The sequence below is a fragment of the Macaca nemestrina genome, chromosome 7, assembly GCF_043159975.1.
Source record: "Macaca nemestrina isolate mMacNem1 chromosome 7, mMacNem.hap1, whole genome shotgun sequence".
Taxonomy (NCBI): domain Eukaryota; kingdom Metazoa; phylum Chordata; class Mammalia; order Primates; family Cercopithecidae; genus Macaca; species Macaca nemestrina.
Genome location: NC_092131.1, coordinates 61,808,561 through 61,952,739, shown reverse-complemented (window position 1 = coordinate 61,952,739; position 144,179 = coordinate 61,808,561). Strand labels below are relative to the sequence as shown.

The 144,179-nt window shown below is 33.3% G+C and overlaps 1 long non-coding RNA gene across 2 annotated transcripts; it reads right to left on the bottom strand.

The window, feature by feature from the left end:
• Positions 1 to 37,937: 37,937 nt before the first annotated feature.
• LOC105481885 (uncharacterized) lies at positions 37,938 to 143,524 on the bottom strand. Of its 2 annotated transcripts, none has more exons than XR_987243.2 (4): positions 143,372 to 143,524; positions 119,324 to 119,402; positions 58,225 to 58,354; positions 37,938 to 38,025 (listed from the first exon to the last, which is right to left on the bottom strand). It is a non-coding gene; the product is annotated as an uncharacterized lncRNA (long non-coding RNA). The 2 variants fall into 2 exon arrangements; XR_987242.2 differs by lacking the exon at positions 37,938 to 38,025 and adding an exon at positions 57,048 to 57,240.
• Between the last annotated feature and the right edge of the window lie 655 nt (positions 143,525 to 144,179).

Here is a 144,179-nt window from a genome sequence, read left to right as displayed (position 1 = left end):
TCATTAAATAAAAGTATTTTAATTACATGCACGTGAATACATCTGAATTAAATTTGTGTTTAAAAATGGTACTTTTTAAACACAATATAGATATTAAACATTGTAGATATTAAAGGAGACCCTAAATTGGAAAGAACAAAAATGAAGAAAAGAAAGATGAGATAAGACCAATGTTTAATGACTACACCCTATGTGACTGGGGCTTAACCACTTTCAACCTGTCTCCTCATTTATAAACAGCGTGTTGGGGCTGGCATGAGGGTTTCTGTGCATTACTTTGAAATTCATATTGACTCCAAAGGATAGAGTACTCAAGATTCTTTAAATCAGCTCTTCCAGATGTGGAACAGAAAGAAAAGAGGAAAATGTAAGACTTAAAGAAGTGTCAAACATCAAATAATGGAGTCATAACCTTTATTACCTCTATTATGAACCAGTATTATTCATAATAGCCAAAAAGTGGTACAACACAAATGTCCACCAATATAAATGACTAAACTAAATATGGTATATCCATAGAATAAAATATTGTTTGATAATACAATAGGAATGAAGTACTTAAGCGACATGCTACAACATGGATGTATTCTAAAAATATTATACTAAGAGAAAGAAATCAGTCATGGAAAACCACAAATTGTATGATACCATTTATATAAAATGTGCAGTATAGATGACTCTAAAGAAACAAAAGAAATAGATAAATAATTACTTAGAGATGGGAAGTTGGTGTGGTTTGAATGTGTGTCCCCTCCAAATCTCATGTTGAAATAGGATACCTAATGTTGGAGGTAGGCTCTAATGAGAGGTATTGGATTATCATGAATGGCTTAATGTCATTCCCTTGGTGATGAAAGAGTTCTTATTCTAGTAGTTCATGGGAAATCTGTTTGTCTAAAAGAGTTTCCCATCAATGGTAGACTGGATAAAGAAAATGTAGTACATATACACTATGGAATAATACACAGCCTTAATAAGAATGAAATCATGTCCTTTGCAGCAACATAGATGGAACTGGAGACCATTATCCTAAGCAAACTAACACAGGAACAGAAAACCAAGCACCACATGTTCTCACTTTTAAGTCAGAGCTAAACATTGAGTACATATGGACACAAATAAGGGAACAGGAGAAAACAGACACTGGGGCCTACTTGAGGGTGGAGGGTGGGGGGAGGATGAGGATCAAAAAACTACTTGTCAGGTACTATGCTTATTACCTGGATGATGAAACAATCTGTACACCAACCCCACCTCCCGTGACACACGATTTACCTATGTAACAAATCTGCACATGTACTTCTGAACCTAAAATAACATTAAAAAATAAATTAATTAAATCAGTAAAGTGTGACACCTCCTACCCCTCTCTTGCTCCTGCTCTCACCATGTAACATGCTTGCTCCCCTTCACCTTCTGCCATGATTGTACAGACTGCAGAACCATGAGCCAGTTAAACCTCTTTATAACCAGTCAGCCTCAAGTATTTTTTTATAGCAATTCAAGAACAGACTAGTACAGGGGTGGACTGGTAAGTGACTGCTAATGGTACAGTATTTCTTTTTGAAGTGTTCTACAAAAGACTAAATATTAATTCTATGATGTTATTATCATGTTGCTGTGAGCTCAGGTAAACTTTCTGTTTCTTATTATTCTTTGTGAAATATAAAATTGTGCTTTTTTCTCAGGCTGTTGTGAAGATAATGTATATAAAATACATGCAATCTTAATTAAAAATATACAGGGTTTGCTATATACTTTACTTGTGTTATCTTATTTAGTCCTCACAACAACCTTGCGAAGCAAAATATTATGTTTTTACAGCTAAGGAGACTGGCACTTGAAGAGAATAGGTACTTTCCATTTACAGTCTATATATTTTTTTCCATATGTTACACTGCTTCTTACACAAAGGTTAATTGAATATTATTTAGAATTTCCATCATCCACAAACAAGCAAATTTCAAAATGTGGCATATGATTGCTTTAAGTAAAATGTGAAGTTATAAATAGTTTCATTAAATAGCACGTCAACAAGATATTTACAGTTTTATCCTGCCAAATTCCAGATTTTATCTGTTTTTAATTCACACCAAATGAAAATATGACTTTGATGGCCTCTGTAAAACATATCATGTGCAAAAATAAAATGGGAGAGCAACCTGAAATGAATTCACTTCAGGGGATTTTATGAACCATCAACTCAGCTTTCAGTTTGCTCATGATGAAAGATGGATATAATAGGTGAAAAAGCAAGAACTTAGAGCAGTTGTCTTTGACATATAATGTGTAAACAAATATATGACTAACAGTATATAAAATTGCATAGAAAAATAGTATAGAAATCAGTTTTGGTAACTAGAGCATGAATTTCATAGGTGTTTAGAAAATATTGAATTATAAAATATTAGTTACAAAACCTTTATAATTGTTTATTAAAGAAGAATTAAGACTACCTGAAAAATATTACCCTAACTTAAATTACAATATCTGTCAATTTCACTTTTAGAAAGTAGATCAGGAATAAATATAAATGTTCTAATAATGGTATTAACAATTTCTGGGAAAACAAATGCTTTTTGCTTTCTTTATGAATTAACCATTGAACAAGTGAGTTGGAGCAATAATAAATAAGGTAAATTCAAGGCATTTGAAAATTTTCCGAAATTGTAGACGGCAGTGTGATATAATGGTTAAATGTGATATACTGGTTAAGTCAAAAGACCTGAACTCGAATTCCATGTCTTTCACTTTCTTATGGTGCAAATTTGGGCAAGTTGCTTAATATCCCTGAGCCTCAGTCTAAGGGTTAAATGGTAAAAGTAATACTCATCTTGAATGGATTTAATACAGAGGAAATCAGCATTATATGTAAAGCCTGTAGAGTGGTTTCTGATATAAGATAAACACTCAAGATCTAGCTATATATATTGAATACTCAAATCCTTACATTGAAAAATGAAGTTGAAATATTGACAAGTTGGTAAACTGAGTCTCTCTAGGTAACCAAATTTGATCATTCAGAATGGAAATTTTTTTTTGATTATTCAAAAATGTATTCCTCATGTGCTTTCACATTTCCTCATGTGAAATACATGTACTCTGTGTTTCAGATATATAAAGAAAATTAAATTATGTGAGTAAATGTCCCAACTGGAAACTCTGGAAAGATAGTCTAGTAAAGTGAAAGGAAAATTTGGGTTGATATAAAAAAACTAATGCAGAAAAGCAATTTAAAAAATAATAAAAATATCTTTTAACAGTTTGGGCTAAAACTGTCTTATGTTAACTCATTACCTTCAAATTCTTAAAAGAAAAATATTTAACACAAAATTGGACTCATTTGATTTGTATTGCCACATTACACAGTTTGAGTGAAAAAAATATTTTAAGCATTTTTTTTTTTTTTCCTTTTCAAGACAAGGTTTTGCTCTATTGCCTAGGTTGGAGTGCAGTGGCATGATCACAGCTCACTGCAACCTCCGCCTCCTGGGCTCAGGTGATTCACCCACCTCAACCTCCAGAGTTGCTGGCACTACAGGCACATTCCACCATGACCAGCTAATTTTCGTGTGTATCTGTAGAACAGAGATGGGGTCTCACTACATTGCCCAGGCTGGTTTCGAACTCCTGGACTCAAGGGATCTGCCTACCTTTGCCTCCCTATTTTAAGTATTAAAATATTATTCTACTGGGATAGGAATTAAGCTTTGGGTTAATGTGGTTATATCCACTTAGAAATTTATTTAAAGGTTTATACCTAGGAATGGCTGATTGAAACTACCAGTAATATCCTGACCCAGACAACCTCAGTGAGAACAGTTAGTTACTTTGAATTTCAATGATTACAACGGAAAGAAAAAAGAGCAATAGGCTTAATAGAAGACATCTTTATAGTATAAGATATAAAACTTTGACCTTGATTGTATAATTCTTCTGAAAGCTAAAAATAGAGCAAATTTCTGCTTTTACAAATTTTAGTACTTTTTTCTAGTTTAAGCGGAAGGTTGAAACAAGTTTGAAGTCTAAATTCTTTTTTCTAAATTTGAGTGTTTGTCTTTAGCTTAGCAAAAGTTTTTGACTAGTAACTTTAAAACAAAACCAATTTTAATTTGTTAATTCCACTTCATTTATTAAATTATTGCAATTTACAAATTTACTTTTCATCTAAAAAATTAGGCACATTTTTCACTAAGAGACTCCAAGACAGAGAAAGTGAAAACACTGCAGACTGTTTTGGTAGTGGTCCCTTCAACAATTACTAAAACAATTCGCAAAATGTGCCGCTATGTTCCAGTGAATTTATCCTTCTCCACTTTTATTGAGGTTATGTTTATATACAATAATATGTTCAGATTTTAAGGGTTGAATCAGTTTTAACAAATGCCAACATGTATGTGGAAGACCAGCTTAAATTCTTTACCCATTTTTTTCACTGGGTTGCCATTGGGAGGCTGGGATTAGGCCTGTGGCTTTATCCTCTAGCCACTTGAGGGCAAGCACTGGATATGCTATGGGGAGGTTTAGGTGATCCCAGATCATGGGCAACAGTGCTCCTTTGGTGGCTGTGGGTGGAAGTGTACAGTGTCATGGCTAGGAAGACCCCAGTTGGAAGTACTCTGGCAGGGTAATGTGGGTGTACCACTGTCAAACATGCTCTGTTGGGGGGACACCAGCAAAAGTGCTCTGGTGGGGTGGCAGGGCCTGCCTACAAAAGTGCTATGGTGGTGTCCACTAGCAAAAGTACTCCAGTGAGGCAGCTAAGGCTGTGTTATGAGCTGATGTAGCTAAGCAGAGACTCTCGGTGGGGCCACTGGATAGAGGGGCACGCAGATCAGAGTTGCCTCCATGCATGGGCAAGACAGACCTGCTCTCTCCAGGTGTAGCAGATAACAAAACAAAAGCCATCTAGAGAAATATTGAGAACGTTGTGGGATTGGCACCTAAGGCCATGTTCCCTTGCAGCTGTCCCCTCTGCTAAAGCACTTGGGCTCCATGTCAATTCAGTTTCTATCTTGGCCTCCTATCTGGGTAGTTCCCCCTGCCAACTGAAGTATCCATGAAAGTCATGGGGCTGCCTGCAGTTGGGATCTCAGAGGTATACGGTGAGAGTGAGCTACTCCCCATATATTTTACTCACCCCTTCTTTAGGAGACATTGAGGGCTAGGAATGAGTCCTGGCAATCAGCAACCCCATTTGGGGTTCCCAGCTTCTTTCCTCTTCAGCCCCAGTGTCTACATCATTTCTGTATCTACTCTCAGTACACTCTGCCTGAATATCTGTTTGGAGCATGCCAGCCTAGTCGATATCCTGGTCCCTCTCAGTGGGAAAAATTCTTACTGGTAGCATTCAGATGGCTATCTTGTTCTAAGCTCCTGCTCCTTTTTCATGCAGTTTCTGGAAAGGAGGATGAATTGTCTTCTAGTACCGTAAAATTTCTTTTGGTCATTTGTAAACGGTCATCATAATGAAAACTTGTGCAAATTTCTAAGCTGATTTAGTTTTGCCTGTTTTAAACTTCAGAGAAATTAAATCATATTGTATTTAGTCTTTTCTGTCTTGCATCTTTATCACATCATTATTCTGTGAGAAACATCCATGTATTTGCTTGTAGCTGTACTGTTGTTGCTGTTTCACTCTTCTGTTCTGTATACCACAATGTATTTTTCTTTCTATGTAGATCAATATAGAGATCATTGTTATTTCTTTCACAAATCAGTGCTGAATAATATTCAATATTTTTCTACATCTATTTACCATGATTTTTCTTCGCCTTGGTAATGTGAATCACACTTTAAAATTAAATATATTGTGGCATATTTTACCTAAATTAAAGTGAACACAACCGAAATATATGGTTTGATGAGTTTAGAGAAATAAACACACCCATGTAAACACAACAATAAAGATATACATATTTCCATTTCCCCCAAAGGATTCCTTTTTACCCTTTTCAGTGAGTAGACCTGTAGACCCATATAATCACTGATCTGCTTTCCAACACCACATTTCAGATTTTCTTTTCTAGAGTATCATAGAAATCAAATGATATAGTATGAGCTCTTTATATGTCTGGATTATTTTGCTCAGCATAGTCATTTAAAAAAATTTATATGATACCATGTATATCAGTGTGGTAGACAGAATGCCCCTCTTTCATAAAAAAAGAAAAATCTTTCACACCATAACAGAAGCTGTGAATATATTCTATGGCAAAAGGAAATTTCCAGGTGTTATTAAGGTTACAGACTTTAAAATAAGGAGATTATCCTGGGTTATCGGGGTTATCTAGATGTGCCCAATCTAATCACATAAACCTTTAAAAACAAATAACTTTCTCTAATCAGAAGTAGAAGAGAGATGTGACAGAAGGGGAAGTCAGAGATATTTAAAGCATGCAGAGAACTCATTGTGGCTTTGCTGGCTTTGAAGATGGAGTCTATTAATCAGAGTTGAGAAAGGTCTTTAGGAACTAATGATGACCTATAGTTGATAGCTAGTATACCAAAAACTGTGCCATTTAAAAAAATAGTAATTTATTGTCTCACAGTTCTTGAGGCTGAAAGTCCGAAATTAAGGTGTTGGCAAGGCCATGCTGTCTCTGATGAATGAAGAGTAGAATCCTTCTTTGCTGCTTCTAGTTTCTGATGTTTGCTAGCCATCCTTGGTGGGCTCTCTGGCTTGTGAATACATCATGCCAATCACATGCCATCTTTTTCCTGTACGTATTCACAGTGTCTGTACATGTCTGCCTCTGGGTTCACATTTCCCCTTTGATAAAACCAGAGTCCACTCAAATATCCTAATTTTAATTTGGTTTTGTTTATTATTTTTGTATGTTAATTTTTTATGCTTACTAAATTCATTTTTTTAATTCTAACAATTTTGGTGTAATTTGGGGATTTTCTATATATATAATAATGTCATTTGCAAATAGGGACAATTTGACTTCTTCCTTTCCAATTTGGATGCTCTTTATTTCTTTCTCTTGCCTAGCTTATTTGGATAGAACTTCTAGTACTATGTTAACAAAAAAACGTAATACAAGTGGACATCCTGATGTTGTCCCAGATCTTAAAAAATATTGTTCAACTTTTCCCTGTTCAGTATCACGTTAGCAGCAGGTTTGTCATGTATGGCCTTTATTGTGTTGACATGTTCTTTCTATACCCAATTTATTGAGTCTTTTTATTATAAAGGTATATTGAATCTTATTATTTTTATGCATCTGTTGAAATAATCATACAGTTTTTGTCATTGATTCTACTAATGTAATATATTACATTTATCAATTTACATATATTGACCATCCTTGTTTCCCTGAGATAAATTCCACTTGGTCATGATAAATGATCTATTTAATGTGTTGTTGAATTAAGTGTGATAAGATTTTGTTTGGGATTTTTGCATTGAAATTCATTAGGGATATTGGCTTATAGTTGTGTGTGTGTTTTTTCTTTTTCTTTAATGGGTCCTTGTCAGATTTTGGTATTAGGATAATTCTTGCTTTATAGAATGAGTTTGGAAGTATTCCCTCCTCTTCAATTTTGTAATAAACTTTGAGTAGTATTGGTATTAATTCTTCAAATGTTTGACAGAATTCAGCAGTGAAGTCATCAGGTCCTGAGTTTTGATGGGAGACTTTTTATTACAGCTCTGGTCTTGTTACTCGTTATTGGTCTGCTCAGGTTTTCCATGGCCTTAATATTCAATCTTAGCAAGCTGTATGTGTCCAGGACTTTATTTCCTCTAGGTTTTCCAGTTTGTTAGAGTATAATTGTTTATAGTAGTATCAATTTTTTTCTGCATTTTTGTGGTATCATTTGTAATGTCTCCTTTTACATTTTTTAAATTGAGGTTCCTTTTTTTTTAACTTAGTCTAGCTAAATGTTTGCCAATTTTGTTTATCATTTCAAAATACCCACTCTTGGTTTTGTTGATCTTTTGTATTATCTTTAATTTCTGTTTTGTTTATTTCTGCTCTGGTCTTTATTTCTTTTCTTCTTATTATTTTTGGTTTAGATTGTTTTTTCTAGTTCCTTGAGTTGCAACGTTAGGTCATCTATTTGAGATCTACTACTTTTTTGATGCAGGCATTTATTGTGATAAGTTTCTATCTTGGAGCTGCTTTTGCTATATTCCATCAGTTTTGGTATGTTGTGTTTCAATTTTCATTTGGCTCAATAATTATTAAATTTTCTTTTTAACCTGTTAATTGACCAACTGGCTCTTCTTAAGCATGTTGTTTAATTTCTATGTATTTGTACGTTTTCCAAAGTTTCTCCTGTTATTGGTTTCTAGTTTTATTCTATTGTTGTCAGAAAAGATACTTGATATGTTTTCAGTTTCAGTTTCTAAAAATGTATTAAGAATTGTTTTCTGGACTAACATGTAGTCTATTCTGAAGAATGTTCCACATACAGTTGAGAAGAATGTGTATCCTGAAGTTGTTTGTCAGAAAGTTCTGTAAATGTCCATTAGGTCCATTTGGTCTAGAGGAGAGTTCAACTCTGATGTTTCTATGTTAATTTTACATCTGAATAATATGTCCGTTGCTGAGAATGAGGTATTGAAGTCCTCTGCTATTATTGGATTGCAGCTGATCTCTCCTTTTATGTCTGTTACTGTTTTCTTTATATATTTAGGTGCCACATTGTTGGGTGCATTCATATTTACAATTGTTATATTCTCTTGCTGTACTGACACCTACATTATTATATAATGGCCTTTTTGTGTTTTTTATTGTTTTTGACTAAAGGTCTATTTTATCTAAGTATAGCTATTCCTGTTTCCTTTTGATTTCCACTTGCATAGAATATCTTTTTTCATCCCTTCACTTTCAGTGTATGCATGTCTTCATAGGTGAAGTGAGTTGCTTAGAGGCAGCATATAGTTTGGTCTTTTTCTCTTGTTTATCCATTAAGCCACTCTATGTCTTTCAATTGGCTAATTGAATCCATTTACATTCATTGTTACTATTAATATATAAGGACTTACTATGCCATTTTATTGCTTGTTTTCTGGTTGTTTTATAACTCCTCTCTTCCTTTCTTCCTTCATGTTAAGTGATTTTCTTTTGTAGTATGTTTTAATTCTTTATCTTATTTTTAGTGTATCCGTTATAGGTTTTTGGTTTGTGGTTATAATGAGGCTTACAAAGAATATCTTATAGTTATAACAGTTTATTTTAAACTGATGACACTTTAAATTTGGTTGCAAAAAGAAAAAATAGAGAAACATTCAAACTAAAAACCTTTATACTTTAATAATTCTCCTCTAGTTTTGACTTTTTGATATCTTAATTTACATCTTTTTATATGGGTGATCTCTTAGGAAACTGTAGTAGCTATTATTATTTTTAATACTATTAAATTATTAACTTTTTAATAATTATAATAATCAATAATTAAGCTATTTATTTAATAATATTTAACTATTTATTTAATAGTTTTGCATTTTAGTTTTCATACTAAGATATAAGTGGTTTACATACCACATTTTAGAGTATTCTGAATTTGTGTGTATACTCACTTTTACCAGCGAGTTTCATACCTTCAGATGTTTTCTTAATGCACATTGAAATTCTTTTATTTTATATTGAAAAATCCATCTGAGCATTTCTTGTAAGATATTGTGTCCGGAATTCGTGGGTTTTTGGTCTTGCTGACTTTAAGACTGAAGCCACGGACCTTCGCGGTGAGTGTTACAGCTGTTAAAGGTGGCGCATCTGGAGTTGTTCATTCCTTCCGGTGAGTTCGTGGTCTCGCTGGTTCGCTTCAGGAGTGAAGCTGCAGACCTTCATGGTGAGTGTTACAGCTCATAAAGGCAGCGTGGACCCAACGAGTGAGCCCTAGAGGGTGGACTAAGCCCATCTTTGCTGTGAACCTCTGGCCAACTCCAATGTCCCCAGCCCTGCTACACTTGAGGAACACCAGGTACAATTTCCTGTGTCCTCAGGCAAAGTTCCTTTACCCACTTTTCTTTCCTTCCTCCAAGTGGAAGGAGTCTGTTTCCATAATGTGCCACCTGAAGTTGGGGGAGGGGGAGGGGTGACACAGGCAGTCCCATGGCCACTGCAGCAGATGTCATGATGAGTCACACCTGAAGCCCACAGCCTCCCAGACTAGCATAGCACTGAGGCTCAGCCATGGAAAAGAGTTGCTACAACCCACTTCACCACCAAATGACTAGAGTAGACTTCAACTCCAAACAAAAGTAATGAACTACAAATGTATTACAAATAATTTTACTTTTATTTGCGGTCCAAGTTAACTTCAGTCATTTGGTGGTGAAGTGGGCTTGGATTTGGGTCCATCTTACTGGGACCTCAGATTCCCATCTGACCCATGGTGGGTCTAGGAGTTTGTCTGGGGGCATTGTCCTGGAATCAGGAGCCGCTGGGTTCTCTCTGGTATTGCGTTTTACTCTGACAAGGCTGGTACTAGTTTCTAATGAATAGGTTTGTGTACACTTTCCTCTCGCTTTCTCAAGTGGACAGATTTTCTGCAGTACACTTCTTGGGGTTGGGGGAGCAGTGGTGTAGGCAATGTGAGATTGTCTTTCCTACCCTTTTCAATGTATCTTTTCTAATTATTATGCTAAAACCGGGTACTGTGATCAATCACCAGTTTTTTGTTGTTGTTGTAGTTTTCTCCAGTAAAGGTGTTTTCTTACATGGGTAGTTGTTAAAAAAACTGATATTTCTCTGGAGAGATGATTGCTAGATGATTGCTGCTAATAAACTTTGCACTGTTTCTAATTTTAAGCTATGAAAAATAAGTTGCTATGCATATTTACGTAAAAGGTTTTCTTGTGTACCTATGCTTTCATTTGTAGAATCACTGAGGTGCATAATAATAAGTGTAAATTGAGTTGTCTTAGAAAATGCCAAATACTTTTTCAAAATAATTATAGCATTTTGCGTTATAAAAGAGGATAATTACCAGCTGCCTTATATAATAAAAATTGCTTTATATTGCCAACCTATTTAAATTTAGACATTCTAATGTGTGTGCATTGGTATCTTAAATATTTCCTTGAAAGCTAATGAATGTATTTTATGTACTATTGGCTTTCTATATTTATATCCAAAATGTTTACCTTTACTGATTTAAAACTGTTGACTGTCGTCTTAAAATTGACTTCTAAAAGTGCTTTTTATATTCTAGATGTAAGTCCTTTATCAAATATATGAATCACAATATTTTCTCCCATTCTGTAACTTGCCTTTTCATTTTCCTAATACTAACTTTTGAAGAGCAGAAAGATTCAATATTTGTGAAGTATGATTTATCAATTTTTAAATTTGTTCTTTTGGGTTCTTATGTAAGAAATCTTTGCATAACCCAAGGTTACAAACATTTTATCCTATATTTTCTCCTAAAAGTTAAATAAGTTATCATTTGGATTCATCAGCATTTTTTTTTATTATAGTTTATGTTCTAGGGTACATGTGCACAACATGCAGGTTTGTTACATATGTATACATGTGCCATGTTGGTGTGCTGGACCCATTAACTCGTCAATTACATTAGGTATATCTCCTAATGCTATCCCTCCTCCCTTCCCCTACCCCACAACAGGCCCAGGTGTGTGTTGCTCCCCTTCCTGAGTCCAAGTGTTCTCATTGTTCAATTCCCACCTATGAGTGGGAACATGCGGTGTTTGGTTTTCTGTTCTTGTGATAGTTTGCTGAGAATGATGGTTTCCAGCTCCATCCATGTCCCTACAAATGACATGAACTCATCCTTTTTTATGGCTGCATAGTATTCCATGGTGTATATGTGCCACATTTTCTTAATCCAGTCTGTCATGGATGGACATTTTGGTTGGTTCCAAGTCTTTGCTATTGTGAATAGTGCCGCAATAAACATACATGTGCGTGTGTCTTTACAGCAGCATGATTTATAATCCTTTGGGAATATACCCAGTAATGGGATTGCTGGGTCAAATGGTATTTCTAGTTCCAGATTCTTGAGGAATCACCACACTGTCTTCCACAATGGTTGAAATAGTTTACAGTCTTCCCAACAGTGTAAAAGTGTTCCTATTTCTCCACATCCTCTCCAGCACCTGTTGTTTCCTGACTTTTTAATGATCACCATTCTAACTGGTATGAGATGGTATCTCATTGTGGTTTTGATTTGCATTTCTCTGATGGCTAGTGATGATGAGCATTTTTTCATGTGTCTGTTGGCTGCATAAATGTCTTCTTTTGAGAAGTGTCTGTTCATATCCTTTGCCCACTTTTTGATGGGGTTGTTTTTTTCTTGTAAATTTGTTTGAGTTCTTTGTAGGTTCTGGATATTAGCCCTTTGTCAGATGAGTAGATTGCAAAAATGTTTAGGTCTAACATTTAAGCCTCTAATCCATCTTAAACTAATTTTCGTATAAGGTGTAAGGAAAGGATCCAGTTTCAGCTTTCTACTTATGGCTAGTCAGTTTTCCCAGCACCATTTATTAAATAGGGAATCCTTTCCCCATTTCTTGTTTTTGTCAGGTTTGTCAAAGATCAGATGGCTATAGATGTGTGGTATTATTTCTGAGGGCTCTGTTCTGTTTCATTGGTCTATATCTCTATTTTGGTATCAGTACCATACTGTTTTGGTGACATGTAACCAAAGGCTACACGTAGCCTTGTAGTATAGTTTGAAGTCAGATAGCGTGATGCCTCCAGCTTTGTTCTTTTGACTTAGGATTTTCTTGGCAATACGGGCTCTTTTTTGGTTCCATATGAACTTTAAAGTAGTTTTTTTCAATTCTGTGATGAAACTCATTGGTAGCTAAATGGGGATGGCATTGAATCTACAAATTACCTTGGGCAGTATGGCCATGTTCACGATATTGATTCTTCCTATCCATGAGCATGGTATGTTCTTCCATTAGTTTGTGTCATCTTTTATTTCATTGAGTAGTGCTTTGTAGTTCTCTTGAAGAGGTCCTTCACATCCCTTGTAAGTTGGATTCCTAGGTATTTTATTCTCTTTGAAGCAATTGTGAATGGGAGTTCACTCATGATTTGATTCTCTGTTTGTCTGTTATTGGTGTATAAGAATGCTTGTGATTTTTGCACATTTATTTTGTATCCTGAGACATTGCTGAAGTTGCTCATCAGCTGAAGGAGATTTTGGGCTGAGATGATGGGGTTTTCTAAACATACAATCATGTCATCTGCAAACAGGGAGAATTTGACTTCCTGTTTTCCTAATTGAATACCTTTATTTCCTTCTCTTGCCTGATTGCCCTGGCCAGAACTTCCAACACTATATTGAATAGGAGTGGTGAGAGAGGGCATCCCTGTCTTGTGCCAGTTTTCAAGGGGAATGCTTCCAATTTTTGCCCATTCAGTATGATATTGGCTGTAGGTTTGTCATAAATAGCTCTTATTATTTTGAGATACGTTCCATCGATACTGAATTTATTGAGAGTTTTTAGCATGAAGGGCTGTTGAATTTTGTCAAAGGCCTTTTCTGCATCAATTGAATAATCATTTGATTTTTGTCTTTGGTTCTGTTTATATGCTGGATTACGTTTATTGATTTGCATATGTTGAACCAGTCTTGAATCCCAGGGATGGAACCTACTTGATCATGGTGGATATTGATTTGTATATGTTGAACCAGTCTTGAATCCCAGGGATGAAACCTACTTGATCATGGTGGATAAGTTTTTTGATATGCTGCTGGATTCAGTTTGCCAGTATTTTATTGAGGATTTTTGCATCGATGTTCATTGGGGATATTGGTCTAAAATTCTCTTTCTTTGACACAATTGTCAGATTCACCAAAGTCGAAATGAAGGAAAAAATGTTAAGGGCAGCCAGAGAGAAAGATTGGGTTACCCACAAAGTGAAGCCCATCAGACTAACAGCGGATCTCTTGGCAGAAGCCCTACAAGCCAGTAGATGGTGGGGGACAATATTCAACATTCTGAAAGAAAAGAATTTTCAACCCAGAATTTCATATCCAGCCAAACTAAGTTTCATAAGTGAAGGAGAAATAAAATCCTTTAGAGACATCAAATGCTGAGAGATTTTGTCACCCCCAGACCTGCCCTACAAGAGCTCCTGAAGAAAGCACTAAATATGGACAGGAACAACTGGTACCACCCACTGCAAAAACATGCCAAAATGTAAAGACCATCGATGCTAGGAAGAAACTGCATCAACTAATGAGCAAAATAACCAGCTAACATCATAATGACAGGATCAAGTTCACACATAACAATATTAACCTTATATGTAAATGGGCTAAATTTTCCAATTAAAAGACACAGACTGGAAAATTGGATAAAGAGTCAAGACCCATCAGTTTGCTGTATTCAGGAGACCCATCTCACATGCAGAGACACACATAGGCTCAAAATAAAGGGATGGAGGAAGATCTACCAAGCAAATGGAAAATAAAAAATGCAGGGGTTGCAATCCTAGTCTCTGATAAAACGGACTTTAAACCATCAAATATCAAAAGAGACAAAGAAGGCCATTACATAATGGTAAATGGATCAATTCATCAGGAAGAGCTAACTATCCTAAATATATATGCACCCAATACAGGAGCACTCAGACTCATAAAGCAAGTCCTTAGAGACTTATAAAGAGACTTAGACTCCCACACAGTAATAATGGGAGACTTTAACACCCCACTGTCAACATTAGACAGATCAACAAGGCAGAAAGTTAACAAGGATATCCAGGAATTGAACCCAGTTCTGCACTAAGCAGACCTAATAGACATCTACAGAACTCTCCACCCCAAATCAACAGAATATACATTCTTCTCAGCACCACATCACACTTATTCCAAAATTGACCACATAGTTGGAAGTAAAGCACTCCTCAGCAAATGTAAAAGAACAGAAATTATAACAAACTGTCTTTCAAACCACAGTGCTATCAAACTAGAACTCAGGATTAAGAAACTCAATCAAAACCACTCAACTACATGGAAACTGAACAACCTGCTCCTGAATGACTAGTGGGTACTTAACGAAATGAGGGCAGATATAAAGATGTTCTTTGAAACCAATGAGAACAAAGATACAACATACCAGAATCTCTGGGACACATTTAAAGCAGTGTGTAAATGCCCACAAGAGAAAGTAGGAAAGATCTAAAATTGACACCCTAGCATCACAAATAAAAGAACTAGAGAAGCAAGAGCAAACATATTCAAAAGCTAGCAGAAGGCAAGAAATAACTAAGATCAGAGCAGAACTGAAGGAGAAAGAGACACAAAATCCTTTCAAAAACTCATTGAATCCAGGAGCTGGTGTTTTGAAATGATCAACAGAATTGATAGACCGCTAGTAAGACTAATAAAGAAGAAAAGAGAGAAGAATCAAATAGACACAATAAAAAATGATAAAGGGGATATCACCACCGTCTCCACAGAAATACAAACTACCATCAGAGAATACTATAAACACATCTACGCAAATAAATTAGAAAACCTAGAAGAAATGGATAAATTCCTGGACACATCCACTCTCTCAAGACTAAACCAGGAAGTTGAATCCCTGAATAGACCAATAACAGGCTCTGAAATTTAGGCATAATTAATAGCCTACCAATCAAAAAAAGTCCAGGACCAGATGGATTCACAGCTAAGTTCTACCAGAGATACAAGGAGGAGCTGGTACCATTCCTTCTAAAATTATTCCAATCAGTAGAAAAAGAGGTAAACCTCCCTAACTCATTTTATGAGGCCAACATCATCCTGATACCACAGCCTGACAGAGACACATCAACATTTTAAGTTAACGTTTGTATATGGTATAAGGATTGAGGTTCTAATTTAAGAAATCAATTTTCATTTGTTTCAGTATTACTTGTTTAAAGGACTATCATTACCTTGCTCGTTGAATTCCCTATTTCTGAATTATGTTCTATCCATTGATTTCAAGATGTCCATCTTCATGTTAATGCATCACTGTCTTGAATGCTATGGCTATATTGTGAATCTTGAAATGATATATGTCAGACCTCTGACTGGTCCATTTTTCAAAAGTGTTTTGGCTATTCTAGATCTTTTGTATTTCCTATAAAGTTTAGAATCAATGTTTTAATTTCTAAAGTAAGTCTGCTCAGGTTTTGATCTGAGTAGTATCTGTAAACAAATTTAGGCATAGTTAAATTTTCTCAATATTGTTGCTTATTTTAAACATAGTATTTATTTTTAAAATTTCTGATAATTTTTTAAGAAATGTGTCGTAGTTTCTATTGAAATAGATCTCTTGTATATTTTTAAAATATATTCTTTAGTATTTAAAACTTTTTGATACTGGGTAAAAGGCAAGAATATATCTTCAAAATTCTAATTATTCATTGCTAATGTGTAGAAATACGATGTTTTTTATTTATTCACCTGGTATCTGATGAGCTTACCAAACTCATTTACTGATTTTAGTAGATTTTTTTTGTAGATTAACTGGGATTCTCCAGTTAAGCCATTAAGTGGTCTGCAAATATTGCTTTACTTTCTCCTTCTAGATTTTATTTTATTATTTGTTTATTTCTTTAAAAACATTCTGTCTTTAACCATTCTTTATAATATTATCTGACTTTTTTCTAGGTGTCTTCATTAGGTTAAGAAAGTTTACTTCAAATACTTTTAAAGTGCTTATTGTGATAATTGTATGATTTTGCTTTTTAATATTTTAATATTGTGAATTACAATGATTTGTTTTTTTAATGTTAACTACCTTGCATTCTTTGGATAAACCCTTTGGTCATGTAGCGTTATGATTTTGTGGACTCCTTAGCTAAAATTTTGTTAAAGGTTTTGGCTTTATTTATGAAGGATAGGTTTAGCATATATAATGTTTTTGATTTTTTTTTTTTTTTTTTTTTTTTTTTTTTTTTTTTTTTTTTTTGCTTATGCCTGTGTCTAAAATGTGGCTTTCTGTTGCTTTCTGACCTTCATTCTTTTTAATAACAAGTCAGGTATCATTATATATTTTGTTGCTCTCTAGGTAAAGTATCTTTTCTCTTCTGGTTTCTTTCAAGATTTTCTCTTTATCACTGAATTTCAGCAGTATGTCTAGTATGTATCTGCATGTGGTCTCTTTGTATCTATATGTTACTTGGTGTCTGCAGATCTTTTTGAGTCTGTAATTTGTATGTTTCAGTACATTTGTGGTACTTGGAGACATTAAATATTTTCAATTTTTTTTCTTTTTACCAAACTCCTCCGGTGAATCTAATTACATACTGAATAAACCACTTAAAATTGTTCCATAAGTCACAGAGGCTCTGCTTATTTTTCTCCATTTTTTCCCCTTTTTTATCAGATAGTAAAATTCCTATTGGTAAATCATTAAATCGCTTGTATTTTCTTCTACCAATTTCAATGTGCTGTTAAGTTCATTCATTGGATGTTTTCATTTTATTTATTGTACGTTTACTTCTAGAATTTGTATTTGGTCCCTTTAAAAATATTTTTTTACTTTTTACTACATTTCCAATCTGTTTATTTCTTAAAGTAAAACTTTTCCTCAAATATTTGAACATATTATAACCACATCATGCAAGTACTCTCAGAGTTGGTTTTTACTGAGTTGTCTTTTTCCTTGATTAGTGTCATATTTTCATTTTTCCTATGTTTATTAACTTTTTTCTTGTATGTGACAATTTGAATAATAAATTCTAGTGATCCTTGATTTCAGTGTCACTCTGCAAACTATTTAAACTTGTAAAGCAGGTAGTTAACTTGGCTGGATTCAAACTAAACTTCGCCTGCTCTGCAATGAGTAGCAACCAAAATATCTACTCAGTGTTTTGTTTCTAACTGACAAATATTGTTGGGTCTACTGCATTTTCCCTTTTGTATGCATAGTTCAGTCATTAGCCAAAAATGTGAATGCATTCATATACAGATTTTGAAACTCGTTCATTCTATAGCTTTTCTCTTGTCCAGAATTCCTGTTCTAACTCTTTAGTCACGCTACCAGAACTGAATTCAATCCTCTCATATTTCCAGCCAATAATGCTACAGTTTTATTCCACCGTTTTTTGTTTTTTGTTTTTTTCTTTTTAGGAACTGATACAGTTTTAAAATTTGTACTGCTTTTGGTCACTTTCGGATTTCTTTAAATACTTGTCTTTGTAGGTTTTTTTTTTTTTTAATTTTATTTATTTATTTATTTTTAGATATTATAATTGTTTCCTGTAGCAGGGTGAGTTTACACAACCTACCTGGCAATTTCCAGATACCAGAACTTTTTCAGTTCATTTTTTATAACCTAACTCAATACTACCTATATTTGATTTTAAATCTATCACCTTACTGTTTCCTTTCTCTATGGTTCATCCATTCTGTCTCTTGCCTATCTTTTCTTGAATTGTTTGATACTTTTTACTTTTTTCTGTCATATTATTTCATAGTTATACACTTTATGGCTATTGTTTTAGTAGTTACCCTAGAAATTATAAAATAAATTCTTTATTTATCAAGGTCTAGTGTTTATACTTTTATTGTATTCTGGGACAACCCAGTGATAGAGATATCTACATGTTTATACCTCTAGATAAATATTTATATAGATAGATGTATATATTTATAAATATGAAAATATATTTCATAAGTATAAATGTATTCATAAGTATCTATTATATAACCTATATAATAGATACATAATGCATCATATATTTATACTTATAAATATAAATACATAAATACATACACACACATGCATGTACATACATATCTATATTTTCCCTGCAATTGTTGTTAGTATTTTTTTAATACAGGCAGTATATGCCCATTCTCCCTTACACACTATTTTTAAATCTATATTTTTTTCGTGAGTTATCTTGGGAGCATTTTCCTTCTGCTGAAAAAATTGCTCTAGATTTTCCTTTTGTGGAATATTGTTCTAGTAATTCTTCAGTATCTTGTGTCTTCTCCAATGCCTTTAATCAAAGTGATAGTATACATTTGTAAATCTTTCCTTATTGTTCATAACATGAGAGGTTATGCTTAAATTTTAATTGCCAGTTTATATATTTTTAAGTTTCTTAAAAATCTCTTAAAAATCATTACTTTTAAGAGTACCACAATATTTAATTCTGTGTTTCTCTCAAGATTTTTTAACTAGTTCTTTTTGTTTGATTATTTACAAGTTTAATTTCTGAAAGAAACTTTCTTTTTCCTAAATCTTCATGATAACATCTAAAGTTTTTTTGGAATAAATTACAATGAATTTCTAGTAATATAATTTGTGCTGTAAATCTTTTAAGATTATAAATTGCCCTGCAAAAGGCAGAAAGTGACTCATCTGTGTTACAAGACGTGTAAGAGGATTTTTTATGGATGCTAAGGAAGGCCGTATTTTATTTTACTGTCTCTTTTAAATTATATGTGATTATTTCAGGTCTCAGGTAATTGGTTAACAGAGAGTTTCAATATTTAAAACATGTTGATTCTTTATTTTTTTGTGAATTTCTCATGTGTATTAGTCATTTTTCTACTGAGAAATTATATTTTTATTGTTTTAGAATGTATATATATTAAAATAATGAATATTTTTTCAGTTACAGGTGAGCAAATATTTTCCTCATCTTTTTGGATTTCCATTTGCTTATATTTTCCCACAAGTAAAATATCACATTTTGAACAGTAAAATCTACCAAATGTTTCATTCATTTGCATTTTACTTTTCTGTTTATGCTTAAACATAAGTGATAACATAAATATTTACATATATTGTTGTAACTATATATATTTTAAATTTTTGACATAGTTGACTTCTTAGTTTGTCTAAAAATTTATTTCACTGGTTTTTACTGGCATCTCTGCATAACTGAATTTTTCTCACTTTTAGGTCTTAGCTCCTCAAAGAGAATTTTCTTGATCTGTTCCTCTGTTTTTGCAGGTTCTTTCAATCTGCCTTGTGGATTTCCTTCTAAGTATTTTTTATATCCAGAAATGTTCTTGGTTATTTGCCTATTTCTTAAACAGTATTGCTCTCCCTTCATTAGAAAGTAAATTTCATAAAGGCAAGCATATTTTATACTTTATTTTTCTTTATTATTTTAGTTTTGTAACTACCCTGCACATAGTAGAAATGCGAATATATTTGTTGGATGAATAATTTATTATACCAATTATTATTGCTTTAAAACTTTTAAAATGGCAGTATCAGACCCTTTTTGTTTCTTTTTCACAACTTCTTCACTATTATGAGATTATTATTCAAAACTGCTTTTATAATCAACCACTGTCAATTTATCAAAATAATAGTAATTTATTCAAATTGCTAAATCATCTTAAAACCTAAACAAAATAAATTAAAATGCATGTCTAAAGTGAGAAAGTGATACATCAGGAAGAAAAATGACTTCCACAGATACTTACCAGAGAGATAGAAAAAAAATTAAATGCTAATAGTATTCTAAAATAACCACAATTCATTTTTCTCATCTGCTCATTCAGTCCTTTTAATTATTTCTTGTCTGGCTGGATTTTGGTTCAGCACTATCCTTTCATAATATCACCTGCTTCTGGGCTAAAAAGAGTTCTGAAAATCCTGATTCATTTCTTGGCACAGTCTCACTGTGGTCTACTCATGGCAATAACGTCAGCATATGCTGCAACCTCAAATATGCAACAGACTACTAATTGCTAAAGAATTAATACTATCCAAATACAGCCCCCTCTGTTAAGGCTCTGAAATTACTCATTTTTACTGAATATCTGATTTCTTGCCAATTAACATAGGGAACCTTGAGATAAGGGATGCTAACATTGAATGGCTCTGGTTAATTATTGCATAAATCACCAGTATTAGAATCAAGAAGAGCTGACATTCACCACTGGGATGAACACATCCTATTTAGTGAAAATTTGACCAATATTTTCCCGGTGAGTAAGAATATATTATAAAGAGGGGGTCACTGAAGAATTTCCAAACCTTTCCAATATATCCTGTAAAAGTAAATACTTATACTAATAAATATCTACCTATACAAAATTTTAACATGAAATAAAAACTGGAGATATTTATGACACATAACAGAAAAGGGAAAATTTTCTGTTGTTTTCTACATAAAAACTCATACAAATCATGTAAAAGATGAACAACCTCAAAGGAAAGAACAAAATATGTGCCTATATGTTTAGAAATGAATTAATACAAATAATATTTCTAAACTTTACTAGTAGTTTAAAATGTAACTCAGTTTAAGCCTGTGTTGTTCAAAGGTCAACTGTCATTATTTTATAACACTTTCAATTTCTTTCTTCATCTTTGATCAAGTCAGGTTTTTCTCATCTTTAGCCTTTTATACGAATATATGTTTTTCTAGAAAATTGTCCTTTTCACTGGCAACATTAGTTATAGTTATTATTTTATCATTTAGAAATATTTTCTGTGTTTGTGTCTAGTTCATTTATCCTAGCTTTAATTTTCTTTTTCTTTTCTTTTTTTGAGATATAGTTTTGCTCTGTCACCCAGGATGGGTGCAGTGGCACAATCTCAGCTCACTGCAACCTCTGCCTCTCGGGTTCAAGCGATTCTTGTGCCTCAGTCTACTGAGTAGATGGGATTACAGGCACTCACCACCATGCCTGGCTGATATTTGTATATTTTGTAGAGATGGAGTTTCACCATGTTGTCCAGGCTGGTCTCAATCTCCTGAGCTCAAGTGATCCACCCACTCTGTCATCCCAAAATGCTGGAATTATAGGTGCAAGTCACTACACCCAGCCTGGTGGACTACTTTTAAAAAATTGATACATAATAGTTGTAGGTATTTGGAGGTACATGTGATATTTTGATACCTGTATACAATGTGTAATGACCAAATCAGAGTAATCATGATATCCATCACCTCAAACATTTATCATTTCTTTGTGTTGGGGATACTACAATTCTTCTCTTGTCGCTATTTTGAAATATACACTAAACGATTGTTAATTATATTTTTCCTACTGTACTATTGAACACTAGAACTTATTCCTGTTATCTAACTTTTGTTTTTGTACCCTTTAACAAACTTCTTTTCATTCCATTTCCTCCCTTACCTTCTCTTCCCAGATTCTGGTAACCACCATTCTACTCTCTACTTCCATGAAATTCACTTTTTTAGCTTTTACATATGAGTAAGAACATGCAATATTTGTCTTTCTGTGCCTGACTTATTTCACTTAACATAATGACCTCCAGTGCCAACCATGTTGCTGCAAAGGATTTCATTATTTTTATGGCTGAATAATATTTCAGTGTAGGTGCGTATCACTTTTATTTATTAATTAATCTGTTGATGGACATGTAGATTGATTCCCCATTTTGGCTGTTATGAATAGTACTGCAAAGAACATGAGAATACAGATATAGTTATCATATGCTGATTTCCTTTCTTTTGAATATATACCCAGCAGTGGCATTGCTGGATGATATAGTAGTTGTATTTTTAGGTGTTTTTTTCAGTAATCTCTATGTTTTCCATAATAAGTATAATGCCACTTTTTAATTTGAAATGCATAGTAGGCAAAATTTTAGAATAATCCCCAATTACCCAAATCTATGTATAATCTCCTCACCTTGAATATGGGTAGCACCTGTAATTTTTTTTTAAGCAATATATTTTGGCAAAGGTGAAGGAATATTATTTCCATGATTATATTACATTATTTGTTAATGGTGAAGGGGTTTTGAAGATGCAATTAAGATTTCTAATTAGGTAAGTTCTAGTTAACGAAAATGGAGATTATTTGACTATGCCTGATCTAATCGGGCAGAGTTTTTTTAAAAAGGTCCAGAAGTCAGAAAATCTGTCTTGTTGGTCTTAAAGAAGCAAGTCACCATGACTTCTATAGTTACGAGAAGATGAATTCTGTAGACAATCACCTGAGCTTGGGAGACCACAATCATCATGAAAACTTGATCCCTGGCTGACATCTTGATGGCTGAACAGGGGCTTGTTTAAATTGTGTTTGAACTTCTGACCCACAGAAACAGTGAAATAATAAATGTATGTTGCTCTATGTCTCCATGTACACTTCTGCTAATTTTATATATGCTGTATGTCTCTATGTACACTTCTGGTAATTTGCAATAACCAAAAATTTAAAAAAGAATTTGATACCTAGAAGTGAAGTGCTGCTGATCTAACAAATACTTACAAATGTGATTTCAGCTTTTGAATTGGGCAGAATCTAGGGAGATTTTGAGGAGAATGGTATTGAAAGCCTAATTGTCTTCCACAAGATTATTAGAAAAGTGCACATTGAGGATGCTCCTGTGAAGGCTTAGAAGGAAGTGAGGAGGGGGTTATAAGTTATTGTGGGCCAGAGGATGGACTCTGAAAGAGTAATACAAAATGTATTTGTTATGACTGTTGAGTTTTTAAAATTTATTTTAAATCCATAGGGGAGAGTTTATATTAACCCTTAACTTTATTTGGAAATAAATAACTTTATTTGGATATAAATATGGATATTAATTTTAGTGAATAAATATATTACTCTAATTCAAGAAGCCATAAATTCTTCATCATTTAGGACAATATGCAGTTTACAATTTACTTTTGGACAGATCAGGCTTTCCTTAACAACACATTACTTATTAAAAATGCTTTTATCAGAATGGTTGAAAATTCTTACTGTCAGAGTAAAAGGGGGAATATAATGGAGGTTGTTAAACCCTGAAGAAATATTTTTCAGTCTTTCCTGAGGAAGTTTAAAGATGGAAAAGCAGGGTTTGCAAATTGAGGGATACTTTTCATACTTGTCTAAGTTTTGTGCACATATGAATCCATTCTTACTGCACTGGGCATGCTGTGTATGCTAAATGGCTTTTAAAAAATCTTTTTACTTGTTCACACTAGACAGAACATATTGCAAAAATGGCATTGCTTATTTCGGCATGCATAGTTATTAATAAATGTGTCATAATGCCCATGTTATTCAGAAATCTCTGTGAAACCTGACTTCATGCTGTCTACATTATAAATGGTTTAGTAATTCAGACTGGAGAGTAGCTGATTTTAAAAAAATGAAACCTATACTCACATAAAAATAGCATGTTGGGGTATACTGTTAAAGTTAATTTATATATTCTTCTTTTCAGAGTGTTGATAAGTTCTACTTAAATATAGGTGCCTAATGTATGTGCTGACATGAAGCAGATATACATAAAAAGTATATGATGGCTATAAAATGGAGTCAATAAAATTATTTCTAATTTGTAATCTAATTGGGTAAGTGAACAATATTCTGACATGTGGAGTTGTAGTTGAAAACTTTAATGCTCTAATTGGAGGATAAGGAAATAACTCATATAACTCCTGAAATGTTCAGTGAATCATTTCTAAGGGTTAAAGGAATCAGTGTAAAATTATTTCTAAAATGTCTTTAGAACTAAAAATAGGTTGGATTGCTTTTCTCACTTGTCTGGTAGTTCATCTTCATGGTACAGTGCCTATTCAGATGTTATTACCTGGTATTCAAGTGGACATCTTAGACAAACTAAACTGTCAGTGAAATATTTTCATCCTATTGGAATATAGATTACTAATTATATTTTTCTAGAAAGCTGTGTTCAGGAAAAATAAAAATAATCATAAAAATAGACGTGAAACGTCATAGATTGAATACTTCCTCCACCACTTTAATCCTCTTGCACATATACATTGAAGGAGATTTAATGTAAACTTTAACAAATTAGGAAAATAGAAAATAAATTGTAAGATCAGTTGTTTTGCTTTTAAAACATCAAGCTGGAAGAACAGTGACTGTAGAGGAAACCATTGCAATAATCACACATGAGCACATATAGCCTATATTCGATTTGTTATTTTAGATAGCAATTAAAATAATAGAATAAACTCAAAACTTAATGTTCCCTTAAAGTATAGCACTTTCATAATTGGGGTCAAAATTGTCTTAAATAATTCACATGGTCTTTTGTAGATTTTGATGGAAACACAGACACATAATCCAAGTCAGCTAAGCATGCATAATGGAATGGAGTAAATTAGATACAGGTAAAAAATAAATGCCTGTGTTGCTTTAGTAATACTTACAGTCAGTTGTGTATTGCCTCTTGGTGATTAGTTCTGAAACTTTACCTCAAAATAAACACTGAACCCACTTAGAGTCTAACACTCATTTTTCTTTTTCTCTTATGCTAACAAATGTCTCATCAGATATCTCTTGCAGTTTTTTTGAAGTTGGACCAGAAAAAAAATGTCATCGGACCAACTCCAAGCCTAAGCTAAGTTGAAAAATCAAACTTAAACAGATAGCTTAAGATGTTGAGGTCATCCGTATATTTGACAAAGGGAAGAAAAAAGAAGTGAAATAGATTTCTGGGGTTTTGCAGAAATTTGGAACTTGTGTTCAGGCTCAGTAAGAACAAAATTTTATAATATTTGAGAATTGTCCATCTTGATATAAACTTTTCCTATTACTTTATTACCAAATCAAATGTTCCACTAATAAATGGAATTCAGAGATAATCCTCCAGACATCTTTCTTGGCCAACAGTGAAAAGAAATCTTCATAACATTTCAGTTATTACTGCTAGTCCTGTTATTGTATGAAAAACAAAATGGTGAATGAACTGGAAATAGATTGGTATTCAGAAGAGGGTATAGGCAAAAATCCTCAACAATATAGCCAATTTCCAGATAACTGAAAACTGGCTAAATACAGATTCTGCATCTCACTGGTTTGTAGTCATGATTCTTAAAGGCGGTAATCACTTTGACATTATCCTGTTTTATCATTTTTCATATGTTATTTTCAGCTTATAAATTCATATTCCTCCATCCATAATCTTAACTTTTATTACACTTCAGAAATTTTAGTCTCAGCCTCTTTTTAGTTCTCTTTCCTTTAAGATGAATTGATGGGTAGTTTTTAATGGGTATTTAAATATTTTATTTATATATCTGAACATGTAAGTGATAAACTGATATTTTATTTATATGTCTGAACATGTAAGTGATAAACTAATAATTGGTATCTTAAAAGGATTTGGAAAGGGGGAATTAGAACAAAGCTTAAGTAGATGGCCATTATGGTAATACATATACACATGAGAGCTGATTTTAGAGAAGTGCTGAGAAAGATATATACACATTGGAGAAACATTTAGGGCAAATATCACCATCTGTGGGATGGAGTGGACAGATACATGAAATGAAACTAAGATTACAATCTCAGGTATAAGGAGATAGCAATTAAGAGAAGCTAGCTTGTAGAGACAAATATTCTAAATGAGTTATGAATAAATTTATTTTGGAGTTGTGACAGCCAATAAAATGAACAGAAGGTAGGTGGAAATTTGTTACTTAAACTCCAGGTAGAGGGAAGGTCTAGAGATAAATTCAATTAAATTCTTGGAGATAGATGAATAGAGTATAAAGACAATGTTTTGGAGAATATATAGTTACAATTTTGGAAGTTATTTATAAAGCTAAATTTTATTATAGACCTAGTATATAGGAGCTGTACTGGATGCTAGAAATACAAAGTAGGAATGCAATGACCTTTTTATGATTCATGGTCTACTTGAAAAAAGATAGGTTCACATAAATTCAATATAATGTGTTCTGTTAGTCTTCTAGGGCTGCCATAAACAAAATACCTGGGTGGCTTAAACAACAGAAATTAATTTTCTCCTAGTTTTGGAAGCTAGAAGTCCAAGATCAAGGTGTTGGTAGTTTTGGTTTCTCCTGAGGCTTCTCTCCTTGGCTTTCAATGGCCATTTTCTCACATTGCTTTTCTTCTATGCATGTGTATCCCTGGAGTTTCTTCTTTTCCTATGAGAGGCACCAGTCATATTGGATTAAAGTACCACCCTTATTACCTAATTTAACCTTAGTTATATGTCTAAAGGCTCTATCAACAAATACAGTCACATTTTAAGGTACTGGGGGTAAAGAACATCAATATGTTATTTTGTAGGAGGCACAATTCAGTCTATAACATGTAAAGCATATGAAAACTACAATGGTGTCACAGAGAACAGCTAAGTTTGCTATGAATGAAATGGTAAAAAGAAGTTACTGAAGAGGTAAAATTTAAACTAGTTAATCTTGAGCAAAAATATAGAATATTTTAAGAGCAGGAAAAAGAAAACATATGACAGGATACCATGTTCAGGAGATGGCAAGTGGTCCGAAAACAGCATAGGCTACAAAGAAGGAGGTGTTAGAACATGAAGATAGTGGTATATTAAAAATAACTTTGGAAAATATTTCTAGGACATATCAAGGAAACTGACCTGTATCCTGTTGGCCTTATTCTTTCACCCTTCATCCATCCATCCATCTAGTCCACTGGATGAATTTAGTTTACCTTTTAAATCTGTTCATTTTTTTCTGTCACTACCAGCCTGGTTGAATATATCGCAATCTCTTTTCTAAGAAACTGAACTAGCTCTAATATCAACTCCTACAGCTTTCATTAAACATGATCTTTTCATTATTTAGATTTAAACATTTCACTCCTTTTCCTGAAATCCCTCAAGGACTTTCTGCAGCAGTTAGGATGACAAGCTTCGTCATGTTCCTGAAGCCATGTATTAATTAGGCCCTATTTACCTCTCAAATCTCATTTACCTCTGTAGCACACCCAACTTACCTCAGTCTCATCTACTTGCCAGATTTTTCTAGTCCCAAACCTTTTACATTTTTTATTATTTTTGTTGAAATTATTTCCCTTCTCTTTTCCACCTATATGTTGACTCACCTGTGAACTCAGCTCATGTTTCCTCTTTCGAGAAGTTTTTCCTCACTGTCCTAGCTAGATCAAACAGACCCATTATTTGTTATTAAAGAAAGCTTTGTGTACTTTTCTTTTGTAGAATATATACAATGAGGAATTTTTATTATCCAACATGTTTTTAATACTTCCTCAGATAAGTAGGTAACCCCCAATAAGTAGAGACATGCCAGGTTTTGCTCACAATTCTATAAACGGTGCCTGATATAGTTTGCAGCACATAATTAAATGTTCTTTTAATATTTGTTGAATTTTGATTCGGGGTCCTATAATATAGTAGAGGATAGTGACCAATAGGGGGAATTGATAATATTTTTTACCATGCAGGCTCAACTGAATGAGTCCTACAATAACATAGTCCTTCTTTGGAAATGCATTTATAGTAAGTGGCATAGTACAATAGCTACAGGGACTTAAAGCAATAAAAATGACTCACATACCCATATTTACTTTACTTCAAAAGTCCATTCTCAATGTTATGTCCATTTTCATATATCTTTGCCATAGCTCTAATAATAGGGTATATAAACCTTGGCATTTAGGTCTCCACTTGCTGTGTTGTAAGACATTCCCTATATTATTGCTACACGGCTCATAATATTTCACATTAGGTTGATGTACAATAATTACCTTGATGCTAGGGATGCATCAAATACTCCAGATGTTTCTTTTTTCTAATAGACTTTATTTTTTAAAACAATTTTAGGTTCACAAAAAAATCGAATGGAAACTACAGTTTCTGTGTTCCCCCTGACCCCACACATGCATAGCCCCTTCCACTATTAACATCTTGCACCAGAGTGGTACACTTTTTACAGTTGATGAACATATATTGACACATTATTACCTCTCGAAGTACATGTGAAGTGGCACTGTTGTCTGGTGTAAGTACCGGGAGTTCGTTGTCTTGTGCCAAGAAGATTTAGGACTCAGACACACACGAGGTGGAGTTTAGGAGCAGAGGTTTAAGGGGCAAAAGAAAGACAAAGGAAAATAGCTCTCTTTCTAGTGTGAGAGAGGGGCTTCTGAGAGGAAAAGACTGGCCCGTGGTGGAGTGCACCGGATTTCATAGGCAGGCTTGAGCAGGCATGTCTGATTTACACAGGGCTCACAGATTGGTTGGATCAGGTGTGACGTTTACATAGCACACGGGGAAGGCTGGCCACTCCACCCCAATCTTATTATGCAAATTGGCTTTCCACTGGGCCAGCACCATTTTGTCCGCTCCTTACTGTACACATGACTGACAAAGAGAAGGGAAGATGGAGCTGCCATTTTGCACTTGTCAAGTTTCAGGTAGCTTTTTCCTGCTGGCATTCACCCGTGCAAGCTTCCAGCTGGCCTGTCTGTGTCTGCAGCTCGAATTTACAGGCTGCCGTCTCTTAGAAAATGATTTTGAGGCTGCTTTTCATTAAAAAGGAAAACCTTACCGTGGACTCCCATACCTTAACTCCCTAAGTCATTTCTTCTTAACTCCTATATCACATAGTTTACAATAGGGTTCATTCTTGATGTTTTACATTTTATGGGTTTGTACAAATGTATAATGACGTGTATTCTACATTTCAATATGATACAAAATACTTTTACTGTCATAAAAAATCCTCTGTGCCTGTGTATTCATTATTCATTCCCGACTCTCCCTCCCAACCTCTGGCAATTACTGTTCTTTTTATTGTCTCCACAGTTTTGCCTTTGTCAGAATGTCCTATAGTTAGAATCATATGGTATGTAGACTTTCCAGATTGGGTTCTTGCACTTGGTAACATTGTTGTAAAGTGGAAGCATATTTCATGTAAAGGTCTGTGATATTGGGAGACAGGCTTATTGTTTTATGATGCAGCTATTAATATAATCCAATTTCTAATATAATCCAACTTATATTTGGAATAACATAGAGGATGTTCCCCATATCTTAAGAAACTACCTTCAGACTGTCCAGCAGAGAACAGGGGTCTTTGTCAAATAAACAAGCTTTTCTTTTCTTTTTTTTTTTCCTGTCTCTATATAGAGAACACATAAAGGAGTGACCACTATAGACATAGCATTCCCATTTATAATTGGCTTATCACAGAAATTAGGCCCCATATCACAGAAGAGGATCTGTTGCTGGGAAGGAAGATGTTATTTCCTTTGACTTCATGAATGGATGCTGTGACCTCACACAATAACTCAAGCTGCTAAACAGGACGTATCAGTTACATCAGTATACTCCTTAAAGGTGGTACCCATAATGGGACAAAAGTGGTGGTTAGACACACTGTAAGTAATAAGGAGTGCAGTGTAATATTACCTATCTAGATGCTCTACTTCTGATAATGATTTTTTGACTGAAGAAGATTTGAGGAGTTGTTCAATGAGAATAAAATTTCAGTTCTGCAAGATGAGTAAGTTATAGAGATCTGATGGATGACTTTGTGCCTTAATTAATCATGCTGTATTGTACACTTAAAAATTTCGTAAGAGGGTAGATCTCATGTTAAGTGTTCTTACCACAAAACAAAGAAAAAACGCCAAACACTGAAGGAGATTCAAATCACCTTTTTTTTCCAGCTTTGTCCCATTGTGATTTTATATTGCGCACAAATATAATCAAATGTTGTGCTATTTCTTCCAGTTGGTATTGGTGGCTTAAACATACAGCTGCTAAATATTTCCCTTATGTGTATTATTGTAGAAAGAATTTTCAACTCAGGCATTTATATAATTACAAGAATTTCAATTAATCTACAATTATGTGCGATGTTATTATTACAAGCATGTACACTCACTGGTTTCATTTTTATTACAATATAGCAATTATTTTGTGCAGTGTCAATATGATTTTGCTTTCTCAACATGACGTATTGTATTTCTTTGTTGAAAAATTAAAATTAAAATCTAACTAGAAAATACTGGGACATTCTGAAAATAACAATAACTTATTATTTTCCCTACATATTTCTTCTTTTCGGCTTCATGAGGATGAAAATATGGCTAAATTTATACAATTCCTAGCAGCAATACAGAAAATAAAAGGACATTTGTCTTTTCAATTTTAACCTTTTCATAATATATGTGTTTTTGTATTTATTGTTGTTTCAAACTGTGTTATATTTTTAAATGTTTAGCTACTTCCTAAGTTCTCAAGGGGGAGCTTCATAAGTAGTTGAAAAATTTGTATTATTTTATTGTATGGGGGATTTACTTTAGTCTCAGAAAAACAGACAAATTAAGTGGTTTGTCTCAATTTACATTCAATCCAGTAACAACTCATTGAGCCTCCATTCTATCGTGTAGGTGCTAAGTGTCAAATACAAATTCTAACAAGACAAGACCTTTGCTTGTGTGGTGGTCATAGGTTATTTTAATCTCAGTCTTTGAAGTAAATTCTAAATTCCGTGAGAGCTCATTAGAAGTTTAATTATTTTAAGGGGATCCTAAGTTATTTACTGCTGTGTTTGAATTGCCTTGAGGTAATTCAACGTGAAAGTCCTAAAGGATTAAAACAAATCTTTAAGAATTTGACCTAAGTGGTGGTAGAAGACATTTACTGGGTATCCACTGTGTGCTGGGTGCTGTTATAGGGATTTTACACAAATCATGTCTATTTAAAAGAACCTGTAACTTGTTAAAGTTCTTGTATACATTATACTTTCCTTGTGGTGCTGATAAATAGCTGTCCTCACATGGTTAGGGTCTAGTCACCCATCCGTGAACATCGCTCACTGATGTCATATTTAGCCAAATAAAGGTTATCCTCATAATCACATTGCCTCTGAATCTAAGCATCCCTGTGAAGCTGTATACAAAGTTTTAATTTTTGTGGCCAGTATGTTATATGCAAAATACAAATCTGATCAGGCATTTAATGTGCTTAAAACACATCTGTTGCCTTTAGCTGAAATACCATAACACTATTACAACATTCTCAACGATAAGACTTCTTTTGAAATCACCAGTCTCATCCCCTGAAATTCCCTCTTCATTTGCTGCAGCCATCTTCGGCTTTTTAAATTTCATTTTATGTAGCAGCAGTCTTTTATCTCTACTATTTTGAGCATAGTTTCCTCATACAAATATACTCTTGCCTATCTTTTCACCATGTAAACTTTTTATACTTACATTCTTTTCCTCAACAAGAACTTCTCAACTCCCCTAGAAGGTATATTAGAATATCCCATGTTCCCGTGGTTATCTTCTATAATATTTATAAACATTCATTAATTTGTTTAGTGTATTAACTTTCTTTTAGGCTTTGTTTCATGTGACAATTCTATCTCAAGGTTGAATACATTGAGGTTGGATATACTATACCCTATCTTTTATCTATTGAAATACTTGTATAAGGAAAATTGTTGATTGTTTTAAACAACTTCAAGTATTCAAGATTTGAGAAATCTTTCTCTGCAAAGAATGGCTCAGCCTTCTAATCTCAGCTCTTAGCTTCAAGATTTGTCTTTTCTTTGGGGATCACTCACTAATTTCACACCAAGAAAGACATATTAAGTAATCTGCCAAAATCCATATCCTCTTCTGGTGTCAGTGAAGAGATAAGCTCTAACTATAAGAGAATTGTGAGAAGAGGAGTGGTTGGACTTCATAGTCCACTACTTGGGTAAAAGCTGAATTCACATATTTCCCTTCATAATCTCTCACTAATTACCTTAGGGTTTGAGAGCTGGGAGAATTTAAGTTTTTTTACTCACATAGTTGTTTTCCATAATAGCTATTTATGAGAAATCTTCTGTATTTTTATAAAAATAAATTTATTCTGTACCCTGATACAAAACTTAGTATATTAAGTGTACAATAGGACAACTTTGAACCAAGAACTTCATATAAAAGAACAACATATAAAATTGCCTTAAAACGTCAACTCAGTGAGAGAGAGAGAGCGTGTGTGTGTGTGTGTGTGTGTGTGTGTGTTTGCAGTCCCTTAATTGCATCTACAGAGCTACGATATTAATAGACATATTGAGGAAAGATTTAGTTGTCATGTAGCCCAGGAATGGTTAATTTCAGGTGCAGATGTCACCACTGACCCATCCCATGACTAAGGCAGATGACCCATCCCATGACTAAGGCATTCTTACCTTCTGACCTTGAAGGTCATATAGCCTGTGATTAATTTTGCAAATGTGCATCATGCAGCCACTTCAATTTATTCAGAATTGACCCATAAAGAAAAACCTATTTGCCATCTTTAATTAGTAAAAACTCCAACAATTTACATAAGGTTAAACAATATCATGTCAGTGTTAACTTACTTTGTCAAAATCATACATACAGGAACGTAGCTGGATTAGAGATAGGAATCTCTCTGTTGTTCTTACTTCTCTTGCAGTCAATTCTACATTTTCCCATTCCCTTGGCAAGATTTTTCTCAAATGTTATTGTTTTAAGAAGATAGTGTGACTCACTTTGAAAAATGAGATTTTACAAATATTTTTGAAGGTATTTTGTGTATACACACACAAACACACATGTATAACTCAAATATTAATAAATTGGCCAGCTCATAAAAAAGACAATTCAAAACAATAAGATTGGATATCACTTTCTCCTATTTCATGTAGAATATATGCATTAATTTTAGTACATTCTGGGTAATACTTTTTTAAGGGGTAGAAGAACTTCTCTAGCTCAGTGTCCTTGCTAAATGATGATCAAGAAAATACATTAACAAATTACAACATAATCTCTTTTGTCCTCATCTGTTAACTTTCCTGAGTAAGAAAACCTGCTCTATAAATGTGTTGTTCCAGGATCAATTTGCTGAATTTGATTAGACTTGTAATAATAGGGTCAGACATAGGAAAGAGGATGGAATTTTGAGGAAATGGTTTGTTCTTGTAAAGATCTGAACTTTAAAGCATTGAAAGCTTTTCATTTTACAAAGTGATTCTAAGCCTAAATAATACATTTTCTATTTCATTTCTTACAGGCTTTGGCAGAAATTTAAAGACTTACAGTTCTCACTGAACTTTACCTTGACCTTTAAATGTAATGTCCTAATGTAAATAACCTTGGGAACATAAATATCTTGACATCTTAATGCTCTGACATTCTATTCTCATTGATTTTATTTTCTTCTTTTCCACTGATGCTTGAGCATAATTACAAGTACTGCCTTAGAAAGGCATTATTCAAAATGCACAAAAGGCTATTTTGCATTAGGGAATTAAAAATCCATTCACTTTGGAAAATAGGAAACTGACTTTGAATTTAAAATAATTTCCCCAAAGCTACCATCACATTTAAGAGAAAGATTTCTATAGGCCATGTTTGGCAAATTCTCGCATAAAATAGCTACAGAATCACCAGGCTGCAACTATTTGCTAGTGCATTCAGTAATATAACAGTTTAGTATAGACTTTATTTAAACTTACACAAAGGAATGAAAGATGGAGATTTTGAGCATTCACAAGGGAACAGTACAACATTAATGATTTGATGGATAGCTTGACTATCAGCTCTTGAAATAATTATGTTTTGTAAATAGAATTCATAAAGAACTTATCAGTAATTCTGTGATGTAGTAATGCATATGGAAAAACTAATACAGTGAGCATTGGCATGTAAACTTATTTTCTGCAGTGTTACTCAGAAACACACTATGCTATTTGGAAAATTATAATATTTTACAAAAGCAGTATACCCTCTTTATAAAGGTTTTCTTAGCAGCCATGCATTTTATATCTTTAGATCTCTGGTTTTATTTTCAGTCAGATAAATATTAAGATTTTTATGAATTCCCAATTGCAGTAGTCTCCTAAATCAGTTTCATAAAATAACCTTTATTATAGCCATGTAATTACATTATCTTAAGATAGTAGTGTAGAATATATTCCAAAATTTTTAGAAAAATTACTTGAGTGAAAGTGCTCGGTGTGCTTAATGTCTTTATGTTTTTTAGATTCATGACTAGGGTAATATGAAATTATTCCCCTCTCTCTGTCATGGGACCAGAACAGTGTTTGCCTTGAAGGCATCATGGAGTCAGAAAGAAAGAAGTTGTTCTAGGACCTGCTCTTACTTCCTTAAACCTCTCAAGCTAGTTTATTAAGTTGCATTTCCTGCAAATTTTTTCAAAAAGAAAGAGATTAATAGACTAGTAGTAATTAGGAGATGATTTGACATTTAAACAAGGTAACTACTTTAACTGTTTTCATAAATGTGTTTCATTTGTAACCTGAGTGAAGTTACATTATAGTCTCAGAAATATTTTTATAAATAATCTAGAAATTATTTGTTGAATGAAATGTAACTAGTTTACTTCTAAGAGAAAACATGCTATTGTAGTAAGAGATATGTAAACCATAGATTAGCACTGTTTGTGCTGTAAGAGATGAAAAATTAACTTGATAATGAAATATAGTTGGGTTTAATTCTAGTTGCACCACTTACTAATTGTGAAATTCGGCATAACCTAAATTTTCTTCCTAATCTGTGTTGTTATAGCTGTGATTCGGGTTAATACTATATTTAATAGGTTATTTATATAAGTGTGTTGTGATAAGCTGATATTTTATTGTCTCTTTGGAGATAGTATTTGGTAAATGGTAATTCTTGTTGCCATTGCTGCTATTATTATCATACAATCATGTTGAATTACTAAATTCTTTCATTGTCACATATTACCACTATAATGAAATTTGAACTTCCTTAATTTTGCATTACTACATATGTGTACCACATACAATATATATTGTATACATATTATCATGTGTGTAGTGGTCCATGTCTATGAATGTATAAACAAGATAAGAAAGATCTTGATGAGAAGTGGATAGGTAATGAATAAAAAAGTGATAGTAAAGATAAACTCGATGATAATCATGGCATTAACCTTCTTAACATTTCATTGGCTCCTGATTATCTACAAATAAATCTCAGATATCATTACAGGCCCTGGACATCCTTTCCACATGGTCCTACGCTGTCTGTGTATTCATATATTTCTTTACCCAAATCTTTAATAATTCAGATGCTCATTTAATAATTGCACAAAGGTTTTCTGATGGTCTAGTATGGGTCAGACACTAAGTATTGGGACAAGATCAATGAGTAACACAGAATTGCAGTTATATAACTTATTCTGTGGTCTTATAGAAGTTGACCTGCAGACAGATAAACGACACAAAATGATAAATGTTATAGCAGAGTCATAAACAAACTTATGTAGAAATGTTAAATTAATAATTACATTTACAAAGATAGTGTGTATATACGGTTAAGACTGACAGTTTAGTTTGATGTTCAGTGGTAATTCAAAGATTTTCAGGTAGGAAAATGAGAGAGTATGCAAGAGTGGAAGCTGGAAAGGTAAAATGGTTCTGTTATACTGATTTATAGTTGGAAGAAATTGGAGGCTACACAGATGTCCAATATCTGGATACTGTATTATATAAGTAGATGAAAAAAGCCTCTACAAATGTTAATAATACATTTGAGAAATAATAATGTATATATTTGTTAAAAATCCTTCGTAAAAAGGAACTGATAAATTCAGACAATGTGGAAATGTGTCTCAGATAAAAAGCCAGTGTCATTCACAGTGGTGAAACATTAGACTTACCATTAAAATAAGGACTTAAAAATAGATGATTGTTATTTCTACTGTCATTTAACGTTATTTCAAAATTACTATGCCATGCAATTAGTTCATAGAACAGAATGAGAATTATAATCATTGGGAAGGAGAAGCAAAATTTAATTATTTCTGGATGGTATGATTTATATTTGCTACCTTAAGAGTAAATTGAAAAATATATGAGAAACATTAAAATAATTCAATCAAGGGAATGGGCATGTGATTCCTATTAAAAACTATAAATAATGAATAATAATCAGTTAAAATATAATAAGATGTATCATTTGTAATAGCAATAAAATACATGCCACAAAACCCACAAGGGAAAACTAGAAAGGAAAATAATAATACATTTAATTACATAAAAGTTCTAACTTTCATTTATCAAAAACACCAACAACAAAATGAAGACAAAAGCAAAATATCAATGGTGGGACTGGGACACCAAGGGTAATAGTAAGGGATAAATATTCTTAACCTTTAAATCACTATGAAAAAGGCAAGTAGTCAAATAGTAAAAGGAGAAAGATATATTAAAACAGAGGTCTTGGCCAGATGCAATGGCTCATGCCTGTAAACCCAGCACTCGGGAGGCCAAAGCTGGAGGATCACTTGGCCCAGGAGTTTGAGAACAGACAGGGTAACAAACTGAGACCCATGTCTAAAGAAATAAAAGAATTATCCAGGTGTGATGGGGGCATGCCTGTGGTCTCAGCTATGTGGGAGGCTGAGGCAGGAGAATCACTTGAGTCCTGGAGATCAAGGCTGCAGTGAGCCAACATCATGGCTCTGTATCCCCAGCCTGTGCAACAAAGCAAGAGCCAGTCTCAAAAAAAAAAAAAAAAAAAAAAAGAGAGAGAGAGAGAGAGAGAGAGACATCCCCACAGGAAAAATAATAATCAATGGCCAAAAATCTTATTATGCTAAACCTAACCCATAATTAAATGCATATATATTAAGACAATATAATACCATTTAGACTTGTAAGATTAGCATACTTTTTTTAAGTGATAGTACTCATGAATGGCAAGGAAATATAAAAATTTGGAGGGAAATTTGGCAGTATTCATCCAAATTTCATATGTACACAGTCTAATTTTCTAAGTTTGAATCTAGTGATTTAGTTTAGAGATACATACAAGAGTACAACTATGTACATAAAAATATTCATCAGGAGCCACACAGACTGTGGGTAAGACTGTTGTCTCTAGACCCAGATTGCCTAAATGGAAGTTTCAGCTGTGTAACCTCAGGCGAGTTATTTGACCTCTCTGAGGCAGTTTCCCCATTCATAAAATGAGAAAAACAATCATATATACAACATGTGTTGGCTGTGAGGATTAAAAATAATATCAGATACTGAATAAAAATGACTTAGAAAAACAATCTACAGAGAAAAATTATAAATTTGACTAATAAAATTAAATTTCTCTGTGGATCAAAAGAAACCATAAAGAGAGTAGAAAGGAAAGCTGTGAATTTTAAGAAGACAAAAAATTTTTATCGTGTAAATTAACAACAACAAAAAAGACAACCTGAATAGAATTGGGTCAAAATAATTGTGTAATTATCTTCTGCTGCTTCCTCCTGTACCTGCTGTATACTTCCCTTTATTCTCCATACCACTGCTGTCTGACCCAGGGAGCTGAGACTTGTGGTATTGCATCAGTAGAATTTCCATGGCCTCCATTTTCATATGGATTTTAGCTGAGGAAGAACTGAAGACAGTAGGGAGGAAAAAAAAGTATTTATTCCTTTGGTTTCTTCTCTGGAAAGGTTACTTCAGGTTGTATTTTTCTGATGATGAAAGATTACTGCATTTCCCAAGGTTGCCAAAATTACACAGCTCCTTTTCTGAAACTCCTATTAGGTAGAATTGAAACTTTTTGATATTTTTCTCATTTCTTAAATTTATTGTATGGTATTAATGTAATATTCAGGGATATATTTTCGAGTTGAATTTCAAAGACACTCTGACTGTGACCATTCTGCTATTAAAAAATCTTAGGAGATTTTTAGTTCAACAATTGTATATTTTTTAATATTTATAACTTTGTAGCTGATTTTTTCATACATTTTTCCTGCTTTATAACACTATACTTTATCATGAACATACTCCCTTGTTTATCTTTGTGCATATACTAAACATACTTATTTTACATTACTGTTATAATTACTCTATCAAGTCTCTTTCTTTAGGTATATGTTCTGCATGTTGTATTTGTTGGGTCTCTGTTAATGTCTTGGCTTTCCTAAAAATTATTGATGACTCTTGATTATGACTTTAATATTCTGTGGTAAAATTCTTGAGGATGCATCTAAAGATCACTGTGGTGCCTTCTGTCTGCTTTCTAATTTTAGGTATTTCTAACAGCTTCTTTCTTTTTTTGTTCAGCTATCTTTTCTTTTTTTCTATTTTACAATTCAACTTTTATATTCGGGGGTACAGGTAGAGCTTTGTTACATGGGTATATTGCATGAAGCTGATGTTTAGGGTACGAATGACCCTTTCACCCAGGTAATGGGCATGGTACCCAATATGTAGTTTTTCAGCCTTTGGCCCCCTGTACCCTGTAACTACTCTCCCTTCTAGTAGTCCCCAAGGTCTATTTTTCTCATCTTTATGTCCATGTATATCCAATGCTTAGCTCCCACTTACAAGTGAGAACATGTGGTATTTGGTTTTCTGTAACTATGTTAATTTGCTTAGGATAATGACCTCCAGCTGCATTCATGTTGCTGCAAAAGACATAATTTCATTTTTTCTAGCTGTGTAGTATTCTGTTGTGTATATGTGCCCCACTTTCTTTATCTAATCTACTATCAATGAACACCTAGATTGATTCTATGTCTTTGCTATTTCTATGTCTTTGCTATTGTGAATAGTGAAGCGATGAACATACGATTGCATATGTCTTTTTGGTAGAACAATATATTTTCCTTTGAATATTTGTCTAGTAATGGGATTGCTGGATCAGGGTGTTCCTCCTCGTTTATAAGCATATTATACATTTAACAATTAAAAAGATAGATTTTCTATAAACATTCATTGGAAGCTTTAAACTGTATTTTTGATTGTTTTTATATCTAAATGTCAGGTAAGGAGAGATTTCTGTTCTTATTTTGTTTTTTACACATGATTAGGTTTTGACTTGTTATTTAATTTTTTTCTCTGAAGTTTTATCTGATTTGCATTGTGGTTAGAGTATATGTTCTGTACTATTTTCGATTTTTGGAATTTATTGAGATATTCTTTGTGGACTAAATAATTTTTAGTAATAAAAAGTAATATAATTATTTTATTAATACTATAATTTATTAATTTATTAATTTATTAATACTATATTTTATTAATACTTTTGGATTTTAAAATTCCAAAAGTACTATTTCATAGTAATTAAAATGATAGCCAAGTAATTAGATTAATTTTAAGTTTTCATAGTAAGCAATATTTTTTTCAGTAATAATCCCAGTATTATATTTACATTGCATTAATATGGCAATGATATAAAAATACATAGATGTGTTTTAGAAACTCAGTATTTTGTCCTTCATAGTTATCTCATAAAGTTTTGGTGGCTACCATAACCATTGTTTTTAGAAAACATTTGTAAAACTAATCTCTAGAGGCAAGACCTAAACAATAAGCAGGTTTAAAATATGACTGGAGTAAATACAGTTTGGTCCTATTACTTGTGATATAAATAATGCCTTTGAGAGAAAATAAAACAAAAATCCCTCTACTGTTAAACATTTTTGTGCTACATAAATGTTTAAAATATGTTGGTTTTAAGTAGACTAAAACTATTATATTTCTTGGAATACACACAACTTTATTAAAAATATTTTATGATGCTTTTGAGGATATTACATATTAAAATAGATTTTGCTGTGAAATTTTACCCTCAGAAACAATATTGTTATTGTGTTAATTTTTGAATAGTAATTAATAGGACTCAATGGCTGAAGTGTTTAAAACCATATTCAATCATATTTTCTCTATTGTGCCTATCCCTTAATTAGTCGAACCATAAGCATTAAAAAAGTATCTCACTAGTAGTGTTATATGGTTTTTGCTCCTGATCTAAATTTAAAACCAAACTGTGTGAGATTCTATAGAATGAAAAAGAAAAGAAAATTAACGGGAAGATTCAGTTTAGATGCAAATACAAGAACATTTGTTACTTTACTGTTATTTAAGTTCTTTGTGGAAATCATACACGTAGGCTATAAAATAATCCATAGAGCATTATAAAATGGTCTTCAGAAGTCAGCAGAGAAAGTTGTAATGGTAAGGTTGTTGAAAGTCTGACTCGGTAAGCCACTTGGGAATACAGACTATATATTGAGTAAAAATCTTTCAAAATAATGGAAACGAGACATTTCCATTTCCAAAGTCTGTCAACCTTGTAGTTTCATTGCACAAGGCAAGAATTTTTTTTTTTTTTTTTTTTTGTCTGTGGGAGTTGTATGGTGAAATCCCATGTATTGCTTTGCTTTGAAATTCATGGGCTAGTGGCCTAGCCAGCAGGTTAATGATGTGTAAAAGGCAATTGAAATCTCAATAAAATGGGGTTTCTATGTATAATGCAGGCAAATATAAGTTTATTGTTCACTCTAAATTGGACCCATGTACTGCCCATTTAGATAAAACTTAATCCCTGTCTGGGATTAGCAATTGTTTCATTGATCAGTGTCCATCTTTCTAAGGGTTGTGAATAAAATGAACAAATCTTAGCTGGTGTTAGCAAAATTTGATTGAGGAAAGTAATTGATGTTTCTCCAAAAGTTCACTTTTGAAAATAAAAATTTATCAAAGTTGAAATAGTAGAAATTGTTACTTGTATATTTTATTGCACTAGCTATAATTTGAATCTTAAATTTATTCCTGTTGACCTTGAATTGTATTTCTATGAGTTTATTTTCCTTGACTTTTTTATCAAGTAATCTGCTACTATACTGTGTCTCTCTGTTCAGAAATTCCTTTAGTTATCTGTTCAAATGCCTTGCTTCTTTACCAAATATTTTTGTTTGTCACATAGAAAATTTTTCTTAGGCACAGTTCTTTCACAACATAGGGATTTTTCTTTGCAATTTATTTATTTATTTATTGGGACAGGGTCTCACTCTGTCACCCAAACTGGAGTAGAGTGGCGTGATCACAGCACAGTATGACCTTGAACTCTAGACTCAAGTGATCCTCCTATATCACTGTCCCAAGTAGCTGAGAGTACAGGCACATGCCACCACACCTGGCTAATTTTTGTGTTTTTTTTTTATAGAGATGAGGTCTCTCTGTGTTGTCCAGGTTTGTCTTGAGCTCCTGGACTCAAGCGATCCTCCCTCATCAACCTCCCAAAGTGTTGAGATTAGAGAGGTGAACCACTGTGCCTGATCTGCAATTTTTTTTTTTTTTTTACACAATTTCAACCGAGTTTGAAATTGCAAAAATAATCAATAAAATTCTAAACATTCTTACCAAACTCAATATTGAATTATATTTTGGTCAACTTGCATTATTTTTAAAATTCTGTCTCTCTCTACATAGCCCACCCCCACTGCCACCACATGCATACACATCCCTTAATGTTGTTATCATTTCCTGAAGTATTTAACAAATGAATTGAAGACATAGTGCCCTTTTACCATTGAATACATAAATATAATTTCCTAAGAAGAAGAATATTCTTACATAGTCACAGTGTGCATTTTAAATAAGGCATTTTGTATTGATATCTGAGTATTATCTTATCCACATTTCATATTCAAATTTTGTCATGTCAGTTTACTTAATGCCCTGGTCCAGGATCCAATCCAGGATCAAGCATCACATTTAGTTTTTATGACTCTTAAATACTGTTACTGGAGGCTTTCTTTGTCTTTCTTGACTGACATTTTGAAAAGTTCTGGCAAGAATTTTTCTCAATTTGGGTTTATCTGAGTTTCTGTATGATTAGATTCAGATTATAAATGTTTGGCAAGAATACCACAGATGTGATAGTCTGCCTCCCTCAGTGTACTCCATCTGAAAGCACATGATGCCAGTTTATTCCAGTATTAGTAATGTTAACTTTGGTAATTTGATTGAGGTCTTTAAAATATAATATGGAAGTAGAAATTTTGAGATTCTGTAAATATCATATTACTAATCAAACTTTTACTCACTATTTATGGTATCTATTAATCCTTCTTCTAACTCTATAATTCCTTCCACATTTACTAGTTGCCATTCTACTCTATGGAATAAATTTTCCTTCTCCTTCCTCTATTTATTATTTAACTTCATAGTATCATGGACTCTTATTTTATTCAATGGATAACACAGTCCATTGCTATAATTATTTGTTTTCATAGTCAAATTATTCCATATTTGGCAAATGGGAGCACATTCAAGCTGCTTCTCTATGTCCCTTAGACAGGGTTGCATCACTATTAGACTTAAGATATGTTGCAGGCTCATCTACTTTTCCAATTCTAGCCTTGAAATCAGCTATTTTGCCAAAGGAGGCCTGCTTCATGTTTAAAGATAATGTTGCTTTGAAACCAATGTTTGGGCATTATGTGTGCTAATTGATGCTGGTGTGTCATTGCTTTTAGGCCCCATTAGTGAAATAAACCAAGATCTATGAAATATGCATGTTTGTTTTAACTGCTGTCTTTGCTTTTAGAACTACTCAGTGTATATAACTTATTTCTGTGTGGATATGAATGTGTGCATGCACATATCTATTTTTTGTCTCTCCATGAGTAGATAGATAGATAGATAGATAGATAGATACATACATACATACATACATACATACATACACACACACAAATATAATATATAAATATATGGATTGATATTGACATTTCCTACCTCCTTTCAACCACACAGAGTAAATTCTAGTCTGCCCAGTTTTCGTATCTGTAACTCCCTTCTCAAGCAATGAGAAACCTGGACCACATTATCATCAATGTTTTCACTTATTCAAGCCTAGAATACATGAAAATACTTTCAGAATTGCTAACCCACAAAACTGCAAAAAGTAAACTTACTACCTACAGTTTACTATATTTACATAGTTTTAAGTACATGGAAATTCACAAATTCTTATGTAATTAATTCCATGGCAAATGCACATATCTGTGTAACCCATCTAATATCAAAATATAGTACATATCCTGGCTGGGTGTGGTGGCTCACGCCTGTAATCCCAGCATTTTGGGAGGCCAAAGTGAGTGGATCGCTTGAGGCCAGAAGTTCGAGACAAGCCTGGCCAACATGGCAAAAACTTCATCTCTACTAAAAGTACAAAAATTAGCAGGGCATGATTGTGTGTGCCTGTAGTCCCAGCTACTCAGGAGGCTGAAGCATGAGAATCGCTGGAACCCAGGAGGCAGACGTTACAGTGAGCCAAGATTGCGCCACTTCACTCCAGTCTGGGTAATAGAGCAAGACTCTGTAGCAAAATAGATAGATAGATGATAGATAGATAGATAGATAGATAGATAGATAGATAGATAGATAGATAGATAGATAGATAGATGATAGATAGCTATAAATATATATATAGATGATAGATAGATATGGATATATAAATAGATAGTACATTTCCATGACCTGAGAAACATATTTTTTGCCCATTCCTACCCTATTGAGAAATACTTTTCTGACTTTTTTTAAATCATAGATCAGCTTACCTGTTTTATAACTTTATGAACTCCATAGTATCTTCTCTTTTGCATCTCATTTCTTTCACTCAGCCTCATCTTGGAGATTTATGCATGTACTATGTGTTCAAATATCAGTTTCTCTTTCATAGAATTCTGTTGTATCATTGTATGAATATGGCAATTTATCTTTTGTAGATTTGGTTTGTTTTTGCAATTTTGATCTATTTTAAGTACAAGCACAACCATTCTCCTATAAGTCTGTACACCTATTTTAGTTATGTTTAAACTATACACCTATTTTACTTATGTTTTTATTTTTCTTAGGTAAATACTTATGAGTAGAATTGCTAGGTCACAGGGTGTGTATGTGATGGACAGTGTAAGAAATAGTATGACAATAAGTTGGGCATGGTGGCTTATCCCTCTTATCCCAACATTTGGGAGGCTAATACAAGAAATTCACTGGAGAAGGCCAGGAGTCTGAGACCAACCTGGGCAACACAGTGAGACCCCATCTCTATAAAAAAAAAAAGATAAAAATTTAAAAAAAAACTGAAAATATTTGTTTTCTAAGGGATTGTATTATTGTGCATTCCAACTAACAAAGTATGAGTTTATGTTGCTCCACATTCTTGTCAACACTTGGTATTGTCAGACTTAAAATTTTACCAAGAGAAATAAATTTCTGTTGTTTATAAGCTATGCGGTTTATGGTATTTTGTTATAGTAACCTAAATTGACTGAGACTGTGTTGTTTTTTGTTTCTTTTCTACCCTAAGACAGCAAGGACATTCTTTGGTGTTTTCTTTGAAAAGCTTTATACTTTTAGTTTTTATGTTTATTTTTATGGTTATTATAAATTTTTTTCAAAGTTTTGAGGTAAGTTATTTTTTCAAATAGATACTTTATTATTCCAGCATTGTTTGTTGAAAAGATTTTCTTTTCCCCATTGAATTGCTTTTATGCCTTGTTAAAAATTGGGTGACTGAATATGGATGGGTCTATTTCTGGACTTATTATTCTGTCCAATCGATCTTCTTGTCTGTCCTTATGCTAATACCACATTTTATGGAGCACTGAAGCTTTACAGTGAATTTTAAAATCAGGTAGCTATAAATATTTTTCTTTCCAAAAATCCTTTGGATATTTTAGGTCCCTTGCATTTTCAAATACATTTTAGGGTCAACTTGTTAATTTCTACAAAGAAAGCCTCCTGAAATTTTGAGTGAGATTACATTGAACCTTTCAATTTATTTGGGAAGAATTTGCATTATAATTCTTCCAATACATGAGCATAGATCATTTGTTTAACTCTTTAATAGCATTCAGAAATATTATCTATTTTTTACAGTTGAAGCTGTGTACATATTTTTGATAAATTATCCCCAGGAGTTTTATGTTTCTTACATTATTGTAAATCTATTATTTTTAAATGGTATTTTTCACTGTCTGCTGTTAGTATATAGAAATACAATTGATTTTATGTATGTATTGACCATTTATTCTTGAATTTGATAAATTGAATTAGTAGTTCTGATAATTTCTTTATTGATTATGATTATATGAATAAAACACAATTTTTGGATATTTTAATGTGTTTTATTTCTTCTACTTGCCTTTTGACCCTGGGCTGAACATCCAGTACAATGTTTAGTAGAAGTATTAAATACACATATCCTTGCCATGTTACCATGTTAGGAGAAGCATTCAGCATTTCCCCAGTAAGCATGATGCTAATTGTGGGTTTTTCATACATACCTTTTTATTAGATTGAGGAATTTTTTCCCTCTCTTCTTAGTCTTCTGAGAGGGTTTTTTAAAATCATGAATGTATTTTAACTTTTATCAAATATTATTTGCTCATGCATTGAGGTGGTCATGTTTTTTTCCTTTATTCTATTGATAAAGTGAATTATATTGATTTTCAAATTTTAATTTTAATACTGAGATAAACCTCACTTGGTCATAATGTATAAACTTTTTTTTTTTTTTTTTTTTTGAGACGGAGTCTCGCTGTCTCCCAGGCTGGAGTACAGTGGCCCCATCTCAGCTCGCTGCAAGCTCCGCCTCCCAGGTTCACACCATTCTCCTGCCTCAGCCTCCCGAGTAGCTGGGACTACAGGCACCCGCCACCACGCCCGGCTAATTTTTTATATTTTCAGTGGAGATGGGATTTCACCGTGTTACCCAGGATGGTCTCGATCTCCTGACCTCGTGATCTGCCCGCCTCGGCCTGCCAAAGTGCTGGGATTACAGGCGTGAGTCACCGCGCCCAGCCATAATGTATAAACTTTTGATTTATTGTATAGGCAGAATAAAACTTCAAGGATGGCCACATCCTAATATTTAAAACCTGTAAAACTTTAAATGGTAAAAGGGACTTTACATATGTGATTGATTATATTAGGGATTTTGAGATAGGGAGGTTATTCTGGATTATCTAAGTGGACCCAGTATAAACACAGGGCCCTTATAAGAGGGATGTAGGGGGATCAAATTCAGAGAGGAGACGTGACCAAGGATAGGGAAATTGGTGTGATGGAGGGCACCACAATTCAAGGAATACAGGCAGGCGCTAGAAGCAGAAAAATAGAAGAAAATGAATTGTCCTTTGCGGCCTCTAAAAAGAATGCAATTCTGCTAAAAACCCACTTTGAATTTCTGAACTCCAGAACTGTAAGATAATATTAAATTTGTATTGTTTTAAGTTACTGAGATTTTAGCATTTTATTATAATTTTTGCAATTATACCCATACTCATAAGGGATATTGTTCTGTACACTTTTTTTTAGGTTTTAGTATTAAGGTTATGATGACTCACTAAGCAAATTTGGAACATTTTTTCTTTTTTTACCGGAAAAAGTTGGTATAAGATTGGTATTATTTCTTTCTTCAATGTTTGCTAAAGTCTGTTTTGGCCTGGATTTCACTTTGTTGGAAGATTTTTAAAGATAATTTATTCAATACAGTGTTTTTCAACTTTATCAGCTTTAGAGCTCAATAAAACACAGATCAATAAGCCTCGCTCCTAAAGTTTCTGATTCAGTAGATCTGGGTTAGGGCCTGAGAATTCGTCTTTCTGTCATATTCTCAGGTAAGGATGCTGCTGCTAATCCAGCAATAATATTTTAAGAACCACTGCTTTGCAAATACAGGAATTTTTAATAAATTATATTTTTCAAAGTTCTTTCATGATAGTTGTCTAATGTATTGGCTAAAGTAGGTGGAAATGTGTCCTTATTACTTTTAATAGAATCCATAGTGATATCATATTTAAATTCTTGATACTGATAACTTGCATTTCTTCCATATGTCCTTAGTTTTTCTAGTACATTATCGATTTTATTGTTCTATTAAAAGAGTCAACTTCTAGCCTTGTTGATTTTCTCTATTTTTCTCAGGTTTCTCTTACATTGATTTCTGCTCTTATCATCATTATTTCATCTTGTACTTATTTTGGATTTTCTTTATTTATTATTATTATTATTATTATTATTATTTTTGCATCTTAAGATGTAAGCCTAGAGTATTCACTTCAGACCTTTCTTCTTTTCTAACATAAATATTTAAAGCTATGTATTTCCCCTGAGCACTAATTTATTGGCATCACTCAAATCTTGATAAGTTGTATTTTCATTATCGTTGTGTTAGAAATAATATTTGATTCATATTTCTTAGTCTGTTTCTGCTGTTCTAACAAAATAGCATAAACTGGGTAATTTATAAACAACAGAAATGTATTTCTCATAATACTGAAGCCTGGAAAGTCTAAGATCAAGGTGCTGGCAGGTTCAGTGTCTAGTGAGGGTTCAGTCTATGCTTCCCAAATGACACCTTGTTGCTGTGTCACCTGGAAGCGACAAACTCTGTCTTCACATGGTGAAAGGGATGGAAGGGTAAATGGGTCCTAGCTAGTTCCCTCCAGCTTTTTACAAAATCTCACAATCCCACTCACGAGAGCTTCACCCTCATGATTTAATCACCTCCTGAGGGCACCACTTCTTAATACTGTTGCATTGGGAGTTAAGTTTTACTATTTTAGAGAGAACACAAACATTCAAACCATAGCACATGTGTTATTTAGAAAGGCTTTGTTTAATTTGCAAATATTTTGACTTCTTCTGTCTATTGTACTTTTATTGATTTCTACTTTAACTGGATTGTCAGAGAACAAATCAAGTAAAATTTCAATCTTTAAAATTGATTGGGAGTATTGTGTTACAGCATATAGTTTATCTTGAATGTTGCATGTACACTTGAAAAAATATGTATTTTACATCTATATTTAATGTGCTACATATGTCGTTTATAGCAAGGTAATGTTCAGATATTCTATATCATTACTAATGTTTTGTTTAATTGATGAATCCGTGAGAGAGGGCATTAAAATGTCCATATTTGTGAATTTATCTATTGGTCTTTTATATTCTTTTAGTTTGTTTGTCATATGTATTTGGAAACTGCATTAATCATGTATATATTCATGACTGCTGCATCTTATGAATTTACCTCATTATTCTTAGATCTCTTTTTATCTTTGCTGATGCTCCTTGCAGCAAAGTGTCATTTATTTGATATTAATATGGCAGCCCAAGCTTTCTTATGCTTGCTGTTCACATGGCATATCATTTTCCACACTTTTACTTTCAACCTATACCTGGCATTATATTTAAAACACATCTATATCACACAGCATATACTTAGGTTTTGTTATTCGATCCAGTGTAGAAACCTGTTTTTTAATTGTTGCCTTTAATCCACTTACATGTAAAACATTTATTGATTTTATTGAGTTTACCATTTGCTCTCTCTTTCTTGTTTCTCTCACTCACTAATTTTTCCTCTATTCCTGCTGCTACTGTGTATTCTATTGAGTTAAATACTTTTTCTTCAGTACTCCATATTTATTCTCCATATTTATTCTTATTCTCTATTGAGTTAAATACTTTTTCTTGAGTACTCCATATTTATTCTTTCATTTATTTTATGCCTCTTTATATTACATATAGTTATAATATAAATATAATTAAGTATATAATATATTTGTAATATAAATATAACTAATATGTTTATAACAAATATAACTAAATATATATTACAATATAACTATATAACAGATAGTATATATTATAATACATAACTTATATATAATATAATAAATATATAATATATTTATGTTTAGTTATATGTATATTATTACTATATAATATATAGTAAGTTATATTTATATTATAATGTATTATATCATATATAGTATATATAATATAAATATGTATTTATATTATAAATATATAATGTATATAGTTATAAATATATAATATAAAGAGGCATAGCTAAAATATAACTAAACATATATATATTTATAATATAAATATAAATATATAAAAATATATATATTTAGTGTTCCCTCTAGGGATTGTAATATTCTCAATTTGTCACAGTCTAATTGAAAGTTAATATTGTATTACTTCAGGTAAGATATAAGAATCCTACAACAGTATAGTTTCATATACAATCTAAACTCTGTGCTATTTTTATCACATATGTTATATCTACATACACTATAAACTTTACAATATAGTGGTATATATGTGTTTGTCCACTTGTTATGTCTTGTAAAAGAAATTAAATAAATCTATACCTATATCTGTATCTATGGACATACTCTTTTATTTTTACTAACATATTTATCATTTCTGATTTCTTTATTCCTATAAATTCAAGTTGGTATGTAGCATTATTTCCATTCATCCAGAACAAACTTTAACATTTCTCTCAGTGCAGGTCAGCTAGCAACAAATTACCTCAGTTTTATCTGAAATGTCTTTATTTATTCATCTGAAAATGTCCTTACTTGAACTCCTTTTTTAAAGACAATTCTTGCTGCACAAAAAATTCCAGGATGGCCACATTTTATTTCAACACAATTAATATATATATTTTATTGTAGTCTGGATTATATTTTTTCATTTAATCAGCTGTCACTTACGTTTATCTATGTGTAATGTGTACTTATTTGTATGTTTGCTTTGAAGGATTTTCGTTTGTATTTAACCTTAATAGTTTAATTCTGTTGCACTTAACTATGATGTTCTTTGATTACCCTGCTTGAGGCTTGCTGAGCTACTTGATTCACAAGTTTATGTTTTCACTGCATTTGAGAAGATTTGAGCAATTTTTTTCTTCCAAATATTTCTGCCCTTTATACTCTTTTCCTTCTCATATAAACCCCAATTTTCCTTAAAATAGACTGCTTTATATTATGCCCTCAGTGACTGAAACTCTCATCATTTATTTTCAATCATTGTCTCATTGGTTTTCAAGTTGGATAATTTCTATTGAGCCATCTTTTTAAGTTCATTTATTTTTTTCTTTTGTCACTTTCCATCTGCTGTCAGGCTTATATAGTAATTTTTTTTTTTTTTTGAGACAAATTTTCACGCTGTCACCCAGGCTGGAGTGCAATGGCATGATCTCAGCTCACTGCAACTTTTGATTCCTGAGTTCAAGTGTTTCTCCTGCCTCAGCCTCCCGAGTAGCTCTCATTACAGGCATGTGCCACCACACCAGGCTGTTTTTTGTATTTTGAGTAGAGATAGGGTTTCACCATGTTGGCCAGGCTGATCTCCAACTCTTGACCTCAGGTCATCTGCCTACCTTGGCCTCCCAAAGTGCTGAGATTATAGGCATGAGTCACTGCATCTGGCCATAAATTTTTCATTTCAGATATTGTTCTGGAAAAATTCTAGAATTTTAAATTTATTGTACAGTTTTATGTTCTTGTTGAAATGTCCCATCTGTTCATTCATTATGATTATATTTTTTCTTAAGTTTTTAAACATATTTAAATAGCTACATTAAAGCTTTTGTCTGCAAACTACAATATCGGACTCATCTCATGATTATTTTTAATTTCCTTCTTTTCTCTTGAATGTGAATCACATGTTTTTTGGTTTCTTAGTATGTTTTATAATTTTTGAGGGTTTGTTGGACATTGTTGATGAAAGATTGCAGAGAATATGAATTGTGCTATCTCTTTTAAAAATTTGTTCTTGTAGGCAGTGAAACCACTAGCAGCTTATTTTTTTCTGGTTGTCTGGCTTGTTCTTATTCTTTGATTGGATGGATCTATTACTGTTTTGAATTTAGTCCTAGTGGAGATCCTTATTCTAGGACATGATTTTTTCCTAAAGGTTGGCATTCACTGGTCTCAACTGAATGCCTGAGATGCTCATTGAAGTCTCTCACCTACAGGTAGACTGGAATGTTGATGTCTTCCAGAACTGCTTGACCTCTGGTATCTCTAGTTTTATTTGTGTATATGCACCCTTCCTTCAGGAAAGCACCCACAGTGATTACTCCATGAAGTGTTCTGGGACATGCACTCTTGTCTTCTTAAATAGACTTGTCTGCAAATTCCATTCACCTCAGCAAAACTGGAACTCCTATCTTTGATACCTTATCTTATCAATAACTGTACTCAGCTTGGGCTTCATTTCTCTGCTTCTTTGCAGAAAAGTACCCCCAGGCAGAAGGTCAGGGTGATCAAGGAACAATCAAGCGATTGCTGTTTTTATGTTTTTCTTCTTCCAAGTATAATAATCCTATGCTGTTTGTTATTTGAAACAACAGTGCTTGACTTCATATATTTTTCCAGTTTTATAATTTTTTGCTTCTCATAGTAGAGAAAATTCAGTATTTACTGTTCTGTTGGTTGAAAGTAGAATTTAAGTAAGAATTTTTAAGCAATTTATGAAAAGGGGCACTGATTATTTGGTAATATAAAAGCAATGTCTTTGGATGTAACATATTTTAAATATATGTCTATTGACAAGAGAACAATCAACATCCCTAATTTCAATGTAAGCAGATTAAGGAATAAAAGGAATAATTTACTACAACTCTGATTCATTGAAGCAAAATTTAAAATTACTCAACTAAAACTTTCCTTGATGTTTTTATTTCTTTCTTTATTAGTTAGGAGCTACACAGCTATTGCATGTGGTTCAGTTTAAGTAGGGTAGGAAATGCTATCATACATTTTGTTTCATTTAGCCAGCAGCATGTTTCAAGCAGAAAAGGTATATAATGTCACTTGTCTACACAGAATCACTTGGATTATATGTATGCAAAAAGAGTTCCTCAGGTTTGTATTACTGTTATAAACTTTGATTTATTCAGTGATATTAGTGCTTAAGCACTAATGCATTCCATTTGCAAAATACTGCCATTTAAACCTTCAAATGGATATTCCATGTATCCATCAAACCATTAGTGATGTTATTCTCCTTTACCACTTTTGCATGTGGGCTTCAACCCTTCAAATATGTGCCATTTGAATTACATTAGAATACTTATGGGTGGGTTATTAAAATTTATTTCTTTTTTAATAGGTAGTGTGTTAGCTTAGATTTATTTATAAATAATTGTAAATCCTTTGTTGGATTAATTTATTTCTAATTGGTAAATTATAATTACTAACCTTTTTAAATAAAGAAAACTACAGAAGCAGTATGATTAATCACTTAACTGATGTCTTCTGTGGAACTCAGAAGGCAATTTTAATACTTTGCTCTTAGGATATGTGGATAGAATATTAGCAGTTGTGGGGACTCATGGTCTTTTGAATGAATGATGTGTGAAGATTATATTCCCTTACTGATTTTGATGTCTATCAAAAGAACACTGAAAAAAAAAAAAAAGGTAAGTTACAGCTTTTTGTCTACTGCCTCCTGTTTAAGTCATACTGTATCAGCTCTTGTAGTATTTCATTCCTTGAAGTATATGTGAAGAACATTGCTGTTGATAATAACTTATGGTGCTGACATTTGTGAATAGATAAATTAGAGTAGATTTAAGGTTATTCCTATAATCACACTTTTAGTCATTTGCATTCCCACATGAATTCGTAAATTGTAAAGAAGGGAAAAATTATAGCTTGTGACCCAAGATTATCCATAATTCCCAGACTATCTTACATGTACAGCTGTACAAGAGCACATCCCATGCGTGCCATCAATTATGTGTCTGAGCAGATAAGTAAGTATTTAAGAAGAAATATTCTGTGGTGTGATCTTTGTACCTAGGCATAACCTTATTTATTTTTGGATCCCTCGGGCTTGACACATGGTCATTTAGTTAGTTTTTTCTACAAATGATTGTACATAAATCAATTAATGTAAATGCATTAAGAATTGCTGACTTTGTATTAGATGGTAGTTGTTTTATGTATTTTCTTGATTTATAGCCTAAAAATAATCTGGATCACAAAGAAATATTCCAAATTGACCTCTGTCTTGAAACTTAACTACCATGTTTCCCTGATACTGACTAATTTTACAATAAAATAGTTTTTGCAGCATCTTGTACATCTACAACTCAGTGCATACATATCCAATAGGGTGCTCAGCAACAATTATTAGCCATCTGCTAAAAATGACTAATTGGATATATCACATCATCAATATCCTGATGGCACAAGTGACAGACATACTAATATCTATAAAACATGCTTTTCAAAAATGCAAAACCTGAGATAATGATGAGACAGGGATTGTTGATTTTTAATAAGTCTTTGTATAGAAGCTCTTGTTTAAAAAAAATCTATTGCAATCTGTGAAATGACTGATGGTTTTTGGTCATCTAGCAAATGGCGCAGGTATCTTGGTAACTTTAGAAGAAAGTTGAAACAAACTTTGTTTATATACTCACCATAAATCTGAACTGTATGGTTATGATTTCATAAAAAATACCATTCTCTTAATGATTTCAATATTTTACAGGCTGCACATGGATTACAGACACTTAATTGGTAATTTATCTTAACTAACACATTTATCTGAGTGTCTTTCTGTTGCTATAAAGGCATAGCTGAGGCTGGGTAATTTATTAAAAAAAAAAGAGGTTTATTTTCTTATGGTCCTGCAGGATGTTCAAGGAGCATGGCTCTAGATTCTGCTTCTGATGAGAGCCTCAAGCTGCTTTCATTCATGGTGAAAGGGAAGCCAGCATTTGAAGAGATTACATGGCAAGAGAGAAAGCAAGAAAGAAAGGGAAGGTGCCAGGCTCCTTTCAAAAACCAGCTATTAGGGGAACTCTTATGGGAATGAATCTAATGAGAACTCACTCACTCCCTACACTCTCCAGACTATTAATCTGTTCATGAAGGATCCACTGCTATGACCCCAACACCTCCCCTTAGGCCCCACTACCAACATTGGGGATCAAGTTTCAACAGGAGGCTTGGAGATTGCAAACATGTAACCTGTAACACTGCTTTCAATTTATTTGCATGAAACTTGTGTTTAATTTTGAATATTTGTCGTTACAAATGTGATTCACTGTATCTCCAGCTTACAAAAACGACTCAATTTCTCAAAGGTAAATAATTGGTTTGAAAAATAATGCTGAATTTTTCAGTGGCAATAAAACAGTCTGTAAAACTTTGACCATATGCCAAATCGTACATTTGGTAGAGAGGCTTCCCTAATTTTTGTGTGTATATCTTTGAGAAGTTAGAAGAATGGAGCCCTTGAATTTACTCACTTGAAGTTTTAGATGAGTCATCACCATGATATTCTTAGAAGTCTTTCAAGAAAGCTGAGGTTGAGAGGGAAGAGTGGCCACTGCAAACAGGGCAGAGGATAATAAAGAGTAGCCACTGGAGAAAACTGAGAGTCTCCGGAGAATTTAGAAAGGAATCGGTTTAGAAAGGTGACCTGTTGTGATGCTATAGAAAGAGTAAGGACTCTCTATTGCTGAGTTATGAAGAGGGCATGGAATGAACAGGTGAGAAAATCTTTGTTAATGTTTCAGAGAATCATGGATTTAGGACAACCATAAATAAAATTTTTGAAGTCATATGGAAAAGAAATTTTGAAAATAACCAAAGAGTAGAATGGCAATTCAGTATGCTAATCACATTTTGTCCAAGGGTTTCTTCTAATTTCATAAAGACTTTATTTTGGGAATTAAATTTTCATAACAAACTTTATTTTAAAGGTTAAAATAATAATTTTTCAGAATTTGGCTCTTTTAGTTCCAAAATTGAAAATGGAAAGAACATTGAAATTTCTTAAAATCAAAGACTAGTTCAATTTCTCATATTCAAACATACCAATTTCTAGGCAGAGTAACTAAATCTCTGAAATTTATCCAGAAAAAGATTTACACCAGACTAAATTTGGCCTTCTTTTCAAGTCCTGTCATTCAATGTAGAGTAAAAATTGTGCAATATGTGTTTTGCTATGAAAAGTCACATTTATTCTAAGTAATTTCTGTTTATGTGAGTGGAAACATTACTTAAAATAGTTTGCCATATAAATCCTTTATAACTGTTAATGATCAGTTAAAACAGAAAGATTTTACATGTAACTGGAAAGAGTATGCCTGCTAGAAATAGTTCAGAGGTAAAAGGAAGGCACACTTATTCAATAAAACATCCCACAATTTGTTGCTTTTTACTGCTAAGACTTGGTCTTTTCAAAGATTAAGAGACAATATGATTCACTTGAAAAAGCCTTGGTCTAGTAATTAGGAAATATGTTCAATAAAGAGCTTTGACGTCCACTAGCTAATTTCCTTGGACAATTCATTCACTCTTTCTGGGTTTTCATCTTCTAAAACAGAGATACTAAGGTGGAATAAACATGTAAGATGATGATGATGACCCTAAGGATATTTCTATAAAAATACATTGGCATTAGGCCTGGCATGGAGAGAGGGGCAAAATGAGAGATTTCCTTAACCCTTTTTTGAAACTTTGCTTATTTGGGGGACCTTACAGGAGTCAAAGATGAAAGATCCAGCTCAGAGGAGCAATGATTTGTACAGTTAGTTTCCCTCTGATTCCAGTTTAATGAAGAGAAAGACTGTCAGGAGGAGACACTCCCTTTTCCAGAACAGGGCAATTAGAAAGGAAATGAAGGGACCTGTAGGTCTGCACAGCCTTGTCAGAAATTGTAAATCTATAAATGATACCGATGGCTTTAGTTTGTGACTTGGGAGCTGTTATACTCAACCCATGCAGATATGCCCACGCTGAACAGAGGGTGACGAACATATGTTTGCTCCTTTTTCCTATCTGGATTTTTTCCAAGACTTATTACTTCGGGATGTTGGGTCAGTTTTGTAGAGTTCAATGATTATTCAACCCTCCAGGAATTATAAACATTTAAAAGTCCTTAAAGTCTTAGTGCCAACAAATGTATCTGCAAATTTTCCTTCTGCCTCCAAACTGAACAGCTTTTCTGTAGAAAAAATATATTTCTCTTTACTCATCTGACTTTGATTTACTCTTTCACTATCTGTTCGCTGTTTTTCAAAGTGTTTGGAAAAATAGCCTGAAATTGACATTTACACAAATCTTTTAATTTGGCATTCTGCCAAATTCAATTTAATAATCAGTTCTCCTTGTTCTCTCTGTAGCATTTGGCACTGATTGTCTTTTCTTTCTTGAAATTTGTTTCTTTTCACTTCCAACGTATTGTGCCTCCTTTTGTTCTTCAACCTGTTTGAAGCTTCTAGTCTCTTTCTTGTTTATTAAATCTTGGTGGTTCTCATGTTCCCTACATTTATTTGTGTGTTTTCTCAGCTATAACCTCTTTTGTGGTGTTGCAGCTATAACCTCTCTAAAAATGACAACTAAGTATATGTATCAAGTTTTCTTAGGGTGAGTGATTATTGAATACTTAAAAATTAAAGAAATATATTTTGAAAGTGATTTGAAACTTGACTGGGGAGTTATTGCATACCATAAACTTGACCTAAAAGTATCAACGTTTTACTTTAAAATTTCAGAGCATCTTCTTTACGACCAGTGTGGTTTTGTTCCACAGCACAGAAATGTCCTTACTCAGAGTGTTATACTAAATTGTTTTCTGATTATTAAAGTAATAAATGGTATAAAAACATGAAAACATAAAGAATAAGAACATTTATAAAATCAGATAATATTGAAAATTTGACTCTCTGACAGGCATTTTACTAAAAACTTTATATGCATTGTGTAATTTATTTCTTACAATACTGCAAAAGATATATTAATATTAATATCAATTTATTTTTGGAAAGCTAAGGGACAATGCTTACTTCAGTTCACACAGCTGTTTAGAGGTAGATATGGGATACAAACATGGGTTGATCTGACTTCAGAGTCCAACTTCTTGGTCACTTCCTTGTCTTCCTTAGGGATAACAATTATAAAAAGTATGCAGCTGTTTTTCCAGCCTCTCTTCTACATGCTACGTCATTGTCTCTCTTTAACAAAAGTTCCCTCCTCTGGGTATATAAGAAAAAAAAAAAGCGGATTGTTTTATAACCATTTTTGGCTCATTGCAATGGCTCATGCACATCCATGCTGCTCCTAACTGCACTGTGGCCTGGCTCTTCCTTCATGGTGGCTATCGTAACCCCTACTGCCAATACAAGGCAGTCCTTTCAATACAAGGCCCTCCCTTCCCTCTGCATGGGCCTTGGGAGATGAAATTGACATGAGGCAGCCACATTTCTCTTTTCTGTTTCATTCCTTTACTCCCATGCTACCATTAGTAAAGAATGGAAAGGCATGTTAAGTTTTACTGAGGAGCTGGAGATAATTAAAGGAAACATTATACATTTAAAACTGCTAAATATGACTGTTTCCTTATTCTAATGTCAAGCCACAGGAAGGTTAAACCCCATTCAGAGCAATTTTCTCATTGACTCAACTCAGTTTCTAGCCATGCTGCTCTATAGGTAGGCCTTTCCTCCTCTTAAAGAGGACCCTCTTCCTTGAAACTCTGAATCTCTACCCCTCCCCACGTTGGGAAACCCTACCTTTTACCCACAGAAATGTGGGCATATGACCTGGCCTCTTTTCCCAATTTATGCCTGCTGCCTAGGTTATCTGGGAGAATCAGTACATACCTGAGAGTATGTACCCTAAGTATTACTTATTCAGTGTAAATAATACTATAGGGAACTTCAGCAGGACAGGTCAAGCTAGACTTTTGTACTTCAAGTACAACAAAATAGTCTAGTTATAGAGTTTGGTATTCTAATCCCAAATTGGTTCTGTGCTATTGTTTTAATAATGCACCACAAAGATCATGTGTTGGAAAGTTCATCCCCAATACAATTTTGTTGAGATGTTGGGCCATCAAGATGTGAATAGGTAATTAGGACTCTACCTTCATGAACAAATTAATGCTGTTATTGCAAGAGTGGGTTTGTTGTCACCAGAGTGGGTTCCTGATAAAAGGATGAGTTCCCTTCCCCACCCACCTCTCATACACTCTCTTGCCCTTCTGTCTTCCACCTTCTGTCTTGTCCTTATGTCACCATGGGACCACACAGCAAGAAGGCTGTCAGCAAGATGCCAGCCATTTGGCCTTGGATTTTCCAGGCTCCAGAACTGTAAGAAATAAATATTCATTCCTTATGAATTAACCAGTCTTACGTATCTGTTACAGCAGTAGTAAACGGACTAAGACAGCCCCCAAGTGCTCTCCCTATATATCTATTCACTATTTGTCATCTTCGAATGAGTAACTACTGAATAAAACATAGGCATTCACATATACCTCCCACAGATAAGCATTAAATATTAGAAACAGCACAGTGTAACTCCATTCAACATTTTTCTTCACTTGTTGTGAAGAATCTTTATACACAAGAAGAGGCCAGAATAGAATTACTGTGAGCAATAGCAAAAAACGGAGTATAAAGACTCGGCACAAGGAGGAACTACTGATGCTTAAATTCTTCTGTAGAACCTGATATTGTTAACAATAGAAAATCTTCTTCTACCATCTAATTAGAGAACTATGAAATAAAGAATAATGATGCCATAGTAATTCTTTGGGAATAAATTATTTCTAATGACTTTTCTTCTTTTGTAATATTCTCTGAATGATTACTGGTATTGACTTTTATTTAAAGTTATAAATTTCATCATATAAAATATATATTTTACAATTTTTAGTTTCAGATGATTATTAAAAAATATTTAATTTTTTTAACTGTTTTGGAAGTAAGATAAATTCCTATTGACACTGATTAATTTAGTGAGGAGAAATGATTTGATGAGCCAATATAAATAGAAAGGAAGTTGTTATTAAAGACAGGGGAGATATATTATCATTTTTTTTCAAGGAAAAAGCCCTGTCACATCATGTTAACAAGATTCTTCCTTTGTTCATCATATTCTACATCTTATGATTATTTCTATTTATGTTTTATTTATTTTATTTTAACTTAGGCTTCTTGAGGTCAGAGACAGAAATAATGTGCTGCATTTTTGAGGTATTTGGTAAATATTTGGCTCTTCATTAACTTTTTTATTACTCACCAGGTTGTGCTGGAGGCAATTAGAGTGTTAAAAGACAAATGATATCTATATTAAAATAAATGAAAAAGAAACAGATGAAATTAATTAAATTATATTATTTTAATTATCTATTTCTTATACCCAAAATATTATTCCAAATGTAATCAATACAAAATTGTTATATTTACATTTCTTTGTTTATACTGAGGCTTCAAAATCCAGTGTGTATTTTACAGTTAAAGCACATGTTAGTTTGGACTAACACACTGAGACAAAGGATTCAGGTAGAGTTGGTAGAGGCTAAAGGGGATGAAGAAGACACTCGGGATCTGTGCTGTCCAGTGCAATAGTCCTTAGCCACATGTACCTATGAGCACTTGAGATGTGTTTAGTTCAAGTTGTTAATGGCTACTGAGATATAGTCAAATCAATTGTATTTTGAAATAGTGTTTTGGGTATAAGAAATATATTTTTAAACCAAATAATGAATACATTAATTAATGTCACCCATTTATTTTAGCTTATTTTAATATGGCTACTAGAATATTTTTAAATTTGAAATTTAAAATTGTGTGGCTTGCATTTGTGGCTCATATTGTATTTCTGTTGGGCAATGCTGCTCTGTATTTTTTTCTAGAGTTGATCCTATAGAGAAAAAAACTCTTACTTTAAAAAACAGCTTATACATATTGAAAAACTTGCATCTTAACAATGACAAATATTTTCTCCCTCTAAATTTACTCAGTCTTATTCATTGAACTAAGAAATGCTTATTTCTTAGCTTTTAAGTCAAAGATAGGCACCAACTGGTCTTGTATGTCTCCGTAACAGAGGAAATAGTAGTTAGTAGGATCAGAGAAAAGCCTCCCAATTAATGTGACTCTAAAACAGTTCACACAACACAAATATTCTTCAGGAAAAATGTTTTTAGCCTGCATACTGATATAAGCAATGTTATCCTCTTAAAAATGTTTTGTTTCTCAATAGTTTAAAAATGTATTTGTTGATCTACTTTGTTTTTTAATTTTTAATTTTTAATTTTTGTTTTTCCAGCACATATAAAATTGTATTTCCAATATACTCTAGTATCTTGTGTGCTGTTAGAGGGTCTTTCCTTCAATCGGTTTCTTCAGACATACCTCTCATAACCTTAAAGAATTTTTAACTATGGCTAAGGATAATGTATCGATTAGTTTGAGTGTTGAATTTCTGCTTTTATTTGACTAAAGTGCTATCATTCCTTTTGAATACTAAATAACTAATTTGCTAAACATGTTTTATCGATTTTCTTGCAATGAAGGTGTTTCATAAATACAATCAGATATAATTAAGATATAATTAAATCAATAAACAGAAACTTTATGTAAGGTATCAATGTGTTTCTTCTTTAACATACCTTTGTAGCCACAAAGTCCTTCCACTTGTTTTTAGACCTTAATTCCTATGAGAAATAGTAATATTTCTCAACTACGGAGATATTGGCACTTGGGGCACAACAATTTATGATTTTGTGGTACTTTCTTGCACATCGCAGGACTGTTAGCCTCTCCTGTCTCTACTCACTAAATGACAGTATCAAGTATCCAATCACCCTCCCCTTCAATCAGTAAGACAACTCCAACCCCCTATACCACTACCACACATTTCCCAATATCAGCTGGCCAGTGCCATTCCAATAAACAACCTTTCATGAAATTTGTGTCATTATTTCTCTAATGGCCTTTAATCTATAGTTTACCTGATAGAATATTATTCATCATCATAAAATACTATACTTTACTATGAAATACTATGAAAATGCTGTGAAAAACTGTATCTTTCACTTTACCTGTTGTTTGTTGCACACTTGCTAGGTGCCAGGCACTCTTCTAAGTGCTATAACTGCAATAACTTATTTATCCCTCATAGCAATGCTCTAACTTACTTGATAGACAAAAAAACTGGAGGCAAAAGAAGTCAAGTAATTTGTCCAGTGTAACCAACTAGAAAGTAGCAGGGCCTCAGTTAAGTCAGAAAATCTGGATCCTGAGTCTGAGATTGTAAACACCCTCTTTTACTTATATATTGTTAAAATTAAAAAGAAGAAAGAAAAGTCTGAGCCACTTTACCTTTCTTTTTTAATATTCTACTAGAAATTTTACTTATATGTACTCTTTAATATGGCACTCATATATCATGTTAACTTTTAATCTTACAGAACAAAGTGTGAAGCACAAAATTGATAGACATACCTCATTCCTAAAAATCAGAATCCAATTATTGTTATATTGTCCCTACTTCTCCACTCTAAATCCTGTACGAAGTCCCACTTATGTGTTTTTGGTGGGGGAAACACATTATAAGTAGTACATCATAAATATGTCTCTTTCCATACAATGTGGAAGAAAAAATGATCACTTTTTAAAGTTGCCATCCACAGTCAATGCAAAAATTACAGTCAGTGCAAAAATTGCAAGTCATTTTCTCATGTATTTGTTTTTTCTTTTCATTATTTTATATTGTAACACAAGGGCAATTCTGTACACTCAAATATCTCTAAAGTATAGTGTAATTTCAAATGACCTAGAACAGAACCTAATACATAATTGTATATGAAATATAACTACAGTTTGTGTTTTGTTAGACAAATTTACTAAGCTTGCATTTAAACTTTACCATGTAAAGCAAAACATTTCTTTTGATATGTTTAGAATTAAGGTCTAAAACCTAGAATTAAGGTTTGATATGTTTAGAATTAAGGTCTAAAAACAAGTGGAAGGACTTTGTGGCTACAAAGGTATGTTAAAGAAGAATTAAAAATCTTTATTCATGAGGCTGGGCATGGTGGCTTACACCTGTAATCCCCTCACTTTGGGAGGCAAGGCGGGTGGATCACCTGAAGTCAGGAGTTTGAGACCAGCCTGACCAACATGGTGAAACCCCATTTCTACTAAAAATACAAAAATTAGCCAGGCTTGGTGGCAGGTGCCTGTAATCCCAGCTACTTGGGAGGCTGAGGCAGAAGAATTTCTTGAACCTGGGAGGTGGAGATTGCAGTGAGCCAAGATGTTGCCACTGAATTCCAGCCTGGGTGACAGAGCGAGGCTCTGTCTCCAAAAAAATAAATAAAATAAAATAAAATAAAAGTAAAATCGGTATCCATGAATTTACTATCTGTATCAATGGAATCAAAATTAGGATATTTCTACCTAAGCAAATACAGTAACTCTTTACAAAGTGGCCCTAGAAACCAGACAATGATAAGAATCTAAGTAAATGACAAATTTTCTTTATTTTTCAAGAAACATAATTATGAAACTGTTTTCTATTTAATATACATAGCTGCTATTTTATTAGTTGCATTGGATTATATCTACATGAACTACCATCTGAGAACTTTTCTTTGTAATTCGTACGTGGAAGAATTTCCTTTATCCTCAGATAATTGTACAATTCTTCCTCTTTGTTAATAAGAGTGATGTAATTTAACTTCTCCTTTTTACCCAGCTGACAGGAAGCACTGGGCAAAATATACATTTATTCAAAGTGACTGTATTCATCTTAACTACATATTCCTTCACCAGGATATTCCATTTTTAAGGCACTTCAAAACATTTAAAAAGACACACACACAAATAAATTCAAAAATATCTATTTACAGGGACCCAGCAGGATTTCTTACCAAAAAGAAAGAGAAAGGGGGAAAGTGTGGGGTGGGGGAGAGAAGGGAGGGATAGAGGAGGGAGGGAAGGATGGAAGAAGGAAGGAAGAAAGGAAGGAAGGAAGGAAGGAAGGAAGGAAGGAAGGAAGGAAGGAAGGAAGGAAGGAAGGAAGGAAGGAAGGAAAAATGAATGGACTTTCCAAAAACATTAACATCACTAAAATTTGGTGAGGTGCCTTTTACATTTGTGAAAAACACTTAATACATTAACTATATTTTCTCCTCCAATGTGTCAAACCAATAAATCTACCATTCCCTTTGCCCATTAACAGAGAAGAGTTCCTGTAGAAATGTGCACATCCAGTGTTAATGAAGAAAAACAGCTGACTTGCTCTTAACCGAAGGGAAAGCAATTATAATTTAGTTCAATGAATCAGCTAGTGTTACTCCCCACCTTCACCTCCATCAGTAACAAATCAAAATGTAATGCATGTTAAAGTCATAGCAACAAATTTGTTTTTGAATTTTGCATTGTTGAATCAAGCCCACTTTTAATAATATCTTCCTGTGAAATGACAGACTATGTCCTCTGGAATGATTTATAAGAATGATTAGGTTTCAATTGCAAAATCTCCCCAATGTTTAAATTACTGCCAACATTGAGATTACAGTAGAGCAGGTGGTGACATTACTTAAAAAAATAAGTATATGTGTGAGTCTGAAAAGAAATTTAAAATATTTCTACATTTAAAATATCTGCATTGTTTTTTCTTTCAGTTGTTTCAAAAGATAGTTAGAATGCGTGCCTCAGAAATATTATGTTCATAATAAGAACAATGAGTTTTGTAGCCAATTAAAATACATGATCATACTAAAACAAATTCTCAACTTGAACGTGACACTGCATTAAAAACTCAATGCTCAGTTAACCAGAAAGTCTAATTAACCACACATCTTATTTCCACAGAATCCCACCTTTTTTCGCTTTTAATATTACATGAATTTCATTATATTCCTTCTAGTAACTTCAGATAACTACAATGGGTTTTTCCAGTTTAAAAAATAATTTTCTAAAGGTTTAATGACTCTGATTCATGCTAATACAGATTCATGTGAAATTAGGTTGTTTTTATATAATTATGGTTTTAAATTTTCAAACATATTTATGAGGCTGTGTCCTCTGACCATGCATACTCTTCCATAAACCTCACAGTAGACTAGATAACACTATTACATACTTTAATAAAGCCTGTTAACATTTCTCATATTTAAGTTTACCTTTTCCATGATGGCTATTATCTGTACACTCTAAATTTCTTAAGGGAAAGAACTATTTCTTTCAATTTACCTACCAATCTCCAACCCTATTATAGTAAATGGTACATAGTGGCTGTTAAGAAAGATTTATTGAAAAATTGAATTCAATGTGTTTAATGCATGAATTAATAAATGAAACTATATTTTACAAGTAGTGAATTTAAAACTTTAATAATAAAAATGTGTGTGATAGGAATAGATTGCTTCTGGAAGAGTTTCTTAATCAGTTAGAAAGTGTTTTTATTTGCTAGAGAAGACATCTAGCTAAAACATCACATTGAAAATGAGGCATATTTTGAAGTCCATGTATGATCTGGCACTGGAGTTTAAGTAAATTATATTTATAATAATATAATTTTAGCAATATATTTAATTACTAACTCCACTAATTACTAAAGCCTAGTCCTTTGATATTACTATTATGGGTTTTATAATATTTTCATGTCACAGACATAGAACTATTGGAATAAACAACAGTGTCATAGCATTTCAAGATGTCATAGTTCCATTCTTTCCTGAGAGATTTTTAATCCCCTTGCATGTAAATATTTGTGAATTTTCTGAAGACTTTGTATCGTTACAGGATTCTTGGGGTGTTGCTTGGGGTGTTGCTTCACGAGCTGGAAACCTCTGTGGCTAGTAGCATCTTTGCCCACGTTTTGCTTGGGCTCACTGTTTCCACTTGGCCTGGCAGGCTGTGACTGGCTCATGCTACTGGTCTGAATTCCATGCCTGCCAAGAGCAAGTGGAACAGTGAAAGGTGTATGAGTGAGTGGGTATAGGGCATGCTGACTGTGGTGGGGTGGACAGCTCCAAAAACCATCATGGGTGCCAGCTTTCTGCAAGGGTGTGGCTAGACCAGGCATCCCACAAGCAGCTTCCATAGCTGGGACTGAGGAACATAGTGGTACACAGAAGCTTAGAGATGCCAGGAACCACAGAACCCTGAAGAAGGTGTCACAGACCTGGCTTGGGGAGCTCCTAGGTCTGGGTTCCCCAAAGGGTCATAGCTCTTCTGTCTTTGTTGCCCACAATGTGGTGAGCAAGGGAAGGGGCATGTTTCAGCCCTGTTTGTGTTACAGCTCTTTCAGCCCTGCCATTTGGTGGGTCCTGCATTCTTTTCCCTCACCCAGGAAGAATGAGGTATGCAGACAAGTGAGGGGTGAGCCAGATGGACAGCTTTATTGAGTGATAAGACAGCTCAGAGGAGATTCACAGTGGGTAGCTCCTCTCTTTAGACAGAGTGTGCTGATGAGCATTCAGGTTCTCAGCAGAGAAGAAACCCTGGAATGGGTAGCTCCTCTCCACAACTGGTCATTCTGTCATCTCGGCTCTTAGCAAAGAGGAGACTGGGGATGGATAGCTCCTCTGCAGCTGGCCATCTCATCATCTCCCTGAGTCTGGCTGAGTCTGGGGTTTTTATGGGCATCAGAGGGGAGGCCATTCATGCTGATGGTCCCTGGACAGCCATGCGTAGGCCCAGAAAAAGCACTGTAAGTCCCTGCTCTCATCTGCGAGGCTAGCAGTCTGACCCTCAGGCTTTAGGCGTTCCCTAGCTTGAAAGTAGGGCTTTCAAGGGACCTCCCCCTTTCCACCCAGGAGCCTGTCTGCTTCCTGCTGCCATTCATGGCACCCAGGCTGTTCCCACTTGGCCTGTTTCATTCTTATTGGCACCCAAGGTCCAGAGGGGACCAAGAAAGCAGGGGTCTGGTGTCTCAGTGCTGGCCTGAGTGTACACACACCCAGCCAGGTTGCAACAATGCCCTGGCTCAGCCTCAACTTTCCTCCCAGATCAGAGTGGGTGCCAGGAGCAGGGAGAGGCCAGGGAGTGGGAGCAGGCATTTCTGAGCCTGTGGGGATAAGGAGAGCATTCCTGGGCCTCCAAGAGTGCAGAGATGCCTGGGAGTGACCACAGCTTGGACAGGTGCTGCTGTACCCAGGAGGGTGGGGCTCCTGCCTCCTTCCAGCCCCCAAGAGTACAGGGAGCGTAGGAGAGCCTAAGGAGTGTGAAGCTCCCACCCTGCCAACTCAGAAAGGGTCAGGGCTTCTGCCTGTTCTACAGCTCCTGCAAGCTCTGTGGAGGACAGAGCCCTGGCAACGCCTTCCCCACTGCAGCCAGTGTCGTGGCAATGGCCACTGGTAGATGGGTCACAGTCATCAGTATTGCAGATGATTGAGATAAAAAAATCACCTCAGATGATTGAGATAAAAAGTCACCTAACAAGTGGAAAAAGAGCAAAATGGCCGAATAAAAGCCTCTAGTTGTTCCCCCAGCCGGAATATGAAACTGAACAACTATTCACATAAGAAAGCACCTTTGTAGAAACCAAAAATCAAGTGAAAATTATGAAATCCAGGTTTAATATCATGTCAAAGAAAGAGGCATTGAAGAGGGTAAGACAGTTTTGGGTTGCTGATACAACCCCTCCCCAGTCCTTTCCCTGTGGCTTCCTGGTGGAGAGAGAATCTGTGTATACTGAAGAGCACAGTGATTGTGGGAATTTGTGTTGTAACTCCATGCTGCCATGTTACAGCAGAGAGCAGCACAAGGAATAAGAGGGGTGATTCCTCTCTGTTCTACATGCTCTTATTGCCTATTGGTCTGTATGATCCCTCCAGTCCCATAGAAGAAGCATGTAGACTAGAGGGGAATTATCCATTTCAGCAGTTAGAATCTGAGCTCTGAAGTTTTAGCTAGCTTCGCCACTGTGGTATAAAGCACTTTGGGTTTCTAAATAAACTTGAAAGGCATTCTGTGCCACAATTGCAATTCCTGGGCAAGCCTTGGTACTGTGCTGGGCTGAGCGCAAGTGGACTTGGGGTTCATATTACCTAGTGAGACACCAGCAGGGGTGATCAAGAAAGTGCTTGTGCCATCCTCCCCCCAACCCAAGCCAGTACAGCCCACAGCTCCAGGAAAGATGTCTTTCTTCTACTTGAGAAGAGGTGAAGGGAGAGAAAAGAGGACTTTGCCTTACTACTTGGATACTGACTCAGCCACAGGAGAATAGAGCACTAGGCAGAGACTTGAGGCCCTGATTCCAGGCCCTAGCTCCCATTTCTATACACACTCTGAAGGGAATCTGCTGCCTTAAAGGGAATGACCCAGTCCTGGCAGGATTCATCACCTGCTGACTAGATTACTTGGGTCTTGAATAAACATTAGTGGTCCCAGGCAGTTCTCACTATTGGTCTTGGGTGAAACCCACAGCTATGATGGCTTTAGGTGTGATCCAGGTCATTCCCATCTGTGGTGGCCATAGGGAAAGGGTCCTTCTGCTAAAGGAAAGGAGAGGGAAGAGTAAAGCGGGTTTCGTCTTGCAGCTTGGGCACCAGCTCAGCCACAGTGGGATAGAGCACCAAGTGGGCTCCTGGGGTCTCTACTTTCAGGCCTTAGTTCATAGGTGTCATTTCTGGACCCAGTCTAGGCCAAAGGGAAGTTGACTACCTTGGAGGTGAGTCCCAGGCCTGTAAGCATTCACAGCAAGCTGAAGGAAGAACCTTGGGCCTTGAGTGAACATCAGCAATAGCCAGGCAGAAATCTCTGTGGGCCTAGGGCAGCAGTGGCCACAGGAAGAGACTCCTGTTATATGAGATAAGGATAGAGAAGAGTGGGAAGGACTTTGTCTTGTGGGTGGGGTACCAGCTTAGCTGCAGTAGAATAGAGCACCAAGTAGACTGCTAAGGTTGCTGCCTCCTGGCCCTGGCTCCTGGATAGCATTCCAGGACCTGCCCTGGGCCAATTGGAAGATTACTTGTCATTAAAGTAAGATACAAGGCTGGAAATGTGCCATATGCTGACTAAAGAGTTCTTGGGCCTTGAGTGAACATACGTGGTAGCCAGGCAGTGGTCACCATGGGACTTGGGCAAGGCACAGTGCTGTGCTGACTTTAGGTCTGAACCACCACAGTCTCAATGGTGGTAGCCACAGGGGTGTTTGTGTCACCCTTCCCCCTGCTCCAGGCAGCTCAGCATAGAGAGAAAGAGTCTGCTCGTTTGGGGGAAAGTAAGGGAAGAGAACAACTGTCTCTACACAGTTCCCTGGATAAATCCAGGGAATTATCCTGGATATTTCACAAGACCACCAAGCAGTACTTCCACGAGTTATCAAAAGTCACAGTATTACTGAACTTGGGGTGCCTCCTAATGCACATGTGGCTGCAGTGACCAAAGATTTAGATTACAGAACTCAATGCCCTTTGAATATTTGGAAAGTAGGTCCAAGAAGAATGCATACAAAGCAGTCAAGACTGTGAGACTACAATAACTGCCTAATCTTTAATGCCCAGACATTTACAAACATCCACCAGCATCAAGACTATCCAGGAAAACTTGACCTCAACAAGTGAATTAAATAAGGCACCAGTGACCAATTCTGGAGTGACAAAGATATGTGAATTTTCAGATAGAGAAGTCAAAATAACTGTTTTGATGAAGCTCAATGAAATTCAAGATAAAACAGAGAAGGAATTCAGAATCCTCTTGGATAAAGTTAACAAAGATTGAAATAATTAAAAAGAATCAAGTAGAAATTCTGGAGATGAAGAATGCTATTGAAATGTTGACAGAATGTTGAAAGCACTTAGACACCAGAGCCCTGCTTTCTTGGTCCCCTCTGGACTTTGGGTGCCAATAAGAACGAGACAGGCCAAGGGGGAACAGCCTGGGTGTTGAAATGTTGAAAGAATATTCTTTCAACAACAGAATTGATTAAGCAGAAGAAAGAATTAGTGAGCTTGAAGAAAGACTATTTGAAAAACAATTACAGCAGATAAAAGAAAAAAGAAAACAAGAGAATAAGGCATGCCTATAAATGCAAGAAAAATACCCTAGAAAGGACAAATCTAAGAGGTACTGGCCTTAAAGAGGAGGTGAAGAGAGTCTGGGGTAGAAAGTTCATTCTAAAGGATAATAAGAGAACTGTTGAATCCTGGAGAATGATATCAATATTCAATTTCAGGAGGATTACAGAACACAACCAGACTTAACCCCAAAAAAAGACAACCTTGATATGATTTGGCTGTGTCCCCATCCAAATCTTATCTTGAATTGTAGTTCCCATAATCCCCACATGTCATGGGAGGGACCTGGTGGAAGGTAATGGAATCATGAGGGCAATTACTCCCATCTTGCTGTTCTTGTGATAGTGAGTGAGTTCTCATGAGAGCTGATGGTTTTATTATGGGCTTTTCCCCCTTTGACTCTTCCTTCTGCCACCATGTGAAGCAGGATGTGTTTGCTTCCCCTTCTACTATGAATGTGTTTCCTAAGGCCTCCTCAGCCATGCTGAACTGTGAGTGAATTAAACCTCTTTCCTTTATAAATTACCCAGACTTGGGTATGTCTTTATTAGCAACGTGAGAATGGACTAACACAGTAAATTGGTATGAAGAGTGAGGTGCTGCTGCTGTGAAGCTATCCACAAATGTGGAAGCTGCTTTGGAACTGGGTAATAGGCAGTGGTTGGAACAGTTTGGAGGGCTCAGAAGAAGACAGGAAAATGTAGGAAAGTTTGGAACTTCCTGGAAACATGTTAAATGTCTTTGAGTAAAATGCTGATAATGATATGGACAATGAAATCCAGGTTGTGGTGGTCTACGATGGAGATGAGGAACTTCTTGGGAACTAGAATAAAGGTCACTCTTGCTAGGCAAAGAGATTGGTGGCATTTTGCCCTTGCCACACAGATCTGTGGATCTTTAAACTTAGAGAGATGATTTAGGGTATCTGGCTGGATAAATTTATAAGCAGCAAAGCATTCAAGAGGTGTCAGAGCATAAAAGTTTGGAAAATTTGCAGCCCGACAATGCGATAGAAAAGAAAAAAAGTATTTTCAAGAGAGAAATTCAAGCCTCTCCAATATAGCCTCCACATTTCAGTAGTCTTTCTAGAATACAGATTTAGTCATGGTATTTCTTTGCTTTTGCTGTGTCAATGATTTGTCATTGCACTCAGGAAAGCCCAAACGTCTTACCAGTCCTACCATATTCTCATCCTTACAAATGCCTCAATTTCTTGACACTCCTTTACTCTTGATCCAAACTTCAACTATTTTAACCTAAATGTCCTATGCTCACATGCTTTGTCTTACTAGTTTGTATTATGCTTCTATAAAAGAATTTCACAGACTTGGTAATTTATAATGAATAGAAGTTTATTTGGTTCATGGTTCTGGAGGCTGGAAAGTCCAAAATCATGGGGCTACTTCTGGGGAGATACTTCTTGTAGTGCCATAACATGATAGAAGGCATCCCATGGGAAGAAAGTCAATGTGAGAGAACAAGAGGAGGATGAACTCTCTTTTATAACAAACCTGCTCTTGTGATAATGACATTAATCCTTTCATGTGGGTGGTGGCTTTATGACTGAAACAACTTCCATTTGGTGCCATCTCTCAACATTGCTGAATTGGTGGTTAAGTTCCAAGACATGAACTTTAAGGAACACATAAAAACCATAGAACACTTGTTTGGTTATATTAACATTTTTTTTGGCCTTGGCTACTTCCCATATCTACCTTTCATTTACCTGAAGTACCTAATGGGTACTCACTAAATATGTGTTTATTAAAAACATTGGTAATTATACTACCTTTAAACTTTCTTTCATTGGGAAAATAAAGCTTACTGTTTCTTCAAGGAAAATTTAAAGGAAGTCAAGAAATGGTTGTGTTTTAAGCAAAACTTAATAGTTTGAGACACATAAACTCAATTAAATAAATTGAACTTTTTTTAGATTGTTTCACTAAGTATATCAGATATTGAAAAGTTATTCATCTGGTGTGATATTAGCTTCAATAAATATCCAATGTTTTTGTGATTGTTCTGAATATATAAGAAATAACTTGTCATTTTGGGGTCACATTTTAGGGAGAAAGTTAAGAATTATATGAAAGTGTCCATGGCGAAGCCATGGTATAACTACTGAACTATTTTTCCATGAGTTGACATAGACTCAGGGAGTTTAACAAGCATTTATTTGTATTCATGTAGTAATATGAATGTAACAGGGCACTTAGTTGGGTCATATTTGTGGCTAAAACAGTTCAGTATTCAAGTTAAGCCCCATTGCTTCTTGAGCATATCCACTTGAATTGGGACTTGAATACTACTGATTGTTGTACCAATTGGATGGTATCCCTTTCCCGCATTTTTGTTTGCATTTATTAATTGATGAATTTTAAACTCTGACCAAATGCACTTGTGTGTATGCAAATATTCATAATGGAATAGAACAATGTTGGGCTTTTATCAGATACCAGGGAGCAAACAAAAGAAGCTAGAGAGGAATCTCACTAAATAAATATGGTCTTGACAGGAAAGGTAGACTTAGGAATTGGTGAGAATTGTTGATTACCAATATAGTAGTGACTGATCTTCACCCAACACAGCTCATCCACTCTGTCCTTTGGGAAATATAACAAACAAATCGGGCACAAAACTGCCACCATCTTTTGTAGCTTTCTTCTATGAGAAGTCTCACAGATTGAGGACTTGGTAACTCTTACACTATAAAGTTTTTCCAGAACTGTGAGTAGTGAGAGGCAATGGCAATGAGACACCTGTGCATATTAAGATATGATATTATGATGCTAGTCATGCTAATCACTGAGGTTTCTATTCTCCAGATGTGTGTCTCTATTGGGATCATCTGATGATCACTGATATCTTTAAAGTACATCAGTGCCAGTTCATAGGTGTATACAGATATGCTCGGAAGTTCTCCAAACTATGGAGGACATGAATCAAGCAAAAAAACTAGATTACTATTAGTCAGAACAAGTACTTGGAGCATCATATTTGGGACATTTGTATACTTAACTCATTCGTACTTATAAGTCACTTAATGTTTGTGATATACTTGCTATGTAATATAATGTTAACAAAATTTGTATTAGCTGATCATATTACTGTAGAAATATTTTCCACCAAGTTAAGAAGCTCACAGAAGACTAAAATTATGGAATAGAATACATATTCTTTGCTCTTGGAATCAGCCTGTATTGGCTAGTATGCAAGAATGGATTAAACTATGGATTAAACTTAAACTATGGGTTAAATATGATTATGTATGTTTTCTATAACAATTTATTTTAACATACAATATTATAGCATTTTCCACTCTTGATAGCTTTTTAGTACATTATTTACCATGATTATAAACATGAGTATATCTAATCTATATAACTAAAGCAATGAGTTGAATGAAGATATTTTCTTTGGCACATCACAAATGTTCATGAAGGTGCTTCTATCTAATACAGGCTGATTCCAAGGCAATGAGAAAGTTAGGAATTATAAGAAAGTGTCTATGGTGAAGCCGTAATGTAGATACTGAACATGGACTCAGGGAGTTTAAGAAGCATTTATTTATATCTATGTGGTAACATGAATGTAATGCGACATTTAGTTAAGTCCTATTTGTGGTGAAAATAGTTTAGTGTTCAAGTTAAGTCCCATTACTCCCTGAGCATATCCACTTGAATTGGGACCTGAACACTACTGATTGTTGAAATTGGATGGCATCCCCTTTACCACATTTTAGTTTGCATTCATTAATGGATAAGCTTTTAAACTCTGACCCAGTATGCAACCCAGCCTGATGCACCCAATATCTTCTTGTCCTTGGTATTTACTATACTTCTTACCTTCTATGAGTTTCTTAATTGAAAATACTTGATAGAATAATTTATTTTAATATTTGTATACAAACCTTTAGAGCTATATTTATGATGGGTTTAGGCAGTTGGGGTTGTTAACACAGCAATATTCTAGCAAAATTCACCCAGTATCTTCTTGTCCTTGATATTTAATGGTATGTTTCTGTTAATTTCTCTGTGAAGTTCTAACACATTTTACAGTGTTGGCAGAAAAATAATTTTCTAGGTAATCTTCAAATTTTTACGTAAAATATATTAAAAAATGCCATGTTTGTTTTTAAAACTTCGAAATAAATTAACAGTTTCACTTTAAGAATTAACTTAAATCATTTATAAGATGCTTATTTTTAGTAAAAGGGCAAGATAAGCAGTATTCATAGCAGAAAACAGTATATTGATAAAGGTATTATTTTCAAAATTTCAATCCATGTCATAGGCAGTTCAGTTGTCTATAGAAAATATTTTCTCAATCTTAAATTATACTTTAATTGAATTTTTCTTAGTATACAGTTTAATATTTGAAGTTAAATTTTAGTTAAATTAGCACACATTTTTGATTGATTATTATTTAAAATGTGTAATGCTAGGGTTATATCAATTGGCTGCATTAAATTCTCTATTAAAAAAATGGACAAATGTTACACAGCAAAACATAACAAAAAACCGAGAAGAAACAAAACAAGCAAAAACAGACTGAACATGTTCTGATTTAGGAGAGTAGGTGCTATGGGCTGCTGGTGAAACTTTGTATCTGATTTTACCACTTGTTTACCTACCCATCTCATAGAATTGCTATACAAGTAAATGATTTAGGAGGAGGTTCCTCTTGTTAATTTTGGACTATTTGGTGCCTAGTAGCTTAAATTCATACTGAAGACATTAGGAAACAGGTTCTTCAAAAGAAACATACTGTCAACTTTAAACAAGTGTATAATACTGTAAAGGACTATCAGTAATTTGGAGCAAAGGTACTATAAAGATCCAAAGTACATTATTAATAATTTGTATGTGCCACAGTGCCTTTCTCTGAGGATCTCTTGAAGAACTTTGGTAAACTTTATAAATATACTCATTTTCACAGACAGTGGAAACTGTATTCTAATCCATTAGCATGTCGCATTTAATTAATGTGCAACTAGATTTGCACGTCAAGAAACAGGACAAATAACTCTCCACAGAGTGATAATTTAACAGCAGTGTCATGGCACTTCTCAGTAGAAAGAGTGATTCAGCATTATCTTATAATGCCACCTCCAGTTTCATTGTGCTTATACTTGCCTCATCTTTCTCATTCTAATTTGGGCAAATTTAGGCCACTGTCAGGGTTTCATAATTTCCAGGGACTGGATACCAGAGCAATATCCTTGGAGCTGGAATTTTCAGAGATTATTTTATTGTTTCCTCCTTTTTTACTTTCTCTAACAAACTCTAATTGTTTGCAGATCTGAATTGTAGGCTACACTTAGAAACTACCCTCCTAGTTTGAATCTCAATTACTTTCTTTCATTTTGCCTCTGGGTTAGGGATCCATAAGCCCCTGTCCCAGTGTTGACTTTATTATTTGGGGAGTAAGGAGGAGGAGGAGTGAGGCAGAACAGTATAATGGGGTTGAAATAGTACCTACCCTATAGGATAGTTGTGGAAATTAAGTGAGTAAAACACTTAGAAGATGCTTGACATATTGTAGCTCTAGAAAATGTCAACTTTTATTGTTATTAATGTGGTCTGCATTACAGGCTCATTCACTTGTAATTCTGTGTTGAGGACTTTACATTTATTATTTCCAGTGTCTTTAAAATTATTTTCATATGATATGTATTCATTGTTTGTCTTCAGCAAACTTTATAATTCTTACCTTTCCTTAATTGTTTAATCTTGTAATATTCTTGTCAGGGTTTCATATCGGAATTCTGTTAGCATCATAAAATGAGTTGGGAGTGTTCCCAATTTTCTGTTTTCTGAAAAAATGTATGTAAGATGGGCATTACCACTTTCTTGCATGTTTAGAAGAATTCACTGTAGAAGTCATCTTTATTTATGGGAACATTTCTATTTCCGGTTTCAATTTCTATCATTGTTATAGTGCTTTTAATATTTTCTAATTCTTGTCTACATTTGGTTAACATTTTTGTACTGGTTACTTTTCATTTCATCCAATTTTTAAAATTTGTAAGCCTAAAGTTATTCATAACAGCCTCTTACTAGCTTTTTAATTCCCTTTTTAATTCTGCTATTGGATATTTGTGACTTTTGTTATGTATTCTTACTCCTATAAGGGCTTATCAATGTTTTTGTCTTTTCAAAGAATAATTTGTTCTATTGTTTCTCCGTCTTATACTTGTTTCTAATTTATTAATTTAGCCATAATATTTAATATTATCATTTTTCTACTTTTTAAAAAGTTTGCTCTTAAATTATGGGCTCTTTTGAGGTCAATACTAGTTCGTTGGATTTCAACCTTTCTTGTTTCTATTTTATAAATTTAAATCTATAAAACCCTCTATGTGGAAGTGCCTTAGCTAATTTCAAAGTGATTGGTGGTTTCTAGATGTTGTGATTGTTACTTTTAGCTAAATTCCAGTATGATTAGTTTGCGTTGTCTGTAAAAATTAAATCAATTGAAGTTAACTTATATTTACTATATGACCCCAATTTGGTTAATATTTATAAATGTCTCATATGCCATTGGAAAAAAAATGGTATATTTTGCCACTGGATGAAATATTCTATATAGGTGAGTGAAAATGTATTTGTTAGGCTATTATTCACATTTTCTATATTCTTACTGATTTTCGATCTGCCTGTTATAATGCTTACGGAAAGAGGCACACTACACTCTTCCCCTGTTGTTGTAAATTTGTCTATTTCTCCTTGTGGCTGTGTACATTTTTGTAATGTATAATTTGAGGATTTACTTTTAGAGGCATCAATTTTAATATTGTTATATCTTCCGTGTAGATTGATTTTTGTCATTGTAAAATGTCATCTTTACCTCTAATAATGCTTCTTGCATTTCTGTCTAGTTTATATGATATAATAGCTATACCAACTTTTTTGGATTATTGTTTTCAGAGTATATTTCTCTCTGCTTATGTTTAACTCTTCTGACTTCTCAATTTTTTTGTTTTTTTTTTTCAGTGAGAGACATATTTAATCCACTTACATATTGACATCTCAATATATGTAGTCCACTTGTATTTGATGCAATTAATGTTGCATTTTGTTTTAAATTTGTAATTTTATTATTGTTTTCTATTTTCTCACTGTTTTATATCTTTATTAACTTTTTTGTTTCCTTTTGGATTTTTAAAATATTTCAGTTTTCAAGTTTAGAACTTATAAATGCTTATTATATCTTCTTTTTGTGATTATTGTATGTATTATAATATGCATTCTTAACTTACAAAGTCTACTATTATTTGTCTTGATATCTTACCAGGTAATGAAGGATTTTAACACTTTTTACTTCATTAATCCTTTCACACTTATGAACCATTCAGGCATTAAAAGTTTAATTCTATGCCTATTTTAAATCTGACATGATGTAATTACAATTACAAATATAATTACAATCACATGATATAACAGTTAATAAAGTTAATGTGTATTTATATTTTAAAATTGATAGTTCCCTTTTCTTAATTATTTTATATGTGGGTTCATTTTCTTTCCACTTGAAAAACACCCTTTAGTAGGCTTTAGATTTAGAATCTGTAGTAGACAGTTATATCATTATTTTCTGAAATAGAAAAGATCTGTTTCACCATCATTCTTGTTTTCTCTGACTAGTTTATTTTTGTATGACAACTATACTTCTTTGAAAATAACACTTCACTGTGTTCTTATTGAATTGTTTTTGTTGAGAAATCTGCTGTCAATCTAATTATTGCTCTTTCGAAGGTAATCTGCACATTTTCTCTGGCTGCTTTCAAGGTTTTCTTTTTATCAGTTTTACCTTGTTTAATGAGTATTTCAAAAGCCATTTGAACTGAATCACCATTTTGTGATTCAGTTACTTTGTCTGGCACTGGAAGATACTGCTAGAGAACCAAATTTCAGGCTCCCCTCTACAAATTTCCCTCCCTAAGATTTTGCTCTTTTAATTAATAAAATACCTTAATTAATAAAATTCCTCTTAATAAATAAAAGAACTCTCATTATCTCTAACATGATTTCATATAGTGGTTTTTGTATTACTATATATTCTTTTAAAGAGAGTTCTCAGTGGGAGGATTGTTTAAAATTATTTACCTGTCAAAACTTGAGGTAGAAGTTTGGATAAATTTTAAATAAATAATATTGAACAAAAGAAGATAGAAAAATTAGAATGCATACCTTATTATTCCATTTATAAAAGTTTCAAAAAAGCAATAAGTATTTTGTTATAAAAGTATAAAGAAAAGCTAGTACTCACATGGTTTTTGAATAATGTTTGAATAACAATAACTTCTGAGATGAAAGAAATATTAAATTTAATATATGAGAGAATTATTGTGCATTGGTAAGTTTTATGTCTTTATTTGTTAAAAAAGAAGTTAACCAAAGAAATAACTCTACAGTGAAGACTCTGAATTCTGATAAGAGAAATTGAAAAGGACTCTAAAAAATGAAAAGATATCCCATATTCATGAATGAGAAGAATTAATATTGTTCAAATGCCTATAATTATTAAAATATCAATGATATTCTTTACAAAAATAGAAAAAAAAACTAATCTAAAATTTGCATTGAACCACAAGAAACTCTATATAGCCAAAGCAATGCTGAGCAGAAAGAACCAAGCTGGAGACATCACATTACCTGACTTCAAAATATACTGTAAAGCTATAATAATTAAAACATCATGGTACTAGTATGAAAACAGATCATTAGAACAGAATAAATAAACTATAAATAAATCTACATATTTAAAACCAATTAAATTTTGACAAAGGTACTAATAATATTTGGGGGAAAATAGCCTCTTCAATAAATGGTACAGGGAAAACTGGATAACTATATACCATAGAATGAAACTAGACCCCTATCTCTCACCATAAAGATTAAATCAAAATGGATTAAATATTTAAATCTAAGATCTGAAACTATAAAATCACTAGAAGAAAACTTTGAAGGAAACACTCTAGACATTGATCTGAGCAAACATTTTTTGGATGAGACGTCAGAAGCACAGGCAACAAAAGGAAGCATAGACAAATTGGATCTTATCAAACTTAAAGGTTTTAGCACAGCAAAGGAAATCATAAACAGAGTAAAGAGACACCCTGTAGAGTGAAAGAAAATATTTACAAATTAATCAACTGACAAGAGATTAATAACCAAAATATATAAGGCCCTCAAATGACTCAACAGCAAAAAATAATCTGAGTAAAAAATGAACAACCTATCTAAATAGACATTTCACAAAAGAAGACATACAGATGGCCAACAGGTCTATGAAAAAATGCTCAACATCACTAATCCTCAGGGAAATGTAACTGAAAACCACGATGAGATATAATCTTACCCAAATTAAAATGGCTATTTCAAAAAAGACAAAAAATATCAAATGTTGATGAGGATGTGGAGAAAGGGGAATGCTCCAACAGTGTTGATGAAAATGTAAATTAGTGCAGACACTGTGGAGAAGAGTATGGAGGTTCCTCAAAAAACTAAAAGCAAAACTACCATATTATCCAGCAATCCCACTGCTGGGTATATGTCCAAAAGAAAGAAAATCGATGTATCTAAGTAGCATCTTCACTCCCTTGTTTATTGCAGTTTATTTGCAATAGTCAAGATATAAACTAAACCTAAATGAACTCAGTGGATGAATGGATAAATAAAACATTGTATAAATACACAATAGAAGAATATTCAGCCACAAAAAGTAAAATTCTGTCATTTTCAGCAACATGGATGGATCAGGGAGACATTATATTAAGAGAAAGATCACATGTTCTCACATGTGGAATCTAAAAAAGTCAATCTCATAAAGATAGATGGTAGAATGATGGTTACCAGAAGCTGGAAAGGGAAGGAAGGAGGAGGGGGATAAAGAAATATAGACAAACAAATACAAAAATACCGTTAGATAGAAGGAACAAATTCTATTGTTCAATAGTACAATAGGGCAACTATACTTTACTAGAATTTATTGTATATTTCAAAATTGCTGGAAGAGAAGATCTGGAATTTTACAAACACAAAGAAATAATAAATATTTAAAGTGATGGGTATCTTAATTATCTTGATTTGATCATTACACATTTTATACATGTATCAAAGTATCACATATATAGCATAAATATGTACACATATTATGTATCAATAATTTTTAAAATTTGTTATAAGTTATGACAAATGGACTATCTTATATATCTTTATATTTAGCAATGAAGATAGAGCATTAAAGGAAAATCACATATAATTTTATGTTATAGTTATATATTTTAATTGTATGTTATACCATATAATTACATGAAATTGCAATTTAAAAGATAACGTTAGCATAAGTATACATATAATTTGTCCTTATTTCAAATTTTGCTTTTTTAAATTTTAGTGTTTCAAATATCTAGGTCTAACTTTATTATATTTTTAATATATTTATATGCTGAATAACTCTTTAATTCTCTAAACTTAAATATTCTCATATATTAAAAAATTATATACACAGTGTATAACTGTAAAAATTTATTAGTATTCTTAAAAATACATTTTTTCTTTTTCTGTGTGCTCTTCAGAGAAGAGATTATATACATGTATGTATATTGCTGTTTTTATGAGATCCATGTATAACTATTCATTTGAAATATGAATAGCTCCTACATTAAAAAGTATACAGTCCTAGTAGAAAAATATTTACTCAGTGAGTAGAAAAATGTTTACTCAGCTTTTAAAATGTAATCATCTGTTTGATTTCAGTGAGTCTTGTAATTTTTGGCTGTAACAAAATAAAAGAAACAATTGAAGTGTCTATTCAGTTTAAGAAAACTTGGTTACAGTTTTGTTGAGAGTTGGGACAATAACCTAAAGCAAACTGTTGATGAAGAAACATTTCTAATTATGATTATGACTAGCCATGTTAAATCAGATAGTTTTTACAAACATGAGCCTTCAATAACTTATAGAACCAGTTGATTCTTATTTAACACATACAAATTAATTCTATAAATCAATTTGGATTTCAGAAAATTATTTATACTCTATTTTTCTCCAACTTTACTAAATCCAAGATTTGTGGCTATCAAATAACTATGCAGTTTTATACATATGCAAGAGTCTTTTCATGAACATATTCCATTGCTATAAAATACAATTATATTGTATAGATAAATGTTAAAAGATTTTATCTTTTAAGACTTATGTTGGAGTCAATTGAAATATTTAAGCACTATTGCAAAACAAATTTACAGAAAAGATATTTTGGAAGAAAACAATTAGAATAAAAGTTACTGCTGATTTAGAAGAAGCAAACGATATAATAAAGTCTACTAGAAGAAACTTTGATATCAAGTTTGAAATATTGGTCTTGAGGACTTTAAAAGAGACTCTTGTAAACAAATCTTTCCTTGGTAAGGGTTATCTTTTCTTGGAGCACAAGCAAGAGCATATAATCTTAAGTCCTGGAATGATCCTGACCAGACTTCTATCTGGGCAAACCCCGTTTGGCCAGCCATAGGCTCAGATGTATGTTTTCAACTGTTAGATTTAATACAAACAGTTCAGTTCGTTTAGAGAAATGGAAGTACTTTGGGTAATGTTTGAAGATGGTAGGCCTGGAAGACAAAGCAGAAGATTATGGGCCATTGGCTGCAGGCTGTCTAGATAAACTAAGCAAAGAAATTAGGAGGGTAGAAAAAAGCAACCTCAATTTGCTTACAGGATGTGTTTGGGAATAACCATAGGTTTTTGGTAGGTTTCTTTAAGGTCACTCAAAAAACAGCCAATCTCAAACATATATTGAGCAAACCTTTCTCGATGAAAAATTTGATAAGCAGATATGGAAATGAAAGTAAAGCTATTTGCAGTCTGTTGGTATATAATAAACCACAGACTAATAAAGTATTTTAAGACACTATATTAGAAAGCAAGTTTGAACTTAGGGACTTGATGTATGATTATGTAACATCTGCTGTGAATATTAATAATACTAGTTAATGATTTTTGTTCTCCCATGGCACATTTGGAAATTGTTTTAAATTAATTTTTACAATGACTTTTCCTGATCGCCTTTTAGCAGTTTTTGCACAGCATTAATTCAGTTTACCCCAATGGGCTAATGCCTTTATGTATGCAAATATATAACCAATCACATGAAGACCTAATTAAACAGTGTACCTCTTTGGGGGTAGTGTTTTAAGAAGTAAAGCTGTGTTTCAAGGACTTCATAATGGAGAGTTTGTTTACATTTAAAATTGTCAGCTGCAATGCCAAATTCTGGCTCTAAATATTAAATTATTTTCAAAAGGATTTTTACTATGCTGCTCTTTTTAGTCTGTAGTACTTTCAAGATGGATTAAACATTGGTGCTTGTAGCATTTTATAATTCGAGATCATGCCAAACTGAAAATGGAAAAGCTTCTAGGGAATGTGACTTTCTTTCTGAACCAATCAGTATTTCTCAAACTGATCTGTTTCATATTTGATAGGTCTAATTTCCCATGTATACCATTTGTTCTTAATATGCCCTTAGGATTTTGTCAGCTACGTAAAAATTGGATCATAATTTAGATGGCTTTCTCTACTTTTTATTGACTGTGCACAATAAAAAAGAGTTTCTTCAGAGTAAGACTAGCTGTCTTAAAACGATAATTTTATGATTATTTTACATTATATAGAGAGCATAAAAAGTCACTGACTATTTATTTTGGAATTAGTGATATTGTAGAGATATATATTTTTAAAAAACCACTGAAGGTAAAAATGTTAATTTTGGAAGTCCTTCAATAATGGATACAAACACAAATTGATAGCAAATGAAGGCTAATTACTATATTAAAGTATAAAAATAAACTCATCTTTAATTTTAGGAAGTAGAATAATATTTTTTAAAAGTTTAAAATTGTGTTTTAAAACATATATAGACTTACTTTTAAAGACAATTATATAATTATAACAAAGTTTAATAGTGTCTATATTGTGAACACTTAACTAGGTGCCAGTATTATCCTAGATGCTTTTCAGGATTCTTTCTATTTAATTCTTGTAATTACCTTACATGATATGTATTATGCGCAGTGTACAAGTGAAACAACTAAGGCTAAGAATATTGAGAGACAGTACCCCATAGTATAATCTGTAAGTATGTTTATTGTCAACTTTTATTTCAGATTTTTTTTTAAAAAAAATCATAAGGATGTTTGTATAGCAATAGCATTAGAAGATAAAGCATAATTAATTCATGCAGATGGCAGAATTTTTTCTCTGACCAGTAAAATAAAGATAATGTCTTCCTCTGTTTGCCGTATTGCTATACTTTAGAATGCTGTAGTTTCCTAAGTTTAGATTTCTTCAGATGTCACACAAACCCACTGTGTGGTCAGCATCTACATTGGCTTATCTTTATATCACTGTCTTGTGATTTTGGGGGCAAGAAGAATTGAAATAACATAAAACTCATGCTAACTTTCATGCTATTAGTAACAGGTATCTTTGTCTCTGACCCAGTAATCTTCTGCCAGAATCCAAAAAATTTGACAGATGAATTTGTTGGCTTGCAAGTATGGTAAAATTTGAGACTTTTCACAGTTCTTCACAAAGTGAACTTAATTTATCTTCCCAAAGATGATGTAGGCAGTGACTGAGAAACCTTGCGTATTTGAGACCAGGTTGGTCTTCTGAAGTTGCTTTTTTGTACATGCAACCTGCCTTCATAATAACAGCAGGCCTCTACTTGGGAAATATAACATTCAACAAATGAAATTTGCTCATTTTGAAATATAGTTTATTTTGCTAAGCAGAGTGTTTTCTACTTATATGGTCAAATTAATCAGTCTTCTTTCTTCATAGCTTTAGAATTTTGTGTTATAGTTAGAAAGGCTTTGTCACACTTACGTTGCAAAGTAATTTACCTATGTTTTGTCCTTACGCTTTCATGTTTTTATGTTCAATACTTGAATCATAAAACAGTTTGGAAATTTTTCTGGGATGTGCTATGTGGTATGAATCAAACCGGTTTTTTTCCAAATGCCAATGCAGTTTTACTGAAAACATTGACTTTGTAGTATATCTTCCAATTGATTTATGATGAAAACCTTATTAAACACTAAAGTATCTTGTGCATTTAGGTCAGTTTTAGATATACTACAACCTTGACATAATGTCAATACCACTGTTAATTTTTGAGGCTTAAAAGTATGTTTTAATATTTTTTAGAGTTAATTAACTCATATTGCTTTTCTTCTACATTACTCTTTTAGGTATTTCTTATGTTTACTTCAAAAAGTAACATAAAGTTACTCTTTCCTATTTAAATCAATAGCTAATAGCAGGCATCCTTGTCTCTTTCCTCACTTCAGATAGAGTATTCAGTATTTCACCAATGAGAGCACTGTTTGCTAGAGTTTCTCTCTTACATACTATTAGTTTGTTTCTATACTTTGTTTTGTTGTCATGAATGAGTACTGATTTTTCAAATTACAATTTTTATACTGCTTTATTTCCTCCATGTTTCAACAGATTGATTTTGATTGTTAAACTGATCTTACCCTGCTGAGATAAACCTTACTTGGTCATGATACATTATCTCAGATAGATAGATATATAGAGAGTCAGGTAGATTTTATTTGCTAATATTTTGTGTATAATTTTGATCTATATTAGTAAGAGAAATGGCAATTTTCCTTTTTTAATGTTGTGTTGAAAGTGTTACATGTTTATTTTCTATTTTCTGGAGCAGTTTATTATAATTTTTTCTTTTTTCTTTCATTTATCTATTTATCACATCCATAAATATACCTTTCTTTCCTTCTTTTCTCTCCAACAAACTGATATCAAATATTTGAGTAAGTAACCATTTCTGATGACTATATGATGTGGTAAATATGGCTACCATATGATGCCAGAAATGAGATTGCTGGAACACATGGTAATTCTATTTTTAGTTTTTTGAAGAAACTCCATATAGTTTTCCATAATGGCCATACTAATTTGTACAATTTCACCAACAGTGTACAGAGGTCTCCTTTTCCCTACATCATTGCCAACACTTATAAGACTAAAGAATTTGAATTTAGTTTTTTAAGTACAATACAACACATTGAAGAGTTTAAAACAGAAGTTTGAAACAATCTTACTTGTTTTTCTAGCTACTGCATAATAATGGATTAAAGAGAACAAGAAGTAGTTTGAGTGAGGGATGGGGAGGACTTGGACTTATGTAATAGTAGCAGCGTGTTGAGAAGTAGTTTGATTCTTAAATAAAGGTAAAGACAAGGTAATTGGATGTGGAGTGTAAAGAAAAGAGAGGAACAAAGATGATTCCAAAGATATTGGCTGTAACAACTCACTGGAAGCTATTATTTAATAAGATAGTGAATATCCAAGAATAAGCAAATTTTACTAAGGGAGGAAGGAAGCATGGAGAATAAAGAGTTCCCATTTTGAGACAAGTTTGAGGTGCTTCTTAGACATCCCAGGTCTGATTTTAAGTAGGCAATTGAATATGTAAGTTGTGTTCAGGAAAAAAATTTGGGCTAGGGCACTTATTTTGAGGAATCATCAGCATATAGATAGAACTTAAAGCTGCAAAAGTGGATGATCTCAGTGAGAAAGCGAGTCTAGTGAGTGGGGAAAACTGAATGGAAAGACACGTCTTGAGATATCTGAACATAAAGTTTGAGAAGATGAGGCATCCAGCAAAGAAAGTTTAAGGGGGTCATTAGTAAGGGGAAAAAAAAAAAAACCACATTAGGAGAATGTTTACTGTCACTAAAGCTAATTTTTGTTTAAGTTTTTCAAGAAGAAGGAAGTATTAACTGTGTAATGTTGCTGAGAGTTAAAGTAAGGTAAAGACTAAGAATTGCCCATTAGATTTAGCAATGTTGCTATCATTAATAAGCTTGACATGAACATGTTTGTTGGGGTTATGGGGATGAAATTGTAATTGGGACAGATGTAGGGAAAATGGAGGAGAGAAAGAATGGTGACATTGAGTATAAACAACACTTGAGAATGCTGAGTAATTTGATGAAAGTTGAAGTAGCTATGGAGTTATGGGGAGCATTTTCTTAAGTTGAGGAGTATTATGAAAATGATCCAAAGAAGGAAAAAAATTCTGATGATGTAGAGAAAGAAGATGTTATTTGCTAGGGAGAATTTTCAGGTAGGTAAGATGAAATGGTATATACTGCACAAACAGGAAAATCCAAAGGGGAATATCAACTGTCTATCCACTGTAAAAGGGAATGCAGAGTAATAGGGAGACACATGAAGGTAGGTCTGGTAGTGGGAGAATGTGGATGTTGTCCTCTGAGGGCTAATTTTTTTTTCGTGTATTAAGTAGTTAGGGCATTGTTGAAGGTAAGAAGTAGAAAAGATTAGTTAGAGACTTTAGAAAAGTATTATTGAAATTGTCACTTTCTAGAGTGGAAAAGTGAATTAAACAGATAATTTATTAGGATTCCAGTTAATCTCTAGGACCCCACTTGAGGTTTGTAAGTTTGTAAGCTTATATTTAAAGTGAGATAGAATAGCATGCTTTATTAGTTTTTTCTCACATTACTATACAGAATTATCTGAGACTAGGTAATTTATAAAGAAAAAAGATTTAATTGGCTCACAGCTCTGCAACCTGTACGGAAAGCATGATGCTGACATCTGCCCAGCTTGTGGGGAGGCCTCAGGAGACTTACAATCATTGCAGAAGGCAAAGAAGGAGTAGGCACATCACATGACCAGAGAAGGAGCAAGAAAAAGACAGGGAGGGGGCTCTATACACTTTCAAACAACCACATCTCATGAGAACTCACTATCATAAGAACATCAATGAGGAGATAGTGTTCAACCATTCATGATAAATACACCCCCGTAATCCCATCACCTCTCATCAGACCCCACCTCCAATATTGGGGATTACAATTTGACATGAGATTTGGATGGAAACACATATCCAAACTATATCATATGGTTACTGTCATTTTTCAGCTGTATTCAACTACTTTTGTGCACACATAGAAGAGATAAATAACTGGTTTCTCCAAGGTTGGAGGTACAAATTTTATTACACGTGGAGACTGAATAATGCCCCTCCCACAAAATTTTCATATCCTAATTTCTGGAAACTGTGGCTATTACCTCGTATGGCAGAGAGATTTTTTGCAAGTGTGATTAAATTAAAGTTCTTGAGCTGTACAGGTTATCCTCGCTTATGCAGATGTGCCAGATGTAATCACAGGATTCCTTATGAAACATTCAGAGGGTCAGAATGGGGATAAGGTGATGTGAAGATGAAAGTGGGGTTAAAGTGTTGCAGCTGTGAGTCAAGGAAGGCCAAGAAGGCTCTAGAAGCTGAAAGAGGCAAGAAACAAATTCTCCCCTGGAATTTCCAGAAGGAGCCAGATCTATTGATACCTTCATTTTAGACACATGAGACTGATTTTAGACTTCTGTCTGCCAGCACTGTGAGATAATACATCTATGCTGTTTTAAGCCATTATGTTTTAGGCAATTATGTCAAATTATTAGAGAGCTGGGAAAATAAAAAACCTGTGTATAGAGAGAGGGACTTCTGAAATCAAGATTTTGGAAGGTGTTAAGGACTGGATTTTTGTTTCTCTCAAAATTCATATGTTGAAGCACTGACCCCTGATACGATGGTAATTGGAGGCGGGGTCTTTGGCAGGTAATGAGGTTAAGATAAAGTCATGAGAATAAAGCCCTTATGATGTGATTAGTGTCCTTATAAAAAGAGAAAGAGAGACCAGAGCCTTTTCTTTCTCCATCATGTAAGCACACAATGACAAGCAACTCTTTATAAGCCAAGAAAAGGGCTCTCACTAAGAACTGAATCTGTCAGCACCTTGATCTTGCAATTCGTGGCCTCTATAGCTGTAAAAGAAATATCTGTTGTTTAAGTCACCCAGTCACCCAGTCTATGGTGTTCCATAGCAGTCCAAGATGACTGAGACAAAGTGTGAGTATTTATGGTTCTAGATTTGAATCATCAATATATATGATAGAGATGACATGTAGGACAAATCATTGGAAGTGATAATGTCAAAGAATGAGAAATCAGGGGTATATGATCTTATACAAGAATAGTTAAAATATACATAATAATGGCAGTTGTGGTAGTAGAGAGAATTTCCAGGAAGCTAAGGTAATGCTGACCAACGAATTCCAAAAATCTTAAAAATAACTGTAACAGATCAACAAGCATAAAATCCAGAGCTTCAGCATAGAAACTGGTGAACATATAAACCTTATTTTGTAAGTAGAAAAATAACCACTAATTTCCAGCAGAGTTAGTTACCTTTCAAGCTTCTGCTGGAAGCCCTTGCAGAGGGGCAGTGGGGGGGCTGTGGGGGTTATGGGAAAACTGTACTGAAAAAAGAAGAGAAACAAAGTGGATGGGAATGAGATGAATGCACATCCAAAAAAGAAAGTGCATCCTTAGTGTGAACTTACTAAAAGAGAGCCCTGCTAAATCAGACTACTGACTCCAGGAAAACAAAGGGACACAGAACATGTTGTGGTTATCTCAGAAAGACAGCACTTCTAGAGGAAAAAAGGGTAATAAAGGAAGGGAGAGTTTTCCTTTTGAGACTGGGTAATAACTAGTAAAAGATGTAAAGGATGGAAATTTAAATTCAACAAGACAAAAATAAGCAAAGAAAGTCAAATAAATTATAACTATTCTCCCATCCCCACTCCCAAAATGTCATCCATTTAAAAATGCCACTTTATTTTACTAACAGAGGAAAATTATTTTAAATTAGGAATACTGCAACCACTTTAAACCATCAAACTTGATGAGAAAATGCACAGAAGTCGGTACCTATGTTAACCAACTACACAAAGCTCATCAAAGTCCCCACAAATAACATGACCCTGAAAACTGAATTATATATATTCTTACAATTCTTTTTAGCTGTAAAGACAAAAACATCCTAAGTTAGGAATTCAAAAACTAAAAAATAGACAAGAAATGGGAATAAATGAAATGGGAATTTATTGAATACAAGAAAGAAATTAATAAAAAAGAGACAACATTGTACCATAAAAAATTAAATTATAATGCACTCAAGGAATAGGAGATTTGAATAAATATTTAGTTAGAATCATTGAAGACAGGCAGAAAACAAGCAAGATAATAAAACATCACTGTAATAAATAAAAGAAGTATAATGAATTCAATTTAAAAAATGGTTGAAATGAAAGAAAGGCAAAGAAGATTGAATATATGCATTTATAATTAGAGTCCCTAAATAATAAAACAAACAAAAACATGGAACTTATACATGAAATTATAATTCAAGAACACTTTCAAGAAATGAAGAAAACCCTGGACCAATATATTGAAATGGGCCATAGAAAAAAATGACCCAGAGCAATCAGATCTGAGGCATAGTCTAATGAAACTATCAGATTTAAAAGATAAAGAAATTCTCAGAGCCTCAAACAAAAGAGCAAATGATTTGCCAGAGCAATAAAATTAGGCTGGTATCAGAATTCTTAACAGTAACATCAAAGCAAAACAAAAATAAAACAGCTTTTTCAAGAAACTCAAGAAAAGAAGTCTGAACCAATTACTACTAATCCTCATTATTAGCAGATTCTGTATTTGCAAATTTGCCTACTTTCTAAAGTTTATTTGTAACGGCAAAACTAATACTCAGCGCTGTATAAGTCATTTGTTTGCATGCACATGGACAAATTGTGAAAAATTTGAATCAACTGACATGTGATGTGAGCTTTCCCATCTGACATTAAAGAAAGCAACACTCTGCGTTCTGGCTTTAGCTCACATACTGTAAACAAAATATTTTGTTTGTGGTCTATTTATTGCCACATTTTTGTGCTTTTTGTTGATGATTTTGCTGTTTAAAATGTCCCTCAAGCATAGGGAAGTGCTGAACACCGAACACTGAAGTCTAATGTTTATAAGCACAAGAAGGCTGTGATATGCCTTACGGAGAAAATATGTATTTTAGATAAGCTATGTTCAGGCATGAGTTACAGTGCTGTCTATCATGAACTCAATGTTAATGAATCAACAATATGTTTTTAATAGGTATCAACAGAAACACACATAAAGCAAAGTGATATTTAGATCAATTGATGAAAATGTTCTAATCAGAGGCTCACAGGAACCTAGTGTTGTATTTCCGCTGGGAGCAATAATTCGGTGTTCCCTAACTCAGCATTTATGAGATTACTTTACAAAACAAAAATACCACTAGTAAGGAGAATCAACTGTCTTTTATATCAAGCCAATATTTTCTTTGAGTATGAAGGCCATAAAGATACAGTTTTAAACATATAAGTACCCAGAAAACGCAGTATCAATTAGCCCTTCTTTAGCAGTGTACTGCAGATGAACTTACAAGCTTCATCTAAATAAGACATAACTGGGAAAAGATCAGCAAATCGTTGATGGTGAGCGTTTAGTATATTAGATGTAGATCTAAGATTAAAGCAAAAGCAGACTGAGGTTGGAACAGCCATATTCAAATATATGTTATGGCAAAGTAGAAATAATGAAACTTAAAGAATGCAGAGGGGAAAAAAGGGAAAAGAAGATTTGATTTTTATTCAGGAAACAGATGAGAGGTAAAAAATACCATAAAAATTAACACATAAACAAAGAACATAGAAACAAAAATATAAACAATTTTAATCATCAAAACGAAGTTTAAAATGAAAAACAAAGAAAATATATCACATAGAAAAGAAATAGAAAATATAATCATAACAAAATAAGATGACAGGGTTGAAACCAATTATATCAGTTATATCAATAAGTATAAATGAGGTTAAGTCATCTATTAAAAGGACTCCAAAACAAGTCCCAATTGTGTATTCTACTCAAGATAACCTAAAATAAAATGATTCAGAAAGTGTAAACATAAAGATAGACAAGGATGTACTAGGCAAAATAAACCGTAAGAAAGGGACTGAAATCATAATATTGAAGTAGAATTTCACCCAAAATGTATTAAAGGTCATATAACGGGCACTTTCAAATGCTAACAATCATAATTCACAATGAAGATATAATAGTTATGAATATCTGTGCACCAAATAACACATCAAATTCCTATAAAACAGAGAAATTACAGGAGTTGCAAAAATAGATGAAAAGGAGCACACTAATAATAAAATGATTTTATACACTAATTAATGATAGATTTCAATATATACGTACAGAATCATAAATGATTTCACAAATTTAATAAATGATACAAGACCTTATTAGTGCATCTGTGTGTGTATGTGACTTCGAACAGGTCCTAATTTGACTAGCCTTTATTACAGTGTACAAAATGTCTATCCGTAATCTAAATAAGGTAAATTATCTACATGTTAACTCTTGTCCCAAATAATTAAATCAAATTTGATGGGAAACCAACTGATTAATTTTACTTTCCAGCATAAAAAAGTCTTGTGGGAAAAACCAAGGCAAATACATCAATTGACTTTAAAAAAGGAGAGTGGTCAGTTTAGATTTCCATTGCACTTCAAGATATTGACACTCACACATATTTAATAGCCCTTCAGACTCTTCCATCTGTACAACCTTGAATCATGCTGTGCACTGATCCAAAATGACATTTCAGTATTTAGCTCCATCAGTACCCTTCTCTCTATCACGTCTGCTGTTTACAAGAAATATTGTCAGACATTCTGAGAACTATCTATCACCAGACAGTCAGATGAATGCAGAATCAGATCATTTAAATCATCTACATAGTGAACAAAAGATAATCCATTTTGAGAATGGGTGGGGGGAGGTCATTCCTGTTCCATTTAACATCCATCGCATCAAATTTTACATTTTTCTATAGGATAAAATATTACACTAAACATTTATAAAACCTTTCTCCTAGGCACAAGGAATAATTAATAGTTACTCTAATGAAAAATTTAAGGCAAACAACACCATGATAGAAACTTCTTAAAACATAAAAGTTGGGCAGAAGACCTTTTTTATTCATCTGTAGGGGATTTTTCATGAGCACTTCCAGAATAGACTTCAGGTTATATGAAAAGGCTATATAGAAACAAAACTGGAATTTATATTGACGTCTCTATTGTTATTCTCTCTACATCATCCCACTCATGACCTTTCTTTCAAAATAAAAGTGATCACCAAATGCCTCTTTACCCTTGATCAAGTTATACATGTTTGTGTTATTTAATACTCTCCTTTTGTTTTTCTTTTTGTTTCTCTGTCTCTCCGGCTTCGGCCAGTTTTTTGTTTGTTTGTATTTTTCTTATTTTATTCCCCTTGTAGTCTGCTTTCTCTAATCTGACTCAATACCTCAAACTTTATCTTTCCCTAATCTACTTATCTCTAAACATGTACGATTGTATCTATTCTTTGCCGTGGCTTACTCAGTTGCCGTTGCCTAGATGCCTTTACCCATTGCTATTTTTCGAGACTGTACATTTTGGCACTTTCCAAAATCCCATCTCCTCCCTAAGGATAACAACAGAAATTGCAGCAGATAATTATCTCTCCTTCTTTTGCCCTTCTAACATACTCATTTCCTACTTCTTGTGTAGATATTTTGTTTTGTTCCTTATTGTTTTTATCTGTAAATTTCCTGCCTCCCAAGTAGAGAGGTTGGGCAATTTTCCATTTATTCTCAGAAGTTGGATTAAATATGTGTTTAGTGGATATTTGTTAATGTCATCATGCCAGTAACTTTGCCATTTGTCATAAAATACATAGATCTATGGTAATGAACCTTGTGGCATAATTTTGGTAGAATCCAGGACATCCTTGATCTCCAAGTTGAAGGAAAACACCGGTTAAGTCGTATTAAAAGCAAAATACAATGACAAACCTGTCCCCGGGTGCTCCTGCCATTTGAGAACAAGAGTATTTCTAAGGAAAAATTAACCAATTTCCAAAAAATTAATATACTTTTTTATTTCTTTGTTTTTCGCCTAATGGATAGTCTTTCTTTGGGTACTAAGCCCTCCTAAGAACAAAGCCTAAAGTTGCAGATCTGGGGAGTCAGCATTTTGCCAGTTGCTCATTAGATGGAATAGTAAGAGAGCCACTCCCACTTTAACATATACCCCATCTTATAGAAGAATATCGTGATATTCCCATGTGTCTTCCAGTGTCACTGAAATTAAATCTGCAATATGCTATTCAGCTGATCAATATGACCAGGCATTCTGAGGTAACGGAAAATATGGCAAGAGCAGTGAATCTGACTGCTTATCAGCTTATACCCTCATTTTCCCCCTGTGAAACAAATATATTTTTGAGGGAATATGACTTTCAATAAGCTCTGAATACATTAATGGTCATGATGTCAAGAATGTCAGGACAGAAGGCAATCCGTATTTGATATAGGTATATTCTACTGAAAAATGCATTGTCACTCCTTCCATAATTGAACATTTCACAGTTGTGTTATTTATTAAGGAAAAGTATGTGTTACTGACCCTATTCATAATTTCCAAAGTAACTATCTAGGCTTTTTGTTCCTGAGCCCTAAAGAAGTGACTTCTGAAAGAGGCCAACTGACATCTACAGAATAGGCTATCCCATTCATTGAATTATGAAGCACCTCCTCTTTAGAAATGGCCTTTTAATTAGCCTTTATTTAGTACATAAATTTCTCAAATATTGATCTCATTCTGAGTGCAATCTAAAATTTGCCCCCCAAAAAGTCTTGCTATCTTGTTCCTTCCATATCTATACAAACTATTAGTAGATCTGACCAGACTATTAGCAGATCAAGGTTCCTGAAGATGGAACTATTCTTGATACGTTTGCCCTGCAAACTACTATTATTATTAAATCATTCAAGCCCTACCTAACACACACATACAATAAAATATTATGGAATTGATACATTTTGTAAATCATAGCTGGGATATTATGGGATAATAGGGATTAGTAAATAATTTTGAGTTTACAAATAATATAACAAATATGATAAGATATCAAATATGGATATAAAACTGCTTAGCATCATAAGCTGTTAGATAAATGCAAATTAAAAACACAATGGGATACTGATACACATCTATTGAATGACAAATGCAAATAAATCCAAATAACTAAACAAAAATCTCAACTAACTAAATAACTAAACTGGCATAGATGCGGAGCAACTGGAATTCACACATTGCTGGTAAGAACACAAAGTTATATGGCAAAACGTTTGCAGTTTGCCATGTTATAAGGTTAAACATATATTTACAGTAAATTCAGTAATCCTACTCTAATATTTGTCTAAGTAAAATGTTAACCAATATTCACACAAAAAAAACCTGTATGTAAATGTTTATACCATTTTATGTATAGTCCCCCCAAACTGAAACAACCCTTAGTACCAAAATCCCCGGACTGGAGAAATAGATAAGCAAACGGTGAGATATCCATACAATGGAATACCACTCAGCAATAAAAAGGAATAAACTTTTGGTACATACAACAACATATGTGGATCTCAAATGTATTAAGCTAAGCAAAGCATACCTAATATGTTGTTACAGATACATTAAATTCTGGGAAAAGCAAAACTATAGAATGAGGGCTAGATCAGTGGTTACCTAAGATTAAGGATGGGCTCAAAGTTTCACTTCAAAGGAATACAAATGAGAATTTTGGGGGAGTAATGAAATTGTCCTGTATCTTGATTGTGTTGGTGGTAACATAACTGAGCATTTGCTAAAACTCATGGAAATATACAACAAAATAAATGAATGTACTGTATGTAAATTAAAAAAGAAAAATGAAAATAAGAAACCTGAGGCTTAGAGTATAAGATGTGTTCAAGGTCATTCAGTACTTCATTATGGCAGCTGGGACTTCAATTCTAAAGTCCTTTTGGTTCTTTCTGGACTTCAGGAATGCTACAGTAACCCAGTCGGGTACCCATCCTATCCACAACACCCTTCCTGCAAGATATCAATACCGTTAATTGTTCAGGCCATCTTACTTATAATTTCTAAAAGAGGTCTTTATAGGAGAGAAAGCCATTAAAATGGTACTTAACCAGTCTATCTGTAAATATTCAGTGAGTACTTACAAGTTGTACACTTTTGTGTGTCACATTTCAATGAAAAGTATTAAACATTTGAAAAATCAGAATTCAAGAGGGTTTGTTTGAGGTGGCAGAGAATAAGTCTCGTTTCAGAAATATGGCACATGAGGGGCTGACAACACATCTTGGTATGTGTCCAGCAGACAGTAGGGAATGTGGGAGTTTGAGATTAATGATAGAATCAGTGATGTTAATTTTGGAGTTGTATTTATGGATACATCAAGGCAAAAATGTGGAAGAAATTGCTGAGATAGAGCAGGGATTCTTAAAGCAGAGCACAGGTTCTTAATCTTGGGTTCATAGAATCTTGATTTAAGAAATGTTTTTTGGGTATTCTTGAACCCCTTTAAAATAAGCAAAGTCTTGTGTGCACTTGAGTGTATATATTTTTGTGGGTTTTTACTGAGAAATCTATTAGAGAGGAAAATCTGCTTTCATATGTTATAGATGCTGAAGAGACTCAGGAGAATCTGTACATTTAGATGATATTTAGGAATGGGGTGAGGGAGAGAGAGAAAGAGAAAGAAAGCAGTAAGGGAGATCATAGAGAGGACAAGATATGCAGTTCCAGGGACTCCATCAAAGAAGAGTCAAATATCAGGAGAGAAAGTAAATAATTTCATTAATAGTTATGGCAGTCAAAAAGTTAAAGGCTAAGAAAATATTTTCAGATTTGGCAAATACGCATTCATTTTGGACCACTAGGATCACGGATAGAAAAGTTATTTTGAAAAAAAAAAGCCATGTTGTGTGTGGTTAAGGGATAACAGGTAAGGAGAAAGCAGAGGTGGTCTGAGTAGTTTACTCCATGGAGAAACTTACCAGTTAAAGACAAGTAAGCAAAAACAAGCCATACCTTGAGAAATGCTAGGATGTAAGAAATATTTTTAAGTTAAGAGAGTATATTATGTAATTGTTTATACAGAGAAGAAAAAAAATGAAAGGGATAAATTAAAGATTTAAGAAGAGCTACTGGTAAAAGAGATAGTAAAATCATAGACAGAGGCCAAGGGGTGCTATTTGATAAAGACAAGGGACATTTCTTTACAGACAATACTGAACAAGAAAATGCAATGAAGACTCAAGGATATATCAAGGTGAAGAGAAAAACATTTAGTGGCTTTATTTTGAAAGGTTTTTATTTCTTTAGTGACAGTGTTGTTGGTCTATTGAGTGTTAAGAACAGGCATGGGTTTTCAGGTTAAAAGAGAGTGGGAAAGTATTAGAAAGTAAATACTAATTTACTGTGTAAAGTAAAATAGTGATTTAAAAAAATGAAGAATAAGAGATTACTTAATTATATTTTATGATATCATATACTGTGATATGTATAAAATATATCAAATAATGTGTATTACACATAAACATGATTTTGTTCAGTACTCTATCCTCAGCATTTCTAATAGTGTCTGCTACATCATAGGCATTCAGTAAATATTTTTTGAATATAAGAATAAATGGGTGAATGAGTCAGAAGTTTTATGACACTGTCTCAAACAACCCAGGAATGAAAAGTAAAAGTAAAATACACACAGAGCCAGCTTTATGACCATGTGACCAGTGCAATTGCAAAGGGCCCAGCTTGCAGTAGGGTCTCATACTTGATTTAATGTTCTGCTGTCACCATCTTATAATTCCTAATAACTTTTTTATGAGTCTCACATTTTTATGTTGCACTAGACCCTGAATATATATAGCTAGTGCTGAATATACAGTTTTGTTTACCTAGTCTTAAAGGCTGGCAAAATAAAAAGTGGAAAGACAAACGGTGAACAATTCTTGGGTAGAATTTAGGGTTGCCAAATTTGGTAAATAAAATACCACACACCAAGTTAAATTTGAATTTCTCAATATTGCACGGGACACACTATACTTAAAAGCTATTTGTTGTTTACCTGATATTTCAAATTTAACTGAATGTCCTATATATTTTCTGACAACCCTATTGGGAATAAGTATATCATTGAAATGGCTATCTATGGATTCTAAGGAGATTAGGCAGATGAGTCAATCCTGGAGAATTTGAAAGACTTGAAGAATAAATGGTCAAAATAAGAATGAGGGAACAGTTTGGTAAGAGTGGGAAAGTGGTACGGGATAAAAATAGGCCAGTGAAGGTAAGTTCAGAGCATTACATCTTACAAATGCAGCTCTTTTAAGTGATAAATTCTAAGGTTTTGTGGTGCCAGGGAGAAGTTCAAGCTGAGGGGCAATAGCATCAGATGTAAGAAGCTTAAGATCAAAGCCAGTATGCTGAAAGGGTTATCTAGGTGGATATTTATGTCATCTGCAGTCACAAATGGCAGGAGATAGGGTAGAGAGACTAACCGAATCAGATGCTAAAATGATAAAGATAATTAAGAAAATATCTTTACAAATCAGAGGAGGTAGATGAGGAGAGGGCAATGTGGTTTTGTCTACAATCACCTAATTCATCTAATGTATTTCAACTACTTACACTAAAAATGGCATTTTATTGAATGAATAATATATTTGAATTTAATATATTTGATTAAATATAAAGGCTCACAAAAATCTAATTATAACTTATTTGTCTTACACATTGTAAGTTTAATTGCATAATGCATGATATACATAACTGGAAAACCTCAAATACATGATATGATCCTATAATAACTATTTTTTCCTGAGTTAGGGCCCTGTTTTTCACAGTGACTTATTGAAGGGTTTTGCAAATCAGAGAGTTTATATAATTGTTAGAAGAGCCTTACATTTGGAATATTATAATAAACATTTCTGGTCTCTCTGAAGAAGGCTGTGTGAAGATGATGCTATTAATATTCATAAAAGCTTTAAGAGTATCATTTTGTAGACGTCAATCAAAAGACAAAATGTGACAAAATACCTAATAATTTGTTAAATTTTAAAAATTTAACACAACAGTTTCCATTAAAGGAATTTAATATACGTAATGCCTTGTGTCCCTTTATAATTATGCTGGTGATTCTAAAGCTAAACAATCTCTTTTATAAATTGCCTTTTTTTCCTAATTTACATCGAAAAGGAGACAGATAAGAGGAGCCAAGGTCAGTTTTAAAGATATTTGTAGTAGCTGTCATTTTATTTGCTTATGCTCATAGTTTAATTTTTAAAAACTAGATGGTGGAGTTTTACTTTGCAATAAAAAGGAATGAAGTATTAATACATAATACAATATAAATAAGCCAAAAAAACAGGCAAAGAGAAAGAAGCCAATGCAAAACTTTTCAATATTAATTTCATTTATTTGACATATTCAGTCTGGAAAAATCTATAGGGGACAGAAAGTAGATTTGATTTTGCCTGAGGCTATGTATGGGGATGGAGAATGACTGTGAATGTGTACAACAAATCATTAAAATGGAGTGGAAATGTCGTAAAATGGGATTATAGTAATATAGTTGCGTGACACTGCAAATTCACTAAAAATTGTTGTTCGTTTAAAACAAATGAATTTATGGTATAGAAATTACATCTAGATAAACTTTTAAAAACCTAGCTATTATTAATATATAATTCATATAGTATATCCCTGACATTGAAATAAGTGAGTGAAATAAAAGAGAAATTTTATAATAGCATTAGTCATCAATCAAATGGAATTGTACTTCTTCAGAGAAATAGTCAAACAGAACGCTAAAATAGAACTTCTTTGTTTTTGCTAATTTTCTAGTGGTCTAAAGCAGCACTTTTCGGCAATGTATAAGTATATGTGTATGTGTAGACATTACATTGGTTTAATATAGCTACCATTTTTGCCATCAGCACTTTGCATATAGATTCTGTTTCTCTGTGGGAATAGAATTAGATAAATTGTCTTCTAATTAGGTAGAAATTCATTAGAGATTCTGTGTTCGTTGTCACAGGGGTGACTTTACTGTCTATATAAGCTTTTCACAGGAGTGAAAAATGACCAAAGTACCCAAGAATGAAGGTGAGCCAATAATGAATGAGCTTGCTAAACTGGCCTGTTGATTAAAGAGAACTGTAATTTTCCAAGAGCCATTACCATTTTTAAAAAATCAATTGAAACCAAAAGATAAATGTGAAATGGAGAATACAGTTATGCCTATGAACTCTGTGGTTTTTTTGGTTACTTCTAAGTAATATTAATCTTCAAATTATGTTACCACAGTAGACTGATGTACATTCCAAATTTTATAAATGTCAATTCTGCCATTTTCTCCAAAATATATTTGAAAGAGAAAAGAAAATGTATTTCTACTTGTGAAATTGTGATGTGTGATAACTGTGTGACACTGAAAGTCAGATATATCCCTATTCATCCCATACACTTTTCCTAGCAGCCTGTGACAGTGTTGCACTATCTTACACTGCATAAAATTTCCTCCACTGGAATTATGCCTTTGAAATTCATCAACACAATGTGATCATTATTTCCAAAAGGCTCTTGGAAAAATGCTAGTGCTATATTAATGAGCAAGTCCTCTAGCCTTTGTGGAATAGTGTGTTTTCATGTATTATTTTAGTAAAATAGCTAGTTGTCATCTTGGAAGGCACAGAAATTGTAGTTTTTTGAAAAATGCATATTTTACTGGGTAGGAGGTAATTTTTAGGTAACAGCCTTGGGAAAAAGGGCTGACCAAGGCTGGTGGGATTCCTTAGTGTTGACCTTAGTACTAAAGAGTTTTAGAAAGAAAGGTGGTCCCTGAATGAGAATAATATTTGATAGTCTGTGCTTGGTGCAAAATATATTACTGAAAAGTATATGAATGATGTTGAAGTTAATATATTAACAGTGAAAAGCAGTGTACATCATTTTTTTTTAAAAAAAGATCCCACACCATTCATAACAGAAATGCAAATTTGTGTAGATTTTTTCTGAATTCAATTTTAACAATTCATTAGTTTTTGAAGGAATTAGAATTGTGCTCGTTAAAGAAATGTTATCTATGTAAATGATTTAATTAAATTATCTCAAATAAGGAGCATTGACTTAGAAAACAACTGAACCTGCACCAAGAAAAGCTTTTCATCGGTACTTATTTAAATATATTACTTAAGAATTCCATTCAGATGTTCAGCTCCCTGTAATACTTCAAATATATCTTGCAAGTAACTAATTCTTGTAAAAATCAGTAACTGTTTTACAAGAAATAAAATGTTCTCCAAGTATCATGCCAAGGCTTTTTTTTAATAGTTAAGGTGGCTAATCAATAATATATGACCACATTTTTTTTCAGTGACAAATTATATACTTTTTGTTTTATGTTAGTAGAATTCTATGGTATTAAGTATTTCTTAACAATAGAGTCAATTTTCTTTTGTGTTTGTTTTATTTCCAACTTGTATTTTAAGTTCAGGAGTACACGTGCAGGATGTGCAGGATTGTTACATAGTTAAACATGGGTCATGTTGATTAGCTGCACAGATCATCCCATAACGTAGGTATTAAGTCCAGGATCTATTAGCTATTCTTTCTGACTTAATACCTACATCCCATAACGTAGGTATTAAGTCCAGGATCTATTAGCTATTCTTCCTCCAATACCCCAACCTCTAACAGACCCCAGTGTCTGTTGTTCCCCCAGATGTGTCCATGTGTTCTCATTATTCAGATCCCACTTATAAGTGAGAACATGCTGTATTTGATTTTCTCTCCCTGTGTTAGTTTGCTGAAGATAATAGCTTCCGGCTCCATCCATGTCCCTGCAAAGGACATGAGCTTGTTCCGTTTTATGGCTGCTTAATATTCCATGGTGTATATATACCTCATTTTCTTTATCTGTAATTGATGGGCCTTTAGGTTGATTCCATGCCTTTGCTACTGTGAACTGTGCTGCAATGAACATACATACGCATACATGTAACTTTATAATAGAATGATTCATATTCCTTTGGATATGTACCCAGTAATGGGATTGCTGGGTCAAATGGTATTTCTGCCTCTTGGTCTTTGAGGAATCACCATGCTGTCTTCCACAATGGTTGAGCTAATTTACACTCCCACCAACAGGGCAAAAGTGTTCCTTTTACTCCATAACCTCTCCAGCATCTGTTGTTTTTTATAACTTTGTAATAGTAGGCATTCTAACTGGTATGAGATGGTATCTCGTGGTTTTGATTTGTATTTCTCTAACAATCAGTGATGTTGAGCTTGTTTTCACATGTTTGTTGGCTGCCTCTAAGTCTTCTTTTGAGAAATATCTGTCATATTCTTTGCCCAATGTTGAATGGGGTTGTTTGCTTTATTCTTGCAAATTTGTTTAAGTTCCTTATAGATGCCGGATATTAGATCTTTGTCAGATGGAAAAATTTTCTCCCATTCTGTAAGTCGTCTGTTCACTCTAACGACAGTTTCTTTTGCTGTGCAGAAGCTCTTTAGTGTAGTTAAAACCCATTCATCAATTTTTGCTTTTGTTGCAATTGCTTTTGGCATGTTCATCATGAAATCTTTGTTCATACCTATGTCCTCAACGGTATTTCATAGGCTTTATTCTAGAGATTTTTATAGTTTTGGGTTTTATGTTTAATTCTTTATTTTAACTTGAGTTGATTTTTGTATATGATATAAGGAAGGGGTCCAGTTCAATTTTCTGTACATGACTAGCCAGTTCTCTCAGCACCATTTGTTAAATATGGAATCCTTTCCTCCACTGATTTTTTTGTCAGATTTGTTGAAGGTCAGATGGTTTTAAGTGTGCAGTCTTATTTCTGAGTTTTCTGTTGTGTCCCATTGGTTATATGTCTGTTCTTGTACCAGTATTATGCTGCATTGGTTACTGTAGCCTTGTAATATAGTTTGACTTCACGTAGTGTGAGGCCTCCAGCTTTGTTCTTTTTACTTAGGATTGTCTTGGCTATTCAGGCTCTTTTTTGGTTCCGTAAGAATTTTAAAATAGGATTTTTTCTAATGCTGTGAATAATGTCAATGGTAGTTTAATGGGAATAGCACTGAATCTATACATTGCTTTGGCCAGGATGGCCATTTTCACGATGTTAATTCTTCCCATCCATGAGCATGGAATGTTTTTCCATTTGTTTGTGTCATTTCTGATTTCTTTTAGCAGTGGTTTCTAGTTCTCCTCGTAGTGATCTTTGCCTTCCTAGTTAGGTACATTTCTATCTGTTTTATTCTTTTTTTGACAATTGCAAATGGGATTTCATTCCTGATTTGGCTCTCGGCTTGACTGTTTTTGGTGCATAGGAATGCTTGTGGTTATTGCACATGGAATTTGTATCCTGAGTCTTCACTGAAGTTGTTTATCAGATGAAGGAGATCTGAGCACAGACTATGGGGTTTTCTAGATATAGGATCTTGTCATCTGCAAACAGGAATAGTTTAACTTTGTCTCTTGCTGTTTGGATGCCCATTATTTCTTTTTCTTGCTTGATTGCCCTGGCCAGGATTTCCAATACTATGTTGAATAGGAGTGATGAGAGAGGACATCCTTGTCTTGTTCCAGTTTTCAAGGGGACTGCTTCCAGCTTTTGCCAATTCAGTATGATATTGGCTGTGGATTTGTCATATATGGCTCTCATTATTTTAAAGTATATTCCTTCAATACCTAGTTTACTGAGAGTTTTCCACATGAAGGGATGTTGGATTTTTATCAAAGTTATTTTCTGCATCTATTGAGATAATCATGTGGTTTTTGTCTTTAGTTCTGTCTATGTGGTGAATTATATTTATTGATTTGTGTGTGTTGAACATACAAAAATGTATGTTGCATCTTGGTGATGATGCCATCTTGATTGCGGCTTTTTAATGTGCTGCTGGATTTGGTTTGCTAGTATTTTGTGGAGGATTTTTGCATCAGTATGCATCAAGGATATTGGCCTGAAGTTTTCTTTTTCGTTGTATTTCTGTCAGGTTTTGTATTAGAATGATGCTGGCCTCATGAAATGAGTTAAGGAGGAGTTCCTCCTTATCAGTTGTTGGGAATGGTTTCAGTAGGCATGGTACCAGCTCTTCTTTGTCCCTCTGGTAGAAATCAACTGTGAATCTGGTTCATTTTTTTGTTTTTGTTTTTGTTTTTTTGTTTTTTTGTTTTTTTGCTTAGTAGGCTAATTATTACTGCCTTGATTTCAGAACTCGTTATTGGTCTATGCAGGAATTTAATTTCTTCCTGGTTCAATCTTGGGAGGGTGTTATGTGTCCAGGAATTTATCTAATTCTTCTAGATTTTCTAGTATATATGCACAGAGGTGTTTGTAGTATTCTCTGATGGTTGCTTGTATTTCTGTGGGGTCAGTGCTGATATCCCCCTTATCATTTCTGATTATGTTTATTTGATTCTTCTCTCTTTTGCTCTTTATTAGTCTAGCTAGAGGTCTGTGTATTTTATTATTTAAAAAAAACCACCCAGTTCCTGGATTTGTTGATTTTTTAAGGGTTTTTGTGTCTATATCTCCTTCAGTTCAGTTCTGATCTTGGTTATTTCTTGTCTTTCATTAGCTTTGGGGTTTGTTTGCTCTTGATTCTCTAATTGTTTTTGTTGTGATGCTAAGTAGATATCTTGAGATCTTTCTAGCTTTTTGAAGTTACCAGTTATGATGAAAATAGTCTTTGTCGGGGGTAAAAAATGGGAAATGGTAGCTGAAATAAAACTTAAGTTTGCTTTTTTTTCCATTATTTTTTAACTAAAAGGTCTCTCTTAGACTACTATGTGTAGAATTGTGGATTTCCCATACAGGCACATCATGAAGTATTTTCCAAACTACTTACTAACCAAGGAACCCTTTTTAATCTCTGCCTCTGTGTGTGTGTGTGCGTGCGTGCATGCTTGTGTGTGTGTGTGTGTGTGTGTGTGTGCTCTTACGAGGAGAGATAGTCGGCATTTCAGTAAGTAATAAAACTCATCAACCACTTATAAAGTTCAATTATAAAAAAAATTAAATTAGTTTTTTTTAAAGTTTCTTCGAAGGGCTCTTGGGCAGTAATAGAAAAATATAGATAGTTTCTTTGGCAGTTTTTGAAATAGATGTAGGATTTAAATTTAAAATGTTAACACCTTGACAAATATGTTGGGAACTCATATGATGTGACAAAGACTCTCTTCTTAACCAAACTTTAGTTAGATTTCTCTGAATCACCTCTTAAAATAGGCCTTGACCTTTATCTCCATTCAGTCTTTGGCCTTCCTAGCCCAGGTTTAGCAAGAATCCTACTAAATCAGGTTAGCAAGAATTCCGCCCCCGCCCCACCACCTTCCCCATATATAATTCCCTTGATATCTTATTAAATTCCTCATTCTCTACCTTTGATGTATATGTCCTTGGCCTGTTTTCAGCAAGAATCTTGTTTTGTTAATTTAGCAATAATCTCCCTATCCTTGATGTCTCCCCATAGTAATTTTCTATTTGCTGACTCCCATACTCCGCTCATTGGCTGTAATTCACAGTTGATTTCTCTCTGTTATGACAATACCCTTATTGCAACAGTCTTTTGCAGTAAGACAAGAATTATGTGTTTCTTACTATTTTCACAAATATCAGAATTTGATTTTTCTTTAACCGTTATGTCATTTTGTTTCTGATGCAAATCACTATTGAATGTGAAATGTGGCTGTTTCTTTTAGGGATACATGTGAAAAGACTTCAGTAATACTATTGCACAGAGGTAAAACTATTGCACCTTATTTGTAAAACAGATAAGCTGTATCACACTGAAAACTGCAACATATTTTCTGAGTTCTTTGTGTTTTGAATTAACAGTTAGAATGGATATTAGAAACACCTGGCTTAAAGTATTTAATGATCACAACCTTTGAGTTATCACTGTTTTCTATACTCTATATTCATGAGAATATATTCGTGTAACCCTCACAACAGTTTATGTGATAAGTACTATTATCATCTCAATTTTATTACATAGACATAGTGAGCAGTTTTCTGACATCTCTATCCTATATAAAAGAAACGCTTTTGATAGATGCAAGTCCCTCAACCTTAGACTACCCAGCCTCCAGAATCATAAAAAACAAATCTTTGTTAAGTAATTACCCACTATCAGGTCTTCTGTGATAGCAGTACAAAATAAACTAAGATACCTACTCTAATCTGAATTATTGCTCCACATCCCAATTTGGTCATTCAACCCTAGTTTTCAATAATGAAAATGTATTTGGCACAATATAAAAAACATAGAAAAATAGATTTTACTAATGAAGCTAACAAGAAAAGATAAATAGGGTAGGAAGTAACTAATAACAGTTTCTAAATTATAGGAATCATGGTAAAATTATTTTGGGGAAACCAAAGCTTACAACTAGTTGAAGCTCAAGTTGAAAAATATAGCTTGGCAACTAAATGTTCATATTTAATTCTATAGAAAGCAAGAAGGGGGAAAAAGAGCATATCTACAGAGAGAAATGATAGCAGATGTCATGGAGAAGTGACAATTACTGAAATCCTATTTCTTCCATTTTATCCAGTAAGGAGAATGGTCTTGAAAGCATACATAAAAGCATAAACAAAATGTTTAAAAAGTGTTTTCCCATATTAGTTGAGGATCTCATAATATGTTTTTGAAATTTTTTATTTCAATAGGTTTTTGGGCAACAGGTGGTAGTTGGTTACATGAGTGAGTTCTTTAGTGGTGATCTGTGAGATTTTGGTGCACCCATCATCCGAGCAGTGTATACTGTACCCAATTTGTAGTCTTTTATCCTTCACCTCCCTCCCACCCTTTCCCCGAGTCCCCAAAGTTTGTTGTATCATTCTTATGCCTTTGCAAGAGGATCTAATAATAAATTTGCCTACAGTTACCTATCAAATAAATAAAAAATTCTGGGCCCTTAGGAAATTTAGATAAATGACCTTCGAACTCAAGTTAGTAATATTGGAACTCAAGTTAGTAACATTGGAAATGACTTCATGGAGAGGGCAAAGAAACCAGAAAACTGAGATACTGGTAAATGTAACTCTGATTTACTAAAAGGGCAGCTGTTTAAATTGATCCCTGAATATGTTTTCTGAGTACTTATCTGGCAGTAGGTTTGTGAGGCCCTAGAAAAGAATGTGACATGAAGCACAAGAATGTGAAAAGAAGCCAGTAACAGCTCCAGAGAAAATGTCATGCCAAATCAACCTCTTTTTGTGTGTTTGTAGACATGTTGTTATCCAGTTGAGGTGAGCAATAATGTGGTAATTTTTGAAACATTTGACAGAGGACTACAGTATTTGTATAAGAAGGTAATATGGCTACAGTCCTCCGCTCTACCAGCTGAGCTATCGAAGGGACGTTTGTAAATGACGAGTTGATGGGTGCTGACGAGTTGATGGGTGCAGCACAGCAACATGGCACAAGTATACATATGTAACAAACCTGCACGTTATGCACATGTACCCTAGAACTTAAAGTATAATAATAAAAAATAATTAAAAAAAAAAGAAGGTAATATGGGTTATGTGTGGTAGGTTAAAGAATTGAATAGAGAATGTTAGTTTTTCTGGGACAAAATGGGAAGCAATCTCTAGAGAATTTCTATATTACTTTATTACTTTCTCCTTGGAGAGCAAAGTTTCAAAATTAAAGAAAAATATGATTGTCATTGAATGTGGGTTTTAAATGGAAAGACATTGCTCAGATAAAAATCAATAGAGTTTGTACTTGAAATGATTGGAAAACTTGGTTGAAACAAGCAAGATGCAATAAAGGATCACTATTAAATCTTGTATCCCCTCTTAAAATATATTTTATGGCTTTGGAATCAAAAAATGTTGATTTTATGGCAATTGATAATTTTGGAAAATGACTTTGATCGTATGGTTCATACTGTTAGGTTGATCTAATTTCAAAATCTGGTGGGTTTTTTTTTTTCCATTTTCTGGTAATTTGGGGGCAGGTTAACCTGAGTGGTAATTATTAGTAATACTTTAAAAATATTATACCCTTTTCTTCTCCCTGGAACCCTATGCATATCTCAGGCTTAATCATTACCACATTGGAAATGATATGATTGTTGGATTACTTTTTCTATTACATGTAAGCTTTTTGATGGCAGGGACTATTGCTTTGTTTTTATCTTGTGCATCTGATGCAAGCATCATGCTTTGCTTGTGGAACCTGTTTGATAAGTCTTTGAAACTGAACTGAACCATTAATATATGGCTTAACCCAACTTCTTTGATTGGGTTAGTAGAAAGAGACTATCCATATCACTGAAATTAAATGCCTTTCTTTATCCTTTATTTTTCAATTATATCAGCAGCTGTGATTTTAGCTCTGGAAGTCAAATATGAATAGGAGTCTTGATGAATAGCTTATGGAGTAAAGCCACTAGGATGGTAAGAACTCATGAGAGGAATGGTGGAGGAATGTACCCTATGAAGATATAAATCTAATACTAAAATTCATGGAGAAAGGAAGTTAGACTATGTGTCTGTGTTCCTAAAAAGGCACTTAAGAGGATAAAGGCTCAGCTTAATATTTTAAAGAACTTTGTAAACAAAATATATTGTGGTGAATTTACTGCAAAATGTCTCAATTATTTCCCTCCCTTTTAAAAATCTATGATCCTCCAGCTTTGTCTTCTGCTATCTTTTGAATTTGTTTGCTCTTGCTTCTCTAGTTCTTTTAATTGTGATGTTAGAGTGTCAATTTTAGATCTTTCCTGCTTTCTCCTGTGGGCATTTAGTGCTATAAGTTTTCCTCTAAACACTGCTTTAGCTGTGTCCCAGAGATTCTGGTACATTGTCTCTTTATTCTCATTGGTTTCAAAGAACTTTGTTATTTCTGCCTTAATTTCATTATTTACCCAGTAGTCATTCAGGAGCATGTTGTTCAGTTTCCATGTAGTTGTGCAGTTTTGAGCGAGTTTCTTAATCCTAAGTTCTAATTTGATTGCAGTGTGGTCTGAGAGGCTGTTCATTATGATTTCCATTTTTTTGCATTTGCCGAGGCGTGTTCTACTTCCAATTAAGTGGGTGATTTTAGAATAAGTGTTATGTGGGGCAGAGAGGAATGTATATTCTGTTGATTTGGGGTGGAGAGTTCTGTAGATGTCTGTTAGTTCTGCTTGGTCCAGAGCTGAGTTCAAGTCCTGAATATCCTTGTTAATTTTCTGTTTCGTTGATCTGTCTAACATTGACAGTGGGGTGTTAAAGTCTCCCACTATTATTGTGTGGGAGTCTAAGTCTCTTTGTAGGTCTCTAAGGACTTGCTTTATGAATCTGGGTGCTCCTGTATTGGGTGTATATGTACTTAGGATAGTTAGCTCTTCCTGTTGAATTGATCCCTTTACCATTATATAATGCCCTTCTTTGTCCTTTTTTCTTTGTGGTTTAAAATCAGTTTTATCAGAGACTAGGATTACAACCTCTGCTTTTTTTTGCTTTCCATTTGCTTGGTAAATATTTCTTCATCCCTTTACTTTCAGCCTATGTGTGTCTTTGCACAGGAGATGGGTCTCCTTATAAAAGAAATATATGAAAATATGATCCTTTTCAATGTGAATTTTCAACTCGTATATTCAAGAGGCACAGTCTATTTCTCCATCCTTTGAATCTGAACTGGCCTTTTGACTTGCTTTGTCTAATAGAATATGGCAGAAGTGACAGTGTATCACTTCCAAGTCTAGTCCTCAAGGAGCCTTCAATACATTCTCTATCTCTGAACCCCTGTGCCTGCCATGTGGACAAGCACAAGCTAGCTTGCTGGAGAACAAAAGGCCATGCAGAGTAGAACTGAGCTAGCTGATTCAGCCTAAGAAGTCCTAGACATTTGAGAGTATCCATTCCAAATTAACAAACGGATCCACCGCAGCAGCAGCTCTTGAAAGATGCATGAGCAAGGCTTTCCATCCCTCAGGTACTCCTAAGAATTTTGAGCTAATTAAATGTTTGTTGTTTTAAGCTTTTAAATACTGATGGGTTTTTTTTTAATTCAACAATAGCTAATAAACATATGCAATAATGAAATAAGCTACTGCTTATGATAATGACCTTGTCTGTTTGAATAACACTGGAAATCAATAACCATCTATCAGGAATGCTGCAGGAAGAAAAATTATATTGGGTGGAACACATGGAAGATGATACTAATTTTCTCTACACCACACTTACCTGATTTTTTGAATCCTTACCAACTAATAGGATTATTTACTTAAGACATTATGGAAACAGCCTATCTTATTATTGTTCTAATCTTTAAAAAGTAAAGTGTAGGCCAGGCGTGGTGGCTCAAGCCTGTAATCCCAGCACTTTGGTAGGCCGAGGCAGGCAGACCAAATGAGGTCAGGAGTTTGAGACCAGCCCCACCAACATGGTGAATCCCCATCTCTACTAAATAATTCAAAAATGAGCTGGGCGTGGTGGTGCACACCTATAGTCCCAGCTACTTGAGAAGGTGAGGCAGGAGGATTGCTTGAACCCAGGAGGCGGAGGTTGTAGTGAGACGAGATGCACTCCAGCCTGAGTGACAGAGCGAGACTCTATCTCTTCAAAAATAATAACAATAGTTAAAGTGTAAATGTAAAGTACTCAAGTGTTTTAGGCAGAGTTTTATATTAGACCAGTAATACTTATTTAAATAATCAGTTCCAAAAATTTTTTTGCTTAAAAAAAAACCTTATAAGTTATATTAATGAGTAACTTTTAACAAGGCTATTCAATAAGGTTTTAAAAATAAAATTATAAAATAAAGTTATTCTAAACTGCTACAAAACACTGCAAGAATGAGAATACAATGACTCAGATATTGATAGTGCTTACCTGCGTGGTTATTTTACTTTAGGGCTCATCCATACAACACTTCACCATCCACAGTAGCAAAATAGGTTGTTAAATAATAAAACTTTTGTCAGACTAGTTTATTTCATTTTCCCACCACTAATCATTGCGATATTTCTAGTGTTCTAAATTAACTGGCTATTGTAAACATTGATCTATAATTTATATTCCCAATGTTATTAAATGAATAACACTGTAATCATTTACTTTATTTATTATATGGATTTACTTGATTAATATAAATGGTGTCAACTTTCAGGAATTTTTTAATAAGCCACAGATTAGGTAAAAAGAAATCAATTGAAGAATTTCTTATTCCTGAGAAATGATAATATATTGACAAATTGTCTCATTTAATGTGTAGTTAAAATGTCAAATTTATATTTTTATTTGATTAGTTAAATGAGATATTCAGGCAACATAGCTAAAAGTTCTTTGTCTATTTAGAATATCAGATATTCATGTTACTGCACAATGGACAAGATGTTCCAGAGTAAATTAAACCACTCCCCAGAAACATTAAAAAACAAATGAGTGAACACAACTGTCTAAAGCCATTTTTCCTTCCAATAAATTAAGATCTGGATCAGCAGTTTTAAGGGAGTATCATGGCTGCTAAGAGGCAATATGGCAGCCTCGTGAATCTGGAATTGGATAAAGTATTACATGAGAGTTTCTTATAATATTTCTGTATTCAGAATACCAGGAAAAATAAAAATTTATTTTAAAATTAAAGATGTATCTACTAAATGCAGATTCTTTATCAATACATTATTTTTCTAGATTGTATTTTATGGGAAAAATACATTTTTAAAATTATTATGGGTACATAATGGTTGTACATATTTATAAGGTACTTGCGATAGTTTGATACAACCATATAATGTGTAATGATAGATCAAATCAGGGTAATTGGGTAATTAGCATATCCATCACCTTAAGTATTTACCATTTCTCTGTGTTGGAGACATTTCAATTCAACTATTTTAGTTATTTTAAATATACAGTAAATTGTTAACTATAGTCACCCTATTGTGCTACCAAATACTAGATCTTATTCATTCTATCTAACTCTATTTTTGTACCTATTAACCTTTCCCACTTTATCTCCCAACTCCGTGCTATCCTTCTTAGCCTTTGGTAGCCATCATTTTACTTTCTATCTTCTTGAGTTCATTTTTTTTTTTTTTAGTTTCTTCATTTGAGTGGGATCATGCAGTAGTTGTCTTTCTATGCCTGGCTTATTTCACTTCACATCATGTTGATCAGTTGTATCCATGTGGTTGCGAATGAGAGGATTTCATTCTTTTTTCGTGGCTTAATAATGTCCCACTGTGTATATATGCCATATTTTATCTATTCATCTGTTGATGGACATTTAGACTGATTCCATATCTTGGCTATTGTGAATAGTGCTGCAGTGAACTCAGAAGTGCATATATCACTTACATACACTGATTTCCTTTCTTTTGGATACATACCCAGATGTGGGATTGCTGGATCATATAATAGTTCAATTTTTTGTTTTTGGGGAACCTTTATATTGTTTCCCATAGGGGCTGTCTTAATTTACACTCCCACCAACAATGTATGAGGGTTCCTCTTTCACTTCCTTGACAGTATTCATTATTTTCTGTATTTTGGATAAAAGCCATTTAACTGGAGTGAGATAATTTCTCATTGTGGTTTTCTTTGCATTTCTTTAATGATTAGTAATTTTGAGCATTTTCTCATATACCTGCTGGCCATTTGAATGTCTTTAAAAAATGCCTATTCAGAACTTTTTTCTATTTTTAAATTGGATTTTTTTTTTGCAATTGCATCATTTGAGCTCCTTATATATTCTAGTTATTAATCCCTTGTCAGATATTCAGTTTGCAAATAATTTCTTTCATTATACGGATTGTCTCTTTACTCCATTGATTGTTCTTTGCACTATGCAAAGGCTTTTTAGCTTGATATGCCCATTTTTGCTTTGGTTGCGTGTGCTTTTGAGGCTTTACTCAAAATAATCTTTGTCCAAATCCATGTCTTGGAATGTTTCCTCAAGTTTTATTCTAGTATTTTTATGGGCTCAAGTCTTAGGTTTAAATCCTTAATCTATTTTGATTTGAAACACCATTCAGAAGCTAAGGCCTGGAATCAGGGGTTTCAAGAATCTGCTTGGTTCTTTATTTTACTATGGCTGAGCTGGTACCCAAATTGCAGACAAAATCCTCTGTACTCTTCCCTCTCCTTTTCCCAAGGATAAGGAGTTCTCTCTGAGCTGTACAGCTTGGAATCTGGGTATGAGGGATGCAGATACTCCGTTGGCTGCTAGAGCTGGCGTCACCACTGGGTTGCATACACCCCATGTCCACTGCATTTAACATCAGGGCAGTACCGGGTCTGGCCCAAAGACTGCAATTTTTGTGGCCTGACAGCCACTTATTTATTCCAGGATCTTGGCCACTTTAGTCAGCTGGTGGTGCAGCTTGCCAAGACTTGGTTTCCTTAAAATGGGTATGTGAATTCCCTTCTAGCCCAGGATTGATCTAAATGCATCCTCTTTCTTCCCTGTGATGTGTTCTACTGTGAAAAAGAATCACTGGATTCCAATGCAAAGACACACACTCACCTTCTTCAAGTACACAGATGCTCTATCCATGTGGCACTGATGAGGAATTAAGGAAGGGTGGTACAGACAATGCAAGACTGTCTTTCCCACCTTCTTCAATACCTCTTTTTTTGATATTATGTTAAACCCAGATATTGTGATCACTTAACTTGATTTTTTTCATTTTTATGAAGACATTTTCTGGCATATAGTTGTTCAATTTGGTGCTCCTGTTGGGCGACAATCACGGAAGGGTGCTATTCGTCCATCCTGCTCTGCCTCCTTCTTTGGAAAAATGTTTTAAGATGTTCTTTTTGGTATTACATATTGATTATACATATATATAAAATACTGCCATTTTTTCTCTAAGGATATAATTATCTTTACTGAGAATCAGCTCCCAAAGAGAAGGCAAACTTTGTGGAATCCCCAGTAGCGATCATCAAGTTGGTATGATGTATAATGATACAGAAATGAAAGGCTGCACCTTACTTAAAAAGCTTTATCCTAGAAGTTGTCTAGAATAAATAACTTTAGGTAGTGATGGTCTTGTAAGATGTAACACGGGGAAACAGATCCATATAATCGTAAAAGAGAAGTAGCTCATATGACTTCATCAGTTAAGGAAAAAGACAAAAGAAAACCAGAATTTCAAGTGTTATTTTTAATTATCAGATAGGTGAGCTATATTCTGTGTGAACATCGAACTGTTTGTTGACTTTTTTTGTGAGTTTGCATTATGCACACAACTGAGTAATGCGGCAGCCTCCCTTGGTATCTCCTTCACTCAAATCATACTAAACTAGAACAAGCAGAACTCTTTTTCTCATTACAGCTCTAACACCTCTTAAACTAATGAGAGTATCAGAGGGGAACAATTTATATTCATCATTTCCTACTTGCTGGACTTGCGTGCAGTCGACTCTGACTGATCATCTTAGAAATAGTGGCCAAAGGTTAGGTGAAATTGAAGATTAGCAGGATTTGTTACTAATGTCTTAAATTTAAATCTTTTTAATCCAAACATGTTAACAATCATCTTAAATGTTATCAGGATCAGCACAAGAGAGTAAGGGAAAAAATGAAGTAACAACCGAAAATCTTTCATATTTTCTGAAAGACATGAATGTACATCAACAAGCAGCACAGTGCATGCAAAACAGGATATACTGAAAAATAAAACCAAATTGTCACATGATACTCCTTTTAAAAAAAATTTGAAAGAAGCCAGAGAAAAAAGGCCAATTATATACAATGGAACAACAATTTGAATATGCATAGATTTGTCATCTGAAATCATTAAGGGCAAAGACTATGGAAGTCTTTAAATTTGTGAAAGAAAAAATGGAATGACCTAGAATTCTATATTTAGTGAAAATATGTCAGAAATGAAGTTGAAATAATATTTTAAAAGAAAAGAAAACGGAGGGGATTCTCATTAGCAGATCTGAACTACAAAAAAATGCTTAAGTGTGTTTTTCAGGCTGAGGGAACTTGTACCACAAGGAGACTTGGATTACCATGAAGGAATGAAGAACACTAGAAATACTAAATATCAGAGAATGGGCAAAAAAAAAAAAAAAGAATACAAAAGACTGTTTCAAGCTAAAATGACAATTTATTGGGAGTTTTCTACATTTTATATGAAGTGGTACAATATTAACTTCAAGAAAACTGAAAGGTTAGGGATATATATTGTAGTCTTCAGAACAAGCTCTTCAAAATAATAAAAACAGGATACAAAAAGTCAATAAATGGGGTAAAGTGGAATTCCAAATAATATTCAAATAGTGCTTAAAGAAAATGGGAAAGGCAGATCAGAGGAAAAAAGGAACATATGGAACAGGCAGAAATTGAATAATAAAATAGTAGATCTAAACCCAACCATTTCAATAACACTTAATGTCAGTGCTCTAAATATTTTAACTAAAAAACAGTTTCTTAGAGTAAATAAAAGGGCCAGATTTAATGTTCTGATGCCTACAAGAGCCATGCTTTAAATACAGAAACATTTGGGAGTAAATGAATAGAAACAGTTGTGCCTCAAAACTAGAAAGCATAAGAGTACAGTATATATATATAATAGACTTAACATAATAGACTTCAAGATAAAGTATTATTGGAGGTAAAGGAAGACATTTCATGATAACAAACTGGACAGGAAGACAACAATTTTAAATATGCATGCACTTAACAAAAATGATACATGATTTTGTAATTGTGAACTTTAACTCCAGAAATTGATGGAACAATTCTCATCTACTGATAGAACTAAAAAAAAACATCAGTAATGACACAGAAGATTTGGACACCACTATAAATCAATTTGATCTAATTGATATTTAAAGTGTGCTATACCCAACAAATGCAAACTACATATTCTTTTTAAGTGTACTTGGTAAACTCATCAATATAAGTCATCTGTTATGTCATAAACAAGTCTCGATAAATGTAAAAAGATTGAAATTATATAGTTTGCTCTCTCACCACGGTGGAACTTATTTAGAAATGATTAACAATAAATTATCTAGGAAAATATTAAATAAAACACATCTAAATAATTTATGGGTCAAGGAACAAATCACAGGAAAAATTACAAAGCTTTCTGAACTGTATAATAGTAAATATACAACATGCCAAAATATGTAATTTGCAACTAATACAGTGCTTAGGGAGAAATTCATAGCTTTAAATAATTAAATTTAGAAGAATAAAGATACAAAATGAAAGACCTAAGTTTTCTTCCTCAAGAAGTAAGGAAACCAGGCCAAGCGCGGTGGCTTACGCCTGTAATCCCAGCACTTTGGGAGGCCAAGGCGGGCAGATCACGAGTTCAGGAGATTGAGACCATCCTGGCTAAAACGGTGAAACCCTGTCTCTACTAAAAATACAAAAAATTAGCCAGGCGTGGTGGTGGGCACCTGTAGTTCCAGCTATTCGGGAGGCTGAGGCAGGAGAATGGCGTGAACCCGGGAGGCGGAGCTTGCACTGAGAAGAGATTGCGCCACTGCACTCCAGCCTGGTGACAGAGTGAGACTCTGTCTCAAAAAAAAGTAAGAAAACTGAAGAGCAAAGTGAAAACAAAGTAAGTAGAAGGAAGGAAATTATAAACATAAGAGGAACAATCAAGAAAACCCAAACACATGGATCAAATTACTAATGCAAAAATTAATGTTAGTTATTTATAAAGATGAACAATATTTGCAATCTTATAGCTAGAATTGATCAAAATAAAAACAGTATACCAATCCAATCACTAGTATCAAGGATGAAAAAGCTTGAACTAGACTTTACTTATTAAAAGAAACAGCAATATTATGTGTAGCTTTATGCCAGAAAATGCAGAAACTCATATGAAATGGCCAAATTTTGAAAAACAATATGAGGTTCAAAATGGACCTAAGAAGAAGCAAAACGTCTGAGACCCATGTCTATTAAAAAATTGAATTCATTATCAAAAACATCTTTGAGACAATGAGACAATTGTGAGACCTCTTATCTCTACAATCATGCAAATTTAACCATTTGACTAATTCCGTTCTATTGGCATTTCTCCAAAATGACTTTTGTTAAAATAAATCTGTAAGTGGATTGACACATACTACAGTACATGAAGATGGTATAGAAGATGTGTCTTCTATACCATATTTGCCATTTCCAGAGGGAGTAAAAATAATACAGATATAAAATATTAGTACGACTTGAAAAACTAGTGAGCAAAATTTAGAAAGAAACAGCATTATTAGTACCTCTGAGACAATGTAAGAGACAAAGTTTTTTCTCATATTGTGACTCAAAAACACTGAATAGCACAGTAGTTCATAGACTCTAGAAACCAAACTACCTTTATTTGAAACCCAACTTTCCTACTTCATAGTTGTGTAACCTTAAGCAATTTATATAGCCTCTATGTGACTCAGTTTTTATGCCCATCAATAATAGGATGGATAAAGAAAATGTGGCACATATGCACCATGGAATACTATGCAGTCATAAACAAAGAATAAGATCATGTCCTTTCCAGGGACATGGATGGAATTGGAGGCCATTATATTTAGCAAACTAACACAGGAACAGAAAAACAAATGCTACCTATCCTCACTTATAAAAGGGAGCTAAATTATGAGAACACATGGACACACAGGCTCCAACACACACTGAAGCCTATTGGAGAGTGGAGGGTGGGAAGAGGGAGAGGATCAGGAAAAATAACTGATGGGTACTAGGCTTAATACCTAGATGATGAAATAATCTGTACAAAAAATCCCCATGACACAAGTTTACCTATGTGACAAACCTGAACATGTACCCCTGAACTCAAATAAAATTACAAAAATAAAATAAAACAAATAAAATAAAGTAAAATGGAGATAATATTGTCATGAAGAGTAAACAATTATTTGTCAAGTGCTTGGAAATGAACCTGGCACAAAATAAACTTTTTTAGGTATTTATTAAGTTTTTTGAAATGTAAATAAAAACCAGATATCTCAATTACAATATCCAATTAATGTATTTTACAAAACGTGGTTTCAAATCTATGAAAGTACTGTATCATAATATAAATTAACAATTAGCATTGGAAGTAACTATATACTATCTTAGATATAATAATACTTCCTCCAAGTTCTGTTTTGGGAGTTGGTCATTATTTATGCTTCATACGTTACTTTGAGAATCAGGCCAGCCAAATATCAAATATAGAAATTTTACGTGCTTAATGCAGACGTAATATTCATCAGTAAATCACAACAAATACAAACAGTATAATAAGTATCAGGGCTGTCACTTGGTTCTCTGAAAGTCACATTGATTGATTAGTTATATTTTTTCCTCAGATAAAAATTGATCACTCTTTAGTGTTCATCAAAATTTCACAGGTTTTATAATTCATTAACATAGATTTCTTGGCATTATGATGGTACTCATATTGAACCCTTGAATTTTTAAAAAGCATGTTAAAAATCATTGGCTTTATCTCTCTTGCAGTGAAAAGGCTTTTCATGACAAATTCTACTATTACTTAATATGCTTAATAGTTTCATACTGAGGTATTAGGAAGTAAAGAGACCTGAGAATTCATAGGGAATTTTTTGAAAACATTTCTCTAGTATGTATTTCCCTGAGTGACTTCTTTGGTTTATTGGCTAAACATGATTTGCCAAATTAATTTTAATACTTCCAATTTTCTAGTTGTTGAGATTTCTAATCCAAAGTCAGTCCTTATGAATGTCAGAAGCACAAACTTCTAACTGCCTTAAGTTTGAATACATGTAGGTCCCATGTTAAAGTTTGAAAATCGAGGTAAAAATTAATTCTAGCTAGAAATTATAGTCATAGAGGATAAATTGAAGAAATCTCTCATGTATTTTTAATAACTGAAAAAGGTAAGAGGATAAATACAGTATTAATTTTATGGGTTTTTTATGCTTGAGTAAACATAAAATTTGTAATTATATTTACAGGACTTGGCTGTGTTGAAAGATAAGGGATAATTACATTCATGCCTAATGGGAAAAAGTCTACACAAATTATGCAGGTTTTGTATGTTAACAAATCTGTAATATTAGGAAATTCAATCAAATGTTAATTAATTACAAGGAAAGGTGCTATCTATGAATGTACTACAACAAGTAAATCTATATATTTTGGGAATTGAAAATATTTTCATTTTTCTCCCCATTATAATTTATTCTGTCATCATAAAATATACCACAATTAAACTTTACATTAAGCAGATAATTATGATATAAATAACACTTTTGCAACTTTCTGAGATAAATAATTTAATTGTGAGCTTTCTTAGTCTTTACACAGTCCATATCACCATTACTTACATTATGAATCATGTTTTAGAGATTTTTGTCATGCAGTTTCTAATATTGTTAGTCACAATAAAACCAATCTTTCCTCAATAAATTTTCTGTATTTATTGATGATTGTAATGACTTTTTTCTTGGTTGCACTTATATATGTAATAAACTCAACATTTAGGATAGTCAACTTACTTTAAAAAAAATAAGATAAATCACTTTTCTGATACTAGGTCCTTTGAAAGACTTTAGTTAGTGTGGAACAGATTTAAATGTTATGTTGGAAAAGTAATTAAAATATTCAGAGTCTTATTCAGTCCTTCTAACTTAAGCCATGGAAGACTAGTCTCTATTCTTTTATTAGTGCATGTGTGTTATCTAATTAAGACACATTGAACTGTTGGATAATACTTGTAATATGACTGCCTGTTATGATTTATCTTGAATGTAAACAGGACAGAGTCTTCTAAATTTTAGTGATGATATGTTTGCCAATAATAAATATTGTACAAATGGCATTAATTCATTCAACAAATATTCTGAGTGCCAACCTATATGTGAAAGGTTAGAAAGGCAAATGAAGCCACATCAACTTGAGCTGCTTTTCTTTGAAATACAAAAATTAAAATAAAACAAAAATGAGGTCGTTTGAAAGGAACTGGAAATATCTTGTGCAACTTAACTGCGTGATTGATTTGAATTACTTAAATGGATCTATATCTTTTGCATTTAGTTTTTACATTTAAATATTCATTTGTTTCTATTCTGATTACGCTAAATAGAAACACTTTATGGTTAGATGGTTCAAATTTGTTCATTATTTTTATAATATATTCCTGTGATTAAGCAAAGCAGTAGATTTAGTAAAGGAGTGATGTACAAATTTTCTATTTTCTGGTTCATAAAGTAATGCTCTATATGATTTTGATTTTACTGGATGTAACTTAGGGTTTCACATATAACCAACTATTTTACCAGTATTACAATAATGTTGAGTTTTGAATAAATTCCTAACATGTATATTTGGTTCTCTTGTTTTATATATACATATCTCTTTGTTTTGATTTTGATTCACTTATTGATTATGTCTAACAAAACCTGGTAGCTGATGATCGTGCTCTGATGAAAGCAGCTGTTCACATGAGGCTAGAGACTGTCGACTTAGCGACTGAAACATGAATTATTTGATCCAAATTTGCCTGCCTTTATTTTCTGAATGGGTATTAGTGAGTTTTGTATGTGATAAAGAGGATTGCTTGACAACAATGTAAATTTCTGAAATAGAAATGGACAGGCTTCTATGCTCAATAGAATTGAATTACTAGAACCAGTACATTCTACTGCCTTTTGGTTCCGGGTTTTTAGATTTCCCAGCTGTACCAACTGCTAGTCTAGTGTGTTACTCACTGGTGTGTGCTTCTCAACCAGTATTCTTAGGTAACTAAAAAGTCCCCATGCACAAGCAGACAAATTAAATTCTTAACATATATACTAATAACACCCTCTATTGCTTATTACATATTATTTATTACTTAAAACATAATGCAAAACTTTTCAGATATGAAGAAAAAGAGATAAGCGATGATAGTTTGATATGTTTGCCAATAATAAATATTGTATTTGGTTCAAAAAGTAATACTTTATATGATTTTGATATTACTGGATGTAACTTAGGGTTTCACATATAACCAACTTAAAGTATACTTATAGAATAGCTATAAAAAGGGGTGGGAAATTTTGGTAATTGAAAGAATAAACAGTTCCAATTAGAGTGTGTCTAGAACATCTCTTCACCAAATGTTGTGACTTTTGTTCTGAGGGCACATTACGTTTCAGTTTGGGATGACTATGTCTTATGTAATAGTTACATTTTAATTCACACACTGTCTCAGCTATTTTACCATTTCATTATAATTTTTGGTATATTAAAATACTTTATGAAGTGACTAGAAAGTTCAAAACTGCAATTGAGAGAGGCTCACAGAAAAAAAACTAATGACTAATTTATAGATTTTCCTGAAATTCAGTCACTTTTCAATTCACTTCAATTGCCAATTTCTGACTAACTGGTTGGCAGACATCTGGGAATGTGTGAAGTATAATATAAGGTGCAAACCTTTGGCATCTCCTTAACTGGACCTCCAACTTCCAGTCAGTTTGTAGTGGATCTTCAGTCATCCTCAGTATAATGCAACCTGCAAAATGAATATTTCTGTATTTATTTTTTTTTTACACAGAACTACTTTAAGTAAAAGCTAAGTCAACATGATTCCGTTTCTGCAATAGTAATTCAATGAGTTGCTTGTTAATTGTAGTTATAGTGCAATGTATGTATATAAATTTCTGAGGATACCCAACAACTGTTAAGGGTACATATCAAGTTTGATGCAGTAAATCCAGGAGTTTAAAGGACTTTTGGTTTAGAAATAAGCATATGATATTTCACAATTTTAGATTAGGCACTAGAGTTGATTGTACTCAAGAATGTTTTCTATTATTCTGAGAGTTTATGAGTAGATTCACTCCAATAAAAGCTGTTTGAAACTTGACATTTTTGCCCTATGAATATTTAAGGTAGTTTAAAAATTGAATTTTATAATAAAATACAAATACAGGCAACAGAGAAAACTCTAAATAAATGTATCACTCCCAAACTCTACTACCTAGAAATAAATTAATATCTGATTACCATAATTGTAAACTTCTTTACATGCATATACACAGATATAAATAGACAACTAAAATAATTTGACTAAAGACTATAATTGTTTTACTAACATGTAAAAACCTTGCTTAATACCATTTAAATACAGAAATACCATTTAAAGACAACACAATAAAAATTGTCATTTTACATCATATTTTCCTTGTAATAAGAGATATTAGTTTCTGAAATATCTCTCTAAAGGTAAAAATGTATGAGAAAGATTAGCAGACTGAGAGAATTGATTTTGGTTTCTTTAAATACATATTCAATTTGGGACAGATATATATTGTCTTCTGGTATGAAATGAAAGTTACTGAGTACTTGTTTATCTCTATCTGTTTTGTGCCTCAAACTTTCAATCATTTTTCATTATGTTTTCTCTTAATCATGCTACAGTTATAGTATTTTTTGTTGTTTGTAATCATTATTTATGCATTTGTTTAGCTTTATTTAAAAACCTTTCAAATACATTATTTAATATATAACAATCTTTATTTTCTTGCTCTTTTTCCCACTCCTCCCCCACATGATTTGCTTCAATATCTATGCATTGGTCTTATTTAAGTTCTTTTTAGTTGTTATTTATTTTTGATAATGGTATATCTATTTGGAATATGAGTAAAATAGTATATCTATAAAAAGAAAGGGGTGGGAAATTTTGGTAATTAGAAGAATAAACAGTTCCAATTAGAGTGTGTCTAGAACATCTTTTCACCAAATGTTGTGACTTTTGTTCAGAGGCACATTACGTTTGTTTGGGATGACTATGTCTTATGTAATAGTTACCTTTTAATTCACACACCGTCTCAGTTGTGATTTTCGGATAATAGGTTATTTGTTTTTTTCCCACTTATTTAGGCACTTATTTTTGTTTTTATTTTTTCCCACTTACTTAGGCACTTATTTTTTTGTCATATTTAGAACTTAAAGTTTTTCACTTGAACATGTTAATCATCTTGAAACCACAAGAAAAAGAACATGGATGGAAAGATAATAAATTAGAAATTTGAATAGTTTAATAAGATAAATTCTATCAATTTTTCAAGAGTACATTTTGAGAGACCACAGATATCATATAAGATAAACACTTATTTTAAAGTAAAATATCATATAAATTGATTTAAATAGTTCAAATATTTTTCTGATATAAAAACTAACAAATAATTTGATCTGTAGTAAATCTAACTTATAACAGGAATCCATCTAATATTACCATTTTTTTTTTTTTTTTAAGATGGTGCCTCACTCTGTTATCCAGGCTGGAGTGCAGTGGTGCGATCTCAGTTCACTGCAGCCTCTGCCTCCTGGCCTCCTGGGTTCAAGCAATTCTCCTGCCTCAGCCTACCAAGTAGCTGGGACTACAGGCGCACACTACCACACCTGGCTAATTTTTTGTATTTTAGTACAGGCGGGGTTTCACTGTGTTGCCCAGGCTGGTCTTGAACTCCTGAGCTCAGGCAATCCACCCGCCTCAGCCTCCCAGAGTGCTAGGATTACATTTGTTGTATTTTTATGACAACATCATCCTCCTGGGATAGGATTTTTCATGTATATCTGTATAAGGAACAAAGGCCCTGTCTTCTTTCAGGTAATACTATTCTCCCTGTGTTTCTCTCTTTTTTTAAATATTACATTCTGTTAATATTTTACACAGTTATTGTTAATTAGAGTTATTTGTACCTCTTTGAGTAAAGCCTTATGGCTGGTATTTACAGTGTACATATTTCTAATATATAAAAGTCTACCATTATACCTCTATTGTTAGTGAGATTTATTTCTTTTAATAGATATAAGAATCTTTATTCACTAAACCAAATGACAATAAAATCTTCATAACTAAATAAGTATGTATATCTTCACCCACTCTGCTTTGCCATTACAATTGGAATTCTTTTGCCCTGTAGACTAAAGAGTATTAACCTAGAGAATATGCTATTGATTCAAGGTAATATTATTTATTTGAAGAGGAAAATTGCAATAATGGTTATATGTTCACGTAGTTTTTAAGAACAATAGCTATATAATATTATGAATAAATATAAACTTTTGTTTAACTTCTTTGAAAGAGTAAAATATATATATAAACTCAAATAATTTGGCATATTATTTTATTGCTTTTTAAAACAAAGTTCTGAAAAGTAAAAAGAACAAACAATTGGTACTATTTACTTTTACTTTTATACGTATTTTTTGTATCAAAAGAAAATGAATTAAAAATTTTCATGTTATAATGACTTTTGTTTCTCTGCTGAGCCTCATAACTATGACATTACAGTAATACATGCTTGGAAAAAAGCATCCTATATTACTTTTTTCATATGAATGTTACATATATAGCATATATAACAATTTTACTTAATATTATATTGTTAATTCAATTTTATTTTATTTAATACTCTTTGATACAATACATACATTTTAAATTATCCTCTAAATAGAATAATTTCTTTAACAATTCTCTTATTACTGAGAATCATCAAGACACCTACGTCAGATAAATAAGTTCCCAAAGACCCATCTTCTATATATTATTACCACATATAATATTAGATGTGAGTATATACCAAGATGAGTAAAGAAAGATTCATGAAAATAATATTTGGTCACTATAAAAAATTTGGAAAATACAGATGATCATAAAAATGAAAATTACACATAATGCTATCACTCAGTGAGACAAAGTGAATACAGCAGAAGTTTCTTTCATTGTATCTTTCTCAATAGATGGATGGATAGATTGGCTATACTATATATTTATATAAATTACATATTAAATTAAAAATTTTTATTGCATAGAATTTATTCTGTATGTGCCACATAAATATTATATATAACATACATTTTTATATAAGCTGTTTTGAATACTTATATTTTCACCTAGCTTCATAGAATTGAATACTATGTTTTTAAGAAAGATTGTGTCACTTTGAGAAATTGTTTAACTTTTTGAGTTCCTATTTGCTTACAAAGTTTCCTGTTTGGACACATCTTTGAGAGTCATTCTTTTTTTTATTATTATACTTTAAGTTCTGGGGTACATGTCTCAGAACGTACAGTTTTGTTACATAGGTATACACGTGCCATGGTGGTTTGCTGCACCCATCAATCCGTCACCTACATTAGGTATTTATCCTAATCCTATCTCTCCCCTAGCCCTGTGCCCCCTCAACAGGTCCAAGTGTGTGATGATCCCCTCCCTGTGTCCATGTGTTCTCATTGTTCAGCTCCCACTTATGAGTGAGAACATGTGGTGTCTGGTTTTCTGTTCTTGTGTTAGTTTGCTGAGAATGATGGTTTCTAGCTTCATCCATGTCCCTGCAAAAGACATGAACTCATCCTTTTCCATGGCTGCATAGTATTCCATGGTGTATATGTGCCACATTTTCTTTATCTGGTCTATCACTGATGGACATTTGGGTTGTTTCCAAGTCTTTGCTATTGTGAACAGTGCCGCAATAAACATACGTGTGCATCTGTCTTTATAGTAGAATGATTTATAATCCTTTCAGTATATACCCACTAATGGGATTACTGGGTCAAATGGTATTTCTGGTTCTAGATCCTTGAGGAATTGCCACACTGTCTTCCATAGTGGTTGAACTAACATACACTCCCACCAACAGTGTAAAAGCATTCCTAATTCTCCACATTCTCAGCATCTGTTGCTTCCTGACTTTTTAATGATCGCCATTCTAACTGGTGTGAGGTGGTATCTCATTGTGGTTTTGATTTACATTTCTCTAATGAACAGTGATGATGAGCTGTTTTCGTATGTTTGTTGGCCGCTAAATGTCTTCTTTTGAGAAGTGTCTGTTCATTTCCTTCACCCACTTTTTGATGGGGTTGAGAGTCATTCTTTCCTTAGACAGAGAAGGGGTCTTGTATCCATCTTACAGATATGACTTACTGATTTATATTCTCTAAACATAAACCTGAGGGGTCTCTTCCCTCCAGTCTTTTCTATTATATATCTCATTGAATTTCTTAACCTATTATAATTTGAGATAGAATATGAGAATACTTCCTCCTTGAACTTTTAGTTTGTAACATAGAACATACCCATATAGTCAAGTAGTAAGTGACTAATTTAGAGTTAAAAATACAGAACTTCTAAATAATGGGATTATTTTTGATACCCAACTGAATCTTTGATTAACATTTTCCCAATCAACTCCTTGTTATGACACTGTGTTAAACCACATAATGGCTTTGTTCTAAAGGTGCTTTTGATGATGCTTTGTCAGTTCTTCCTATATGGTGCAGAAGAGCTGTGAGGCTTAATAATAGGAAAACATTTCCAGTCAATTAAAAAGGTGAAAGAGATAAATTGCAATTTTTAAGTACATAGCTTTTAGAAGAGGTACTGTCAGAAAAGTAAAAGCACATTTATAATTTGGCAAAATAATGACTCCTGCATTAAATAAGCCAATATAGAGAGAAGAGTCAGCTTCCCTTTGGATGTCAGAAATTCAAAAATAAGTAGAAGAAACATCTGCACACACCTGAAGTTTCCCTCTCCTTGTGATCTTTGGAAGAAATGATAATCTCACATAAACCATTCCAGAAAGTGCTAGACGGTTGTATTTCTCACATAACGTCATGTTTAAGTAAATAATGTTAAGCAGACCCACAAAAACAATGTAATGAAGAGCTGAAGTTTAAAAAGAGGAAAACAAAATCATAAACATATTTCTCTGAACAAATATTTGGTGAGAAATAGCTCATCTTTTGTTATGTGATAATAGTGGTAATTTCTTTACTTGGTGTTTGTTATAATGACGTTTGATGAAAACATTCTATAGAGAGAACATCTTGAATTATAAATACATAATTTTGATTGGGTCTACTTTAAAGACTAAAGGGTGGAGAGAATTGAAATCTAGGCCATTCCACAGTAAAACCAGAAAGGAGTGTTGATACTAAGAGAGAACAGCCATGGTACAGTGGGGAGACAATAACAGAATGACCATAGTAGATAGTCTAGCAGAAATGCATTAGGTATGACATTGCCATGGAGAAAAAAAATAATAATTCACACTAGAAAAAAATATTAAATTACTTTACCTGTTTGGAGAAAAGTCCAGTTTGAGTTTGTTTAAGAGCCTGCAAAAAATATGGTAGGATGAATAATGCCCTAGCCCCAGCCTCAAAGGTGTTCACACCCTAACCCTTGAAATCAGTTATATCACATGGCAAAAGGGACTTTGAACATGTAATTAAGGTTACGGACATTAAAATAGAGAAATTATTCTATATTACTTAGATGGGCCCAATATGATTACCGAAACCCTTCAAAACAGACAACTTTCCCAGACTGGAGACAGACGTGAGATGCAATGAGAAATCAGGGGAAGCCAGAGTAATTACAAGCTGGATTTTTCAGTGTGCCATGGCTGCTCTAAGATGTACAGGCTCATGTTCAAGAATCAAAGAGAAGCCTTTAGAAATCACTGCCATCCACTAGCTGACAGTCAGCAGGGAAATGGGGACCTCAGCCCTGCAATCACAAGGAAATGGATTCTGCCAACAACCTGAATGAACTGGGAAGTATATGCTTCCCAGATCCTGCCAATGAAAAGCATAGCCACCAACATCTTAATCTCATCTTTAGAAAACCTATAGAAGGGAAATCAACAGACCCAGCCTGGATTGCTGATTTATAAAATTATGAAATCTTAAATTTGTGTTGTCTTAAGCTACTAAGTTTGTGGTAATTTGATGTAGCAGTTAATAAAAAATAAAAACAAAGTAAGTCAATATTTATTAGCAATGACTGAGAAATAAGTGGGTGTTTGTAGATATTACTGTGAACTATTTGCTTTTATATTATTACAAGCACACAAAAGTTTTCCATATTTAAAACTATTATCCTTGGCATTCGTGTCTCCGAAGTTCATGTCACTTTCCATTGGCAGGAATATATAATACGTAAAAGTGAAGGGAAACAGGCGGTATGTTAAATGCTTCTTTTTCCCTAACATCTAATCTAGAAATTTACAATTTTCATTACTATCATGTAGCAAGATCCATATAAAAAGTATATAAAATTGTCATCATTTACAGATAACATGACTATGTATATACATATTTCAAAATACATATAAAACATAAGAATTAATATAAAATTTACAAAATTTTATATTTTTGTATAATATAGAATATACAAAATTTATATAAAATTGAGCAAGTTTCTGAATTATGGACCATATGAAAAAATTCACCTATATACTTTTATATATGATCACAAATATTATTTTAAATATTGTGGTATTTACAATAGACTTAAGAAATATAAAATACCTAGAAATGAACCTAACAAAAATATATAAGACTTCTACTCAAGAAGATGACAAAACAATATTGAAAGTTATCAAAATAAATCATTTTGGTTTGGAATAATCTTAATTGTAAAGATTCTAATTCTACCCAAATTGATCTATAGATTTCAGGCAATACCAATGGAAATATGAGTGTGTGTATATATACAAGCTGACTCTAAAATGTATATGGAAATATAAAAGCACAAGGGTAGCCAAGATGAATCTTGAAGAAAAAATAAACTGGAGGACATATGCTATTAAATATTGTGATATAATAAGAAATATATATTTAGTATTTTCCCCCTGTTCGTAGCACATAGTTTCTAAAAGCCTTGTAGATAACAGCACAAAGAAAATCTTTTGTTGTAGTATGTGGTCTTTGACCCTAGTTTCTGACACAGAGCTCCTAAGACCTTTGAAGTTTCCTGAATGTTAGAAGCCTCTGGGCTCCTAAATCTCTTGGAATTTCCTAGGTGATAAGAGCATCTTATTATTATTACTATTATTATTATACTTTAAGTTCTGGGATACATGTGCAGAATGTGCAGGCTTGTTACATAAGTATACACGTGCCATGGTGATTTGTTGCACCCATGAACCCGTCATCTACATTAATTATTTCTCCTAATGCTATCCCTCCCACAATCTCACCCCTCCCACAGGCCCCAGTGTGTAATGCTGTCTGCCCCCTCCGTGTCCATGTGCTCTCATTGTTCAACTTCCACTTAATGAGTGAGAACATGCAGTGCTTGGTTTTCTGTTCTTATGTTAGTTTGCTGAGAATGATGGTTTCCAGCTTCATCCATGTCCCTGCAAAGGACATGAACTCTTTTTTATGACTGCATAGTATTCCATGGTGTATATGTGCCACGTTTTCTATGACTTTTTATAACTTGATAACTTATTTCTTTTTATTGCTGATAATATTCAATTGTATGACTATGCAGTTTGTTAATCCATTTTCTTACTGAAGAACATCTTGACTGTTTCCTGTTCTTGGTGATTATGAATTCAGCTGCTATAATCATTTGTGAGCAGGTTTTTATATAGATGTAAGTTTTCAACTCAACTGGGTAAATACGTAAGAGTACAATTCCTGATCATATGGTATATTAGTTTCCTGGGGCTACTTGAAAGTACCATAAACTGAGTAAATTAAACAACAGAAATTTATTGTATCACAATTTTGGAGGCTACAAGTATGAGATCTGAGTTTTACTAGAGTTCCTTCTAATAGTAGGAAAAGTCCATTCTATGAAAAATACATTACATGTCTTCACCTTAGTGTTAAGTTGTTCATTGCCCATCTTTGGCATTCCTTGGTTTGTGGAATCATCACCCTGAGCCTTCTTTTCCACATGGCGTTCTCCCTGTATGCATGTATATGTTCAAATATCTCCTTATTGTAGGGATACCAGTCAAATTAGGGAACCACCCGGATGGAGTGTGACCTAATTTAGCTAATTACATCTGCAGTGGGACTATCCAAATAAGGCACACTATCTTCCAAAGTGGCTATACAATTTTGCACTCCCATAAGCAATATAAAATACTGCCAGTATTTGATATTGTCAGGTTTTTTGGCCTTTGGTCATTCTAATAAGTGTACAGTAGTATATGGTGCTGGACATTGTTAAATATGCTTATTTACCATCTGTATTTCTTGGTGGGAAAGTTGTAAAATTTTTTTGCCATTTTTAAATTTGGTCGTTTGTTTCTTATGGTTGAGGTTTATGAGTTCTTTGTACACTTTAGATACAAGTCCTTTCTCAGTTATATGTTTTGCATTTATTTTCTCCCAATCTGTGGCATGTCTTTTTATTCTCTTAACAGTTTCTTTCACAAAGCAGAAGTTTTTAATTTTAATAAAGTCTAATGTCAATTTTTTCTTTCACGAATCATGATTGTGGCATTTTACCTAACACTGTTAGTTTGTAATTCATTTTTAAGACTGCGACACTTTGTTTAATCTAGAATGTGCTGTGTCTGGATATTTGGGTATCTATCTACTTTATCTTGTATATATTATCCCTAGTGTTTGGTACAAAATAGGCATGCATTAAATATGCATTAAATTAATTACTGAATGGAATAGTGGATAAATAATTGAATAAATAAGCAATGGAGAATGTGTGATTAGGCTCTAGTTTTGCTTTTGTATTTTTAAGGCCAAAAATACATTTTTTTTTTTGCAATAGCACTTTGGAAAGCTTGTAGATATTTGAGTTTGCCTCCCATTTTGTAAATATAGTCATGTTTGGTTTTGATCTCCTGTAAATTATTAAATCCTTCCAGTTTACAGATATTCCACGGAAATTGAATACATTCTTCCAGATATATAAGCTACTTAGAAATGTATTTCTCATGCATTTTGATGTTTCCTGATATATGCAGAATCCTGAAACCTCAAAATATATTAACAATTTTTACAGACGCTAGAATTTTTAACATATTTTGTTTTATAATTTTAAAATTCTATAAAGTTGATGAAAATACTATTATTTTCCAATAGATAATGAGTTTTTATACTTATATGTGTATTTTCCATCTTGGGAATACATTTCATGTAATACAAATGAAAAATATTACTGGATCCTGCTGAGTAAACAGAAAGACATCAATATGTATTATGAACTCAGTTTGCGAACTTATTAATAGCTTTCACGGTATAGCATAGAAATAAATTGTGATTGTTAGTCATTATAGTTTAACTAGAGGGCTTCCTAACTATTTGTTTCTAAAGTTATTAAGACTGCTTCTTTTCTTTTTGAAATACCAAGATCAAATTCATGGAGCATTCTTACCAGTCGTTTACTATATGGTTACACTTCTTTTACTATATTTAATACAAGAAACCATGCCCTTGCTCATTTAACTTTTCTTTCTTTTCTGGTTTTCTTCTTTTTGTCAGTCTTAGGCTTATACATCAATGTGCCACTGACAAAGATAAAGAAATTGGAAAATGTGTAATCTAGCAAGGTTTTTGTAAAATTCTTCTGTTCATCTAATTTTATAAATTATTATAATTATATTTACATTCTTAAGAACTATCACAAATAGTCTGTGAGAGTGAAAGAAAAATTTTCCTAATTTCTAATCATAAATTTAACTTTAACAGGGGCTATAATTTCACTTTTTAATTCTAGCTTAAAATAATATACAATTTCTGTAACATTTCATGACTATAGATAAAGTTCAATTTCTCTTTGTAATTATATGTTCATTTAACACAAATTTTCAAGCATTTACACAGGATTATGGAGAAATCAAAGATGCCAAATTTGTCATATTCATCATAATTAAGATGTTTTATTTACATCTATTAAATTGCTTCTTGACCATAGCGTTTGTGTAATACATAGGAAACACATTATTGGATTTTTTTGTGAATGCACATACAGGAGATCAGTAGAGGAGAAAATATACATAATATGCAATTTTAACACAAAACTACCAATGGGAATACAGTGAAGCAAAAAATTGTTTTGAACTTAAGGAGATTTTCAGGAAAGGCTGTTATTTGATCAGAGCCTTAATAAATGGGTACAATTTCAAGATATGGAAATGGAAGTGAAAGAAATGATAAAGAAAGAACATGAGGCTGGGATGGGTCTTATAGTCATTTCTGTTTATGTACATTTTAAAATAAGATTGTAAAATTATATTTAGTTATATTAATACTGATCTATTTGGTTAAACTCAGACAAAATGAGTTTAAATATTATTGTGGGGATAAATATAAAACTGGAAATATCTTAACACAGAATTGCATTATAAGATGAGTGTTGCAATCAATGGAATCTGGCAATGAAAGCAAAAGTGAATTGAAAATGGAAAATGCAAACAACTATTGAGATACTAGGGAAGGAGGTCCTACAGTAATAGTTCAGAATAGAATTATAAGTTTGGAGCAAGCTAAAGGCAATGAGAATTTAAAAAATTAAACCACACATGTAGAATATTGTCGAGATCTAATCGACTGACTTTTGTGACCACGTCTTTTGTACATAAGGAAGTGAAAGAGCAAAAAATAATCTAGAAATTTTGAACATACATAATGATAGTATATACAATTAAGAAGTAGGAGTTGGGATCAAGGGTTTGGTAAATAAGGGAAGTGGCTTCAAATGCTAGCACATTTCCTTGGCCAAGTTACATTTTAATTTTCTTATTTATTACTTATCTTATTACTTCTCAACAGAGCTTTGATGATTAAATGAGGAGATATCTATTAAGCACTCAGCATGGTGCCTAAAATAAAATAAGTTCAATAAAGATTATATATTATTTGTTATTAAAAGTAGCATTGAATAGAGATCAAGCAACATTGCTAACAAGTTTAGCTTTGAATATATTAAGTATAATATTTTACAAAAAATTCCAAGTGAATATGTAGAGTAGGAAATTTGATGTTTGCCTTTAAGCTCAAGAGAGATTTTAATCTTTAGATGTATATTTAAAAGCCATCAGCATAACATTAGTAGGTAAACCCATCAAAAGTAGAAGTCAATAACATTCATTATTAAAACATGTTTCTAATCCTGCATTGATTTTTGATAAAGATTGAAAATTTTAATGAAATTATCAGAAAAACTTCAAATATTAAAATTAATGAAGAAACTCACTAATTATATTTTTAAAATTCAATAAAATCTTGTTTACCAGGAAGAAAAAATTAAATATTACAATTAACATAAACAACAAAATTCACACACTATAGTGAACTCATTCTTGACAAAAATGACAAGACCATACACTGGGAAAAAGACAGTCTCTTCAATAAATGGTGTTGGGAAAACTGGATATCTATACGCAGAAGAATGAAACTAGAACTCTATCTGTCACCATATACAAAAATCAAATCAAAATCAATTAAAGTCTTAAATCTAAGACCTCAAACTATAAAACTACTTCAGGAAAACAATGTGGAAACTCTCCAGGACACCGACCTGGGCTACAGATTTTTGAGCAATACCCCACCAACACAGACAACCAAAGCAGAAATGAACAAATGGGATTACATCAAATTAAAAAGCTTCCTCATAACAAAGGAAACAATCAACAAAGTGAAGAGAAAACCCATAGAATAGTAGGAAATACTTACAAACTACCTATCTGACAAAAAATTAATTACTAAAATATATAGGAAGCTCAAACATCTCACTAGGAAAAAATCTAATAATCTGATCAAAATGTGCGCAAAGATTTAAATAGATATTTCTCAAAAGAAGACATACGAATGACAAACAGGCATATGAAATGGTGCTCAACATCACTGATTATCAGAGAAATGCAAATCAAAACTACAATTAGATATCGTCTCTCTCAGCTAAGATGGCTTATATCCAAAAGACAGGCAATAATAAATTCTAGTGAGGATGTAGAGAAGACGGAACCCTTGTACACTATTGGTCAGAATGTAAATTAGTACAACTACTATGGGGAAGAGTTTGGAAGTTCCTCAAAAAACTAAAAATTGAGCTACCATATGATCCAGCAATCCTACTGCTGGGTATATACCCAAAAGAAAGGAAATCAATATGTTAAGGAGATATTTGCACTCGTATGTTTGCTGCAACACTATTCACAATAGCCAAGAATTGGAAGAAACCTAAGTGTTCATCAACAGATAAATGGTTAAAGAAAATGTGGTACATATACACAAAGGAGTACTATTCAGCCATTAAAAAATGAGATCCTGTCATTTAAAACAACATGGATAGAACTGGTGATCATGATGTTATGTGAAATATGCCAGGCACAGAAAGATAAACATCACATGTTCTCACTTATTTGTGGGATCTAAACATCAAAACAAATGAACTCATGGACATAGCATGTAGAAGAATGGTTGCCAGAGGCTAGGGAGGATACTGGCAGGCCTGGGGTGGGGGCGGTGGGGATTGTTAATGGGTACAAATAAACAGAAAGAATGAGTAAGTTCTAGTATTTGATATCACAACAGGGTGACTATAGTCAAATAACTTAATTGCACATTTTAAAATAACTAAAAGAGTATAATTGGATTGTTTATGACATAAAGGATAAATGTTTGAGGGGTTGGATACCCCATTCACCATGATGTAATCCCATTTGTCAGTTTTTGCTTTGGTTGTTTGTGCCGGTGCGGTATTGTTCAAAACGCTGTAGCCCAGACCAATGTCTTGGAGAGTTTCCCCAGTGTGTTCCTGAAGTAGTTTCATACATTGAGGTCTTAGATTTAAGACTTTAATCCATTTTGATTTGATTATTGTACATGGTGAAAGATAGTATTTTAGTTTCATTCTTCTGCATATGGATATCCAGAACCATTTATTAAAGAGACTGTCTTTTCTGCAGTGTATGTTCTTGTTACTTTTGTCAAAAATGAGTTTACTGTAGGTGTGTGAATTTGTTCCTGTGGTCTGTATGCTATTCCATTGTTCTATATGTCTGATTTTATACCAGTCCCATGCTGTTTTGTTTACTATAGCTCTGTAGTATAATTTGAGGTCAGGTAATGTGATTACTCCATTTTTGTTCTTTTTGCTTAGGGCAGCTTTGTGTATTCTGGGCCTTTAGTGGTTCCATATATATTTCAGGAATTTTTTTTTTGTTTCTGTGAATAATGTCATTGGTATTTTAACAGGAATTACACTGAATCTTTAGACTCTTTTGGGTAGTATAAATATATTAACAATATTGATTGAATCCATTAACATGGAATATTTTTCTATTTGTTGATAGGATATATCACATTTATTAATTTGCGTATGTTGAGCCATCCTTGCAGTCCAGGGATAGCTTCCACTTGGGTCATGATGAATTAACTTTCTAATGTATTCTTAAATTCAGCTTGCTAGTCTTCTGTTGAGGATATTTGCACAAATTTTCATCATAGATATTGGCCTGCAATTTTCTTTTTTGATGTGTCTATTTCTATTCTTGCTGATTTCACCTCTTTATCATTACATAGTGACCTTTGTCTCTTCTAACAGTTTTTTTTTCATGTAATCTATTTTGTCTGACAAAAACACAGATACTCTTGTGTTTTTTTGGTTTCCATTTGCATTGAATGTATTTTTCCATTCCTTTATTTCTTCTTAGATGTCATGGGCTACCATTGGCTGACCCATCTTACTGTAATGAAACCTGTTATCTCTTATTGTCTCACTTGATACGACACATATCAACTAGCTCCCATATTTCACATGGCCAGTAGGGAAAAAAATTTAGTTTGCAATGTTTTAAGGCTTACACATTTACTTTGCATTTAATGAAAAGATAGAGTTTCCAAAAACGTACGAATGTAAGCCTGAGAAACCTAAACAGTTTATGCCTGATATATATATATAAAACTTTAATTTTATATACATATATATGTATATATCAGGCATATATAAAGAGAGATATATGTATGTGTGTATATATATGTATATATCAGGCATATATAAAGATATATATATACATATATAAAGATATATATGTGTATGTATGTATATGTGTGTATATATACACACACACAAATATATATATATACACACACACACACACACACACACACACCCCTTGTCTTTTTGTTGCTGCTTTTTTAAATGCAAAGGGCTGGGTAATTTTTATTCTTGTACCTACCAGTATCTTCCACAGTAACAAATGCTAGTTCAATTATACTCACAGTAGTTTGAATTCAGTAAATCAAAATTAGTTCATCCATGTAAGTAACAATTCTAAAGATGGTGAGGATTTTCCCCTCATTATTAAAATGTTTTGGTCCCAGAAATGAGAAATGAGTTTCTGGTATTGTGAAATTTTTTTGTTTCAAGTGTTCTCCTCTATAATTACAGTGATTCATTACATATTTACTTCCATTTACATTTGTCAGTAAATGGAAGACTCACTGAGTTATTGTGATATGTGAGTTAACCAAGCATTAGACATGCATGATAAGTTTATTTTTAATTTACACATTTGTGGGTAACATTCTGTACATTTCTCCCTCCTAGTACTTGTAGACATGGTTATGGTATCTACTGGTTCTTATTTAATAAGATAATAACGTGATAATTACTACTTTAACTACTTGGCACAATTTAGCATTTGTGAGCTATTTATAGAATCATTTGGGGGAAATAACAAAAATTTGGCTAAAATGTATTTAATTTGCATTTCTCCTTGACATTAAAGGTTATAATTTTATCTGTACTACCTTAGACTATTTATAGTTTTTTCTGTTCTCACAAATGAAGTAGAACTTTTTTGATATCTTCCTTTAAAAATGCAAATCAGTTAACAAACACTAATTCAAAAGTTAAATACTGAATTCTTGCTAATCTTTCTATGAAAAAATTTCTCCAAATGGAATTCTGTACTATCTCCCAGCTGCTTATAAAAATTATGTCTATGCTTCCAAAAGTTCAAAACTATTCTCTTTCTGAAATGTCTTTCTTTTTAAAGGGTTACATATTTACTTTGCATTTAATGAAAAGATTGAGTTTCCAAAAAAGTAAACTTGAGAAATTGTTTAGATTGACACTAAAATTTACTTCTTTATTTATTCTCCAGACTAACAGGAAATGTTCTGTTAGGCAGAATTAAAAAAAAAAAAAAAAAAAAAAAAAAAAAAACTGAAGCATGTTTATCTACAAAAGTCAAGACAAGAAAGTGTTTTAAGGAGAATGTTGTCACCTGTGTCCAGTACTACTGAGAAATCAAGTAGAAGCTCAATCTTTAATGGCCGTGATTTGGCAAAATGGAAGAGTTGTTAGTGACCTTGAAAAGAGCAGTTTCAGAAGAACAGAAGCATAATCAGAGGGAGTGAGAAGAAATTAGTGAATCATTGAATATAGACAGTCCCTTGGGTCAGTGGAGCAAGTGGAGTCAAGGGAATTTGCTTTTGTTTTTGTTTTCTTTGTTTATTTACTTGCTTGTTTTAATAAAAGACAAGCCAAAATCAGCTCTAGTTTTGGATCATATGTGCCATCCTTGTCTGTATCATACTGTGAAAAGAACACAAGGACCTCAAAGAAATTGATTTCAACTGGATTCTGCTATTAAATCTGTCATCTTTATTATGATACATTAATTATGCATTAGATTATATATTATATATTATAATTATGTATTATGATTATTAATTATGTAGTATGATTAATTAATTATATCTTAATTATGATACATTCCTTTAATCTCATGTAAAATGACAGGGTTAAATGTCTACATTCAACATTTAATGAGCCTCCACATTGACATCATTCGTGATTTTTGAAATTAGATGTGCCAACTCACAACTCTGTCAGTTACTTTATTTTACTAAATCTCAAGAGGTTTTGAGACCTTTGCCGAAGTGAGGCAGGAGGTAAGAGAACGGAAGGTTTGAGAAAAAAACATTTTATATAAGACTGATGTAAACAGGTTTCCTCAAGTGAACTTTTGGGTTAAAGGATGTAAACACTAGGGCTACTGAATACAGATGGCAAAGTATTCACTCAAAATAATGAACGCTTTGCTTGGCAACATGCACTGAATGAATCTCTTTAAATCATATAATAGTTAATACAGATTATAAATATTAAAATATGTATTAATAGCAACAACATGTTTTTCCTTTATGAACTTACGTATGTTTGATTACTAGTGTAGCTGATATTTTTCTGTATGTGAACCATCTATTGTCTTCCACGTAAAAATTAAAGATTCATATTATTTGTCCATTCCTTTAAGGTTTTAACATTTTCGTTACTTATTTAATGAGGCCTTAATATGCAAAGGCTATTTGCTGAGCTCTCCTCTCAAATTGCTTTGAGATAATTAGCTATTAAGAATGGGCTGTTGCTTTTAATGAATAGGTACTCACTAAGATGATGTACAAGCACCATACAATGTTTCTTCTACAAAACAGAGAAATTTCTTTTAGATCTCAAAAATAAGAAAAGTTGTGCAGCCTCTGAATAGTTGATATATTTTTATCCACTGGATATGAATACTGAAGCTGATTGATTACTCTTATTTCTTTAAGAAGCTATTAACTTATGGATTATCATTAATTATTGCATAGAATATGATGGTATTTTTCTTCTAATTCTATTTTTAGGATTAGCATATTTTCCATTAACTTCAACCTTTCAATTTGTTAGTCATTATCTGTTGTAATAATGTGCATACTTCTATAAGTCATCTCCAATCCCGTTTTGAAGCAATGAAGGGTAAAAACAAAAACTGTAATAAACTAAACAAACTATTTAATAACTTTATTCAATAGTTACTGCTGAAACTTTTTCTCATATTAATTTTTTAAAAATCTTATAGTGAGTTATATTTTAAGTATCAGTTTTGCTCTATGATATTTTCCATTCCTTTTTAAGCTTAGAAAGTACAATAAATTAAATGAGCCCTGACCATTTAACATGCATAGATAAAAAGATGAGGGAACACAAAATGGGCCTGAGGTTTTTCCGTTCTGTACTGCCTTTCTACTTGCAGTAACTTAAAGTATGCCTAGATGATAAGACTCTTGGACTGTACTCCACATGAATGCACCGTGTTTCTGAAATCTGTGGGATTTGGCAGTTAATGAAAACATGGTTGTAAGTAATGAAAAACCCACCCAATATCAGCCTAAACAAATAGATTTTTTCTCCACCTAAATTAACTGAGTATTTGACATATTTGTGAATTTTTTTGGCCTTTCCCTCATAGCTGCAAGATGGTCGTTGCCACATCTCCAAATATAAAATCTACATTTCAGAAAGGAATAAGTAGAGTGACAGAGTAGTATCAGCAGACTTCTGCGCAAATCTCAATGGACAGAACTCTTTTACATGGTTACCTTGAGTTAAGAGACAAGTGCTGTCTTCTTTAGTCACACAGTGGAGTTGAGTAAGACAAAGCAGGGATGCTAATGAGAGTCAAATGATTATTCTTTAGTATTTGCATGTGAAGCCACTTTCTAAATCTAAGTTAATTATCCCTTCTGAATCAGATTATAAACTCATTTAGGATTGGTTCTATTCCTTTTTGTTTTTCTCTGTAAGAATATCTAGCAAGATGCATAGAATTAATATTTTTAAATTATCTATTTAAATTTTCAGGATAAAAATAACTACATTATAGGTTTTTGTTAAGTCTACACTCTAATAGGGAGGCATAACCTAATTTTATAAAATCTATTCATGGCAGCAGTGTTTGCTACCTGCATTATAACCACAAAATTATTTCCCTCAATAGATGAGAATGGGGGTCATATCTAGGTCCCAAACCAAGCTTATTGTTTTAGAGCTATGTGGAAAATTAGATTACTGGTTGCATTAGTTTCCATTGCTTAGTAACAAATTACTCCAATTTACCAGCTTAAAATAACATCAATTTATTATCTCAGTTTCTATGGGCCAGGACTCTGGATATGAATAGCTAGGTCCTCTGCTCTGGGTCTCACTGTGCTGGAATCAATGTGTCAGGCAGGGCTATAAACCCCATCTTGTTATAGTACCCTGGACCTCTAGTTTTTTGGCTCTCACGTAGATATTAGCACTAAGCCGAAGAAATGTTTCTCAGGCAAGGCTTAATAGGCATACGACTGGAGCAATGCAAGAGAACAGCATTACAGGAAAGGGATCCCGGTGCTAGCTCCCGGGAAGTCTAGGCTCTTGTCCTTTTAAGGAAGCTGAGGCAGGGGAAAAGAGCTGCACGTGCACGTTTACGTGAGTTCTTCTCTGTGCCTGTGTGGTGAGGCATCAAGCCCTATGATGCGACCCGTGCAAAGAAAAATGGCGGATAAAGCCCCGCCTCAGGTGGGCTCAGTATTACAGTAAGATTATAATGAGAAGAAAGTCGTTCCTGGAGTTCTCGTCACTCCCCAGCTAGATCTGGTAAGGTTTTTATCAGGAAAGCCAGGGTCCCGATTCAGCAACCTGGAAGACATTACTCAAGGAGATGAATGGTTAGGTTCTTCCTTTTCTAGTTAGGAATTCAGCTTGGTCTGCTAAGTTGGGAAGGCGGCTTTCTCCTATGTGACTTAGGTCAGCTTAAGAGAGGCAAGAAGGTAGGGCAGAGAATATGCCCGGACATGTGAGACCTGTTGGGATTCTGATCATCGTATCTCTTGTCTGCTGGGACTGACTCTCATCCCTACAGTGTTACTGGCTGTTGGTAGAATTCCATTACTTTTTGGTTGAATTCCATTCCTTGTAGTTATAGCGCTAAAGTTCCATTGTTGTTGCTGGCTGTTGAGCAGAAACCAAACATCCATCCTTGCCACATGGTCTGCTCTTGAAGAACAAATTCACTTCTTCCAGGACAGAAGTAGCACATCTCTCCTACTTTGAATTACTCTCACTTTTGGCATCCCTCCACTGCTTCTAGTCTCTTTTTAAATGGCTAATTTGATACCTCAGCTCCACTCAGGATAATCTCCTATTTTAGTAAATTATAGTCAACTGATTAGAGGTCTTAATTACCTCTGCGAAATCCCCTCTTCCTTGCCAGGTAACTTAATCATGGAGTGTATCCTACCTGTGGTAGCCTATTCAGAGACCTGATTCACACTGAAAGGCAGTGAGTTATACAGGACATGAACACTAGAGGCTGGCACCATAATTGTGGTTGCCCTCTTAGAATTCTGCCTACTGTACTAATAAACTTTAATCCTGTTTTTAAGAACTGATTATGAAGCATAGAGTTAGTAAAAGTTTTAAAATGTAACAATTATATCTGAGGATCTAGAGAAGTTTCTCGCTAATTTAAGGATTTAATTGGACATGAAATGTTTTTAATTTAAATGTGATGAGATCAATTTTATTAAAATCAGACAAACTCCAGTGTCAATATCTTTAACCACTATACAACACTTTTTCCATACCATGTGAAAACAGCATGGTCCCTCTCACATAAAAATTGTTCAGTAAATATTACCTAAAATTATTCTGTTTACTGATGGATTAAAATATGTTTTCTATTTGTCACCATTGCATGGTTTTGAATGTTGGATGACTAGCGTTTTGTTAATGCAGTGATTAAGTATAGCCATACTGTGTGGCTGAAAATGAGCTTTGCAGAGAACTGCAAAATTGTTTGACTTCTTGTACTTTAAAGAGTGTCAAGAGAAATCGAGCTGATTACAAATTGACTAGGATTGAAAAAAAATTATGCTAAAAATGATTTTTTTCAGAGAAATCTTATGAATCATTCCTTAGTGTTTTTTTTTAGGACATTCTACTGTTTTAGCAATCACACTTATTCTCAGGAATCTCCTCTGCTCTTATGAACTTTCATTATATGACACTAATTACATCAGTTGAAATGAGATGTAGGCAAAAAAAGGGATGTCATGTGGGAGAAAATATCTATATTGTGTTTTTATGGAACCTATGATCTTTACAATCATCTATGCAGAAAGAAAAGGAAAGAGCTTATTATTTGTGATGAAAAAAGTTATAATCTTACTGTTCATCCTGACTCTGCCCCAACTATCCCTGACAAATTAGACAAATCTGACCTTTTAAGAACATTCAAGAAAAAATGACCTCTAAACCCCATTATATACTAATGTCTAGGTAATACTGTGTGCAGTATATTTAAGATAGTTCTTAAAATTTAATTAAATGTATGGACTGTATGAATATTAAAACTTGTTTTAAATTTTCATGTTAATTTTTAGTTACACTGGATTTTTATCTTCTTTTTAGATGCAGAACTGTGATAACATTATATTTTCATTCTTTAATTTGATGAGCTTTGAGTAAAAGAACTGTATTTTTCACCATACACACACACACACACACACACACACACACATTAAATATAATAACTGAAGCCATGACATAGGGTTAGAAAAAAATGGAAGTTCATCCAATTTAATTTTTTATCAGTAAATTTTTACCTCATTAATCCATTTATATATTCATTAATAGACCTATTGAAGGGAAAGCCAAGTAGCTCAGATTGAGGGTAGAATAAATAGGGTATCCTACACTTATAAGCAGTATCTAGTTTTTGGATGCAATAAATCCTTGGCTTTTATCTAAATTAAATTATGGGATCCAATTAAAATTTTCATAGGTATCGATATCAGCTATTCATAAGTGCATAATCCTTTTGGATTCTACAACTAAAATTTATAATTTTACCTTTTATATTTAGCTTTATTCTTGTTTTAAAATGCCATGATTATATAATTCCAAATTGAAAAAAAAAAAAGTTGGTTTGCATATTTACTTCCAGGACTTCCAATAGTAAAAATACCTCTTCTCTCATGGTTATGAAAGAACAAATTTTCTTGTTATCAATGGTATTTTATTTAGAAATACGATATTTAGAATAAGTGAAATTTGTGATTTGTATTTTCTCTTTTTATTATTTTGAATTATGGAACAATTGGGATGCAAGTGGGGAATACGGAGATAGGAATATTTTTAAGCTTTACAAATTAAAACTTTCAAAGTTGCTTTCTTTGACTTCCCATTGGTATACTTCTTTTCTCAATTATGATTTCTTCTGACATTTTAATGTTCTTTGCCAAACCCTTTGGAAACCCATGGTGATGTTTATCAGATGACTTGAGTTAGAAATCTTTTATTATATTCCAACTTCAGCCTCTAACTCCTTGAATGACCTTGAGAAATTAATATTCCTCCTACTATCTGTAATGGTAAAAAAAAAAAAAAAAAGAAAGAAAGAAAAGAAAGAAAAAAAGAACTCAGAGGGAGGTTCTGAAGCTTCATTATAATTATGATTCATAATAAAGTCCACTGAGCTATCTCAAGAAAAGGCATTGTACTAAGACAAAATAATATTACAGAACTCTCTGGAGTCTTCATGTGTGTGTTGTTATTTACAGACTTCAACAGAATTATATTTCAGTGTGCCTGTAGGGTCTCTGATGTTTTTCTTTCAACCAAAACTTTTTCTCTTCATAATAAATGTTTGCTAAGCCATGGATTCCTTGAGGAGGCAATGGAATGACTCAAAATTGTTAACTAATGCTCATGAATTTTAAACTACCTTCCCTTTATGATCAAAATGGGAAGAGTTTAAGTTTAAAGTATTAAGATATCTAGTACATACTTACAGTAAGTCTGCATAAATTATCTCATTCAAATCACCATACTTTTAAATTTTGATGAGGCATTATAGAGACTTGTCCAGGGTCACTTAGCTATGCTTTTCCATATTTCTACATATGCAGTTTTGTTTAAAGGGTAGAGTCTAATGTCTAGCATCTGAGTACTAGTTATTATAGATCATCTCTGTCTAAATCCTTGTTCTGCCACCCATACTGTGTGACTTTAGGAAACATAAAATAGTCTGTACCTTAATGTCCTCATTTATAAAATGGAGATAATAGAATGTATTATTAAATCAGCTAAATGAGATAATACATATAAAGCTCTTAGTGTTTGGCGCATGTTAAGTACTGAATAAGTGTTAGCCATTCCTACAGGGCTGGTCGTGGCTCTATTCTCATATGTAAATAATCTTTGTTGATTAAAATTAGAGTTGGCATTAATTGGGTAAGGGTATTTTCATTTCTAATTTTATGTTTATAAAGTGGGTTTTTTCCTGTTATAAAATTGGTCTATCCTGTGTTTAAACTTCCTCTTTAGGGTCCTTAGTATTAAATAATCTCAACTCTCATATTTATGGATATAAGTTACATTATTCAAAGTGAAACTTTCATCTAGACATTTATTAATAATGAGTATAATAATTAATATTTATTGAGCATGTGTTATGTGCAAGGGATATTTCCAAGTACTTTTGGTTAACTATTTATTTCATTTAATTATCAGGACAACAATAATGTTGGGTATTACTACCATTATCTCTGTTTAGAAATTAAAAAAAAAAAAAAAAAACTAAGGCTGTCAGAGATTGGCTGAGGCCACTTAGGTCTTATGGGACAGAGTTAGAGTTTGATCTCATATTATCTGACAATTAAACCCATATATATATTTTACTCTCTATATTTTACCCTCTTATATCTCCACTGAATGCCCCTCTGTCACTTAAAAATACACATATTAGATATCAAACTCACATTTTTTTCCTACCCAATCCGACCTGATCCTAACAGATATATTTCAAATATTCCTGTGATCACCCCTACTTGGAATTCATGGTTGTTGTCTATAACCTACTTCCCCTCTTACTTGGCACCCTTTGCTCCTGCTCTGGCTTTAGAATTTCTGGCTTTAAAATGTTTCCATAAATTATCCCACCAATCTCCTTTCCTGTGTGATCCTCACTGGCACTACTCTGGAGTAGGTCTTCCTGAATACATATTTGGATTACTGCTTTTCCTTCATTGATATTCTCCCCTAATTTTATTTTGTTATAATTATACTCTAAGTTGCCATTTACTAGCTGTGTTACCTTGGAAAATTAGTTTATTTTCCTGTGACTCAATCTTAAAATGAGGAGAAGGTTGATAACGAGAGCTGAATACGTTCCTATGCATGAGGTTTACTGTGAGGTTTCTGTGAATGCAGGACTTTTGGTCTGCTTTGTTCAGTAATGAATCCTAAGTGCCTACAATAATGTTTGATAAAACAAATAAAATAAATATTTACTGAATAAATACAATGTTTAGTAAATATTAGTTCATTAATAGCATTATTCTTATAAACTACTGCTGTGGCTAGAGTGAAGTGGTGCAATCTTCGCTCACTGCAAGCTCTGTCTCCCAGGTTCACACCATTCTCCTGCCTTAGCCTCCTGAGTAGCTGGGACTACAGGCGCCTGCCATGACGCCCGGCTAATTTTTTGTATTTTTAGTAGAGATGGGGTTTCACTGTGTTAGCCAGGATGGTCTTGATCTCCTGACCTCATGATCCACCCGCCTCGGCCTCCCAAAGTGCTGGGATTACAGGCTTGAGCCACTACGCCCGGCTGATTTATGTTATTTTTTAAATGTCAAAACTGGAAGAGAAATGACATAAATAAGATGATGGAATAGAAGATTTCCCTGGTATCACTCTCCTCTTCCTACAAAAATACAAGTAGAAACTATTTAAAGACAAGAATACCACTGCTGAGTTTATTAGAACTTGGGGAAGACATGGAGAAACCCCTGGGGCCCATAGAATTGACAGAAACCCTGATTGGTAAGAGAAGTGGCCAATTCAGACAGTGCTGCCCTGCCCCCCACCAGCATAACACTACTCACAGAAAATTTTCCTAGATCCACAGTTTGTAAGGTGAAAGGAGAGGATGTAGGTGAACATTCAATCTACACACTCGACTGGGAATCTTCATGGTAAGCCCACTCTGGTCCCATTCCATGGCAACCACTGAGAGTTCCAGTTGGCCTAACCCACATGGGATACATTCAAGACAAAGAGCAAGGCACTAATCATAGCAACTGGCATGTGGATCTAGGCAACTACTCTGAGCTCCAATCAGCTGGGATGTCAGAATGTGGAGACTGGCTGGCACCATAGTGCTGTAAGGGACACAATCTGTCAGAAGGCTTGAAGTCCTGGCTGGATTATCTAGAAGAACAGGTGCTTACATGGATTCTTCCCCTTGCCCAGAAAAAAGTAAAACTCAGGGTTAGGTTCTGGTGCCTGCTTAAGTCTTATCAAGACTGGGAAACAATAGCAGGACAATGAGTTAGTTTTCTGGTATAGCGCACATTATAAGTTCTTCCCAGAATGGAAGCAACCAGCCCGTGTTTAACTTCTAATACTAAGTAGTAAAGGTCAAACACCGTTAAAGAATACCTCCAAAAACCAAAAAAGATAAATATCTCCTCAAATGTGCAGGTATCAACAGAAATACACAAGGACTGTGAAAACTCAGGGAAATATGACAGCACCAGAATAAACCAGCAAAGGCTCAGCAATTGACTTAGAAGAATTGAAGATCTGTAAAGTATTGAACAGAGAATTCAGAATGATCTAAGAGAAGTTCAAGGAGTTACAAGAATATATAGATAGAAAACTCAATGAAATTTGAAAATCAACCCAGGAACA